Source organism: Seriola dumerili, unplaced genomic scaffold (assembly GCF_002260705.1).
Source record: "Seriola dumerili isolate Sdu_G_001 unplaced genomic scaffold, Sdu_1.0 BDQW01000226.1, whole genome shotgun sequence".
Classification (NCBI taxonomy): Eukaryota; Metazoa; Chordata; class Actinopteri; order Carangiformes; family Carangidae; genus Seriola; species Seriola dumerili.
This window is the reverse complement of record NW_019174481.1, coordinates 1715949-1836803: the sequence shown is the minus strand read 5'-3', so window position 1 is coordinate 1836803 and position 120855 is coordinate 1715949. Positions and strand designations below refer to the sequence as shown.

At 41.0% G+C, this 120855-nt stretch overlaps 12 protein-coding genes across 19 annotated transcripts in view; 8 read left to right on the top strand and 4 right to left on the bottom strand.

Annotated features, from left to right (window-relative positions):
- The first annotated feature begins 16687 nt into the window (after positions 1-16687).
- On the top strand, positions 16688-22745 carry LOC111228984 (phosphatidylinositol 3-kinase regulatory subunit gamma-like). 2 transcript variants are annotated; one of them, XM_022755117.1, is made up of 10 exons: positions 16688-17026; positions 19027-19138; positions 19262-19360; positions 19472-19652; positions 19796-19912; positions 20049-20191; positions 20308-20484; positions 20627-20701; positions 20816-20986; positions 21101-22745. In XM_022755117.1, exons 1-10 carry the CDS (start codon positions 16972-16974, stop codon positions 21372-21374), a joined length of 1404 nt encoding a protein of 467 aa, XP_022610838.1. In that variant the 5' UTR covers positions 16688-16971; the 3' UTR covers positions 21375-22745. The 2 variants fall into 2 exon arrangements, with proteins under 2 accessions (XP_022610838.1, XP_022610837.1); XM_022755116.1 differs by having other exon boundaries at positions 20049-20209.
- Positions 22746-28828: 6083 nt separating this feature from the next.
- On the top strand, positions 28829-34367 carry ipp (intracisternal A particle-promoted polypeptide). 3 transcript variants are annotated; one of them, XM_022755294.1, is made up of 10 exons: positions 28829-28890; positions 29305-29726; positions 29824-30035; positions 30240-30459; positions 30602-30757; positions 30888-31055; positions 31143-31280; positions 32052-32174; positions 32290-32510; positions 32607-34367. In XM_022755294.1, exons 2-10 carry the CDS (start codon positions 29387-29389, stop codon positions 32829-32831), a joined length of 1803 nt encoding a protein of 600 aa, XP_022611015.1. In that variant the 5' UTR covers positions 28829-28890; positions 29305-29386; the 3' UTR covers positions 32832-34367. The 3 variants fall into 3 exon arrangements, with proteins under 3 accessions (XP_022611015.1, XP_022611013.1, XP_022611014.1); XM_022755292.1 differs by having other exon boundaries at positions 30240-30468; XM_022755293.1 differs by having other exon boundaries at positions 28854-28890; positions 29289-29726; positions 30240-30468.
- An 11-nt stretch (positions 34368-34378) lies between these two features.
- LOC111229110 (transmembrane protein 69-like) lies at positions 34379-36781 on the bottom strand. The gene is made up of 3 exons (XM_022755295.1): positions 36615-36781; positions 36367-36412; positions 34379-36226 (listed from the first exon to the last, which is right to left on the bottom strand). The coding sequence occupies exons 2-3, from the start codon at positions 36403-36405 to the stop codon at positions 35519-35521; spliced, it is 747 nt and encodes a 248-aa protein (XP_022611016.1). The 5' UTR covers positions 36406-36412; positions 36615-36781; the 3' UTR covers positions 34379-35518.
- A 306-nt stretch (positions 36782-37087) lies between these two features.
- Positions 37088-49412, top strand: gpbp1l1 (GC-rich promoter binding protein 1 like 1). 2 transcript variants are annotated; one of them, XM_022755370.1, is made up of 12 exons: positions 37088-37117; positions 38996-40342; positions 40891-41005; positions 43548-43677; positions 45467-45795; positions 46168-46243; positions 46378-46574; positions 46731-46874; positions 47530-47685; positions 48233-48357; positions 48511-48613; positions 48772-49412. In XM_022755370.1, exons 3-12 carry the CDS (start codon positions 40946-40948, stop codon positions 48940-48942), a joined length of 1491 nt encoding a protein of 496 aa, XP_022611091.1. In that variant the 5' UTR covers positions 37088-37117; positions 38996-40342; positions 40891-40945; the 3' UTR covers positions 48943-49412. The 2 variants fall into 2 exon arrangements, with proteins under 2 accessions (XP_022611091.1, XP_022611090.1); XM_022755369.1 differs by lacking the exon at positions 37088-37117 and adding an exon at positions 37127-37382.
- A 1464-nt stretch (positions 49413-50876) lies between these two features.
- On the bottom strand, positions 50877-55663 carry LOC111229039 (histone-binding protein N1/N2-like). The gene is made up of 14 exons (XM_022755195.1): positions 55577-55663; positions 55328-55438; positions 54429-54509; positions 54179-54297; positions 53704-54036; positions 53503-53588; positions 53334-53410; positions 53172-53245; positions 52568-52756; positions 52285-52457; positions 51771-51842; positions 51518-51610; positions 51243-51400; positions 50877-51034 (listed from the first exon to the last, which is right to left on the bottom strand). The coding sequence occupies exons 2-14, from the start codon at positions 55426-55428 to the stop codon at positions 51028-51030; spliced, it is 1563 nt and encodes a 520-aa protein (XP_022610916.1). The 5' UTR covers positions 55429-55438; positions 55577-55663; the 3' UTR covers positions 50877-51027.
- Positions 55664-59939: 4276 nt separating this feature from the next.
- Positions 59940-63565, top strand: LOC111228805 (peroxiredoxin-1). Its single transcript, XM_022754873.1, has 6 exons — positions 59940-60014; positions 61312-61428; positions 61654-61807; positions 61911-62033; positions 62557-62687; positions 63058-63565. Exons 2-6 carry the CDS (start codon positions 61323-61325, stop codon positions 63138-63140), a joined length of 597 nt encoding a protein of 198 aa, XP_022610594.1. The 5' UTR covers positions 59940-60014; positions 61312-61322; the 3' UTR covers positions 63141-63565.
- A 1150-nt stretch (positions 63566-64715) lies between these two features.
- Positions 64716-67247, top strand: LOC111228901 (HORMA domain-containing protein 1-like). Its single transcript, XM_022755012.1, has 12 exons — positions 64716-64766; positions 64999-65143; positions 65551-65614; positions 65741-65777; positions 65918-65938; positions 66021-66047; positions 66140-66207; positions 66298-66446; positions 66543-66787; positions 66897-66933; positions 67012-67052; positions 67197-67247. Exons 1-12 carry the CDS (start codon positions 64716-64718, stop codon positions 67245-67247), a joined length of 936 nt encoding a protein of 311 aa, XP_022610733.1.
- On the bottom strand, positions 67156-73611 carry LOC111228945 (aldehyde dehydrogenase family 9 member A1-B-like). 3 transcript variants are annotated; one of them, XR_002665384.1, is made up of 13 exons: positions 73510-73611; positions 73133-73348; positions 72201-72346; positions 71812-71941; positions 71262-71396; positions 70281-70477; positions 69883-70023; positions 69552-69740; positions 69379-69466; positions 69003-69144; positions 68541-68653; positions 67351-68175; positions 67156-67217 (listed from the first exon to the last, which is right to left on the bottom strand). XR_002665384.1 is itself a non-coding variant. In XM_022755063.1 (12 exons), exons 2-12 carry the CDS (start codon positions 73308-73310, stop codon positions 68081-68083), a joined length of 1554 nt encoding a protein of 517 aa, XP_022610784.1. In that variant the 5' UTR covers positions 73311-73348; positions 73510-73611; the 3' UTR covers positions 67325-68080. The 3 variants fall into 3 exon arrangements, 2 of the variants coding, with proteins under 2 accessions (XP_022610784.1, XP_022610785.1); XM_022755063.1 differs by lacking the exon at positions 67156-67217 and having other exon boundaries at positions 67325-68175; XM_022755064.1 differs by lacking the exons at positions 67156-67217; positions 69883-70023 and having other exon boundaries at positions 67325-68175.
- Positions 73612-73906: 295 nt separating this feature from the next.
- Positions 73907-78789, top strand: LOC111228868 (uridine-cytidine kinase 2-B). Its single transcript, XM_022754969.1, has 7 exons — positions 73907-74017; positions 76121-76280; positions 76969-77065; positions 77294-77436; positions 77720-77817; positions 78171-78219; positions 78510-78789. The coding sequence occupies exons 1-7, from the start codon at positions 73913-73915 to the stop codon at positions 78644-78646; spliced, it is 789 nt and encodes a 262-aa protein (XP_022610690.1). The 5' UTR covers positions 73907-73912; the 3' UTR covers positions 78647-78789.
- A 1744-nt stretch (positions 78790-80533) lies between these two features.
- On the top strand, positions 80534-82923 carry cunh1orf123 (chromosome unknown C1orf123 homolog). 2 transcript variants are annotated; one of them, XM_022755233.1, is made up of 8 exons: positions 80534-80575; positions 80669-80752; positions 81229-81285; positions 81467-81545; positions 81646-81677; positions 81992-82069; positions 82319-82384; positions 82616-82923. In XM_022755233.1, exons 1-8 carry the CDS (start codon positions 80570-80572, stop codon positions 82691-82693), a joined length of 480 nt encoding a protein of 159 aa, XP_022610954.1. In that variant the 5' UTR covers positions 80534-80569; the 3' UTR covers positions 82694-82923. The 2 variants fall into 2 exon arrangements, with proteins under 2 accessions (XP_022610954.1, XP_022610953.1); XM_022755232.1 differs by having other exon boundaries at positions 81464-81545.
- A 932-nt stretch (positions 82924-83855) lies between these two features.
- On the top strand, positions 83856-100431 carry scp2 (sterol carrier protein 2). The gene is made up of 16 exons (XM_022754959.1): positions 83856-84004; positions 84643-84700; positions 84817-84888; positions 85128-85259; positions 85444-85508; positions 86053-86179; positions 86297-86360; positions 86458-86544; positions 86721-86871; positions 87211-87358; positions 89145-89252; positions 91718-91871; positions 92112-92208; positions 94320-94449; positions 98701-98780; positions 99886-100431. The coding sequence occupies exons 1-16, from the start codon at positions 83951-83953 to the stop codon at positions 99979-99981; spliced, it is 1623 nt and encodes a 540-aa protein (XP_022610680.1). The 5' UTR covers positions 83856-83950; the 3' UTR covers positions 99982-100431.
- Positions 100432-104310: 3879 nt separating this feature from the next.
- Positions 104311-120855, bottom strand: part of slc1a7 (solute carrier family 1 member 7) — a 45912-nt gene continuing 29367 nt past the window's right edge. Inside the window, exons 3-11 of the mRNA XM_022755059.1 lie at positions 115973-116188; positions 112179-112221; positions 111357-111588; positions 110942-111041; positions 109778-110011; positions 108355-108549; positions 105265-105399; positions 104912-105011; positions 104311-104577 (exon numbers count right to left, since the gene is read on the bottom strand). Of these exons, the coding sequence (XP_022610780.1) occupies positions 104311-104577; positions 104912-105011; positions 105265-105399; positions 108355-108549; positions 109778-110011; positions 110942-111041; positions 111357-111588; positions 112179-112221; positions 115973-116188 (1522 nt within the window). The remainder of the gene's footprint in view (positions 104578-104911; positions 105012-105264; positions 105400-108354; positions 108550-109777; positions 110012-110941; positions 111042-111356; positions 111589-112178; positions 112222-115972; positions 116189-120855) is intronic.

The window sequence follows — 120855 nt, the reverse complement described above, 5'->3', positions numbered from 1 at the left end:
AAAACATCCCGAGCCTTAAAACAGGGAATATTTAGAGGCCGACACCTTCATCTCGTCTTATCGCTTCTTTGCTTTAGTCTTCCCACTACCGAGGTTTATTTGTAGCTGTTGTTGTTACCTTTAGCGTCCTGGTAGTAAGTGTTAATGAGCTTACCTAACCTGGCGCAACAGACCACGGGATGCTCCCCCGTGTGCTTTCCTTAACCAGCTCCTTACATAAGATGCCAGCCAGGGGTCAGAGGTCACGGCAGCTGGGATTAGCAAAGGAGAGGAGGACAGTGGAGAAACACGAGGAGAGAGAGAGAGAGAGCTGTGAGCCGTTAGCCTGAAACGACTGCGGGTGTTTCAGCCTGTGCATCAGATACACGGGGTGAAATGAGAGGTGTGAATAAATATTTCTGAGATAATAAAACAGTGAAAAGCACTTTAAGCTCAAGAGTACGTGTCTACTGACAACTCCCACAGGTAGAACAGGCTACACCGATACACCTCCACATATAAAACGAGCTGTGCAATATATAAATCGATTAAATCCAATATAACAGAACACTATGGCAGGACATGATGAAGCCCGCCTGCAGGAAACAGTGACAGGATTGCTATGCAATAAATCCTTTGACTCCATGCGGCTCAATACCGCCACCTATCGCTCCTCATCATCATCACCATCAACATTAGGCGGAGTCCACACTGAATGTTGTTCATACTGATAAAGCTGGGAGTAAGTCGACAAGTGGATCCGTTCAGACATTAATTTCACTTAATTTAGATTAAAATGTCAAATCCACAAATCCAAAAATATGAAGAAAAATCTATTCATGGTGTTGGCACTTTTTTTTTCCTATGTGTCTGTCCATCACATCTTTAAGACAAGTTAACCACAAATGCACATGTGATATATCCTGAGAAAACATCACGGATCATAATGTCTGCCTCTTCGGTATCTTCGCGACAGACACTGTTTGTTTGTGTCCTTGTTGTTCATGTGTGATCACTGTTGTCCATCCTCTGGGTGTCAAAGCAACATGACTCCTCTCTGGGGTTGGCAGGAGTGACGGCATCGGTGCAGGTCACCGCTCAGTCTCCTGCCTGGAGCTTTGCCATCAGAGGACAGGAGGCTTGTTCAGCCTTGACAGATGATCGTTAATTACTCACCAACTTTAAATCCACTTGCATGTAACAAAGGCAAGACGCAATCTCTGATGATTTGAGGACTGATTTCTGATTTCATTTTTGTGAAGAGAAATATAAATGTATTAAAAAGTGTCAGAGAGTAGAATATTACTCTCATACATCTAATACAAATAAAGAAATATATCTACAAATACTAGCTTTTAAAGCTGTAGTATAGCAAGTCTCCTGTGGGTGGAACTAAGTTACTTCATTACTTAAAGAACATGTACAACATGATTTAAAAATCTTACAGGTTTAAGCAAATGTAACCGCCCTGGTTTTACAGGAACATTTCTCTGACCTACCTTCTGTACTAACAGGCAGCACAATAAATACGAAGAACTTATTCATTTGTTTCTTTCAAAGACTGTTTGTTCTAACTTGGCAGATGTGGCAGATATTCGGTGCCTGCTGGTGGATGACAGGAGACACGGTTCCCTGCTGCTGTGCCAGTTGGTGCACCTGACCAGAGTCACGTTAATGCCCGAGAGCTCCTACTCACAGACGAGCAGGGTGACACGAAGAGGAAGGGGGTGTCTGTGACGTTGCCTCATTTTCTCAGCTTTTTCCGAATGACTGATGGGTGATGGAGCCGTGTATTTACATGCAGCATTGTGATAGTAAAGGGAAGAGTCCGACGTCCTGACGTATTGGTCGGACAGTAGCTTTCCATGAGGTTTCAGGTTTCAGTAGCAGGAGAAAAGAGAGATGAAGAGGAATAACTGGACTCTTGTGCTTAACTAGTCCAGCAGAAACACCAGCGACACACCCATGAGGAGACTCCTTACAGGCAGAATCAGGTAAACCCGCACTGGAATATGACCTTTTGATGAGCATGGCACTGCACTTCCAGCTTTACAATGTCATAAAATGAAACAAAACAAAACCTTTACAGTGAACTATCAACCTTTTACATTGTTTTACATAACTGCCAGGAATAAGATGACAGTTTTACGGGTTCTAGCAGCAGAGATATCACATGTCTGAGCTGAAAGTTGGATTCAAAGCCACAGAATTGTCTGCAAAGCATTTTTGTGTTAAAGATAAATGCAGCCAAAGCCTACCTGAACTCTCAATGTACCTCCCAGCAGGAGGATCAGCCGAAGGAAGTCCGACATGTTGTATTCGGATTCGGTGATATTAGCAGCTTCTTTGTGTATACACTGTGATGGTAAAACACACAAAAAAGAGACTCTGTTAAAAGAGAAGCACAAGTAGATATCTAATCTCAAATTCTTCAACAGACAGAGAAACATTATTTCATTATTTCAAATGTATTTTCAGGTGCGAGAAAAAGGTAAATATCTTCAGACCAAGTGAGCCTGATTATAAACTGACAGAGGACACATCACTGCCACTTGACAAGACGCTCAAGATTATTTTAATTTCTCCAAGCAAGCAAAGAGGAAAGAGGAAACTGTTTCTGATGGAGATGCCTCTAAAAAGGAGACATAAACACAGACAACTGCCCTTAATGGCCGATCTAAATCAATTAATAATGACGATACAAGCCTACGATTGGAAAAGAAGGTTCCACATCTCAGCTTTGCCTCGTGAAACTGTGATTATGGCTGCAACAATTAGATGATTAACTGATTAGATGATCAACAGAAAATTATTAAAAACTATTAGCCATTTTTCAAGCAAAATTGCCAAAAAATAATCGCATTTTTCACTATTTTCAAAAGGATTAATTGCGATAAGACTTGTCAGACTAATTGATGATGAAATTAATCTTCGGTTGCAGCCCTGATTGTGATCTTGCTCTTAACCTTTCCCTTCCTTAAAACCTCCTTAACCAACTTGTGACCTGACACAAACTCCAAGTTGTCGCCGTGACGGCCAACACTATAAATGTTTCTTCACACATCAAGCATGGCACCACAGAATAATAATCAGCTTTACTCAACACAAACTGAAGGGATGCCATCTGACTGCAAGCGTTCTTCGTCTGATCAGTTCCTCAGTGATATAAAACACATGAGATATCTTAGTTGTTGTGACACAGATGAAACATTGAGCAGGATACAGTTATTGTTACTGGATGTTGTTTATACAACCACAGAAGACTTTCCCCTGGAGGATCAATGCAGAGCATCCAAGTCTTCTGCTTCCTCCCATGAATATCTCCCTTGTTTCATCCATTTTTTTTCAAGAAAAGTGAATATCAGTACATTGGTTTTCCCCTAGACTGCAAGTTAAATGGACTGATGGTAAATCTAAGAGTAATTTGAGTTCCAGCAATTGTGTAACAACCTCTTAACAAATGCACAAAAAGACGAAAAGCTAGGAAAAAGTTAGTTGTCCTTATAAAAGAAAACAGTTTTTCCAAACAAAATCTCTCTCTGTGCTGAACCTTCCTCCCCTCCAGCACCTGTTTTTATGGAGCTGTTAACAAAGGAAGACATTAAGCCTTCATAAAAGCAGTGGTGTCATGACCGTCTCTTAAAGTCACACACTCGTGGATATCAGCTGAGCCTGTCGGCAACACAAAGCACCACTGAAACGCCGCACTGTTCCTGTGACTTACATGATAAGAAAAGAAATCCAGAAGATACACCGGTCATCAGCAGGCAACGGCGAGCCCAGGTTTTATACTGCTCTTCAGCACAGATGTGGACATTTTGGCTGAGATTATCATGGTAACACACACACACACACACACACACACACACACACACACACACTGTATTACAAGATCCTCATTCCTGCTTTCTGCCACTAGATGGCGCAACAGCACCATCAACACGCAGCACACACACACACACACACACACACACACACACACACACAGTAGCTTCCAGTCAACTCAGAGCGGGTTAGTGTTGAACATAAAGCTCTTGCATATGTTCTACATTTTGTTGCCACTGGTGAAAAATTGGCAGCATGTCATGTGATAACAAAACCTACAGTCAGCGCAGAGATACGGTTTGTCTGCGCACTGCGGTCCGGTCGGAGAGGTGTGATGGACGATGTCAAATATCATGACAAACTACACATGCCAGTGAAAGGTGTGTCGGCGTCACAGACGGCGATGGTATTGTGGATCAGGAGGTGGCAGTGTTTTATACACTGGTGAATTAACCAATTGTCTCTGGGCAGAAAAGGCTGAACACTGTGAAATGTGGTGAAGGAAAAAAAAAAAAAAAAAAGGAGCAAAGAGATGATGTAATCCTTTAAAGGGACATTCACAAAAAAAATAAAAAAATATGGTAACAATAGACACAAAGCTGTGGTAGAGCTGAGATGACCGTACAAACATACTAATGCTGATGACAGTGTAGGGCTGCAACTGACAATTATTTTATTAAGACATTCAGTTTACAGTGAAACACAGTGGGATCCAACAGTCTCTCCCATTATGCATATGCTTGTATGAATATTATAGTAATAGGATATATAATATATATATAAATAATATAAAATATAGGTATAAATATTTAAAATGTTTGCCTGATAAATGACTCTATTTTTACATTTTTTTATTTTCTGAATAGCTGCTGATTAATTTTCTGTCAATAAGTCAAGCAGTTGTTTCAGCTCTATAATTGATGGAGTGTCTACTTGCTAATGTTTGTGTCCATGACGGGAATAAAGTAAAAATGTAGTCGCGTATAGGAATGTGACGAGGATTTAAGCAAATTAAGGGCCACAGGTGAAACTCCACTATTGATACACATCTTAATATCCTGAAAATGACAGTCATGTTATTGGCCATTAATATGACATCCAATCCTAAATTCAGTAGCTAACAGAGTTATTGTGGCAGATAGGTAAACATAGCTGGATGCATTAGTCAATAAAGAAAAGAAAACAGAAACTAACACAGTTTACATTGCAGGAAAAGGAAAAGGCTTAACTTGACAGACTGTTAAGCTCTGATATTTTCAGGGAACAGTTTCACCAAATCTGTTAAGGGGACAAAGGCTGTGGGACAGATCATATAGGTAGTAACATTATAGGGACATCATGTGGCACACAAACTATTTAATGAGGATCTTCATCCTACATTTGTAAAAAAAGATACATGAAACTAATAGATCTGGAGAATGAAAAATGACGCTGGTGTAATAGACCACCTCTCTTTAACCAGTTTTTAATGCATTTCCAATTTCAAATTCTACGCAGCATTTACTAAGAAACATATTTCAGTTTTATAAGAGAACCTGTGCAATAACTAATACGAGGTATGTGCTAAGTTTGGTGCAAATTGCTTGACAAACACAAGTGTTTAGGGAAAAGTATATTATATTATGCAATGCAAGTTATCAAATAAATAATTAAATAGGCAGTGTGTGGTGGCTAATTGGCATCTTTTTCACATAAAGAAGATTAAGGGTGTGGTGCGACAGTTTTGGCCTTTAATATGGGCAAAATATTACATATTTTAATAGACTTCAATTATAGAACCTCATGTAGCCAGTTAAAAACACATTTTATGAGGTCCTTGTTTAATATATGTAAAATAAATGATCAAAATTTAAGTCTCAATGATTTCATGAACCTGATTAAACACATGGAGCGAAACGTTTTGCGCCGTAAAATATCCGAGGCCCAGGATCTGCCTTGTTTGCATATGACCTCAGCTACAACGCCTTAGGCTAAACAGAAACACCATCCATTATGAGGAGTGGTTAACCAGCTCTCTCCCAAATTACAGTGACTCTGGGTTCCCATTTTACTGATTTAGCGGTTGTGTGGTTCCCCATCTCATGTTACTGACTGTTATAGTGAGACGCACTCACGCAGGCCATCCTCCCCCTTGTAAAAAGTGAGCACAGCATTTGTTGGCCATTTAACAGGCACCAAGCAGGCACCAAGTAAAGCACAATTAAACATCCGTGACAAGACATTATTTACTTTATTCTGCAAAAGCACATTTGTGTTTTTAGAATAATATTGGTGCTTGATTATACCGATCGAGACTGCCCAGTGGTGTTACTACACTGTTACTTCACCAGCGCAGCCCCAGGCTACTCGGGGTTGAGATCTAACCACATCCTCTGACAAATGCAGGAGGAACATTTTACCACCCTGACCAAGAGGCCACTGCACAAGGTTTTCAACAGAGCCGGAACATTTCCTGAGCATGTATGACTGCAGCGACTGAACCTCCGTCTAAATCCCTGTTTAAAGCTGCCGGTGACAGGTCATCAGTCTCGCTGCAGTGCGGTGTGGAGAGGTGTCCAGATAACACCCTGGTTATAGAGTTGACCCCTGCTTTTTAACCTACTGGCACACCTCCTCCCTTCACCCCGCTCCCCTCACCCACTCTGCCAAACTCCAGGCCAATCCTGACAACATTTACCCAGCGCCTTGTGCACCACTCCTCCACACCAGCCTCCCCGGGGACATCTGCCCTTTTTTAATACTGAGCTTTGACCTCTTGGGCTAAAGATAAGCTAACCTCTACGACTGTGTTGTGAAGTTACCAACATGTTCCCTTGTAACGCTGTTTTGTTAGCGCACATGTGCAGTAGCTATCTGAAAATGTGTTTGTCCCTGCTGAACAGTTTTAGCTGAACAGTAAAGCAGCCAGGACTCTGAGTTTAAGAGAGAGTCTTATGAAAGGAACAAGCTTTGTCTGAAGTGTGAATGGCTGCAATACTATTTCCCTCTCTCTCTCCCACCCTCCTGCCAGCACTAGTCAAGGGATTTTCCTTCCCACCATCTCCGGCTGGAACACTATTTCCGGATTGTGTCGTTCATTTACTTCGTTCGCAGAGCACTCGGGAATGAGAGGCCATGGAAAACTGAGTGTGGCAATGTGGCTAGAGTGGTGGGGAGAGAAAGACAGAGAATTGGATAGAGAGAGAGAGGTGTGTATGTGTGTGTGTGTGTGTGCGTGTGTGTGTGTGTGTGTGTGTGTGTGTGTGTGTGTGTGTGTGTGTGTGTGTGAGATGGAGAGAGTGCAAGACAGAGCTGGAGAGAGCTGGATCGTCAGAGACAAGCCCAAGCAACGGCCTTTACCAAAATAGCACGAGCAAGAATCTCTGTGGGTAACATAAATTTGAGCATGATGAGTGTAATCAAACTGAGAGGGGTTAGACATGCGACATAAACTATCTTCATGACCATGTGATGTTGAGGATTCCTTTGTCACAACTGTGTGTTTGCCTCCCTGCCTGCCTGCCAGTCTGTTTGTTTATCTGGCCGTCTCTCCGTCCCCCAGAACATCCTATTACACTACTACGTCTCTGCAGTTAAAGCTCAGGCACAGGCTGTTGGTGACCTGCTTACCTTTTGACATTTCCAGGCCTGATAAAAGCTAACCCCCTGTGACAGGTGTAATTGTCAAACAAAGGTGGTCATACAAGCTTAAGAGGCCTTTGACCTTCAAGCGCCGTTCTCTATCCTCGTTAGATGACCAAACAGGATGGAAACCATTCACTAAGCTCATCTTCATCTTGACTCCAGGGAGATTTACAGGAAGAGAGGGGCAACAAGAACAAGCGGCCTAATATCCCATCAAATATCATCATATTTTTGACTTCACCGATTAACAATGTAATTAATTAAGCTAATAAACACATTCATGAGCAGCTATTTTTATGTCAATATACACGTCTTATACTGTGGGTGCTGACATAAACACTGAGTACAAGTAATTTCAAAAAACATTCTCTTAATGAAGTTGAGTTCACTCATCACACAGAGCATTTCTCAGTCTCTAAACAGTCTTAATGTCTTCTCTGTCTTTTCCAAAGTTCAAACAAGGCTAAGAGTCGACAGTCACGCTCGCAGCTCTGTGACATAGTGGTGCTTTGACCTAAATGCTAACGTAAGCATGCTAATATGCCAACGTTTAACTGTTTGCGTTAACGCAATAATTAAACACAAAGTACAACTGGGTGTGATGGGAATGTCATGAATTGTGCAGGTGTGCGGTCATAAACCAAAGTACTGGACAGATAAGAAATATTACCTGATGATGGCATTAGATGAAAGGTCAGGGGGTTCACCAAAGTTATTACAATTCATCCTGAGGGGACATGACGATGTCAGCAGCAAATTTCATGGCAATCCATCCAATAGTTTTTTGAGATATTTCAACAACTCTTCAATTTTGTACAGACATTCATGGTCCCCAGAGGTTGACTCCCAGTGACTTTGCTGATTCACCAACTTTCCCTCTGGTGCCACCATGGGGTTGACATTTTTGGAAATGTCCTGATAGCTAGTGGATGGAGTGCCGTGACATTTGGTGCAGACATTTATGTTCCCCTCTGGAAGAATTACAATGACTTTTCATACGTCACCATCATCGGGTCAAAAAATTTCATACTTTGGTTTATGAGCAAATATCGGCAAAACTGATGACATTCCCGTCAGCCTCAGCTCCACTTTGTGCTAATCAGTGAATGTTACCTCAGCGTCTTAGCACTGTCATTATGAGCGTGTTGATGTCAGCTAAAGGCAGCTAGCTCTTCGTCTTGTTTAATCTGTCTCTTGTTGCTCCTCAAACTTTATGGAACTTTATGGTAGTAAATCGCACCTCTTTAATAACCGTCGCCAAAATCTATTCAAATCATCCACTAAACCGAGAAAGAAAATGTGTTCACAACACTGAGTTTTCATAGACACACACACACACACACACACACACACACACACACACAGATGTCTCCACACTCTGGTGTCCCACACATGTATCACGTACCATTGTGGTGGGACATAAAAACACAAAGTAGGCTGTTAAAAGGGGGTGAGAAAATTGGACTTTCTTCACCAACTTCCTCTAATTACTTTTCTTCATTAAATTGCAGCAGGCTCCAATTAACGAGAGATTCCTTTTTTTTTTTTTTTTTTTTACATTTTTTTTACTGTTTTCTTTTTACCATTAAATCCAACTGTTAAATTATATTGCATCATATATATTCGTCTCATTTTTTCCTTTGTAAATAATTTGCCTGAGACGATTTGTTGTTCTTTTAATATAGTGTACTCATGAATTAATGTAGTTGTATATGGTGATGTATAGTGTTATACAAACAAATACAGCTTTTTCTTTTTCTTTTTTTTTACTATTATTTATAATTATTATTATATAGTAAACCTTAAACAACCTGCTTTGGTAATACTGTATTTGACTATAGTCATGTCAATGGAACTAATTTAAAAGAAGAAAGAAAAGAGTCAAAATCCCTCCTCCATGAAATAACAGAAAAATTGCCACTGGGTCACAAGAATCAGTTAAGATAAGCAGCCTCTGGCATCATTTTTTTCAGGTCACCATGACAATTTCAGCCTGTGCAGTCAGCAGTTTCACAATTCAGTCGTCTCTCGCACAGAATCTCTTGCACCAAGGTTGACTGCGTGGTGAAAAGGCCACAGAGCGCAGGTGTGAAGTGGAAGAATGACAGCAATTTGCATTAAATGTTATGACAACAAATGTAATCAGTATTTTGGAACACACAGCATTGGTACAAACTGTATTAATAATGTAAATTATGGGGGGGGTGTGTGGGAGGGAGTTTATGTGCCATAAATCATCCAGAGTGTATTCAGACTGCTGCAGAGAGGATTAGAGATTCTGGAGAACGGAGTGATTCCTGATCATTTCATTTATACTGTTCGTTCATGTCAGAGAACATTTTGTTCTTGTGACACTTTTTTCTAAACTGAGTGAACTATTTTGATTAGACTGAAGGAGAAAAAAAAGGATCAAGTACTGGAATTATGATAAATATGATAATGTTTGATTAATCTACACTGTATTTTACATTCAACCTGAAAGTTTCATGCAATTTAAAAAGTTATAAAGACGTACTTTAGTGTGTTGCTGATATATATTATTCAGAGGAAGGTTAATTCTATCCCTCGAGAAAGTTAGAGCACAAAGTCAATCAGATGATGACATTTTTAACCTTCTGGGACATATATCCCAACCTAATGCCTTAAAGCACCAAGGTAAATCCCAACGCATGACACAGAAAATTAGTTTACTTGCTCTCCTCATGGCTCAAGGTTGTCTCATTATACAGGTCACCGATGCTGCTATTGTTTGTGCAGGAGTTGTGTAATCCTAGATTCTTTCGTCCTATCCTCTTATTGTTATGGCTCCTCACGGAGTGCTTAACACATGCTGAAATAACTTCCTTAAGACCTATGTAAGCAAATACCACTCAAAGTACCAGTACATGAGAGTGTGCATGTGTGTGTGTGTGTGAGTGTGTGTGTGTGTGTGTGTGGGGGCAAAAAGGGAAGGGGGCTTCTTGCGTGCAGGACAGGGGTGGTTTGTTTTGTCAGCAAAATGTCAATCTGTCTTTGCAAGGTTATCCCATATGATCTCCCTAAATACACAGGGCTTGGTTGTCCATCTGGTTGGCAGTTGAGAGCTCACATACCCCCCCCCCCCCCCCATTAGCACCAACCACCGCTAGCCCAGGTCTGGAGGTCTTGCCTTTCTACCTCCCACTGAGAGGATATGAAAAGGCCGACAAAGCTTTCCATTCTCTTCTTTTACTGTCAGATTTTTGGATCAGTGTAATCCTCAAATGGCTGCAACACGTGTACAGCGGTTTGGTTGCTCCCTAACAACTAACTTGACAACTAAACAATGCAATAGTTCTTACTGAAAAGGGACACTCAGAAGAATTTTGCACGTCCAGAAAAGATCCGGACTCCTCTATGTGCACACACACACACACACATTCACACGTCCAGGCAACCACCCAACATCCAAAAGTCCAAAAAGCCAGATCTGTCCCCAATCCAAACTGCCTTGGGCTCCCCTAAGCTATTCAGCGTGTGCAAATGAAAGATCTGTGTCTTGGAACTGTGCAAGCCTCTAGGCAGAGCAGAACTAGCCTCGTGCACAGATATACACAGCAGCCCTCTGGACAAGTTTGGCACCCACACCAGCAACTGTGGGCCAAAACTCATGTTGCGTGCTAACTCTCTCCCTCCCCCATCCCCTCATGCTATCCCGCTCTGCAATTATATGCTACGCTCCCACCCAAACATGCAAGAATAGGCCTTCTCAGTCAACAGACAAACCGAGTCATTCTGTCCTCAAACCATGACATCATGACCATTTGACTTTAGCGTGAAATTCAAGCTTAATTTAACTTTGTCAGGAAAGAAAAAAAAAAAAAAAAGAAAAGAAAAGTGGTGTGTGTTACAATGGCAGAGCGCTGCAGTGGTGTGAACAGTAACTGCATGCAATTCTGGGAAGGCAAAGCTAATTTATTCTCTCAAATATCAAACTCATGAGGAAGGAATATGTGACTCATGACAATCTCACACATCAAGTATTTACTATGAGAAACGGTTGAACTGGGCTTGTTCATGGTCAGAACAGAGCTGGATAATACTGACAAACTCATGTACTGTCAAATTTTGACTCAGTACAGACCACAGAATACTTTAAGTATGACTATTGATGCTTTTATACAATATCTATGAGAAAGTTTATGAATAAAATTCTTAAGTAATGGGGGATTCATATCGAGTCACTTGAGAATAACGGCCGAATCAAATCCATGTTACAATTCAACTAAAACACAGCAAAAAAAAACACCAAAATCCCAGATGATATCTTGGCTTATATCACAATAATGATATCATACAAACATGTCACCAACTTTGGTTCAGAATAATATCAATGGCCTCCAGTTTCCTTAAGTTTCACGGGGTTTAGATGCCTGAGAGGCATCTATCAAACTGCTGACAGCTATTGTGTGAAGCACACCTCATTTTCCAAATCTGCCTCGCAACAGAGTCCTCTCCTCTGTCCTTGCAGCTCTGGGAGGGGTTCTTAATAGTTTGTGAGCGCTTGCGTGTGCGTGCATGTATATATGACAGAACCGCACCAATGACAGGCACCTCAGCCCAGCCCAGCCCTCGCAACAAAGAGGGCTGGTGGGTTTCACTGCAGCCCCGCTTGCTCTCCCACACGCTCATAAATAACCATACAGAGTCTCTGCCCTGGCCAGGGGGAGAAAAGGGAGAGAAAAGAGCCATTTAGGCAGCTCCTCTCCTCTCATGCCTTCCAACTGACCTTTTCCAAGGGTCAATCAGTCCAACCACAACTCCGTACAACCCCCCCCCCCCCCCCTGCTCTCTCCTTGCTGACACTAACCTGAATCATCCCAACACTGACGCTGTGGAGAGAAGCCACTTAGCAGGCTTGGGTCATTGTAAGGGAGCATTTAAAAGACCTGGAAGGCATAAAGCCTCACAGCCGTTCAGTCCCAGAGCATGTGAGATCGCAGCCGGGGTCAGAGGTGAAGGTCACAATATGGGAGGAGGGGAATAAATCCTGTAGCATGGACGACAATGGCTGCAATCCCCACTGACAATGATGCCATTGTGGGCTTTGGGTTGCTTAGTGTGTCCTGGAGCTGTGCCTAATAGAGTTATAGTGCTGATGTGATGGCTGTGTGGCTGAGGAGAGTAGTGTCCTTTCATATAAAGGGGGGCAACTGCAGAGGAGCTTGAAAGAGGTCTCGGCTTCTCACTTTTGCTTTGCATGAAGCCTGGGGTTGTGTGTGTATGTGTGTCCATGAGCGATGGAGAAAGAGAGAGAGGGAGGTTACTAGCTTAACTTCACTGAGCTTCCAGCCATGAATCCTTTGCTCACTGACACACATGACTCCTCTCTGTAAAGAGTCAGAGTTCACAAGATGTGCGGGCGCGCTGACTGCAACATGACTTTTCTATTTGTGAACCTATCGAGTCACACTGTCTCAGGAACAATACAGTTATTGATTTCTGAGATTTTCACATAACTTATGACTAGTGCTGAATGATAAGTAGAATTTTAATAATCTATTAATTGTTTATTAAGCAAAAATACTTGTTTTCCTGTTTAGTTACAAGTGAGCAGCAGTGAGTTTTGCACTGCCATTATTACTGAAATTTAAAACAAAAAAAAAAACGAAACAACAGATTATCCAATGATGAAAATAAGGGAGAGCTGCAGCCCTACAACCTACTTTGATCCATGTTTCATGACACAAGGACTGAAAAAGTGGCAGCATCTCACGTATTGCGCTTCCACTCTTCACGGTCAGGCCTTTATTTGGCGCTCACTTAAGCAGACATGTGGGGAAGGCCTCTGGAGAGACACAGGGCGCTGATACCACAGGATCATCATCCCCGGCATAACTCAGACACTCAGCTGGTAGACGTTATGCGGTGGCATGCCACGAGTACCTCAGTTGTCACCTCTGTTAGTGAGATTAGGCTCTGGCAGAATGGAGTGACAGATGATGAGTGGTGGGTATGACCAGAGGACACACAGAGAGAGGGAGAGGTCTGGACTTGACAGACAGAGTCAGACAGATACCGGAGCGTATGGAAAAAGAGTATGTCAGTTTTGCTGATGTCTATAGTAACAGTAGCCTCCAATTTGACATTCCCTCCACCAAACATTGGTTTTCTGTTTTTTTTCCTTCTTTTTGGCTTCTCTTTGACCTCCTTAAAAGAACAAGCTATGTTTCCCAGGGCCCAGCTATTTGAAGCTCATAGTTTTGGTCATCCAAAGTTTTCTGTTCCAACTCTAGCCGTTCAGACACTGTCCCCACTTACATTTCCACAATGGCAGGGTCCTGGGGGCCAGACCATAGCCGCCCTACACTCTGCCCACAGTTGAGTTGCCTCTGGCAGGACTACTGCGTGCTTTGTGTGCTGGTTCTGGCCACTGATCAGGGAAACCCCACAGTCTCTCCATGGTGAATGTCGACCGCCCTGCCAAGACCATTATGCATCCCTTCAATGGCCGTGAATAGCAGCACACTACAGTACAGAAGATTTGAGAGATGTGCAATTCACCCAGGGCTACAATGCGAGACCATGACACAGATACCCACATCGGTGAACTGAACTAATCCCTGACATGGTTTCTCTGTGTTGTGTCTTTGGGTCTTTTGATGGACAGCAAACAAAACAAATCCTGATAAAAATGTGTCCTACATTGCACTGCACAGGAAATATGAAAACAGCTAATGAATAATATTCCTTGACACAGTTATTGGTCTAAATCCAAGCAAACATTACTCTAGAAAGCCGAGAGATTATTCCACTGAATCTACAGATACTGGTGGGTGTGACTTAGTGTGGCTAAGTGAATGACAGCGGGAGGCCTATCATGTACACATTTAACACTCTTAAATATGGGGATTAACGCTCTTTTCATAATTTCACCACTGAGTTCATGTGCAACACACTGACCACAGTGACCTAATAATCTCTAGGGCACAAAAACCATCCTGTTTGCCATTCTCCTGAGCTCTTATTAGTATTTCTCCTCTCTCCTGGCTCTGCTTTCCTGACCAGAGAAATGACCAAACTGTGATGTCTCTAACACCCACTATTTGTTGCCAGTCTAAGTTGCTTGACAGATCAGTGTCAAAAATTTAAATCTAACAGAATTAGAGTTTTACTGTTATCTCCATTTAGCACAGAGGAACATCTGTTTATTAATTTAAAACTCGTGCCGATTTTCCCAGCACTCCCACAGTCCAGTGGCATATTGCGGTGGTGGATATCAAGATGAGTCACATCAGCTAGCAGGCAGCTGGCAGGCTTGCAGTATCAGCCTATCCTGTTAATCTTACTATTAGCCTTCACTGATCCCGTCAGGACTGCCTGGATCTGGGTAGCAGAGCCTAAAGGTTTATCCTGCAAGCCGGCCCTCCCTCACCCTGGCCACTACACGCACGCAGCGCAAATTGGGCACACATGCAAGTACACACCAGCACCATCCTCAAATATTTCAGCTTTTCCTGAAACTGATCATATGACAACATATCTCCAACACAAAGCCCAGACACTGGAGCTCATCATACCCTACCTATGCCACAATGCCCCCCACTAACGTGTCTGGACCCCCGATACAAGGCTGTTGTGTTTCAAGAAGGTGGTGGTAGTGAAATGTGTCACAGAGGTCAGACCCAGAAGTTAAGGGGGCAAATTCTGTGCTCTTCTGACACCGAAGGAGGGGGGGAGGCGGGGGGGGTTGGGTAGCAGCCAAGTGACATGCCGTGACAGGCTTCAAGGCTTCTTAAAGTAGGAATGCATGGAAAGCAAACACTCATACACTGCACCCACAAATACACACAGGCACACGTGAGTACATTCACCCATGTTCGTCAACACCCACACAATTACATACCTGTCAAGTGGTGGTTCTAATGCCAAGAAGACACCTGCCAACACAGATTGTCTTTGTCTAAAAATGTTAATAAACCATTTTGTCTTTCCTTGAATTAGCCACACACACGCAAGTGCACATTCGTGTGTGTCTGTGTGATATGTTTGTGCTCTTTCTTGCCATAATATGCTCCATCATGGCAGTTAGTTTAGGACGTTTCATGGGTACTGACTGGACACAGGGAAGAATCATTTTGCTGATGGGAAAGAGGAATGCTGGAGGCAATTACCTCCCCTGACTCTCTGTCCTTGGGTCAAAAGGGGACCGGCCATAAACGCCTGGACACCAACAGAGACGGACCTCTGACCATGATGGCCTTGTTTCACTCTCCCTGCAGTCCCTAACGTCAGCTGCTGGAAGAGCCTCTGGTTGTTTAAATTTACAGCACAATGTCATTCTGTGTCATGAACGAACAACAATGCATGTATTCATCCAACATAAGAGCATGAGGAGATAGTAATGCTAATTCTCTGGTCGTTTTCAGCACATGAAGACAGAAACACCAAATTATGTTATCATTAAATAATCAATTCTATCAGCCCTTTATGCATTTTCAAGCCACTGATGTTAACACACCTACTATTAGCTATTGTGTCTTCAACTGGATGATCTCTGAGCAGCAATAATTACGAGCAGTGACAGTCAAGATGCCATTTTTGTTGCTGAACGTGTTTGACAAGCTCAACAAGAATATAATACACACTTGCCAACTAGGCAGGCTACTCTGTCGCCTCTCAGACAAAAGGGTCTAAGCCTGGTGCTCCCCGGATGCCAAACAGCTGAACACAGTTTAATTATCATAAAACCTAAAGCATGATGTCATTTTTTTATCAACCTATTCTCTAACCAATAAATTAGATCACGGCTACAGTGGCAGAAAATGCTTTTAATTCCTGTTTGTTTAAAATATAAAAACATATAAGGTGTAGGTTAGATCAGTTTCATTTTTTATGATTCAAGTTATTGGACCAGGTTTTTCTTTTCCATTCATGCCCTGCAAGGAATTTTTCAGCTGTTACAGTGCAGCCAGAGGAGAGTTGAATGAAACGGTCTGGAATGAACCATTAAAATGTAGGGGTCACAAGTGTCCGATACTCCACGCATCCGCGAGTGGAATTCACCAAATAACATCTAATTTCGCAGATTATACTTACATGTTCTTGTTTGTCTTTGTTTGTTTTGTCTTTTTTTTTTAACCGTGTAATATAAACTTTCCTGCGTGTGTTTTACATGACAAAGAATCCTGCAAAGAAAAGAAACCCCCCACCCCTCCAACGTAGCAGCGGGTTGGACCAGGCCAAGATGATGTTACGAACAGCCCTTTAAAGTCGCTTCACTTCCGAGATGAAGTAAAGTAGAGCTCCACCGCACAGGGAGAAGGCATGGACTGACAATCTCCGACAAAAAGCCCACACTTAAGCCAGGCTATGTTGAGAGAATACATTTGGACATCGGGATTTGTTCATGGACTCGGAGTCGAAGGAGTTTTCTTTTTGTCCAGATCTATGTAGTACGTGGCGTCTCATGACTGCACTGAAGTAGCCTGAATTAGGTTCTTTTGCGGCAAAACATACGTGCATCGTTTTCACATTGCGCGCAAAGACAACGACAGCAACCTGGACTACTCTTGTGAAACAGGAATGGTTTATCCTCCCGAAGGTTTATTCTACATCGAAATGGATCAAGCACCACCAGGTAAGTTAGGGTTAAAGGCAGCCATTGTCTGATCTGCGGGGGGTCGGGAAACCGTTTTATTCATTCTTTGCTTTTTTCTTTTGCTGGCACAACCTTATGTAATGTCTGTAATAAAGTTGACATCTGACAAATGCCGTGCAGGTGCTGGTAAAACGTTATAATGGCGAGGTCCTCGGCGCTGCGCTCCCCCACTGGCATTGCCCAGGCATGCATAGCGCAATTCACTTGCCAATTACGTAATACCTTTCGGTGGACCAGACGCAGTGGCTTGCCTCCTTTCTTTTGTCCCAGCACATATGACAAACTTAGACAGAAACGCGCAGCGGTTTTGCATCTCCTCATAAACCAAAAGAAGGTTTACTGGAGGAGTATGACAGTGTTGAGAGCGCAATTTGAAGGCACTATAGTTGAGGGTGCGTTAATGAGCGCCGCATGAAACGACCGCTTTGTTCTCCTCTGCAGCCAGCCGTGGTTAATTTGTGCGCTAGCTCTGTAAGTAGGCTAGAGGCAAGCAGACTAGACAGCTCGTCTCATGACTTAACTCCGGCAACTCATGAACAGTTCGTTTTTTATTCACATTTGTCATTTGACCGAGGCGTTATTACATTGTCCTAACAGTGAATAACACTTGTATTTCAGTCCTGTTATGTCTTGCTCTAAATAACCAGGCTACTAGCTAAATTAATTTGACTTTACCCTAATTAAAATTGCATCATAATTTTCAGCTCCCATACATGAATTATTTGAAGATTTACTGATGGCTACAGTTAATATAATACAATAGAATATAAACTTGTGAAGTGAAGACTACTGACACACCAACAATACAGATACCCTGTATTGCTCCTATAAGGTCTATGCTTTAACAATGTTATACAGACAGTTCCTGAGTTTGGTTATTGAGACTTAACCTTCCCTTTTTATGTATTTTCTGGATTGAACACAAACTACAGTGTAACTGATTAGATTTCTTTTTTTATTATTTCATACTTAAATTACGGGGCTCTTGTCTGGACTGGTATGTGCATGTGGGTTTTGGAAGCCAGTAGAGTTTCTTGGCAGCAGACAGAAAGGGGAAGGTGTGCAGATTTAATTTTGCTGAGTTCAGGAGCCGCAGCTTTTCGTTTTGTGCCTGCCACTGTACTGCTGCACCTGCCTTTTGTTTATTTTAAGGTCAGAAAAAGAGGAGAGCGGATGGTGGGAGAAACCCACATTTTCTCCTCTCTGAGGGTGCTCTTGTATTCTCCCTAACTGCCTCATGAAAGGCACTTTTGTCCTGCAGTGAAATATATCGCCCTTCACCTCCTCTTGATGCGGTTTGCCCTCCTTCTACATTTTTAGGAAAACGCTTAGTCTTTCGGCCAGACTCACAGATTTTTTTTTCCTTTAAGGTTGATGGAAAACTCATGAGGATCTGTAAGCGTGCAATGATTACAAAATGGGAGGGGTGGTTCAGGAGGCTCAAAATATAATTTATGGTCTATTTAATGCTTCTCATGCTATTCAGGACAGTGCCAGAGTTTATAAATTATACTTTAATCTACTTTGCAAGAGTTGCAGGGCATTAAACCACGTAATCATGAAAGTACTTAGAATAATAAAAGAAAACATGTTTCATAGTTGTTGACTGATAATGTTCAGAAATGAGGACTTACTGCCACATTTCCTTTTTTTAGTTCTGACCACTCTTAAGATCTTGGTAATGATTTGGCAAGTGATATCTCTTGGAAACATGCCTGGGCTTGTCCTTGTTCAGGCTGTGAGAGAGAGTGTGTGTTGCTGTTTGTTGGGGGGGGGGGGGGGGGGGGGTATATACATTGAGGACACTGTATTTCCTTAACACACACATCCTTGATTGCACTAGTTATAATATTTAAGGAGTCATGTTTACATTATTTCACAGATTGGCGTTTTTACAATTTCTGATATGTCATTGTCTAAAGAAACTGTCATCCTGAGCAGAGGTGTTTCATTTTCTAACCTTCTTTTTTTGCTTTCAGCTCTCCCTCCCAGGTCAACAAAACCAGCGTCTTCCACCATGAACAACAACTGCCCCTCGCCACCTACATATTCGCTACAGGACGCCGAATGGTATTGGGGAGACATAACTAGGTAAAGTATCCTAACTTTGAACAGTCCTATATCCAACATGATGTCATTCTTAGAAACTTGTTGTTTGATTGTTTGACGTGCCGGTATGTTACATCCGTTAACTGGTAACTGATTTTCCCTCAGGGATGAGGTAAATGAGAAACTCCGAGACACACCTGATGGCTCCTTTTTGGTGCGTGACGCATCCACAAAGCTGCAAGGAGACTTTACGCTGACGTTAAGGTAAGCAGAAGGAAAAGAGAACAGTCGCTCCAGTCACATCTCTATCACAAATAAGGTGTTCACATGTTGTTTTACACCAATAATCTAATTTTGGCCTTTGCTGCTGCACAGGAAAGACGGGCACAACAAGCTCATCAAGATTTACCACCGCGACGGGAAGTACGGCTTCTCGGACCCCCTCACATTCACTTCGGTGGTGGAGCTCATTTGGCACTATCAGCACCATCCGTTGGTGGAATATAACGCCACACTGGATCTGATGCTCACACATCCTGTATCCCGCTTCCAGCAGGTTAGTTTGTACCATTATTTCTTATTTTTCAGTCAAAACATTGGTCAGTCTGCATAAATGTTTCATAAGTGATGATAGAGATTTTTGTTAAATACAGAGGATTATGAATTGCACGTATTTATAAGTGGAATTTTTGACATTAGGTGAAAGAAGACAGTGTCGATGTCGCTGGAAGAAAGCTGAAGGAGGTTCACAATCAGTATCAAGAGAAGTCGAAGGAGTTTGATTGTCTTTACGAAGCCTTCACAAAAACCTCACAGGTAAAAAATCATTTTGAAATTAATTTTGATGGTCTCCGATTTCTATGCCCACACCAAAGCTCCTTTCTAAACAGTAGAATTTACATTCATCAGTATCCCGAGTCTCTTCTTACTGGATGTGTTTGTTGTGATGCAGGAAATCCAGATGAAGCGAACGGCAATTGAGGCCTTTAACGAGACGATGTTGATCTTCGAGGAGCAGTGTCGCGAACAGGAGCGTTATGGAGAGGAGTTTGAAAGGAACAATCAGTCCGACGAAGCCGACACAGACCTGGAGAGGTACTTCATTACACCGTGGTACAGAAAAAGTGTCCAAACAAAGTTTCATTAAGATGCATGCAGACCGTTTTCCTTGAACTCTGCCCAAACCCGTGACCTTTACTTTCCCTCTCTAGCTTTCTGATAAATTACGAGAAGCTGAAGTGTCGGCTCGGGGAGATATATGACAGCAAAATCCATCTGGAGGAAGACTTGAGAACGCAGGTGGAGGACTACAGAGAGACGGACAGGAAGATGAACAGCTTGCGACCTGACCTCATCCAGCTACGCAACATCAGAGACCAGTACCTCAAGTAAGTAGCGTCAGAGTATTGTTTGTGGCCTCTGTGGTAAATCACTGCAAGTTAATTAAGGGAAGAAACATTTTGTAGCTGCTCTGTAATGTATCATCATTTTATGTTAAAATTAATCATTCCTTTGCACCTCTCCTTACAGCTGGCTTAATCACAAAGGCGTACGGCAGAAACGCATAAATGACTGGCTGGGGATACAGAGTGACAGCCTCGATGAGTAAGTTCCAGCAAATTCTTTCTGGAAGAAATATTGAGGAAACACAGCTAATAACTTGTACAGGAAATACAGAATTGTTACAGAGGCGTTATGGTTCGACTCTTGTTTTTCCAGCACATATGTGTTGAAGGGGGACGAGAAGAATTTGCCACATCAGGATGAGACGAGTTGGTTTGTCGGTGAAATGAGTCGGACGCAGGCGGAGGAGATGCTTCAAGGTAAAGCTCCTGGAACATTCCTGATCCGTGAGAGCAGCAAACAGGGGTGCTACGCCTGCTCTGTTGTGTGAGTATCACTTTGGAAAGCTATGTCATAAGAATGGATCACGATAAATATTAAACACAGTGTAATTGTGTGACACTCATTGATGGGCTTTTTTTTCTTTTTGATTTGTTTCAGTGTGAATGAAGAAGTGAAGCATTGCATGATCTACAGCACACCACACGGATACGGCTTTGCTGAGCCTTACGACGTCCACTGCTCACTGAAAGACCTTGTCCTGCACTACCGCCTGCACTCTTTAGCGCAACACAATGACGCCCTGGACGTTCGGCTGTCACATCCAGTTCACGCCAAAGCTGCAGCCACGCCTTCTCAACTTATAGAGGAGCACAAACTCTTACAGACTCCAAAACACACAGCGGGGCTCCCGCCTGCAGCTCCAGAAATGTAATCCAACGGGGAGAGAGAGAGAGACAGAAGGACATGTTTACTGTATCCTGCGAGAACGACTGCATCGAGGTGCATTGTGTAAAGTTTTGCACTACAGTGATTCCATCGGTTTTTGTGAATGGGATTTCACAGATTGAAGTGGGACCGGAACTTGAATGTCAGCTTGGACTTTGTTTTTGTTTTTGTTTTGTTTTTTTTTTGGTTTCAAAGAGACTGTTTAAGCTTTCAAAAAAATTTTGTACTTCATTTATTGCCGTTTGTTTAATGGACACTATCGGTAGGGATGTTGACAACCAGAAAATTGCTCACTGACGTCAGGTGCTGCACCTTCATTTGACTTCAGCTTTTACAACTAGAGTTAATGTTGCTAGAGATGTCCGTTTCCCTAGTTCTGAAAATTTGACCAATATGTTGGATATATATTGGGTTACTACTACTTAATGCATTTGTGAGGGGAATACACAGTGCTGTATACAGACTGATTGCGTCATATCGGTTTGGTGGACCAAACCATTTTTGGGTAAATGCCAGGTGTGAATATGTGAAAAGTCGTGGTGCATCGTGACCTTTTGCCCCTTTCTTAACTGACATTCATATACAGTGGATAATTATGTAGCATTAACATCTTGTAGAATACCATTGTAAGAGCATACTCAATGTTATACCCATTGACCAAAGCACTTAATAGTGAGCAAACTACGTCCCTGTTTAGTCCGGTAATTGCATTTGGGCAAGGGGAGGGCAATTTATGTACACCTGCTGATGTGCTGATCAAAACATAATCTGAAGTACTGTATGTTATATTCTGTTACTCAAAGAAGTATAAGCTTTTTGTATTCTATATATATTTTTTCTATAAACATGCCACAAGATGAAAGCTTGAAGAACGTGCAATCCAACAGTATTTCTATTGTTGCAATGTATGACGATGATGATGGTGGTGAAGGTAAAGCTGTTATGAGAGGTTGACATTTGCCACAAAAATGCACTCTCTTTGGTGGTGTCAGTGTGATCTGGCCTCCGATGTTTGTGTGAACTGCCAGAGGTCCGGATGTATCCTGCCTCCATTACTTGAACTGTGGCATTGCTCGAGCTATGAATGTTTTTCATGACATGCAGCCTACATAGCTTAAGAGGAAAGGAATCCATGTTGAACTTGGCACATTTTTCAAGTTTGAGGACAATAGATACTCTGTACAGAGAAACTGTAAAATGTATTTCTGAGGTTGGTTTATGGAAGGAGGATGATTAAGCCTCTTATAAAAATATAACTCCACTGGGGGATTGAGGAAACTCCTCGGGTGAAGCTAAGCAATGTGAGATTCTGACCTTTTTCTTGCAGAGAGACAATAAACTGATGAGGGTTTTGTCAGCTTATGTAATCCAGTGCTTTTTTTCACAGCCCATTGCTGATACTGTGCAAGCAATGCACATTGTCATCGTTCTTATCATTTAAGACCTATATATAGGAGATATAAGATTTTTAGGTGCATTTTTGTAGTGTTACAGTTTTTATAACATGGGTAGAAAAGTGACCAAATAGAAAGTAGAGAATTACTTAGAGTGAGTTTAGTAGTTATAAAAAATTTACCCTCTGTCTCCATGGAGCCATTGTAGTCTGATGAGCTTATCCTTGGGTAAGCAGAGACAGGAGGCTGCAAGGGGACTGGAGGACACACTGTGGACAGATGGAAGAGAAAGGAAGCGATAAAGACAATAGCAGGATATGTGCAGGTCCTTTCCCTACTCAGTCTGGCCGGTGTTGAGTGACTAGAAAAAAATCATGTATTACACCTATTTCTCTGGAAACATGCAGTATTTTGAAACACAACTTTTTTGACGCTCCTGTCAAAGGAATGCAGCTCGACTGTAAACATTTGGTACCAGCCAACTTGATAGCAGCTTGAGTTTTGTCTCTTAAACTTTATCACACAGTCAACACCATTGTTATCTGATAATTTTACAAAAATGAATGTGTTAGTGTTTCAAAACAAACTCAAGCTCCATCTACAAAGAAACGCTTGTGTAAACCTTAGGACACAGTGAGCACAGATGATGATGATGATGATGACGACCCTGGGACAACACTGCGAGCGGCCTTCTGTGACCGGAGCAACAGGTGGCCTCTTTCAACCATCACATAAGGTCTGTGTTACGTGGGGATTAATGAGGTGCAGAGGGCAGGGATGTACTGCGGGAGAGCCTCAGTTCCAGGCCACGGATTACTCCCTCTTACCTGTGTCAGCATAGAGAGCTGGTGGACAGGCGGCATGCATGCATGCTTGGATGGACCAGATGCAGGGGAGATAGACTGGACAGACTGGACAGACTGTACCAACGCTGAGTCACCCTCAGCCTGCGTGAGTGTCCAAAAGACAGGGAGAGAGTGGGTAGAGAAAGTGTGTGGGGCAGACAGACAGGAAAGGAGGAGGGACAGGAAAGAGTACTCAAAACTCCTGCACAGGATGGTATGAAAAAATGAGGGCTGAAAAGGTCAAGCTGGGCCTTTCCTACATTTCCTTCAATCTGAAACACACTCCTACTTGGCTATACCCCAGAGCTATTTGCTTTTACAGCAGTTTAGCTTACACTGCTCATTCTTATTTTCCTTAGCTCCCAGAGTCTGAGTTTAATCTATGAAAAAACCCAGCCCCCACGTCTTTTCTTTTTTTCTGACTCATACATACACAGACCGTCTCTGCTTTCCTCCCTTTCTCCTTCCTCGTCAGCAGGCCTCGCTCGTTTAAATTCTTAGTAATTGTGCTTTATAGTTCTCAATTTAAATAAGTCCTGGCTGGGGGTTGGGGGAGCAGGACGAATTACCTTTGGAGTCACGCCTAAAATACACACACCATCAACTGTCTCGCAGGCTTTCAGGAAAAGAGGTTTTCGCTTTCAGTTTGGCCGCAGCCAATCGCCTCTCTCCTCCCCTCTGTCTCCGTCCGATTCCACCGTTTCCACGCTACCCGATCAGCCAATCGGCGGCCGGGAACATGCCGCGCGTCAGCCAATCAGCGACCAGTTGCTATGTTGGAGGCAGAATCGATAAGAGAGGGATTTTTTTCCCTTCTTTTTTTTTTTTTTTTTTTTTACAAGCACACATTATAGCTGGCTTATAGGCTGAAGGCAAGATCCTGTTGCCTGCCAAGCAGCATGTAGGCTATGCGAGGACTGAACCATTAAATATACGAGCTCCACATTTCCCACATTTTCTTTGAAGCGTCTCTAATACCACCACAAATAAAAGCTAAACAATTTGCCTGTATATTGTGTATATTTGTATATGCACATATGTATAAACGTGTTTATTTTAGAATTTATGTGCACAGAGTGATCACCCACTGAATTGTTGAGGTCATGGAAAAGCTAGAAATTAAGATGGAAAATTGTTTCTAAGCCTTAAGGAATTGTGGTAAATGCACATCAAACAAGTTTCAAATTGAAAATTAAAGTTTTTACATAATCTTCCCCCCTTCCTTTTTCTTCTTTTTTTGAAGAATTGTCCAAAAAAAACAAATGCCTGCTCATTTACAGTAACCCCCAGTTACAGTAGTGGCTAAACAAGGATGCTACACTGAATACTGAACATACAAAACAAAATATTTAGGATAATTGTGTCTAGGGATTGTTAAACCAGGTCAATCTTTCCTAAGGTCTCCTGCCTTTCTAAACTATATATTGTCAAATAAAATACAAAAAGAAAATTACATTAGATGATTATTACTGAATAAGTGAGAATACGGGGCAATTGTTGTATGAACTCTACCATCAACTTGTATTTTAAGTTGACTAAAATAAAAGTGACATGACATGAAACTATTCTACTAAACAAAAGTTAATGATGAGATGAGGAATTCCCTGCTGTTTTGTCAAAAATATAATGCGGCATCATTTCATACAATCGACGCTTAAAACTTGAAATGATGATTCATTGGCTATTTCATTGACCTCTGGTGACAGTGATTGCAGTAAGGCGGTCAGATCACACTAAGATGAGAGGTGACACTGAGCCAGCTCTTATAAGGGGATAACATACTACTGCATGCTGACAAACCATTCAGGAGAAATGCCAGTCTAGATCCACAGCCAAATCAGATTTGCAGACACCAGCTTAGGCAGGGACGGAAAATGATCCCACCTCCTTGAAACAGGTAGAACAGGACAGGGACACCACTCTAAAATAATAACTTACCTTTTGGATAAATGCCCAGCAGTATGCATGATTTCCTCCTAATTCAACCTGAGACATACCATATTATGTTGTGCTGCCATTTCTCAAGGAAAAAAATCCTCACTAATGATTTCAGCTGTAATAAATGAAGGACCTCAGCGTCCCTCGAGCTTTCAGGACAATCTCATTGCGGGAGTTCAGCTCTCAAATAGATTAAAAAAGAAGCAGCAGGCACATGGCCAGCAAACCAATGTGGCACAAGACTGACAGACACTAGCTCTAGTGCAGATGGTAAGGAAACCTCAGAGTTCAAACCAGAAACCAGTTCAGTCTGAAAGCACAATACCGTATGTACACTGCACGCGGTGAACTCAGCCAAGATAAGGAAGGGTTACACAGTTCACAGGTTCTGTCAGGTGAGGACAGGAGCCTCGTCTGGCAGTATCAGAGAGAACATGCAGACAAGATAATAAGATCATTTACAGCCACAATGTATTTGTAATAAGAAGGAAAGTGTATTATTAACACAAAATAAATTATCCTCATCATACGAAAGGGATTTTTACTGTATAAGTCATGGGGAATATTATGGAAATAATGATAAAATCTCCTACCACAGAGTGCTGGAATTACTTGTTTTGCATTATCTGGTGTGATTTAGAGCCAGTCAAAGCACTCAGTAAACTATGAACTCTACCTACTCCCATAAGAACCCTTAAGATGTCAGTTTCATCTCACGATGTTTTTCTTTCCTGGTGAAAGCAGTGTCTAGCCAGAGGAAAGAGCCCTGATGAAAAAGTCAGACATACCCTGCACTTAAACCAGAATGGTAATTATAGTGACCACTTTCCATAGGATGACCCTCACACTATTTACTTTTTTCTCCCACTAACATGGGAGATTCTGGGAGCAAGGCAAAGATTGCTTCCCATTACCACAATGGAGAGACATGATAATCAGTGAACATAATTATCATGCTCTTGACAAGCAAAAACATTGCCTATAGGAGAAGCAAAACTAGGTCTGAAACTAGCATATGGCTGGACAATGTGTGGTCAATGTGCGAAATTGGGGACATAGTTGAAAACTGTTGCTGTATAAAACTGATTTGTCTGTAGCAACAAATGCACTAAGTTGGCAACACTGTAGGCTGTAAACCCCCCCCCCAATAGAAACTGAGAAACTGTTTGTGCCAAATCATTTTGAAAGAGCAACAGCCAATGGGGGAACTCTAACTCAGTCATGTGGCATTCGCTGACTAATGGTGGAATTACAATCAGTCACTCACTCAGTCAGTTAGTCACAGACATTTGCGTTCAGGGCCCCACTCAAAAACGAGAGACCACAGCCCAGCCTAACAAAATAGATAAATGAATAGATATATAAATAAAACATAATCACACTGTAACAGAACCATTTTCATCAAAAGACAGCTGTGCCACCACCTTCAAATTCATTTTAACACCTCACCTACTTATTAAAACCTGTTTTACAAGAGGCACCTGCCCAGACAGCAGCTTAAAGAACAAAAGGCAAAGAAAAATATACACTTTCATACGACAAACGACACACATAATGCTGAAACAATAATGAAAATGAAAATTCTGTCATTAACATTAATTTAATGTTTTTAGCAGTGGTAATAAGGAATAATGGAGTAATGGAGACAGTGGCAAAATTAAGAATCTGAACTTCTGCTTGATAAGTCTTTATGAATTATTTGAACCAACTTCTGATGGACATACAGTATTATGATGCTGAACTCGTAGAGAACATATGCCCCTCGCCAGCATGTATCATTCATTGATTGAATGGAGGTTGTTGTCACACTTCAATGAAACGCCAGTGAAGCCCTTGAATTGCAAAACAGCACTGATCACCTCACGACTGCTAAAAATACGTAACGTGATAAACACATATCTCAGCCTTGTGTGGAAAGTAATTGTGCCACCACTGAAAAAAAAGAGCTTATTTGAGGATGAAGAATACATTTGAATACATTTTAATATTTTTTGTTTTTCTGATAAACATGTAGCCAAGTTGAGGCTTTTTGATAGCATTTAGATAGGATGAATTTAAAAACATATCACATTAAACAGTAGAGAAATTACTGGTTAAAACATAAGATAAGTTTAAATCAATTGTGAAAAATTGAAGCACTGAACATGGCAAAACTTTAAAGTATTGCTATAATTATATATTAGTTAGATAGTTAGAAACTCTTAGGATGCCATAACTTTTTTCGGCTCAACAATTATGTTTTACATATTAAGATATGTGAAGGAAAGACATTACAGTGACTCATCCAGTTCAGAGGGTGAGCTCTGCCTCATATTGGCTTACTAAGAGTTCATTTAAGTAGTATCCAATAAGCTAATTGTTCAGCTGAGATAATGTTCTTGGTGGATGCCCTTTAAAGACACATGACACACTGGAAACTCAACAATACAGGGCAACAAGAGGGAAACTCAGCCAAGGGTGTAGCTAAAATGGTGGCCAGGTTGGCACATGACTACCTTTGAATTTTAATTGGCCAAAGCTGGTGCCACCACATATTCCCTAGAACACCAGTGGCCGTTTGATTCTGAGTGACACACTGAATTTGCTGGTAATAAGAGGCAAGTGGCAGATGTTACAGGACTTGTATTTCAAGTGTGCGACAGATAATCTTACTGGAAATCACAGTTATTAACCCAGATATTTCAAAGTGCAGTTCAGAGGCGTTTTAGACTGTTCTAATGAGCCCAAGCAGTGCTATAGTTCTGAATGTAATAACAGGTTTCCAACATAATATTTAAACTAATTTGATACAAAGCTACTGATTAAAACAAACCGGACTACCCATTGCCACTGTCTAAGAGTAGGTTGTTGGCTTGGTCAAGTCTCCAGTGGGAGAGTTTGCAGCCAACACATTGGAGGATAGCTACATCTAAAATTACCATTCTGCTGGGGGCTGACATGGTAAGAATACTATGATAATTTACATGGTAGGTTTTTGTGGCTTGTTGTCAAGGACTTCCATTTGTTGTAGCTGCTTGTTCAAAGGCAGCACTGCCATCTGGCGTTGAATATTATATCAAGTGCCCAAAGCCAATAAAAAAATAACATTAAATAATTAAAGTAAAGCTAAATAAGTCATGCCTTCGTGTGATTAAAGTTTCGTTTCCCAAGAGAGAAAACCAGGGCCATTGACCATACAAACTTACAGAAAATGTAAAAATTCACGGGAATTGATTAGTTAGGACTGGAGCTTCAACTGCTAGACCAGTGCAGTCGATCCAGAGGAAAGGATTTACAGTCTGCAGGGCGACGGAAGTTGCCTGCATCCTCATCAGTAAACTTATGGGTAAGTCGCAGCTAAAACAAGCTGACATTTGGCTTATTTTTTGGATACATGTCCGTGATTCTCAGTGAGTTGACAGTCTGTGTAGGGGATGGTTAAACAGTCGAGTTGTCTGGTGTCAGTTAGCCGTTTTACTGTTAAATATGATAACTGAATCCACCCCGGCGAGCTGTCTGTTGGCTAGCATGTCTGGCTAACCGCAACGGGAGGTGTGTGTTTACAGAAAAAACAGTAACAGTGAGGTTGACGGTAACTTACCTTTGAATGGTCCAGTGTGCTTTACCATGGTGCAGTGGAGACACACACCCTTTATATGTTTATCATTGACTATTTGCTGATAAAGCCCGAGTTTTTCGTTACACAACAGTCAAATGACCCTGTTTTGGTGTTTATGCGGTCAGCTCATGTGTCTTTCAGGCCTGTTTTGTGCTGAGATTCTCTAGAGCGGAGGGTTTGGGGAAACTGGTCTCCATGGTAACACAGTCCTGCCCCAGCTGCCATGTCCTCCATCTCTTTGTCAACATCCCCTGGTTGTGGGAGTGATGCTGCAGCTGCCATGGCAACCCAGGGATCTGAGCAGGCACTGCTGGCCTCAGACCGCTACGCCAGACTCATTCTGGCCCAGATGAACAAAATGCGGCTCCGCACTGACTTCTGCGATGTGGGGCTGAAGGTCGGCAGCCGGGTCTTCAGGGTCCACCGGCTGGTGCTCGCTGCCAGCAGCCCGTACTTCTCTGCCTTGTTCTCCGGGGGGATGAGCGAGGTGGATAAAGAGGAGGTGCAGATCCTTGGTGTGGAGACTGAAGTCTTTGAGGTTTTGCTGGACTTCATATACACAGGTTTGCATTGATCCTGATATTCCCATCATCATTTTTCAGAAAATCTGTATAGTTTTGTACCATTTTCTTAGTGGAGTTGTATACTCTTTCCTTTCAGGCGTGATCAGCGTGACTGTGGAGAATGTTCAGGAGCTGATGGTTGCAGCAGACATGCTGCAGCTGAACGAGGTGGTGTCTGTCTGTGGAGAGTTTCTCAAGGGCCACATGGACCCGTCCAACTGTGTGGGCATCTTTCAGTTCCTAGAGCAGATTGCTTGCATGGACATGCTGGAATTCACTGAGAACTACATTCATGTTCACTTTCTGGAGGTATGAACGCACAAGAGACACTGTATTAAGCTTCATGCGATTCTCCAATAAATTAAAGTGAGATGTAACTGAAATCTACAAACACCATCAGCATCTTATCAGAATTGGATTTTTATCATTTACATTGTTAGAAGCACTTCAGCTCACATTGTAATTTTCAAGCTTAATGCTCATAGTTTTCCTGGTTCAACTGCTGTCCTTTAGGTGTGTGTTACTGATGAGTTCAGAGGCCTGTCGAAGGATCAGTTGGTGAGGCTGCTGCGAAGCGAGGAGCTGAGGATTGAGGATGAGTACCAGGTGTTCACTGCAGCCATGGACTGGGTTCTCCAAGATGTGGCAAAGAGGAAAAAAAATGTAGTGGAGGTTCTGGAACCAGTCCGCTTCCCTCTGCTTTCCCCACAGAGACTGTTCAAATACATAGAGGGTAAGAAAAGTATGAAAGTTTATTTCGCACTTTTATATTTTACACTCTTCAGGATTTCTATTCGGTATTTAATAACATAAAGAAAATCTTCACACGGAACCCTAACAGTAAACCAGTTTTGATGTGTTGTCTCTCCACAAAGGTATTACTGACTTCAGCCTGAGGGTGGCACTGCAGACTCTGCTGAGGGAATACACTGAAGTCACAAAGTCTCCCAAAGAAAATAAGATGTACAGTCAGCTTCAACCAGCCAAGATGAGACCAAGAAGAAAAGCCAGAAAATACCTCTATGCCATAGGTTCCGTAATCAAACATTTTGTTTCATAATATAGACATGGGTTTTGGTGAATTTTGGTGAATAAAAACATCCACTGAGATTTGATGTAAAATTCAGAAATGCCATTTAATGTCTCACCTTGACTTTTTAGGAGGCTACACTCGGTTGCAGGGCGGCCGCTGGAGTGACAGCCGAGCGTTGAGCTGTGTGGAGCGCTTTGACACGTTCAACCAGTACTGGACCACCGTATCTTCCCTGCACCAGGCCCGCAGCGGTCTGGGGGTTGCAGTCCTGGAGGGTATGATCTACGTGGTGGGAGGTGAGAGAGCGGAGGTTGTGCTTTTGTGTAGCACAAAAATGAAATAACCTGCAGGGTTTCAGTCTGACTCTGGATTTTTTTCACCAGGGGAGAAAGACTCAATGATTTTTGACTGCACAGAGAGATATGATCCAGTGACCAAGCAGTGGGCTGCTGTAGCGTCTCTGAACTTTCCTCGCTGTGGAGTTGGCGTCTGCCCCTGCCACGGAGCTCTGTATGCACTCGGTAAATATCACAGTAATGCTAGTGCCATTTTTAATGAAAACACATGCAGCACATGCTGGTAGTTTAGTTTTAACAGGACACTCCATCAATTTCACACTTGAAGATCAGTTTACTGGTCATGAGTAGTACTGCTCAGCCTGTGTAAACAGTTGTATAATGTCTTCTGTGGCTCTGGAGGAGCCTTGTTGAGTCTGAGTTTAGACTCGGAGCTTGGGCTCAGAGACTACAAATCTATAACACAAACCTTATATTTCAAACTGAGGTCAGAAAGACGTGGGCTTATATGAGTCAGGGAAGGTCTAATGAAAGATGCTACTGAGTTTGGGAAATGTAGGATCCATTGTTTTTGAAGTTTGACCCTTACTAGAGCATAAAGGTCATGATAACTCAGCCGCTGCTATAATAATTATAATTTTTTTATGTGCCTCTTATGTCCCCCAACTTTTAGGGCAGCGCAGTAATAAATTGATGGAGTATCCCTTTAAGCACAGTCAAAGAACATAGAAGCAATGAGATTTTAATTACCAACTTACCAACACCACAAGGGTATTAATGGAAATTATGTTGAAAACTAAGACAGATACTTGATGTTGCCAAGATCTTATCAATATCACAACAAAACTGACAATTTCAAGTTTAATAAGTTCAACAAAATCACTTTGTGAAATGATTAAAAGATAACTCAGTTTTTGCAATTAAATTGTTAGTTCATAACGAGCATCTTGGAGAAGAAATGTCACCTGATTGTTATTCTGTCATGTGCTTCTTTAGGTGGTTGGATTGGCTCTGAGATCGGGAAGACAATGGAACGATATGATCCAGAGGAGAACAAGTGGGAGGTCATCGGCAGCATGGCAGTTCCTCGTTACTATTTTGGATGCTGTGAGCTACAAGGTGTGTGCTTTGCTTTTTTAAATGTATATAATCAGGTTCAACTGAAAGAACAGATTTTTTTTATGTATGAGAGATGTTATACTGCTCTGAACTAAATGCAGTTGTTTCTTCCCAGGGTTCATTTATGTGATTGGAGGGATCAGTGATGAAGGGATGGAGCTGCGTTCAGCCGAGGTGTATGACCCCATCTCCCACCGATGGAGCGCCCTTCCTGTCATGGTCACGCGTCGAGCCTATGTGGGCGTCGCCTGCCTCAATAACTGTATTTACGCAGTGGGTGGTTGGAATGAGGCGCTGGGTGCACTGGAGACAGTGGAGAAGTACTGTCCTGAAGAGGTAAAGTGTCACTAAAGACACATAATATCTTAATTTCTGAGAAAATCATTTTTCTTTGATTCTAACATTGCTTGTATCTATTTGTTGATCTTTCAGGAGAAATGGATGGAGGTGGCCCCGATGTCTACTGCACGTGCAGGCGTGTCGGTGTCAGCGGTTAACGGGCTGCTGTATGCTGTCGGGGGCAGGGCGGCCAGCAGAGACTTCTCTGCCCCGGTGACAGTGGACTCTGTGGAAATCTACGACCCTCATCTGGATACCTGGACTGAGGTCGGCAACATGATCACCAGCCGCTGTGACGGAGGGCTGGCTGTGCTCTGATATGCAGGAATATCAGCCTCTGAATCATCCCAAAACTGTGTAAACTAAAGAGAAGCTGCACCTTAAAAAACACAAAACTGTGTTTTTGTCTCATGTAGGCTTTCACATCATCATTTATTTTATTTATACATGGATTAGACGTGCTTTTCCTTTACTTGTCCATAACATTTGACATTCATTGAAAATATGAATATGACAACAGATCTGCAACTGGAAAACTGCCAAAATTGCTTCCATGAACACTGTTACATGGTGCATCTGTTTCCCTATTTTACAAGAATGTTGGACTGTCAGCGCACTTGTTTTCCCTTCCTGTGTATCGGAAGACAACGCGATCATGACTTTTCACAGCAGAGGATTCTATTTTTGATTGACCAGAAAGTTTTTTTTCATGAGCATTAAAGAGTCCTGTGGGGACTGAGACTGAGACTGTTCTAGTTTAAGATGTGAAAGCACTGTTCTTTAGTTTGTTTTCTTTTTATCTTTCCTCAAAGGAATGTTTGAGGTGTGTGCACTGCTACTTACAAAATGTATCAAATCACTTTGAGCCTATTTGATAATGGAACCAAATGAACCTTAGGGGTGTTTTTAGTTTCATGGTTAGTGATTTCTGTAAATAATAATGAACTTGAACAGCTCACCACTGTTGTTACTCCAGTGCAGCGATCACTCAATTTTCACTGGATTATTTTTGTATATATGATACTGTAAATATTTCTGCCTCTTTGTCACTATTTACGCTTAAATCCAAGCGAGTGAATACTGTTTATTTTCACTCACTGGTAGCACCTGAAATGACTAGAATTTACATTTCATTTACATTTCATCCTTCTAATGTTGAGACACATGGCAATGATTCACAATGCACATGTTTGGAGATGTGTTTACGCTAAGTACTGCTGGTTTCCTCTTTGGATTTTGTCATATTAGCGCATATCACATTGAGGTGTTGCACAATGACAGTATTGCCTATCATGTACTGTTATCCCTTTGGAAGAAACTTAATAGTAATGTTACAAAAGAGTAATTACATCTTTTATTGTTTGATTTCATATTTAATAAACTTCTTAAAAAGTTGGTTGTGTGTGTGTTGCTTGAAATGAAGCCACATTAAAGATCATTCAGAGTTAATAACTTGATAGAGGACTCATCCTCCTAGAGTCTTGTGCAAACATCAATACATAGGATCAGATCATTACTCTCAGAATTATCTCTAACTAATTTCCTCCTCCCTGATGTACTGAGTGATGCTGTGGAGATGTGTTACGTCTGCTATGACAAAGATTCATGATTACAATCCTTCAAGTTTGTACATTTGCTGGAGAGGTTTTCTGCGCTGTGCAAACAAGGTACTACACGGTACCAACACTTGGTCAGACATGTCACTGGATTTATGGCTCCTCATTACATGAAAAAGTGTACTCTCAAGTCATCAACTCTCTAGTGCCCTTATTTATAAGGATCCACACACCTCTGTTAGGCTGCAGTTTGCTACTGTAAAGCACCAAGGCTGTTTGGTATTGAAACTTCAAAAATATTGGACTTACTTCCAGCTCTGCCACTAAAACTCAGCACTCATGGATTTACAATCAACGTTAAGAATGAACGTTTGTCTCCAGTAAAACCCAATTTCACTTGTGACTGTTTGGATCATTGTGAATAACTGGATTTAGATGTTTCTTTTAGATAAGAAAAACATTCAGACATTCATTCTCATTTTGGCATCAAGATCCATTGTCATGTATGAATATGTAAAAACTTTACATGACTAACTGTATCATTTAGATCCTCACTGCTGCCTCAGACTGGAATCATTAAAAAGGGCAAGGAGAGATAAATGGGTTAGAATAAATAACAGAACAATATTATCAATATTTCTTTTACAAACTTAACACAGCATTTTACAAACTATGGGACATTTCTTTAGCTGTGGTTTGACTTGTATTAGTCTGGAGTTGGACAACAATGGAAAGGAAAAGTATGCAAACAGTCCCAATGTTAATCGACTGTCTCAAATTTGCTCATGTAAATTTCCCATATTTGAATTACCTTTTTCAAGTGAAGGCACCTCGCTGTTGCCCAAGTTCATCCAGTCTGGCTGAGCGGGACTGCCAGCAGGGATGACAAACCCCCAGCAGGCACCTGTGAGGAAGGAGACTATGGAGGCTTCATAGACAACCTGAGCATATGCCACTTCAGGGTAGAAGGACTGTGTGGCAGCCATCATGCTTTTTCTACCTGTGCTTCGTCTTGTATCGGTCTTGAGCTGGACAACAATGGAAATAGCAGCAATATTAATCGACAGTCAAATATTTAAATCATCTTTTTTTAGTAGGACACATTTTGTCTGTACTTTACACAGCAAACACTGTAATTCTACAAATGTTTTCTGATAAATGATACGTGTTTACTTCACCTCAAAGTCTCTTATTTGTTACATTTGGATATTTCAAATGTAGAGCCTCACAAGTTAGAAATTTCTGTCCCAATTTTGCAACTTACAAAAACGCTCTTATTTATTTTCTAAATGATGTGCCATGCTTACAGATATCACATGTCCCAAAGGTAACAAAATTATTGCTTTGAGTTGTTGTACAACAAGAACAAACCAGACTGTCTTCACATTTTAACTTAATTTTACATTTTATTCAGCCCATATGGATCAAAGAACAAACTGTCCTATTCAATCAGTTCTGAATCTCTTTGATCTTCTTCTCAATGCAGAATTTTTTAAATGTCAGTGTAGCCACCAGTGAGAAGGTGGCGACCAGAGTGAGGACAGTCCGCATGGCTTTGAACCAGGCAGGGTAGCCAGGCAGCAGGGTGAGGTCGTAATGCAGTGATAGACCCAATCCCATGATAACTACCAGGGCTCCCTCTGCAATATTGTCCCTGCAGAGCAATGCCAACCAGGCCACAAGTGAAGGCACCACACTGTTACCCAAGTTCATCCAGTCTGGCTGAGCAGGACTACCAGCAGGGATGGCAAACCCCCAGCGGGCACCTCCGAGGAAGGAGACTATAGAGGCTCCATAAACAACCTGAGCATACGCGACTTCAGGATAGAAGGACTGTGTGGCAGCCATCAGGAGAGGGGCCGCCAAGAAGGGGATGAGCCCAGAGAAACCGAGGTACAGAGCTGGTTTGGGAGCCTGAGTTAGGGCCTTTAAACTGAAGCCCTCCTTGGTGTTTTCTCTGACTGAGGTGCCTTGTGAATCCCTGTGGCAGAGACGGGAGGCATGCCAGCTCACAGGCCTGATGCTCAACAGCCTGTTGACGGAAGCTGCTCTGGATGAATGTAACACAGAGGAGGCCTGAGAGTGAAACAGCTGCTCAGCTTTTGTTGAGTAGTTTGCTGCTCCGGTTATCTGCTGAGGACATCTCCACACCGAAACCTGAGAACATAATGAGCATAGAAATGCATAAACATTAAGACTTCTTATTGTTATTGTTATATGATGCTAGCACATACAGTACCTCTGTACTCTAGTAAGAAAACTGTACTGATCCAAATCATATTTTCTTTTAGTCTTACCCCAGAAATGATACGTCTTCCAGCTGCAAATCTAATCATTTTCAATCTGAAAAAGACACGTTTTCAATTACTGATAAACCTCTCCCAATAGTACATGCACGCAGTAATTTTAAGCTATGATACAACTGCCTTAGGCTAACGATGGTGCTATTAACAGCTAGCATACAACCTTATAGTCACTTGCTCAACCTGATGCAATACAGAGCTATCCTACTGTAACAAACATAAACAACAGATTTTGCAGTTACCTAAAGGTTACCCTTCAATTGTTTGTCATCCAATAGCTCGCCAAGGCCACTGCAGGCACAATGATATATAGTTAATAGTTGGAAAGTTCACGTTAACTAGCTAAACTAGAGGTCGTCTGCTGACTGCCATTCTATCGGTGCTCGATTAAATGCCTGTTTGTGTCCTAATACTGGATTCTCAAACTGAATGGGAAGAGATGTGATATCGACTGGTTTGGCTGACGGCGGCGGGGGAGGTATTAAGTTATATTCAAGATGTCGAAACCCCGCTATACGTGCTACTAACACCGTGCTCCAGTAATATTTCTTGAAAAATATGACGTTATAATTTCAAGCATAAACATGTAGTTTTGTTTAAACAGAAAAGTATTTCACAGAAGCTGTGCTATGTAGCCTGTTAAAAACTAACAACAGCGTAGAACCTCACTAAGTTGCATAATCACGACAGGTCTTGAACGTCTCACTGCCGAGGCTGTTCGAACCCCTCAGTGCCAGCGCCAGTGGTAAGCGCTCTGAAAACCCAAACAAACATCAATAGCCGTATTATTAAGAGGTTTATAGTTGCCAAAAAGTTTGATCTCGTTAGTGTTTGCAGATTTAGTGTATATTTGAACCACTGTCCATCGGAGGCTTTCTTGCTCAGAAGAAGGTACACGGTATCGTCATGAAACACAGCAAGTTAGCTCGCTAGCACTTAGCAAGCTGATGAATGTGTGCTGCCGCTGTTGAGGTAGCCATTTTGAAACTGTGTTGTTCCAACGAAGCCAGGTCTGTTTACCTCAATTGTATCTTCGTGACAGCTGCTTAAATAGACAGTTTTAGCTACCATGGGCATACTAAATGCATTTTTACTTTGCTAAGCCCCCTAACTATTCTAATTCATTTCAACTACCTAGTAGGTTTCGCAGGCTACTTAACAGGCTAGGTAACGCCAGCTTTAGCTAACAGTTGCTACGCTAACGTTCATCTCAGATAATTAAGCAGAGTTAGCTAGCAGCAGAGTTAGGGCATATCTGATAACGTTATTAGTTAGTGGGTGATGTTAACTAGTTAGAGCTATTTGTTTCAAATTATTTCCATGCACTTTAATTCGTAAAATTGCTCAGCTAGTTAGCTTGACGAAACGTGCATGCAACGTTGCTGTATTGAATTGATCTGCTGCAGTGTTTGTGGACAGATGGGTTTCCCACGCTGTATAATAAACGTGAAACGGGGTACTTTGCAAACTTAGCAGTATTTGTTTTGCCGTTATTCATATGAGTATTGTTTTACAGTTAAATAAATGTCTGTGCTGTACATTGTAACCCGTGTCCGTGCTAAACTCATTGATGTTGAGCTGTTATGTAATACTTCAGTGGAAATACGCTAAGGAGTCCATGGTAGCTCTGAGTTTGAGCCTAAAGGCTTTATTTTTGTTTTGATGTTAGGCCTCATTGTAACGCGTGTTTGAGTAAGGTGAATGACTAAAGGCTGAAACATAAACCCCAGTTTCAACCAGCATTATACACACTCTCACACACACACACACACACACACACTACCAGGCCTGTTTAGATGCGCAGCAGTCTGAGGAGAGGCACCGAGGAAGAAAGTTATTTTTACACTCGTATAAATATTTCATTTACCAAAGCCGACAGAATTTTATAAAGGAGCCAGCTTTCAGCATGAAGTGGTGCTGAGATCACTGAGTCATGAGTTTTTTCTCTCAAAATGTACTTGAAGTGTCAAAAGCAGTTTCGTTTAAAGCAGTGGTTGGCTCTTGAATTGGAAGCTATTTTAGGGGTTTGGTAAAGGTATTCAGTGAAGGAGGAGTATCTTTCACAATGTCTGACATCCCTTGCAGCTATTTGCAGTAACGTGTAGATATATGAAGAGAAATGTTGCTGTATGCTTAATTACTGTGCTTTGGATTTTCAATATACACTCAGTTTCAGGTGTTAGGTACACTTAGGTTAAACTAGCACAGTCTAATACAGCAGATCTGTCTTAAACTAGTTTTAGTGGGGTGCTGGTTCAACTTAATGATTATTTAGGAAGCTGTAGTTTTGTGGTGCTGTTAAATTATATTGCCTTATACTGAGGAGTTTTCTTTTATTTTGAGCAGCATTTTGTCCAACCTGTTTATATCACTGATGATAAACTAACTGATCTTAGAAACATTGAACAATACAATTCAACAGCACCACAAACTACATAAATTTGAATCGTCACCTAATCTAAATTGTAACTTTCATAAAGGTTTATTGCAAGACTGTTGTATTAATCTGTATCGGTTAAGCTTGGTGTACTGGCAGTTATGTGTAGGTATGTGTGTGTGTTCTGAACCTGGAGCTTTCTTTTTTTTCCTAAATCAAGGCTAATACTGTCTATGTTTAATGCAGGTCCAGTCTGTTCCTGTGCAGATACTCATGAACCATCAGCAAGAAAACTGAAAACTGCTCTGAAACATCCTGTGTGAGGAGAAAAAAAAAATTCAAGAAGGAGAGGAGAGAACTACTTGACAAATTTTGGACGCATGCTATTTTTCAACCTTATTTTTTCCCAGAGAAAAAGTTGATTGAGCTCTCTTGACGACTTTTTTGACAAGTTTAATTGTTGTTTATGGACTCCTGTGCATCACATGACACAAAGGCCTTTTGGTTTGTGGCTTCTTTGTTTAGCTTTTGAGCTTGCATATCTATGAAATCAGAATTACACCCTATATCTGCTTCAATCAAAGAATTGCAGATAATTCAATGGGCATCTTACAAATGTGATATTAAAACATATAAAGATATTATAATGCATCATTCAGCAGCATCTCTATCTCACTAACCAAAACTGAAAATGACGGCAATGTAACATAGGGTTTTGCTTCCTTCATTGTCATGTGACTTTGAACCTTTGAGCTTTATTTTCTTCAAACGCAGACAGTCTTTTCACCAGTTTAATGAGGTGAGCAGTGGTTTTCAGTGACCTCCATTGCCAGTAAAAGACTGTCTCTGAACACATTTTTCTTTTCTGCATGCGTTTAAGTAGATCTTAAAATGATTCGGTAAAAGGTGAGTCCACACAAAAACATACTGGCACGCAGTGTGGCAGGACAACGCCTGTCTCTTCTCCCCATCTGGTGTCAAAGTGGAACTGCTACCCAAACTGCTGTCCATGTTTCAGGGCAGACAACTTTCACAGACTGCTTCCTTATATTAATAATAAGACAGCCTGTCTGTTTCTCACCACTGGGACAAATCGCCTGTCAATTTATTTGTTTTGCCAATCCGCATCAAGTCCAATTGGGTTTTTGAGGTTCAAATGAATTGGTGAAGAACTAAGTCTGCCTGGGGGGAAAAATACCTGGACTGGAAACAGTAACACTCAGAATTCATCAAAGACGTGACCGGCACAGGAGCTGCCTAGGAATCTGGTTCAAGAAGGAAAATTGGTCCCTTTGTAGACCTCTGCACTTCCGCTTTAAAATCTACTTCCTGCTTGGCCAGTTCTCTGGATTGCCATTCCAGATCATTCCTGCAACATTTTGACTCATCTCCCAGTGTTTCACCCTGGACGAAGGGATCTGCCTCTGGGGAAAGGGGCTGTGCTGTCCTGGCGGAGGTGGAGAGGGGGTTGTCGGTGTGCTGCTCCCCGTCTGTCACTGCACACACACTGTGATCAGTGCCAACAGGCCTGAGGAACCGAGCCCAGTCGGATCGAGAGAGGAGGCAGAGGACTTCAGAGCCACAGACTCTGGGGTAATGATGAAGTTTCACCTCACTGACTTGGCTAGGGCAAACATGCATGAATATAATCGAAAGCCAAGAAATTAATTGCTGTCCAATGCAAGTCATTTGTCAACACTATGTGGGTGGCAGGTGTTAATTTTCTGCCTATTATGCACAAAAATGGTTTTAAAGTCAAAATAGAGAGTTTAGCTAAATCCAGAATGATGAGTTATATACACACATTGCAAAATAACACTTGTATTATGCTGCATTAGATATTTTCCATCCAGGCTGTCAACCAGTTATCAGCTTCACAGGCACAGCTGCAGCAAGTCGAGCTTTGTTATTTTCTGCTAAGAATAGGACTCTTTTTGACTTGTCTTGTGGGAGACCTTTACGCAGTGAATTTCTAAACAACTGATGGTAGACACAGAACTTGAAAGAGATGACATGAAATCAAAGATGGATGGGCAAGAAAGGGAATTTGATTCAGTGTCAGAGATTCATGTTACTTGCACTTGAAATTTCCGCAGCTGAATATCACAAATGTTTTTCCTGTTGTTCATTCCTTTCGTCAGATCCTGGCCATGAGGTTTGATGCCTCGATCCACTGACCGGAAACACTGGACCTAAATGGCGCAGCATGACTTTGTCCCTGCCTGGCTTAACTTCTCCACACCCCAGCCTGCCAAGGTGTGTGTGTGTGGGTGTGGGTGTGTGTTTGGGTTGGGTGTGTGGGTGGGTGTGTGCTGTATGTGTTTGAGTGTGTGCTAGATGATCACGGGAGACAAGAGGAGATAGACAATAGCTGTCGGAGTCGCACCTTTTTAGTGATTCAACCAGCATTATACACACTCTGTGTGTGTGTGCGTGCGTGCGCGCGTGCGTGCGTGTGTGTGTGTGTGTGTGTGTGTCAGCGACAAGTCACCCTCAAGGACTGACAGTGCAGTCAGTACATGGTTCAGCAGAGGGTCACTTAGACATAATGTACCGTTATGAAAAAGACTGACAACAGAAGAACGGAAACAGTTTGAAATAACATCAAATAACAGCTCATTGTCCTGGTAGAGGATTTAATGGAAGTCTTCATGGATATTTTGCATTTAGGTGTTACTAAATTTGCATGTGTTTGTCTAAGAGGCCAAGAGGGAAAAGAAGTTGCTTTTTGACAGAGATTGATCCGAATTGAAGGCTGTTTGACAGAGAAACTGAGGATTGGCTGAATAGAAGAATCTAATTAAAGACTGATTTTTAAGTCACTGAGGTGGAGATAGATCTATGTAAAATTATACCATGATATATGAGGAAGGTTTTTGATTATCCTAAAATGACTGTGTAAATGCTGCCTCACCACAGGTTGTGTTGGTGATGTAGTTTTCTGAATTAACTGCTGTGGTTGAGTGAAATGGACATAGACTCATCCTGTTCTGTCATCTTATCTACATGATCAATTACTTATCTTTATATCTTTCTAATATTCAGAGTAAATGTCACTTTCCCATACCATTTTATTATACAATCTGACTGTCATTTTTTAGTTTTTACCCTGACTAATAACAAGTGGCTGGCTCATCTGGCACTCACTTTTTAAAGTTAACATTGAAGCTGTGTTAGCTGCTCAACAGTTTAAAATGAGCAAGTTTACAAAAAAAGCAGCAATCAATATTACATCTTTCATTACATAATGTATGATGAGGTGCCCTGATATCGGAAAATGAAAGACAGTCGGCACTAAGCAAGAGTTTCCTTCACTCATTTCACTGTTTTCATGTATCTGGGCATCTGAGATAGTTTTACTGCTATTCTAACATGTGCACTAACTAACGAACCAAAGGGGAGGCTATGTTTAAGTAACTCAAGACCAATATTTGAGACAGTTAAGATTTATTGAAGACTCTGAGGGCTCAGCTTAGTTATTGTGTCGACCATTCAGCAAACAGGGGCTAAGAAGCTGCTTGGATAACATTTGCCAGCTTGCTAAGGAGGCCAAGTTGGCTATTTCTTATGTTTTCTAACAAGGAGCAGACATTTAACCAAAGACCGGCCATGATGACATAATCAATATGGAGGGTTTTTGGCAGTAGAAGGGTCGTAACAGTGATTAGATTGTTTGCTAATGTAGATAGCAAGAAAAGGCACAGCCAGGACGTCTTCATTAGGATTTACCCATTAAAGCTGTGAGATAAGTTTTCATCTCTTAGAAATGAATGAGGTCACGAACATGTTTAATTTGTTGTGATTCTTTAGTTACATGCAGTTTGAACATCATGAGCTTTGATTAAACTGTTGACTGTACTGACCTGTTGACCTGTGTTTGAGCCCGTCTGACTTCACAGCTCAGTAATGTCCCCAAACAGAGTTATTTTAATTTGGGGTCTGGAACCAAGTTTAAATTAAATTTTGTATAAAAAAAACCCCAAAAATGATCATCCAGAGGATTATCTCTCTGGTGGTGGGGGGTTGCAAATGAGGCGTGGTGGATGTAAGAGGAGCGATTAGATTGATTTTAGTCCTTCCTTTTAGAAATGTGTTAAGCTGTCTGACTGACTGTCTGAGATTGTGAGTGTGTTTCTGCCTGGAGCTCAGTGTAATCTGTGAGTCAGGAGGTTGCCCAGCTTAGTGGCCTGTCTGTGAAATCAAGAGTCAAGACTGAGAAACAAGTCACTGTCCTGCTGACACATGACTTCACCTCAATGTCATTTGTCATCGAGGATTAGTCTGCATACTGGGCCAGAGTTGGGGCTGCAGTTTGTTCTCCTACTGCAGGCTTTTCCCAAATTATTTTGCTGTGTATTGTCTGTGGAAGTTATAAGTATTCCTAGAGATTGATGCTCGAAGGGATAGGCTGAAGAACACCATTTAATTTGATCTTTGAGCTTCAGCTGACGACAAAGAAATGATTCAGACAGAACTAAGCATTTGCAGTCAACATTGTCAAACACACAGCTGTGTCAGTGCTGTCGCTTCAGCATCTACCAGGATTATGTATACTGTGTTTTTCTGATTTTTTTAGGCCTCCACAGCAGCACATTTCTTATGATAAAGCATTTGAAGACTATTTTTGGTTTTTTGTTGTTGGCCCATATACGTTTTTACACAAGGACAAAATGAAAAATGGTCTGAGGGTAATTGCTGTCACTTAGTTTTCTGTTACGAGATACTTGTTTATAACTGTTCACCATCTCTGTGGAGTGTCCCACTTTTCTAACATTGTCCCCTCTCTGTCCTCCTGCAGTCCCCTGCTGCCAACCTTGACAAACAAGGTGAGCCCCACCACCACAGAGACGGCAGAGCTGCTGTGAGCCGCCGCCGCCACAACTCCTCTGATGGTTTCTTCAACAACGGCTCCCTGCGTGCTCCAGCAGGTAACAGCGTGGACCAGCTACCCTCTTAACCTCTTTAACACACGCTGCTAACCAGGTCATTGCTGTGACAGAGTTTAACCGTGAGAACATGAGCAGAAATAATGAAAGACTACCTTCTGACACTATGGTGCTGGTTGAGATTTTATTAAGCTTTCAGGGCAGGAATAATGTTGGTTGTGTTTCAGACATTAAAGCAGTTATGCCAAGTAGAATAATAGGGCTCGACTTAACATTGTGTGAATTTGATGATGATGGCGAGCTGCAAACGGAAAGAGGTCCCTGTAGTGGAAAAGGAAATGATTGAGGCCACTTGCTCAGACGACAGTGACGGAGATTGTGTTGTTGTAACAGCACTGTAAGCAGCAGACAGGTGGTGAAGGAGGCAACCTGTTGTGGTTGTCTCATCTGTACATGCATGTCCTCCTTTACACCTTATTCAAACCAAAGTGTGCTGTCTCTCCAGAATGTGTTCATGATTAATATTATTTCACTTAAAAAAAATACTGTTGTTCTGCAGATGTTAATGTGTGTGGTTCTTTGTCTGAACTAAGAATAACTGTAGTGTGCTGCCAGTTTTAAATGCCCATTCATTGTCGCTCATCTCCTCCTCGCTGAAGTTCCTTGGAGTTTTGTTTCATCTTTGTATCTGCTGTGTTGGATGAAAGCTTATGTGTTGGTGATCAGGTCTACCAACAGGATGCCTTCAGGTGCAGTGGCAAACATTTGTACTCAGGGGTGTCTTCTTCATTGTCCCACCTGTTAACTTAACCATTGCTCAGCCCTTGTGCTGACCTCACCGTGGGAAAATGGAAAGGCAGCTTTATTTGTCTCTACTTGCTGTTTGTGTGCCATGGCAGTTAGACATGTTGAGCAAACTCTTCAACACTTCCTCTGAAATGCCTCCATCTCCCACTGACTGCTGGTGTGGTTTAATTTTAGGACTCTGACAGTGAAGTATTTGCCTGATCTGTTCACTCAGTAGTTGTTGTTGTACCCTGTAGGTCTTTGGGTGGAGGCTGTTAGGTAAACCTGGTCATGACTCCTGTTGTCTACAAGCTTCCTTTCCGTCTTCTCATATTACCACAGCAGCTTAAGGTTCCCTCTGCTAAACCGCACAGCAGTATGTCTGTATAATGCATTCATCCACAAAGTAGTTGAAGTAAAACAAGGTTTAAGTTTAAGACATTTTGCTGTTCATCTAAAGGAATTCAATCCTTTAATTGAATTAATGTCAAGACTCAAAACAGCCATCCACTGTAAAACCAGCTCTTCAAACTTAAATTTGTTTTGTGCCAAAAACGTCATCAGGACTTAGTGTTGTCAGTGAGAAATATATATATAAGTTTTATGCTTTCTGCTGCTCAGCCCTGTTTTCTTTTGGGTTTTGACACATTTTCTGGTGATTGTAGGTAATTCTACTTTTTGAGTTAATCACACATAGTGGGAGATTTCAGTGGAGTTATTGGATTAGAACCAACTTCATCCTCTTTTTCTACCTACTTGGTGTCAGTGACTTTTTATTTAAAGAATACATTTTGCATCGATTCAGAGTCTCAATTGAAATTATTTACTTGTACAGTGAATTTTTATTTCTTTTTTTCTCTGTTGTTTTGGTCCCATGTCCGTACGTTAACATGCTGCTCAGGACTGACGAGGTGTTCAGATGTTGTATGAGGAAGTGAGAAGAGACTTTACAGATCTGCCAAAGCCAGTGTTCACTGTTATTCAGCACTTAATAAACCATAATGAAATCATTCTTATAAATGCTGTGCATCTGTTCTCTTTGGAGGTGACGGATGGCAGCAGCCCTCTCTGCTTCTGAGGCATGACTCGGTGGACTCGGGGGTGGCCAAAGGAGGACATGGTGGGCTGGCAGGGGGCTCGTGTTGGAAGGAAACACCCAGCTGGCATGGAGCCCCGCGGGGTGCCCAGGACGGCCACCACCACCAGGGACGCCACCCCAAACGGGGAGGAGGCGACAGGGACAGGCAGGGGGGGCACCGGCAGCGCAATGGTAACTTCCATCCCCGCAAGGGCACCTCGTACCAGGACAAGTTTCCCAACGAGGAACGCAAAGACAGCAAGGACGACAAGCTGAAGTTCGTGGAAGAGGACTTTGTGAGTTTATGAACCTTCCTAGAATTTAATCTTTTCATAAAGCATGCCACTGACATTGACATAGTCATTCAATGAGCAAGCTCCTTTAAAAGATAAGATTACTTGAGTCAATGGCAAAGCTATTTGAACTGGTAAATAAAGAAGTTATAAATATAGCCTTGATTTTTAGGAAAACAGTAGTGACTGTTCACGCTGCACCCAATCCCAATTTGAATTGTAAATTTCATGAGTGTTATGCATCACTGCACTGACCCATCAGGCTAAATCTTATCAGTAACAACATGCTTAGACTTTAGGATGTTCACATATCTTGAAAATACAACATTTGAAAGCCAAGGTATGTAATTCAGACACTCGATGTTTGTGTTTTAGCCTTCCCTCAACCCTGAAACAACTGGAAAGCCTGGGAATCAGATGCGAGCAGTGGCTCCTCATGCTGGAGTGTGGGGTAAGAGCGGCCAGTGCCCATTCGGATTTAAATTATTGGATAAACAAAAAAGTTATAAGTTCAAGCTCCGTTCCACAGTTTCTCCTTCTCACCTCTGTAACATGTCATTAATGATTGTCCTGATTGTGTTTCAGAAAACCCCCCTAGTGGCAAACAGATGGTGTCTAAAATGCTGGTTATCAAGAAGGTTTCCAAGGAGGACCCCAGCACAGCCTTCTCTGCGGGGTTTGCCACTGCTGGCGCCCTCCCCACCAACGGCAACAAAGCTCCCATCGCAGGCTCCAGTGTCTACAAGAACCTGGTTCCAAAACCTGCTGTGGCCCCCACCAAAGTACGACTCACTGTGATGTGTTATTTAGCAGAGATGCAAGAAAGGCTAGTCACACATATTTGGATTAGATAGAAATCAAGCCTTGCATACTGTAGCAGTGCTGTGTGTGTGCTGGGCTGCTTGTGACAGAGAGTCATTATACGTTTTCTCTTCCAGAGCACCCAGTGGAAATCCGGTGGTAGAGAGATCACAAAGTCTGGCCTCCACATGCCAGGCCGAGATTCAGTCTTCACCAGCCCCGTCTCTGCAGCCAAACCCAGCACCCCAGTCAGTGCACCACAGCACAACATCCCAAAAGAGGTGAGGGCAACCAGACAAGAAGAGTACCAGACACGTAGGGATTGTCTAGTCCCAACAAGAACCGTTTTCTTAAATGATGTAATTTACTCAGACTTCTTACTAACATACTAAACTGCGCAGCGAGCGCAGGGGGAAATTTCCAGTGTGGCACTGCGTGTTGAACTCTTTGTTCTTATACTGTAACTCCATGCATGACATGTAGCTGGCCTACTCCTGTGTAAGTAAATGACAGGTTTTATCTAAACATAGTAATTATGTGTCCGTGTGGTTGCTGACTGAGATGCTTACTCACTTGCACACACTAAGTTTTCCTTTGCAGCAGTGTATGTGTTCCTTCTCTCCAGTGTATTAAAATGTCTATCTATGGTCAGAAACTTTAATATTCACCAGAAAGTATCTCTGAACGGCCTTTGTGCAACTGCTCCAAAAGCCAACGTGCAAAAGTTTTTATCACAGCATCCAGTCGGCTCCGATTCCTAATCTGGTAGATTTTTAAAACAGTCATTGTTGACCTACTTTGAAATTTTACTCTCCAGATTGACTTGTTATCTTATAGGTTGGTGTCTCAATTGTAAAAAAAAAAACAAACAATTATTTTAACTCGCTTTTCTACTTTCCTGGCTTCTCCTTTCCCCGTGTGTCGTCACACCTACAGCACCCTTCCAGCACGACTCCTCCCATAGACATCGCCCCGTCGAGGCTTAAGCTGATGCGTCGCGGTCCAGACCGTAAGAGCGAGTTCCTGCGAGCTCTGAAGGACGAGGGCACTGGAGAGCTGACGACAAGCAGCAGCCCGGGAACATCAGGAGAGGTAGGCAGCAGTTTGGCTTATTGTCATAAACCATCACGCAGGAGGGCAGGTAGTGACAGAGATAAAAGAGCGCACTGTGGGAGTGTGTGACACAGCACTGTCAAGCTGTCACATGTTAATTCTCTGCAAGTATAAGACAGTTTTTGTGCTTAATAATGCTAAAGTCCCACAGAAGAGCCTTAGTTTTTCTGCACATAAAAGACAGAAAATAAAAATCTGAACTCCTTAATGGCTCCATTAGTCGTCATCATCAAGGATGAGTCTTTTTTAATCACAGTGCTTCTTGTAACAATTACACCATGATTGTGCCCAGGTCTCTTTTAAAAAAAAAATGAAATGGCATTTGTCGTATTATTTGACTGTGGATCTAACAGACTGTTTTTGCAACAGAGCAAACATTATTTTCAGAATATAAAAACAGACGGTAAATACAGGAAGAAAGATGTGCAACAAAGGCCCCTGGCCGAGGCAATAGGCCACTAAGACACCACCCCAAAGAATAAAAGATTTTTCAAACTGTGTTCTGTTCCTGTGTGAATTCTCTCAGGGTGAAAGCAGCACCCCAGAGCCCAAAGCCTACAGCGAGGAAGTCTGCCATGAAAACGGTCTGTCCTACTCCCTCAGTGACTCAGACACCGAACACCTGTCCAGCTCCCTGGAGGCAGAGCACAGGTAGAGCGCTCTTAACAGCCTTGTTTAAACACTCGCGCGCACGCACACACACACACACACACACACACACACACACACACACACACACACACACACACACACACACACACACACACACAGTGAACTAAGTAGAAAATGACTTTACTTCTGTAGGTTGCTGAAGGCCATGGGCTGGCAGGAATACCCAGAAAACGATGACAACTTCCTGCCTCTGACGGAGGATGAACTGAGAGAGTTCCAAACTAAAACTGAACAGGTGAGACCTCAGAGGAAATCCCTGATTAAACTGACCCTTTAGTCAAACTGTTATTTGATCATTTCTATCATTTCCATCTTTTCATTTCTAAATTGAACATAAGCAAAGAACAACGTGGCATCTCATTCACACACTAACTGCCCGTGTCCTCCGAACAGCTGAAGAGAAACGGCATGCAAAGGAATGGGGTTCTCCCGAGGGCGCGGGGTGTGACCCTCCACTTCACCCCCTGGAGGAGTGTGGCGGAGGCGCACGTCGAGGAGGGCTCCGAGTCCGAAACCAGTAGCAGCAGCCAGACCTCTGACGATGACGACTGCATCAAATCCTAACGTGGCTTTATGGAACAAAAAGAATAAAAAAACAACACAACAGCCAACACCACATCCCAGCAAGCAATCCCCTTCTTCCTCTCTCATCTTTGTTTTTAGAGCACCATTTTGAATTTCTTTCGTTTTGATTTTTTTTTTTTTTTTTTTGATTTTTTTTGTTGTTGTTCTTGCACAAGGGAAAAACCAATCATATCCCAGTGAAGGGGGAGATTCCTGCTCCGCCAGACGTCGTTTTCCCTGCGTTTCCTCCTTCACTGCAGTCCCTGCCCTTTGACCCCCCCTCCTCCCCTTCTTCCTTTTTCTTCCTCGCTTTGTGGAACTGAAGTGTTCATCAAGAAAAGAAGGGCAATGAATGCACACTTGATTCTGCTTCAAACAGACTAACTCATTTCATTGATGATGCTGATGACACATTATTAATGATATTAATAAAAATTGGTTCCTGACAAGCTGATATGTTTCAATATGAATCTGGCTACTGTGGTGTTTTGAGTCCATATCTAATTCACTGTGTAATGATGCCAAGAGCAACTGCAGCAGCTTTTCCCACCGAAAATATTCTTCATCTGTGCTGGATGTAATTGGTTTTCAACCTATTTAAATTCACTCAGAGAGGATGGGGCTGTGCCTACACTGTCCAAATATTAATTTTAGAATCAAAAATATTTTTAGTTTTCCAGTGTAGTGCAGGAGTTAGTTACTGTTTTATTCTGTTAGTACCTATTGCTCATATTTGCTTCAGATATATAAAATATGTCAAGAAAAGGTAAGAAATTATGTATATTTTTCTACTTAAAATATAAGAGATTTGATTAAAAGGCCAAGATTTTAGTTATTTAGAAGTCAGGATGTTCAGTTTTGTCCACATTGAACTGGGCTTTTTGACTTGTCACAGGTGAAGCACAGGTGTTACTAATATAATTAACAACAGTTCAGAACGCACAACACCAGGACCCTGAAACTGAAGCCGCTAACTGGAGTTCAGCCGTCATTACTTTCATTACTTTCCACCTGTGACTTTCCTACTGTAAGGTAAGGCCTGTTACAGTTGTACAGTTTAAACAGGCACAATGAAACTAAGAGGGTTTAGGGAGATGTCAGTGAAGCCTGGTCCGAAGGCACCCACAGGCCTGAGGAGAGGTCTAATCAGCCAGATGTGGAAACACCTGTGCGAGTGCAGGAACATTTCTAAAATGTAGATGTGTTAGGAAACAGTTTCCAGGTCCTTTTACATAAACTAAAGATTTACATTTGAACCAGTCTTGTAATATTACCAGTAAATTTCACAATTAATTCTCCACTTACTGCGACTTCATTAGTTTATGTTTGACTGATGCAGAAACTAATGATGTCCCATAGAAAACTCAATTTTGAATGGTTTCACAAAATGTGTATCTTCAAATTGAAGTACAAGTAAAGTTCAGTTTTTAATCTAAATTAACTTAAAAAGAAAGACCAAGAATGTGTAAGTTATGAAGTGAGGCAGTGCTATCAACAATAGAGTTAGGACAATGATGGAAAATATATTTTTGATGATTAAAGTAACATGTCAGATCATAGTGCACCGTTTAGATTTTATTCTTTTGAAACTGCCCGAGTATAAAAGATAAAAATAGCATTCCCATGGATACTGAAGCCATGTATGCTAGACTGCAAGATTTTGCAGAATTTAACACTTGATAGCTGATGGGGAAAATAAATTTTCCTGTACAGTTAATTGTATTTTCCGTTTGGTAGAGAAGTGCAAAGACTCCAGACGTGGAGCTACTGATTGACTATTGCCAGAGCTTTCAAGCTTGGCCTGACTATAAACCATGTGCTGGCACCAAATCCTAATAACCACATCAAAATACATCACCCACCAAAGCCACATGACTGGGACTCAGACCAAAGTTTTATCAAATTATATTCTTTATTCAACTTCATAGGTTACATACGTGAACAAACACACACACTAACACAACAACAGGCATAGAAAAAGATACACATATTTACAAACAGCAAACAAGTGTAGCAACAGTAAGAGCTTGGTGTGATGGTGAATCTCTTCTTGGGCCGAGACAAAAATCTGGAGGGAATTCAGCTTCACTGACTGAAAGAGAGAGAGAGAGAGAGAGAGAGAGAAGACTTTATTTAAACCCACGGCAGCAAAAACACGTCACCTGACATTTCAGACTTTAACCCTGTACACCATCATAAAAGAGAGAACGGTCTATTAGGCTCCGACATCTTGGCGATCTACTTGTTCCGAGTTATAAACCGTTGAAGGTGCATTAAATAGTAACACTGCAACGACGTACCTCTCGACTTCCATACTTTTAGTGTGTCCATTTGTGTCTCCATTGGCTTTGTGAACACCGTCAGTGTGAGGCTGCTCCTTCACGCCGTTAGTGTGACCGTCGTCCTGCTTCACCTTCTTAAGCACACCTTCCTTCACAGGACTCTCCTCTGGTTTCCTCTGAAATACAGCACACAGGTTCGTTTCAAATGAGATTCAGATCTGTGCAATTCATTTGTTCTAATTATAAAAAAACAAAACAAACAAACAAACAAACAAACATCTAGCTCCCCTCACCTTCTTTCTGACCAGGTGGGAGATGTCAGAGACTGGAGCAGCGGAGGTGTGTCCGTTAGTGGAACTGACACCGTTGGTTGATGTGCCGTTAATCTGGATGGAATCAGACGAAACACGACACATCAGTACTCGTGAAAATAATAATAAAAAAAAGTAATTGTGGGCAATACAATCTAGACATGACACTCATTAAAAAACAAACAAACAAACATTGGATTTGGTCCATACACTGTGACGATAAAGTGCAACTTACTTTTGAGCTGGAGGAAGCGTCACCGTTCTGTACAGCAGACCCAGGAAATGCAGAGGAAGTGGAGCCTCCATCCTAACATTCAAAAAGAAAAAAAAAAAAAAGTTAAAATTAAGTTAATTCTAACTCACCGTTGGCTTTTACAAAACATGCTGCAGTCAAACTCCACAAAGGATTAAATACATCCTCCTGCAGCACAATCCTCCATCAGATACAGAAACATTACGGCCTACAGGAGGCCAGAGACAAGATTTAAGACCAACACCTTTAAAAAGGCATTTTTTGAAGAAACTTAATTCAATGCTTGCTAAGTTCTTAGTCCTGCAGAGACTCTGTATAACAAATGACAGAAATAGGGATTCAATATTTGTGTTTAATGATACGTCTGAATATTTAAGAGTGTAAGTGCCAGAGACACTGAACTTAAATTTGAGATGATCATGTGATAGTCCCGTGAACGGAGTAGAACGGAGTCTCTTTACAGTCTGAAGAAAACAATCCCCCATCCCCAACTCACCAGCACACCCTTCACAGCCTCAGACGCAGTGGTCACCGTTTTCTGTCCCTCTGTGGCGTCCTCCACCTTCTCCTGGATCTCCGGAAGCAGAGCCTTCAGCTCCTCCATCTCCTTCCTCTCATCTGGCAGAGCCTCCGGACCCTCGGCCTTGTCGAGCAGCTCCTGTAGTTTGTCTGAAAGACAAGGCGGACACATTGACGTACGGCTCAGACTCTGGCACCGATCGTACCATTTCAGAGTGGTGACAAGTGATAAACTCGCCGTAGCAGCCAGCCCTGCTTACCCAGCCTGGTCTTTATGACAGAGATGGAGCTGTTGAGCTCCTCGATGGCCTGGCTGTACTGAAGGTTCAGGCTGTAGGTCAGGCCGAGCTGGTAGTGAGTCTCGGCGAGCAGGCGGCTGTTCGAGTCCAGGTGCTTCACCTGCAGCTTCAGACACTCCTGGAAATCCTCCAATGCCTGTGTGTAATTTCCTGAGAAGAAAAATGCAGCAACTCAGCACCCAATCCTCAATAAAGACACAAGGGACAATTTCAGGTGTAAAGGTGTTAGTTTTCCAGACTGTGCCTCTGTTTTCTTATCAAGTTATAGAATCGTCTCAAGGAGTTGTTTATGGTTTATTGGATTCCCGTTACTTATTACTCTTCCTGGGCACAATTTTATTTTAGTAATATCTACCTGACTCAACTTTTCAGACAGCTTCTAATGTGAGCAAGAACTTAGAACTGCAGCTAACAATTATTAACAACTATTCTGTTCGTCATTCAAAAGAAATTGAGCTCACACAACCCCACGTTAAAAACCCCAAACTATCCCTTTAAAATTGACGACCACTTCAGCCCTAAAGATCTAACAGGACAGAAGATCTGTTGAGCGACTTGTTCGTACCCGATTCAGAAGAAACTTCGCCCAGTTTCAGGTGGGCCTGAGCTGCCATCAGCTGATCATCCTTAGTCTCTTTCCTTATCAAAAAGAAAGAAAGGTTAGCATGGAAGCTGTAGCTCAGTGATGCTAACTATCACGGCTCAGAACATCAGGGGTTCCCGTCACCTTTTGTAGATGACTTTGGCCACTTCCAGCATCTCCCAGGCCAGCTGCAGGTTCCCCACCTCCTCATCATCACTGTCCTGAAAAACACCAGCGCAGATTTAAATCTGACACCTAAAGTCACATGCTCAGGCGAGTCACTCTGATGTACTTAAGCCGATTGGTCAAGTACCTTCTCAGCGGCGCCATCTCCCTCGCCCTGCTCTTCTGCGTCGCCCTCCATTTCTGCCTCATCACTGTCCTCTTCCTCCTCCCCCTCTGAAAACAGAGACAAAGTGTCTGGATTATTTGGGCAACATGCCATTACAACTATCATGGTGCCATTTACAATCAAGGCTATATTTAGAGGACAGAGGAAAAAAAGGAAACTCACCTTCTCCTGCCTCCGTCTTGTCTGCCGAGTCCTCTTCCTTGCTTTCCTTCTCAGTCTCCTCGTCTCCCTTCTTCTCTTCATTTTCTGCAGATTCGCTTTCATCAGCCTCGCTCTTCTTTTTCTCACCCCCCTCTTCCTTTGCTACTTTCTGCTCTTTACCAGCCTCAGCCTTTTCTGCATCACCGCTCTTCTCCGCATCTTCGCTCTGCTTTTCAACCTTCTCAGTGTCTTCATTTTTCTTCTCAGCGTCTTCATTTTTCTTCTCGGCATCTTCATTTTTCTTCTCCGCCATGGCGTCGTACACCTGAACCCTCAGCTCGTCTCTGGTCTTCTCTGTTGGCATCAGAGAGAAGAGTTAGGTTGAGCAGTGTCAACAATGTCCTTTAGAATATGAATGCTCAAATAGCACAAAGAAACCCCCAAGAAAAATAGATAGAATTTACTCTTAAGATACGACACCATTTCTCTTCCTCACCATCAATGTTTTCTGTGCTCTCAACTTTTGAGTCTTTGGGTTTCTCCTCATCCGCCTCCGCCTCCTCCTCCTCCTCTGGCACTCCCTCCAGAGCATTACCCAAAACTGAGTTTTCCATCCTACGACAACACAATCAGTTAGGTCTGCACGCTTCCACTACTTTTTAAAAACACAGTGGAGTGGATTCAACTGGAGATTCCCACATTTATGAAAAAATAAGTCAAAACTGATAAACTGTTAAAAAGTTTACCGTGCCAAATCCAGCAGCGCTTTACCACACCAGAAGAAAGCCTCTCCACACTCATCTGCTGTGTCTCCATACTTTTTAGCTCTAAAATAAATTAAAAAAAACACATCAAAAACAATTTTTACTTGTGTAATTAGAGCTGAAACAATTAGTTGAAGAATTGATTTGTCAACAAAATTCATCCTTTCTGATACATAATCTTTTGGGCAATATTTCAAGGAAAATTTGCAAATCTTTGATGGTTCCAGCTTCTGAACTGTGAGGATTTGCTGCTTTCCTGTGTCTGACATTACAAACAAACAGTCATTTGAATATTGCTGGGTCTTGGACCGTTGGTCAGACGTCACCTTGGGCTCTTTTTTGATGTCTGGTAAACTAAATGAATCATTTGATAGAAATTGTTAGCTACAGCACAACATGTCATTATCATCATCAACATGAAAGCACACACTCATTCTTCCTCATCAGACTGTACGCAGGGGACAATTACATTTCCTATAAACTGCAAGATACATTCAACAAAAAATGAAAAGCATGACAAAGTTATAATATGCTACTCTTTCATTTTTATTCACATAATGTGGTTCAATCTCTGGAAGTCCAAAGTGTGTGGACACTATATTTCTGATTGCCTCAATCTGCACACGAGGAAAAATCAAACGAACTGCAGATATCTTTGTGCCTCATACTTATTATCAACGACTGTTTTCTTCTGTGCAGGGATCCTTTTCAGTTTCATGTAAACTAAACTAACTGATAAGACCCTGAGAATGTATCATGTAGACGCACTTCTTTCAGCTGCCCGTTAGTTTGAAGCCCGCTGCTGCAGTTGTGTGTGATGGACAGATTTAATGTGTTTGAAGCTCCTCCGGACAGTCTCTTTTGTCCGGTAGTTAACTCACAGCATGCTGCAGGCCTCCTGAAGGGCGCTCACCGCCTCCACCACCTTCCCCATCACCAGGTGCTTCTTGCCCTCGCCGATTAGCTTGTTGGCCTCTTCCATGTTATCCACACTGGACGGAGAGAAAACAACATTTCAGCTAAACTGTGTGACCAAGAACTGAACTTCTGACCCGAGTTCAGCCTGAAAGTCTTCGTTACAGCAAGTAGAGTGTACAAAACACAAAATGTGACGTTGGGTAACTACATACCTTGACTGAAGGGGGAAACGACTGAAATTTCAAAGTAGTGTCCGGTGGTCGGTTCCTCAGCTCGTCTCTCGCGCCGCTCACACTGGCTGATCTGTTGTTTCAATTTGGCGCGAAATATCCCTGCCCTTTCCTGTCGATTTCCGGGTTTGTAAAGTAGCGCGGGAGATTTCTTAAAGGCACAGGGTACTTCAAGACGAAAACAAAAATTACCGTTACTATCATTACTATTACTACAGCAACGAGTACTGCTAGTACCAACACCACCACCACCACCACCACCACTACCACTACCACTACCACTACCACTACTACTACTACTACTACTACTACTACTACGGTCGGAGGAGTAAGTCGTCGGAGTAAGTTGTTCGGGCATTGGCGCACAGGGGTCAAGCTGGTCGCCTCCCCCGGATTAGCGTTAGCATTAGCAGTGAGCTTGCCGGCATTGTACATTGATGAATGAATTAAATGATTTCATTATAAGATGGCAAAATAACAAAATGTAAAAAAGTGACTGAGTACTTTCTAAATGCACTGTATGTCTAACTGATTGATCTGTCAAACATCTCTTAGCATTCTTTCCTAACAGGTGCTTCCCATCAGAGAGTTTCTCTGTACATTGATTAATGAATTGCCTGAAGAAAGCAAGTAAAGTTTATCAGAGTTTCTCTTGGATGAGGTGTAATTCAGGCAAACTTTACTTGCCTGAAGAAAGCAAGTAAAGTTTAACAGAGTTTATTATGTTCTTACAGCTGCTCTTACACCACAGCTTTGTGTGTATTAAATTCACACACAAACATTAACATTAACATTTCAAACCTTTCTCTGTCCTTCTCTGTGTCCAGGTGACAAAAACGCTCACTGGTGCTGCTTCTGACATGGCTTCCTGGGTTACCAATGTTGGTATTGTGTACGAGCCAGGTGCTTATTGCTCACCTGCTGCAAGGGCTCTGAAGGCCTTTCCAGAATGGCATCTTCGAGGTGGACCCTTCGAGGTGCCTGCCGTTTCTTTGAGGATGTTTGGCCTGACTGACGCCAAGGTGATCCAGAGGATTTCCTGGGACGAGTGGAGGCTGCACTGTCGGAGTAGGACACATGGGCCAGAGGAGACTGCCCTCCTCATTCAGGATCTCCATGTCACCCTGGACCCCCCATTGCTGGATTATCTCCGCATCCAGGACATATGGAGTACACAGAGACTGGTAGGCTGACAGAGGCCTTTCCACCTCAACCAGTTCATCCCAGGTACATGCATGTGTCTCATAGCTTGTGATTAAGTATATTGTGTATCACCCCTGGTGACCTGAATGGTTTAATGAGGATGAAAATGATGTGAATCTTATGCTGTGGCCTTCACAGTCACCAGATCTCAACCCAGTTTAACAACCACTGAAGCTGTTTTGGCTCAACACCTTACTACTACACTTTATCTTGTTTTTCTTCTTTAATTTGTCAACTGACTGGTTTATTATACATCACTGAGATGTTTTACTAGTCTACATTTATGAGGCTGCCACATTAACAAAGACCCAACACTGTTCCTCTGTCATTTTGAATGGGTTAAGCTGTGCAACAACCGCTAAACCTTTTACGTTCCAACCACATATCAACCCGACCTCCTCACCTCTCTTTCTCCCAACACCTTTGTATAGAAGAATGAATGGTAACCTACACACAGCTATTATGTGTGTGTGTGTGTGTGTGTGTGTGTGTGTGTGTGTGTGTGTGTGTGTGTGTGTTTCACTCTGCATGTGTGTATAAGTGCAATACTCGCTGCTGTCATGTCCTGCTGTGAGGGACAGGGATTGTCCAGCTCCCCTCTGAGCTCCTCCTGCTGACTCGACTGTGTTGCTGGCTCATCGAGACAAGTCTGAACCTGGCACCCAATCAGCCTCACACTGAGACAGCCCTACTCAACCCTCCTCCCTCTGTCATCATTAGACACACCACTTTAACAGCTATAATTTCTCAGCTAAATCTACAACCACCATACCACAGCTTATTCACTCACACACTTCACTTTCATTTCACTGAGCAGCCTAATTGTGAGTGGAAATAGTTTTGGTAAGTTTATTTTAAAACCATATTGTAGTGGGTTGAAGGCTCTGCATAATGTTTTTCAGTTTGCCATGAAAATGCACACTGATCACTGTATGCACTCACCCTGCCATGTTACACATTATCTTCTCAATATTTTCATTTAACTTTTGGCAAAAAATGAAATGAGCATGTTTCCCAAACTTTTGAATTATTAATTTAATGTCATTCTGTGACTGAGATGAGAAAAGTATATTCAGTGAGAAAACATTTTTAAATTATTCGATTTTCCTTCTTTGTTGAGATCTGCTGCTTCCATTTCATGGGCGTATTAGGGCTGATAAGTAATAATGTACAATAACTCTATCATTGAATGCAAGATGCTTTATTGTAGACATTCATGTCAATGCTCTTGGGGAATTATTCAAATAGAACAGAACTGCATTCATTTACCAATAATTGCAAAAATCTTTCAATCCACCATTGCATCCATTTAAAAAAATCAGTTTTGACATTTTGCAGTGCTGAACATGACCAGGATGCTGGACACACAAGTGCCCTTCAAACAGCCAGTTGCTTTGGAATAAGCAGTGGAGCAGATGCAGTAATTACGGGCATATTGTGAGACAGGAGACGAACGCAGGGCAGCGTTTGATCACTAGGCCACCGCGGTGCTTCTAACAGGAGGTTATTGTGTGTCCCCCTCTTATCTGGCCCTTGATGCGGTGCCCATGGCAACCGCATGCAAAGACATCGCTCTGTGACACAGGAGAAAAGAGGCATGGTGGAGGGGCTGTCTGAGCTGATGACAGCCCCTGCCTGTCCAGGGTACTCAGACTCTAGTTAACTAATTTTGAAAACATACATTTAACTTAACTTAATTTCCTTGACATGAGATATTTTAATACTGTTAGAGAGAAAAGTAAGATTTGGCTATCAAATTGTCCTGATTCAACATGTCACTTGGGAATCAGTAAAGATGATGACAATAGAATAGGGTCTCAAGTGACTATCCTGAGTTTTAACAACTGTCCTGTGGAGTCAGCAGATGTGAAAACACCAGGGTGACATCAGGACTACTAATTCAGTCATTAAAAAGTAAAAAGGAGGGGCTAACATGACAAAGACTACTACCTCCCAGACCCAGCAAACCACTGTCTTTTCTATGAGATTAGGAGTTATGTGATATTTTATTAAAATGTGCACACACATAAGAAATCAAACTAAACAAGTGGTTTGTTGCACCAAGTTAAATTGTTAAGTTCAGTTATATTTGCATTAGCCTTAAGCAACTGCTGCCAGTGTGAATATGCATGGACGAAGGGTGTTTTTCCTCAGCCTTGTCATTATGTAAATATAGCAGCGGTGAGGAGGAAATGAGAATGAAAAATGCCTTCTGCTGCCAACAGGATAAGTACAAGATGTTGCAACAGTGCACTGCCCTGTTAAGTACGTCCCATTGTAAAGACTAAATAGTTTGGTAATGAGTGGCAATCCAGGAAACATGGAGGAAATTAACTGGCAAGTGCAATTGTCTTGTGTAGCTTGATAAACTGAATTTGTCCTAGCTATTTCTAAAATATAATGTGTATAATTATGTATTGTGAGCCCATGTTTGTCTTCCTCAAAGCTATGTCTAAGGGTCTCAGTCCTGGGTTGAAACATGTTCATTGCACCAAGCAAACTTGGTGAAAGGCAAGAATAAAATGCCCTGAGCAGGAAAGTTAATTAGGTTAATTGAATAAATCACTCACTGATAAGGCACTAGGCGGCTGCAACGGAAGGCAAAGATTGCAGCAGCAATGTATAGGTGTTGTTTAATGCCTGTTCATGATGACAGTGGATTTCCTGCACACATCCTCAAATAAGTTGAGTCATATGATTAAACCTCATGACTCTGTGACCCCTGCATGGCTGTTAGTCTGAAGTAAGGAAATGTAAGGCATTAAATTCAAATTTCAGATGAATAATTCAATGTTATGCATCAAAACAGGCAGGTGACCTAATCTAGAGACTGAAAGGTGCCCTCTGCTCCTGACTAGTGAACATGGATAAACTATAGTGGTCACAGATTTCCCTCAGAGATTATTAGTGAAACTTTGAAAAATGAAGTCTGGATTATATGTGGCCAATTTCTTCAGCCTGCTTCCTCATCCTTATTCCTTAATCTCATATGGTTTCACAAGAGCATCAAGATTCCCAGAAAACTGATAATGAAAATTGCAAAGTCATGCTGTATAGTGGGTTCCTGAGACTGACTGTTTACTGGTCTGAAGTGGGCTGTGGTCACGTTCACAACAATCCTATCGCGAGAAGTGAGCCGCGGGTATAAATTCCCCAACCGGGATTGTCAGCTCCTGCAGTCCGCTTTCCTGTGTCTGTTGGTGTGATCAAAACCGAGGTATGTGTTTGAAAATACATGAAAATATGCCTTTTTCTTTACCTGCTTTACATTTTAAATGAGTTTTAGTTTCTTGGAAGTGTTAAATTGTGTAGTGACGTTTTTCAGTCGCGTAGCTGTGGTTGAGTTCACAGTTCAACAAGTGGTTTATAACAAAAATTATAATCTCGTTCATTCTGAAAAACCAATACGTTTTGTCGGTTTCGAAAGGAAAGGAAGGTGTGAATTTTTTTTTTTTTTTTTTTTTTTTTTTTTTTTTTTTTTTTTGTTGTTGTTATGTGAAAAGTTTCCGCTGACGAAAAGGACATAAACTTTTAAGTTGCTCTCAAATCTCAAGAGAAAATCTCGACATTTTTGGTGCTTTTAGTGGGGGAATACTTAGGGAAATACTAAAGCGGCGTAATAATTTCACCTTGACTAGTGACCTCAGCTGGGACGGTTCCTTAAAACGTGTTTGGGGGGGGAAACAGAAACGTTGAAAATTGTAATCGATGTCCATATGCGGAAACACCTGTGAATTTATACTGAGAGAAGTGGAAATGGTTCATGGGCTTCTGTTGTTTCCATTTTAAGCGGTGAAAGTGCTGGGTGGCTGAGGTTTGGGTACAGAGTGAGCCTGAATTAAACACTTGCTGTAATATGGCCTACATCAGATATGAATCAGTGGTATTTGATTTAGAGTTTAGAAAAAAACTTCATTTTTTTCCTTTATCTCTTCTGGTTTTATAATGTCTATTATATTGCAATGTATTTCACACATTTCCTCATTCTCATATGGCTCTAATATTTTTATAGTGCTATAAGAATGACAGTCACTCTGATGAAGACATGCTTTATGTCAAAACTGTATTTGCTTCACCTTTGGGGCTGCAACTAACAATTGATTTTTAATTGTTACGATTAGCCGAGTAATTGTTTTGTCTGTAATATGTCAGATAATTGCAAAAATGATCGTAATACTTCCCCAAATATCAATTAGGACAAAGAAAAGCAACAAATGCAACATATTCTAAAGCTATTAACCACAGTATAACCGTGTGTTCAAGGTTTCTACTGTACAGAGCCTTTTAACAAGCATTCAAAGTCTATTAGAAATGTATTTATGGTAAAAGAGTACACTTACTGATAATGAAGACCTAAAATGCACAGTTCTTTCTTTAGAAACTGAACAATTGTACAGATGGGTTGATTTCTATATAAGAGAGACATAATTTCCTCGTGCTGTTAAAGAGGAAAGCACAGTTGTCATTTTGAGAAGAGATTGTGTAATACACTGTTTCCTTATTGCGTAATCCAGTCAGACTGAAGATGGCAGCAGGTAACGCACGTATTGGAAAGCTGGCCCCAGACTTCACAGCCAAAGCAGTGATGCCAGATGGACAGTTCAAGGACCTGAAGCTGTCAGACTACAGAGGTACACCTAAACCTGTGTCTCATCCTCTGTTGGTTGGAGGACATGCTTTGATGCCACTCTCTTCTGGACTGTGATTCACTGTTTTGTGATCCCAACAATGTCCTGAATAGACATTAATTTACACTACTAAAGACGGGAATTAATTAGACTGTCATTACCATAGGTGTATTTTCACATGACAAACTCAATGTTTTTTTTTGGTTTTGTTTTTTTCCTGTGGTGCAGGGAAATATGTTGTCTTTTTCTTCTATCCACTGGACTTCACCTTTGTTTGTCCAACTGAGATCATCGCTTTCAGTGATGCTGCCGAAGAATTCAGGAAAATCGGCTGTGAGATCATCGCTGCCTCCGTTGACTCACACTTCTCCCATTTCGCATGGTAATTACAAGGCTTTATATTTTAAACAGCTATAGGATGATGGTGTGCATTCAATCCTCTTTGCAAACACCTCACTTTTTCGTTTTGGTTTATGTTCTCAAAGGACCAACACGCCACGTAAGCAGGGCGGTCTGGGTACAATGAAGATTCCCCTGGTATCTGACACACGGCGCACCATCTCCACAGATTATGGCGTCCTCAAGGAAGATGAAGGCATTGCCTACAGGTGAGTTTAACAATGTGGAGTTGTGCCGTCTATGGAAGTTAGAGCCAATGAAGTCAGTTTTAGTTGCTGTTCCTTCTGCTTCCAGAAGCTGAATCCTGCTTGCATTGTTTTAATTTACAGAAAATGTCTGTTTGAATGGGGCCGTAGGGCTGGTTTACGATCTCTCAGAACTGGTTCGGAAATTGAATATGTTTATAATCGTTTCAGAAAGCCACGGGCAGAAGGCAGAGTGAATGATGATGATGATGCAATATTGTTTAAATGTAACGGTGCCTATTTTCAGACAACCTCTCCACGAAGACATTCGTAGCGTTGCACACTGTAAGAAATAAAACAAAGAGAGGTGTAGAGAGAAGTAAAATGCCTCCACACAGCTGGCCAATCATGGGGTGAAGTGGGTGTGAATGTTCAATCGTCAGTTTTGGAAAGTTACAGAACACTATCCAACCATCTGACATGCAGTCTGGACACAGTATATTCAGGTCTTCGGAGACTCATGAGCTGTTCTTTCTCTCTTTTACAGAGGTCTGTTCATCATTGACAACAAGGGCATCCTAAGACAGATCACCATCAACGACCTCCCAGTTGGACGGTCTGTTGAGGAGACCTTGCGTTTGGTCCAAGCCTTTCAGTTCACCGACAAGCACGGAGAAGGTAAGTTACTTACTGTGTCTTACTTACTTGTGTCTTGTTGCACACGGCCCTTATTTATCATACCAATGTTTGTAAAAGATTTCCAGTTTGCTTGAAATGCACTATACTGCAAGTGACATAATTAAAACATTTATATTTGTCTCCATGACCCAACTATGCTCGTATTAACAATTTAACCCCTCGTTATTAGAATCCAATAGTCAGACATGTTGAGAAATGTTTGTAGACAATAAATTGAGGTCCAAATAGATTTTATATTACGCAGGCTAATATCTGATGTATTTCCCTGCCCAAAGCAGTGGTGGTTATGCTCTGCATATGCGTGTCATATTGGCACATGTCTTCACTCATCACAATGTTATCTTTTCAGTCTGCCCAGCTGGCTGGAAACCAGGAAGTGACACCATCAAACCTGACATCCAGAAGAGCAAAGACTTCTTCTCCAAGCAGTAATAAGCCCAAGGCCAGCATCTGCTGTCTGGTGTAGGAGATTTCATTTAGAGATTACATTTCCAGAGAACAATATTTAAGTCAACAGTTGTGCTTGTGGACAAGTGGTTAGGGGACAGTTTTTGTAGTTAACATGACGTCTGTGTTCTGTTGTCTGTAGCGTAAATAGTCCACTCATGACCTACTTAGGTATTACTGTGTAATTATGTTGTGGTGCTGTATGCTATTTTCCCTGTCTGATTGAGCTAAATGTTTGTTCTTTCATGTCATTCCTTATTATTGTGAGATACAAAGGACCATACAAATATTTTTATTGGAAAGAAGCCACAAACACCTCTCTCCACTATGTTGTAACTTTTTTTTTTTTTTTTTACGAGTGAACAATAAATATTCTTTCATCTAAATAAAGAATACAGTGTATAACACTCTCCTCAAAGGACATATTTACTTCAAAACCCAACAGGTGGGATGGGGTGTAGCTTAATTACACTCCATCTCATCAGTTAGGGTATAATTGAACATCCAAACAGGTGAGATGTTGGTGTCTCGTTTAGTATTACCGCAGTCAGGTGCATGTTGGATTTTTTAAATGACGTACACAGCCCCAAACAAATATAAAGAATGGAGGAAGGTTTACTACTTTACTGAGAAATGTAAATGGTGTTCATACGTCGTTGATTAGACTCATCCTCAGTTTTGATAGACATCTGGGACCCCTGTTTTTTTTATTTTATTTTTTACCTGTTTGACTTACCTATAAATTTGATTCTTTTGAATATGTTAGTGCTTTCAGCTCAGCATGGTTCCCCCATCCAACATTTAACTGAGATGTAGTCTGAGGTAGTCTTTTCAGCCAAAGTAACTGAGGACACCAGTGTGCGTCGACAGAGCCTCAGCTCAGGGATAATTAATCATATAAATTATGGGTGTGTTCCATTGAAGTGTCCGAGCCCCGAAATCAAACAAAGCAATCATTAATGTTATTTATTACACCTGTGTTTTTGCTGCTACCACAATTGACAATAGAGATAACTGATAAATGCCTCGTGTTGGGCAAAACCAGTTAGTCAACAATTCTGTTGATGTGTTTGACTGGAATAAACACATGCATATTAATTATGTTTCTGAAGATGAAATGTTGAAGGTAAAAAAATGTTTATTTTATCCGTTACTTAAATGTCAGTTCTTCTCCGCCTTTTTTAAATTTTTTTTTTACTAATATTATTATAACTAAAATTTGGACAAATGCTCTTCCAATAAGTTATGTACAGTATACAGTAGTATTATTTAGGGACACATTTTTGGCGGGAAACACTGACCTCAAGACCATAGTATCTGCCTGGTTCTGGCCAATGTTTTAGTAACTTTAATGTTTGAGTAAGTTTGTGCCTGTTCAGAATTGAAACAGGCTTCTTTGACCGCATTGAGCAAGATCATCAAACTAGTTTTAAGAGGAAAGTGACATTCATTTTGTTGCTGATCTGGAATTAGCCGAGATTAAATATTTATGCTAGCTAGTTTATTCGTTAGCATCAGTGATACATAGCTAGCTAATCCTCAGCAACTGGAAGGAGGAAAATGGCAGCAGGGAAGATGTGCCTCAGGAAGAACAAGGAGGAAACTGCTGAGGTTTGAACACACCGTACATTTAATAAAGATAAAATCCTTACGTGGTTATTTACTCAAACTTATGAGTCAATCTTTGACTTGATTTTTCTCTGCGTGTTCCATAAGATATTTAAGGTAGTTAATTGCGCCATCGCATGTCCATTAAGGTAAAAGTCAAACGTGCTGTAATATTAGCTAAATTGTTTTCTCCTTTCAAACAACGTTTCTGTATCTTTTTTTTTTTTTTTTAAAGTGGACAGGATTATTCCTGAGCGACCTAAAAACCAAACAAGAGTCCCTCGTCTTCGTCAAGAGGATGATGGCTGTGGCAGTCTCCTCCATCACCTATCTCAGGGGGATTTTCCCGGAGGATGCCTACAGATCCAGATATCTGGAAGGTGAACAAAAGTTTCCTCAAAAAGTCACGTACATTTTTGTAATATCATGGAATCGTGAACCGCGTAATCCAGACAGGGAAGGTTAAGGAAAATCATTGGTTTTAATGTGTGGGTCACTTCATGGGATCTATACCAGCATTTGTTTAACACATTCATTACAAAATACAATGATCTTTTACAGTAATAACTGCAATTTTGGAAACCCACTATAAATAATAATTTCACTTTAGGCTAACAATATTTTTAGACTTTGAAAACAGGCACATAGATCCAGAAAACTTACTGCTAATACACACAGTTTTAAAATAGGCTCCTTTAGATATCATATGATTATCAAGGAGTAAAGACACATTTTACTATCTTTAATTGCCATTTAATTTGTCATTTGTTGTTTGCCATTTTACCAGATTTGTGCATTAAAGTTTTACGTGAAGACTGCAACACGCGTGGTGCCAGCAAAGTTGTGAAATGGTAATTATAATATTCCTGCCTTAAGGCTCCAGGACTAAAATGGAAAATCTGCACTAATAACCGGCACTTGAAGGTAATTTACTTCCCTAATTTATGTATTTATCCCATTCAATCTTGCTTTTCCAGGATGATGGGCTGCTTTGATGCGATAGAGAAGCAATATGTAAGTTAATGCATCTATGAATATTTTGACTTTGTAATATTTTGTCGGGTCTGCCATTTTGATCAATACTATATACAGTGTATATAATCAATACATTGTTAATCTACTTTTACTAATATCCAATGTTGTCCTCTTACCAGCTCCAGATTGTGTTCATTGGGGTATGTAAGCCAGCAGCATTTATATTTAACACATTGCTTACATAGAGCAAAAACGCTTACTGTGTATGTTATTGCAATCCAGGTGTACACCAATCCAGATGAACCTAACGTAAGTTCTCTCTTAAAATACTATGAAATGTTTTAAAATGTCAGTCTGACCAACATTAAGAAACACGTAGATTTATTTTTCTCTTTTTGCAGTGCATTACCGAGTCGTATCAGTTCAAATTCAGATACACTGAGAAGGGACCAGGGATGGACATACTCAGGTTTGGTTAGACATACTGTGTTTGCATTTGTCACATGGATGTAGCCTCCACAGGTGAGTTGATAGCAATATAATCTTATTGAAACTACAGGAACAATGACGTGGAGATGCAGGTGACATTGGAGGACACCAAGAGAGCCTCAGTGCTGCTCATCAGGAAGCTCTTCCTGCTCATGCAGAACCTGGATGCCCTTCCCAGTAATGTCTACCTCACCATGAAGCTCTACTATTACGATGACAGTAAGTAATTACGATTAATCAATCAATCAATTAACAATCTAGTTTCATTTTTTAGGTTGTATAATGAAAACATCTCATCCTGCTCTCCTTTCAAAGTCACCCCTGCTGACTACCAACCACCAGGCTTCAAGGAGGGTGAATGTGACAGTCTGTGGTTTGAAGGCATGGCTGTGCACTTCAGGGTGGGTGAGGTGGAGACGGCCTTTCACAGCTTGAAAGTTCGTGTGTCTGCAGAACAAAACCGGCTCGAGAAACTTCAGGAAGAGAATCACCTGAGGGAGACCAAGCAGGTTTCTCAGAAAAATCCTCCAGAGATCAAGGTAGATCCAGAAAGTATATTGGTCTCTATATTATTGAGGTTTATAATTTGATGCACATTGGTGTCTTCCTCTTCTCAATCTCATTATTATTATTACTCCTATAAACACTTGGTTACAGGCTCCTCGTAAGAAAATGCATTCTGAGGAGGATCTGCCCTCTGAAGATGGTGAGTGAATGTGCCGGTGCTGTTACAAAACTGTGAGATTTATCTGAGGTGATTCACTGTTGACTTTCCTTTAAACAGAGTCTGCACAGTTCAAGAAACCCACCAGACCTGTGGCAAAGGTAAAGATGTACAAAGGAATGATCATAGTAGCGTATACAGGTTATAGAAAGTTTTTAAAAATCGTGACACATTGGAGCTTCTAATGAATTGTGATAAGAGCTAATGCAAACTATACAGGTGATTATCTTTTGTGTCTTTCTTAGAAACATGCAGCTGCCAAAAATCTGTCCAGGAAGAAGAGAAGAAGAATTTAGCCAACAAGACAAGTGCTCTGACAGCAATGAAAACACATACATGAAAAATTTCTTAATTTTATTGTAATATTTACAGTGTTTATGTCACAATTTATGTGATTACCAAATGAGTTTCCGTCAGGTTCCGTCGATAATTCCCACAAAGGCAAAATGTTGTTGTCAGTTCTAATTTAAACAACACAACAACACAGCGTTCACAACTTCAAAAGTGCTTCATTTTTTTAGTATTGCATGTGTATAAAAATATATTGTTACGTTTTCTTTAAGAAATAAAACTTGATTGTAAACTTTGTTTTGTTTTGTTAACAGAAATGTAACTCCTCTACATTCACTGGATGAATATTTTGTCACATACAGTGGGCACCACGTTCCCCTCAGACCTTTTGGACCTCACTGTATGTGGCAAAATATTCAGCAAGGCAAGACTGCTGCATTGCAACTCATGAATCACAATATACAACTCATCTATGCTGGAGAGGCTGAAAAGAATCAACCTTCAGTAAATACTTAGAGCAGATCCATTTGGCACAGACAATAATGTTTGTTTTTGATTCTAATGTTACATTGCCACTATTCTGCTTCGTAACCACAGACATTTGTCTCACATTGCCTTGAATTGTTTTACATTTTCCTTCACAACATTGAACAACATGGCAACAATCACATGAAGGACGGACAACTTGAGCCCCGTTGATCGAGGCTTGTTTCTTCATCACTTTCGAACGCTAAAGTTTGTTGGTTTTCCCGAGTGATGGAAGAGACGTCCTGGTCCGGACCATCTGTTTCAGTCTCTGGCTCAGTGTTACAGCGTCCTCCTCCTCTGTGTGCGTTCCCTAGAAGAGACTGTCCACATCGCCCATCTCCACAAACACCGTCTTTAGCTGGGAGTAGTGTTCGATGGTCACCTGGCCATTCTCCCGCCCTATGCCTGGTGAATGTAAGGATTATAAATTTACTTCCACTTCCACTTCCTGTGACTGGATAGCAGTGAAGCTAGGTTTTTAAATTAGGAAGTACTTCAGCTACTGAAAGTAAACAAGGGAGCACAATCTCAAAGGCGCATTCCCTACAATTAGACTTGGGTCAATCAAATAACTCACAACATCTATTCTAACCTGGTTTTAGAACAAAATTGGTCTGTTGCCAGGACAACTTAATGGGTGCAATCTCTGTCCTGGTGATGCAAGTCACAAATTATAACCCTATAGTGCTGCAAGCAAGACTGAAAGGATGTTAATAAAAATAATGATCTGCCAGCGACGCTTGGCTCCCGGTCTACGTGCAAGACTGTACCTGACATTTTGAAGCCTCCGAAGGGAACCTCGACGGGAGTGATGTTGTAGTTGTTAATGAAACAGGAACCAGCCTTGAGGTTTTCAACCACACGATGGGCTCGCCTCACATCCCTACAGACGTGAAACAAAAGGTTTTTAAAAATCGTTAATTTAGTTCTGTGCACATTTAAAGAATATTAAAGCAATAGTGTACTGGACCAAAACATTTGTTGTGAGTTGCTACTAATATGGAGGTGGAAACGTCCGTCAGTATGAGGAGTAAAGAGGTGACCATGCAAGTGAAGGAGATGATAACGAGGCACAAAAGAACAAAAATCTATCAGAGACATATCAAAGGTCGTTGGTTTGACAAAATCCACGTAATTCCAGACTCTTCGGAAATACATTCTTGTGGTTTACAAAAAACAAATCAGATTTATTGGCCAGTGAGTTTTCCCTAGATGTTTCATCACAGACTTACCTGGTGAAAACTCCTGCAGCCAGACCCATGGTGGTGTTGTTGGCTCTATACAGCACTTCCTCTTCTGTTTCAAAGGACAAAACAGACATGACGGGACCAAAGATCTCCTCCTTCACACAGGTCATGTCATCTGTGCAGTCACCTGTGTGTGGGGAAAAGAAACGACAGAACGTAGTATGTGGAAACACTGACAACCTGATCAGTCCAGTATTCAGATGGTGCTGAATCCCACAGATTCTAAACATTGTGGTGTTGCAGCCAGAACTGGAAACCGGGGTAATAGTTTTCCACACCACAACAAAGAGTAAGAAAAAAAAAGAGGGCTGTGTATTTTCTGAATGTGCTGTATCTATAGAAGAATGTACTGAACTCTTACCCAACACACATGGAGTCATGTAGTATCCACCTTTGAGTTTGGGGTCTGATGGGGTAAAAAGTTCACCTCCACACAACACTGTGGCTCCCTACAAACAGTACAGTTCACACCAAAGTCTAGATTTAAGTTGCTGTACAAAAGTGGAAAGAAAAGTAAATCATTGTGAGTCTTACCTCTTTCTTTGCCTGATCCACAAAGGACAGGACTTTTTCTAGATGTGGCTTGCTGACCAGTGCTCCCATTCGGGTGCTCTCTAACAGCGGGTCCCCTATCTCTATCGCCTGGGTCCTCTTCACCACCTCCTCCACGAACTCAGGCAGAATATCCTTCTGAACAAAGACCCTTGTGCCGTTGCTGCAGACCTGTGACACATTTGATCAAATCATATAATACGCTTTCATGTGTAGATTGGACACAAAGTTATTAAGTGTCAGCAGATAAAGATACTATAATGTGACAGCATATGAAAATACAACATAAAATATCCAAGTCAGTGCACAGCACCTGTCCCTGAGAAAGGAAATTGGCCATGAGAGCTCCCCTCACAGCGTTCTCCAGATCACTGTCCTGGAAGATGAGCAGAGGAGATTTCCCCCCAAGCTCCAGAGTCACGGGTTTCACCCCTCTGGATGCCATCTCCATTATCTATACATTAATGTCACATGGAAGAATATCAATCATTTATTCTGACCTCATTATATGTTAGGGCAGAAAAGTAAGGACTTAACATCTTTAACAACACCTCTGTAAATCCTAACTCTTGACATCAACAATTCCGAATCATGAGAGGTATGTACTGTTTTATGATTGCGTTGTGTTTCTTTATTTAACCTCTAAAACCAATAAAACCAGGAAAAGCCCAGGGTTTGTAGCATTTTTAATTCTACCATAATGACACTGACCTTCTTTCCTGTGGGCACACTCCCAGTGAAGGAGACCTTAGCCACATCGGGGTGGTGGCAGAGTAAGCTCCCGGTGTCCTGGCTGCCCTGCACCACGTTGAACAGCCCCTCTGGAGCTCCAGCCTTAGCATAGATCTCTGCCAGCATGACTGCCGTCACAGGTGTCACTGGTGACGGCTTGAACACCATGGAGTTGCCTGTTTTATATGAAAGACACAAGAAAAAAAACAAAACAAATGACAATTTAGACTCATACTGTTTCCTTCCTGTAACCAACTAGAAAGCTCTCACAGATTATACTTGCTGTATGTTCAGTCTACACAGTTCTCTAAACTAGATACAGTTTTCCATTAAATACACATGACAGTAGACAGCAGTTGTGATTTTGGGGACAAATCTTAAAATGAAAGTTGAGGCTTGTTACATAAAAGAATGTGCAGAGTTATGAGAAGAGACTCATGACTAATGGAGCAGAGCTGTTTAAAGTCATCATGTAGCTCTGGTGCCATCTATAGGTGAAGAGCCCTAAAACCTTAAAGGAACGCTCAGGGTAAATGTAATTTTAATTTGGCTGCAATTAGACACTATGTTTAGAAGCTACAGCAGTTTATTTCAAATAAGCCAAACCTAGAAGAATTTAACAAACATTCACAAAAAAAGGTAAAAAAAACTTTTTTCAGCTTCATCCATTATCATATGTGCAAAGTTTGAAAAGTGTTTCTTCTATGAAGTTTCCCCCCTGCATTAAGTCTGACTGTTCATGAGTTATGAGCCAATATGTCAAATGTTTTATAAACTGCTGCACTGTTGCTGAAAGTTTTCATTGGCCCATAGTTTTAACATGTTTTATTGAATTCTTGAATGTAATGTTGCGATATCTTGCTAAATAACAAATAAACAAACATGGCTCACCAATGACATAACCTTCCTGACAGGAAATAGATTAGGTGTAATAACAGTAATAATTGATGCCTCCGTTACCACAGGCCAGGGCTGGAGCTGATTTCCAGGCAGCAATCTGAAAAGGATAATTCCAAGCACCAATTCCAACACAGACTCCCAAAGGCTCCCTGCGGGTGTAGGCAAAGGATCCTCCAGGCAGCTGCACATGCTGGCCTTGACGACGGAAAACAGAAGCATAAACATGATAAAAATAAACAGGTAAAATGTGAAGTTTTGTTTTTTTTTTGTTTTTTTTAAAGACACATGACACTGTAAATATCTGAAAATGTCAAAACACTTTTGGCAGAAAGTCTTTTCCTCTACCAAGACATATGATAGTGATACCTGTCAGTGTTTAGGATTAATCATTTCAATTGATTTGATCTGAAAAATAAAATCCATCATACGTAATATAATGGGCTAAAAGGCTCATCATATGATTGGTTCACATAGTTCATAATGTTATGTTAAATGGCTGCCATTCCCTTATCTGATATTTTATTTGCCACATGAAAGTTTGGGGAAAAAAAAGTTTGATTATATTTTGATTAATTGTGCCGCCCGACTAACAAGTGAGGGTTGTACCAACCTGCCAGAGTGCTGGCCAGTCCTGCATAGTACTCTATACACAGTCTGCCAGAGTCCACATCCAGACGGGCCTCTGTGATGGACTTCCCATTGTTGACCACCTCCATTTCAGCTATCTCCTCTCTCCTGCTCTGTGCACGAAAATCAGGGCAAATAAATAAATACATATATTTAATAAATTACATAATAAATTGTTTTAGGGTAGAAACAACACTTGATGTAATAAACATTCAAGAAACTCTTTTCATGAATTTGGTATAAGCTACTGTATGATCCCCTAATGAGTTTCATTATAGAATTTGTACTAATCATAACAAATAGAGCAACTTATTAAGCATCGTAGTTATTCTGCAACTGTCAAAAATACAAATGAACACACAGAATGAACACCTCAATGATATGGGCAGCTTCTATCATGATCCTTGCCCTCTCCATCCCAGACATCTTGCTCCAATGGCCAAAGGCCGACTTTGCGGCCTTCATAGCCTGATCGACATCCAAAGCACCACACGGCTCCAAATGGCACAAGACTCGCCCTTGAATGTGAAACAAAGGTGACAACAACAAAGAACATGGGTTAAATATGTAAAAAAACCAACAGGTTACAATTTCGATTCGGCAAAGCCATCTCACTTTTCATGTTCATTTAGTTAGTACTGATTCAGTGTGAGTCATCCTTCAATAGAGAAGGAAATTACATCTAGGCCTGTAGGCTACAGGCTGTGACACACTGAGTTTAGTGTGACGTTTACACTGAGTTGGAGGTTTCATTTCCAGTGACGGTGGCCAAAAGATAAGCAGCATCATTGTGCCAGAATGGTGGGCTGCACACGGGCTGTGAGTTAAGATGTCTGAATTAAAGCTGGGAACCGAGCCAAAAAGAGCCTTAAAATGAATGAGAATGACAATGCACTTGGTACTTGGCAGGCTGTAATAGCTATGGATATGGTAATATGTCTTGGTTCTGCTTCTCTAAAGTTGCTCAGGAGCAACAAAACCGGTTGCATATGGAAGTGTCCATGTGTGACAATATGGATAATCATTATATGAATCAGCAAGTGAAGGAGCATGTGGCTGAAAAACAGCATGCCTACATAGTTTACTTTACTTAAATAACTAAATGTCAAATTTAGAAACTGTATTATGCAGAAAGACAAATAGAATACTTTCAGATCAAAATGTCTGACATTGTTTTATTGGGCCAGAGATCACCACACAGACATCTTCACACAGCAATGTCCAAAGTCCAGTTCAGAGACAGTGCCAGTAATATCAAAAGACAGACCGGTTTTGTTTTAGTATTAAATGATTGTATGGTTTACCTGTTGCAGGTTCATAAACAATTTCCTTGTTGCATTTGTGTTGGCTCGTCCTTCTCTTCCCAGCCCAGAAGTTTAGCGGGACGGTGACGTTCACTGAGCCCGAGGAGACAAACCTTAACCCGGGCGCGAGAGGAGCGGCATGGGGCCGCCGCAGGGACAGAGCGAGCCTCTGGAGCATACTCAAAATGGCCCTGTTTCTTTAAGTTTAGCCGATAACTGCAAAACACAATATGCAGGTTAATATCGCGCAACGATGTCACTTCATTAAAGCAAAACAACATTAGCAAAACTGTTAACGCTCGCTACTTTTCTTCGACTTGTCATTATATTTGTGATGTTTCACGATTGTATTGAAGAAGTCTTGGTGATACACGTACCTACAGGAGTCTTCACTTTCAATGCGCTTTTGAAGATAAAGAACAGTAATTTAACTGTTAATGTAACGTTCAGTTGACCCCACTTTATTTTGCTGAGGCTCAACCAGGAGGCGGGACAAATACAGTACGCACTTAGCTGAATTCCGGCAGCCATCAGAGCGTAACAGGTCATTGGATGACTTCACCGTCAATCACACAAACAACAATCAAAATAATATTTACAAATCCATAATCGAATTAATTATCAACCCCGTGTCCATGACAACGAACACATATAAAAATACATGCAATTTTTTTTTTATATAATCAAAATTGCCTGAATATGACACTAACGTTCGTGTCGTGGGAGGAGCTCCGCCACAATGATAGTCCAGCTCAGCAGCTCAGAAGGCACATTGCAAGTATGGCCGGAGACAGTGAGGTTCATCCAGAGGACCGTGGCGAGAAAACCAACATTATTCGCCAACCTTTTCTCATCGGGGTCTCCGGCGGCACTGCCAGTGGGAAGGTTGGTACCCTACTAAGCTAATTTGACGGGTTTCGCGAATTGTCATGTTTAAATTTTAAATAAAAACACGGCAGAGCCAGCTGCCGGTGGGCAGCCGGGTGCTAGTTGACCGCGTGGCTTCAGCGACGCAACGTTGAGGTTTGATTGACAGTCCTATCATCTGTTTAACCACCACTAGCTCTCCGCTAGCACCGGTTTAACTCCTCATGCTTGTCCACCGCCTGTAGTACTGAACTTCGTTTTTGTTCAGTAGCGTTTTCCTTTCGTACCGGATGGCAGTCGTTAGCAGGACCGATTGCCTTTAGACTACGAAGGGAGATCACTGGTTTTAGCTCAGTTCGCTGCCTAGCTAAATTCCATCACGTGCTAGCCTAGCATCGCCGGGTGCGCTAGACAATAGGTTGCCCCAGGGGTAGCTAGACTGTGTATGTAAACATTGCCAATCACATTTGCTCCCTGTTTATAATAGCATAATCATGATAAGATGGGAGCTCAATATTTAATTATTAGGATCAATACCAGTTGTATAAGGTTAAATCTATTTTAGTTTGAATGACCTGGGGTAACCGCTCACTGTAAATATGGGTAACCTACATTTGGTGTAATGAATGACAACGGACAGAGGCGCCAGCGGGAAAAACAGCAGCTCGGAAAATTTCGCCCCCACGCCCCTTTGTTCGATTGCTAATAGAAGACCATTATAAAACAATAAAATCTGGTTTACCGTAGTGTAACATTAGACGAAATCAACTTAAACACAAACCGACCATTGTTTTAACAAGTATATTTATAACCTCCTTGTATTTCCTTTTACCCGAACTTACTGCTGTGTGGGCAGTGACTAACTGGTTGCAGGAACTAACTGACGGCAGCAGCGCGCTGGCTCTGATCCCTTGTTCCAGAGAAAAGACTTGGATATTTTTTGAAGACGTCACTAGATTTCTTTGTTGTGAACCGGATCGCGAGTGGCACTTGAGATTGAACTGAAAATCTTTCTTGGAGAACCACAGCCGAGGTGGCACTGGTTGCCTGTAGTGTTTTGATGTCTGGTTAGACCAACAGTTAGAATTAATTGATAAGTTAGTGACCGCTTCACTGGTCGTGATATCATCCTCTTTTCATGAATCGGGTGATGTAATTTTAAGCCTCCTTGTCTGAAGGCACCCCCCACCCCCAGCTCAGCCAGGCAGCAATGCAGATTGTTTTGTATTTTCATCAGCCTCACTGCTGATGCGTGATCAGGATGGATCAGCTTTTCTTGTTAAATACAAAACGTATCTTTGTTCTACCACTAATAGATACAACAGTAGTTTTGCTGACAATTTTAATATTATAAGTTATTGGTAAATAAATAAATAAATGAATGGATAATACCCATGGAGTGGCTAGAGCCAACAGTCAAACCCCTGAAGTTATTTTACAGTGACATGTCAGGTGTTGACATTTGTCAAAGTGAAACAGCAAATATTTGGACTTTCCTTTATAAATAACTTAGGATTTTCAGAATATTTATGGATTTCTTTAAAAAAGACTAATCAGATAATCATCTTATTGACAGTCATGCTTATTGGCTGATGCTGTGGATTGCACCACTAAATATCACTGTAGTTTGGATCTGTGGTGTTTTCAAAGTAAGGCCCTCGTAGCTCAAAATTCTGCATTTGAGCTGCCGAGTGGGGGCGTCCAAATTCATTGGAGCATAATTTCATGAACACAAAAGCAGCACAGCTGAGGAATGCCCAGTCAGCACTGGGCATGAGATTCATTTAGTTGGCAAGGTCAGTGAGGACAAGCACGGTGGGCCATTGACCTCATAGGGGGTGGGAGATTATCCACCCACCCTAATATCTAGGTTAAGTGTGACTCTGGGTTTAATACAGTATCAAGTATCAATTTTGTTGTATTTAGACTGAATTGAAACAGATTTTTTCTCATGTACTGGCACTGGTGTTGCTGTGTTTTTTTTTTTGTTTTTTTTTTTTAAATTTAACCTTTTGCCCATGAATATTTATTAACTCCCATGTATTTACACTGTCAGTACTCTATCACTCAATTTATCCATCTGTTGACCTACTCTTTTTTTCTTTTTCTCTGTTTCTGCAGTCGTCAGTATGTGAGAAAATTATGGAGCTGCTGGGGCAGAACAAGATCGACCACCACCAGCGGCAGGTGGCCATTCTCAGCCAGGACAGCTTCTACAAGGTGCTGACTCCAGAGCAGAAAGCCAAGGCAGGAAAGGGCCAGTTCAACTTTGATCATCCAGGTACGATAACACAGGATAGTGGGTGGCACGGCTCATGCACCATGCTGGGTACAGCAGCTCAGCTAGCTTGCAGGAGGCATACGTTTGCTACTCATTGCACAGATTTGAGTGACCTAAAGGGGGGTATTCATGTGCTACTTAATCTGTAAGTGGAGTTTCACTGTGGCTGTGTGGTTTTGAAATTCTCCACATACCTAGCTTTGTAAACTAAACGTAAACTAACGTATGTAAACAGATCATTGGTTACACATATTAAAAATGAAGGCTCGGGTGGCAGTAACTTGCAGATAGTAAAAACCAAATTTCCAAAATGATATAAAACGAAGTTTAAAACGGGCTTGGGTTCTACAGCATGCTTTGCTGCTATGTGGATAATTTTCTCAAAAGATTCCTGGCAGAAGCATAAACTCCATTTTTGGAGTCTGACATTGGCCCCTCTTACCCCTGCATCCTCTCTCGGCTGATTTTAAAACCCCAGAGTCAGCAGGCCTCTGTTGAAGGCAGCTGCTCTGTGGCTCAGAGACTGAACCCAACACGTGTAACTCAAAAGGGATTCCCTGCGTTATCAAAGGTCTAGTGTGGGGGGGGGGGTCACACGTGTCCTTAGGGGCACAGTAGGCTGGTGTAGCAGGGGTTAAGTAATATGACATCCCATTAAGGTCACAACATTGCCTTTTCTTGTCATCAGATGCCTTTGACAATGAGCTCATCATGCAAACACTCAGACAGATCCTGCAGGGGAAGACTGTTCAGATACCACTTTATGACTTTGTCACTCATTCCAGGTGAGCACCTCTGTTGGTTTCCTGTTCATGAATTGTTTGGCATCACCCATCATTATGCTTTCTCTGCAGAGTAGACACTTGCACTACAATTACATGTCATGATAAACAGGTTCCTGATCCTAAGATTTGGCTTATAACTTTACTGTAACCAGTTTAAATTTGCATGACATTATGTCTGAATATAATGACTGACAGAAAGGAGAAACCTTTATTTGTGTATCATTCCAGGAAAGAGGAGTTTGTTACGGTGTATCCGGCTGATGTGGTCCTGTTTGAGGGTATCCTCATGTTCTACTCACAGGAAATCAGAGATCTGTTCCAGATGAAGCTGTTTGTTGACACAGATCCAGACACACGGCTCTCACGCCGAGGTGTGTAGCCAGAGCTTGTAACAACTGTAGAACAGTGCACCTCCTAATTTAAGTGTACTAATTTTAAGAGATTAACCAAGGTAATCCAAGTTTTGTTAATAAAAGACTCAAGTACATTTTTATTTATTTTTTTTTTTTTTTGCATCAGGAAAATCTTTCCAGAAGTGTAGGTTCTCCCAAGTCACCATCAAATACAGGCAGTGAATACTAGTGTGGGCTTTTTTTGTATGTTATGGCTGTTATTTATATTGACCATTGTTTTTGTGTGCTTTCTCTCTTTTAGTTTTAAGAGACATCAGTGAGCGTGGAAGGGAGCTCGAGCAAGTGCTGGCTCAGTACATCACCTTTGTGAAACCGGCTTTCGAGGAGTTCTGTTTACCAGTAAGTGGCGTTCCTAACTTGCTAATCTGTGGCTGTGCACCAGAGTCCGACTGACACACCAGCCAGTTTTAGCCCAACACAAATTCTTAATATGCAACAAAAAATTGCAGCATAGAAAAGGTCATAGTTGTATTTGAGGTGATAAAGAAACGGTGTCCTGCCAGTACATATCTTGATCACAATCCCTTTAGAATCAAATTTAAAGGATCCTTGTCTAAAATGTGAAAACACTTTTGAAGCTCCCAAATATCAGTCTGACTCTATTGTACAGCACAGATGTGAGCATGACAAAAATGTTGTCTGTTTGGTGACTTGAGCATTTTTTTTTAACCTTTTTTCTTTATTTTTGCCAGACAAAGAAGTATGCAGATGTGATTATTCCACGAGGAGCAGATAACCTTGGTAAGACCTGAGTGATTATATCAAACAGACTTTGCATTTGTGTTGGACAGATCTGGAAACGCTTCTCTCTACGCCTTGTCAGGTGTTGCGCTAAAGGGGTATCCAGACCTCTGTTGTCCGCTCATTAGCCGCTACTAGCAGAACCCACCCAAATCTGTTGGTAGTGTAATGGCATCGTGGGTAATATAGGCACCAGGTTTTGACGAGGAAGAATAATGTGTGAAATAAAGACGATATCTCTGGTTCTGCTGCATCAGTCTCTGTAACCATCTCTTGTTCTCTCCCCACAGTGGCCATCAACTTGATAGTACAGCACATCCAAGACATTCTGAACGGCGGTCTTAGCAAGCATCACAATGGCTGCATGAATGGCCACAGTACTCACCGTCAGCGGCGGACCTCAGAGTCCAGCAGCCGACCTCATTGACTTCGTCACCCCTCTCTTCACAGGCCGGAGAAGGGTGTGGTGGTTGCGCTGTAAATAATGCCTGTTGGAATCACTGTATTTAAGAGAGGGAAAAAAAAAAGAGATGCAAAAAGAATTGAAATGCCTTTTATTATTATTATTATTATTATTATTATAACAACTACTCTTGTTATTAGTTACTTTCATTGTGAACAAGGAATCCAGATTTTTGTCAGGAGGGCAGACCAGAAGTTGTTATTCTTGTGATGAGACCATGGGTTAAAAATGACCCCATGTATTTTTCCTCCCACATTGCATTGTTGTTGTTGTTTTTTTTTTTTTTTCTTTTTTTCTTTTTTTTTCTTTGTTTTCCTTGCTGCTCCATGTAAATTCATGCCAACAACAAATAAAAGAGGGGAAACCTTTTTTATTTTTTAATGTCAGATAAAACTTGAATCCCTGATTGTTGGGGAGTCTGATAAATGTTTGGGTGGTTTCCAAACGAGAAGGATGTGGATTGGAAGACGAGTTGAACAAACCAGGATTGCACTCTGTGTTTGTTCTGACAATCTTGGCAATGTTTTCTACCCTTTTCTTTTCTGTTTAAGTTGTCTCATTGTATTGTTTAGTGTAATGTGTTACACAAGAAGCCTGTTTACTACACTTAAGTGTCCACCTCATCAGTAGTTTATGATGTCTGCAGCAGCAGAAACACACTACCGTTTTTCAGTACAGATTGTCACGTGCAGAATTATGTGACTGCCACATCAGTGAAGCCAAAAGTTGGACGGTTTAATTAATGTATTAACTGAATCCAGTATTGTTGGTATTGCTACATTTTTGGGATGTTTGTCCCCTCTAATTAACAGCCTAATCATGCGTATTGACTGCTGCTGTGAAAACTTATTAATACATCCACTGCTTCTTTTAATTACAGAATTTTTGTTACATGAGAAGGTAGTCAAATTTGGTATATAATTAACTAAATTTTCCTGATTTTTTTTTTTTTTTTTTTAAGAGGTTTTGCCAGCATTTGCATGACAGAATCAGCTATGTTCATTAAGATTTAAGATATGAGGTGTACTCTCAGGTTGGTTATACTAATTTTACTTTGAAACGCCAGGAAAATATGTGATGAGGGTGCTCAATGCCACAGCAATATCAGTTAATCCAGGTGTGGCAAATAACCACAAAGACCCACCGCAATGCCTCTGCAAAGTTGCCTCAGGTTAGCATGTACAGCAAGTATCTGCACCAAAACCCAGTTTCCACTCAACATAAGGTTACAATAAAAAACTGTTGAATCAATTTAGTATCCCATGTGCTGTATTTGTTGTGTATAGTGCAATTGAATGAATGATTTGTACCATGAGATTTGTACGGTATGGCTGTTGAATTGGCTTGGTGGGTTTTTTTTTTGGATGATTTATATGACGTCCTCAGTTGATAAATGATCAATAAACCAAAACCGACCCAGAGTGTCTGTTATAAGCGTTTGATTATTTGTGCAAAGTCTGTGAATAGTGTGCTTTTGTGACATTTACATGTATGGGTGCGAACAAAGACATGGCCATGACGGCATCTCTGTAAAATAACCATAAGCATTAGTAGGTCATTCAGTTTCCTCCCAGTATGTCCACTAGATGGCGCAGCTGACCGCTCCAGTTCCGCTGACAGATATGTGACATTTGGGTGCGTGTAGTCGACTTGAAACCTAACAATTATTTGAAAAAGCAAAACTGTGCAAGATAGTCTTTCAAATAAATAAACAAATAAGAACAGACCGAAAACCCCACTTATACTTTACCACATCACTAACTACTTTACCAGGTCGCTAACGCCATCAGAAAAAGCAAAACTAGTCCATCATGACTTTGCGGTAGTCAGAATATACGAGGAGTACCTGAACGCAGCAGGGAAAGTTGTCAGTGGGGAGGTTTCAAGATGGTGGTATGTATTGCTGCTACATGTATCTGGTGTAGACTGTAAGGCAGTGTAGCTAATGATTTGATTCAGTGCTAACCTTTTCCTTATGCATGACAGAAATTCGGGCTCCAGTTTAAAGCCACTCTGGAGAATGTCACCAACGTGAGACCGCTGGGCGACGACTTCCGCTGGTTTCTGAAGGTGGGATGGCTGTCAAGCTAGCATGCTACTTCACTTCTTTACCTACACATCTATACATTACCATATCAGCTTATTTTCTATGTTTGCTCAGTAGTGGTGATAATTTAATCATGCTTGTTCGTAGAGGAAAGGTACTGACTTAAACGCCTCTTTAAGGAGACGTGTAAACAGTGCTAATGTAAATTATGTTGATGCACTGTTTACTACTCACCATGCACCGACTGATACTTAGATTGTGAATTGTACGAGTTTGGTAAGAATTTGGCACAAATGTACCAACCTCTGATAAAATTGATAATTTATAAAAGTGTACAGCCCAGCTTCCACCTCTTCTTATGCCTTTCCAGGTGAACTACAACATTGCAGGCCAAATATCACTTTGCAATTTTTCTTTTCCTGCCTGGGATGTGTTACACCCTTCCTCCTCTTGCTGTCTTACTAATACAAGTATTTTTTGTCTTTTCCTCTTGATTTAGCTGAAGTGTGGGAACTGTGGCGAGATCCCAGATAAATGGCAGTATATAACCCTAGTGGTAAGAATAAAAAGCATCTTTGTGCCAGTAAAATTTACCAGATTTTGTTAAAAAAAAAACAAAAAAAAACCCACCCCCCCACCAATTTAAAATTTTTTTTTTTTTTTTTTTATTTTCCCAAAACCCAAAACCCCTTTTGTGTTTTCTTTTTCTTTTTTATTTCTAAATATTTCCACAGGAGAGTGTGCCGGTCAAAGGAGGAAGAGGCAGTGCCAGCATGGTGCAGAGGTGTAAACTTTGTTCCAGGGAAAATTCAATTGGTACGAGCTGACATGCCATTTGACTCATTTAGTCTGCATTTTTTGAGGTAAAAACCCTGAACCCTGGTGGAAGTGTAATATGACAATTGTTTCCTTACAGATATCCTGGGAGACACAATCAAGGCTTATAATGTAAGCAAACATCCTGTACCTGCACCTTGTTTTCATGCAGTCTGACAGTCTACACAGAATACATAATTATTTTATCTCCAGTGCGTCTGTATTGCAGTCAGCTACTCCCAACATACTGTACATTGTAGCTGCCAGTCGAAAGCATGGCAGATGGCAGATCTTTTCAATTGAATCATCTTTTTAGACGGGTTTACGCTTTTAGGCAATTACTGCTGATGTAAATGCATTAGGCAACATCCAAATAATGTTACTTATACACTAATAACGTTAGTTTGTCTGTCTGTGTCTAATGCTGTTTGTTTGTGGGGTTGAAGGCCGATGACAGCGAAAGCTTCAAAACAATGGTGCAGTTTGAGTGTCGAGGTCTGGAGCCCGTTGACTTCCAACCACAAGTGAGAGGCTTTGTTTGAACAAGGGTTTTACTGTGTGTGTGTGTGTGTGTGTGTGTGTGTGTGTGTGTGTGTGTGTGTGTGTGTGTGTGTGTGTTTGTAGCATTAAATGCACAATGCGTAAGTTTTTAACCTTCCTTTTTCATAGTTAACATTTTGTCCTGCTGCTCAGGGGAAATGAATAACATTTAGTTGTGCCTGTCCCTTTTTGCTGGCATTACGCTTGTGACTCTTCCCAATTTCCTCCTGCAGGCTGGCTTTGCTGCAGAAGGAGCAGAGTCAGGGACGCTGTTTCCTGAAATCAACCTACAAGAAAAAGTAAGTGCAGTGGGAACAACTGGTCCCTCAGAATATAACAGTTTGTTCATTGCACAAGAGTTCACTTTTTAGGGAATGTTTGACTCGAAATAGGATTTCAACCTTTGATACTGTGTTCTTGGATATCCTCACTGGGTGATGAGTGAGTGAATTTCAGTAGTTATTTTGTTAAAGACTGTTTCATTCATCTACTTGACTTTCAGTAACAAACCCATGTTTTGAACGTTTCAGGACTGGACAGACTACGATGAGAAAGTCAGGGAGTCGGTGGGGATATATGAGGTCACACACCAGTTCATCAAGTGCTGATGTCATCGTGTGCTGAGCCTCAGAGGTGGGGCAAATGAACACTATGGTCAAACATCTTCAGACCTGTTTCCTGACAATTAGGATGCTTCTGACGCTGAGGTGGTTTGGTTTGGTTTGGTTGATGATGAACATTAAGAGAGGTGGATTAAAAGCACTGGTCGTCCACACAGACGGATTGATCATCGTACTCAACAGACAAGGCTTTTTTTCACTGCCTCAATAAAATTGAAGGGTGAAAATTTTGAGTTGAGGTTTTTCTTTGCTTTCACTCCCTCATTAGCATTAAATGATATTTGGAAGATGTTTTGTATGGAATAAGTAACTTAGTACTTGAACACATATAGGGGCCTATAGGAGAACTAGTTTGTTGAGGAGGAGAGCAATGTGGCGTATCTCCACACACTCCACCAAGTCATCAGCAAGTTGTGTTGACCTATCCAGTTGTGCTAATTGAAAGTGCATTGATAAGTGGTTGAAAGATAGCATTCATTATTTATTCAAATGAAATATATTTAGCTTTGAATCCAAAAAATTATTAGTTTTTTTAAGCATCAAGTTTTACTGTAGTTCATTGCATATATCCAATGTATATCCAGTATTCTCCATTGCATCTATTGAACGTCAAAGCTTGCTGCGAAGTTCAACAGTCAGTGCAACTTCAGGTCATATTAAGCATTATTGAAGCAAATCCAAGCTGCAAGACAGCAAAGAAATCCTGAACAATCTGATCAGCTGTGCATCAGGAGAAAGTGACGTTGCTTCTAATTGAAGTTAGACTGAGCAAAGATGAAATGATTAATACAAAATGATATAAACTAAATGAGAAGCAACATTTGCTAATTGAATAGAACCATAGGTAACAGTAAGACCAATAAAGAGCGAGAAAGTGAAGAGGTCTCACTCTGTCTGGATCTAGCATGATTATATTCTCATATGAAACACAAAAAGAGTTCACTCAAAATAAATCGGTTTGACCTGTTAAACTAAAGTTGGTCAACATATAAAAATGAAGAAAAAGTTCACAAAACGAATTTAAAACAAGACTGAAAAGAGTATCGGAATTTATTCTCAACAGGATAAAAGGGTTACGTGAAACTACTCTTCCATTTCCCCACCGAGTGACGCGTCGAATGAGACATAGACGATCTTTGCTGTGTCGCGCGATAGCTTCCTGGCTGCTGTCAGTGCTGTAGCTGCTCACAGACCTGTCTGTTCGTGTCTGGATCACCTCTGACCAGCTGCTGAAGAGAAGCGACCATGGCACCTGGAAATAAAAACAGGGTGTTTGTCATCGGTGTGGGCATGACAAAGGTGAAATTATTTTATATACTTATTGTGTTAGTCGACCTGGACGACCTTATGTAAGACTTGACGCTAGCCTAGGTTGCTAACTAACTAAGATTGCAGGGTATTGGACATACTACTCCTCAAAACTTCAGCTTTTATACTTTAGAGTTACAGTTACCAAACAGCTCATAGTATCTGGAGCTGCTGCAGTTTATTTAGTCGGATATTAATTGTGTTCATATTGTTTTGACAGCTCTACAATCTCTGTCACATCTGAGAATACACATTGTAAACATAAGCTAGCAAAGTTAGCACAAACAAGTCAGTATTGCTGCAGTTTATACTTTTACCTTTGTGTTAAAGCGCTCTGTTTTCATAAGTTAGGCAACTATTTGTCTGGGCTGAATGCTTGACGTACTTGAGTCTATATTTCATGACCACTTTGTGAGTCCATAGTTCATGGCCAACAGAGTTACAAACTGTGCTAAGGGTCATCACTCCAGCAGGCTGCTAACTTAATGAACTGTATCTCCACAGCTAGCTTCATCTCCCAGTCATACACATGTGTTGTCATCCCCAGACTAAATTTTTAGAAGAAAAAGGCAAAACATATTTAAATAGAATGAAATTAATCTGTTTTGCTTTCTTTTGTGCTGCTGCAGTTTGACAAACCTGGAGCCCGAGACAACAGTGACTATCCTGATATGGCCAAAGAAGCAGGTGCTTATCTTCATGAATATTGCTCAGTCTGTGAAAAGATACCATATCTAAAATGGATCTAGCACCGTAACATGTACTACAGTGTCTTATTACTGTATGTTTGCATCCTGTTTTAGGTCAAAAGGCCTTGGCAGATGCAGGAATTCCATACTCTGCCATTGAACAAGCTTGTGTAGGGTATGTTTATGGTAAGACCTTTTGTTGAGTCTTTAATAAAATGTGATTGTTTTGTGTATTATTTATATTTTACATGTTGACCTTAAATACTTAGATCACTCTCGTAACCTCCTCTACTTCACATTGTACTCTATAAAGAATACATTTTATAAAGTAAAATGTTTTTGATGATATAGGAAAAATGATGTGCCTTTCGAATTGTAAGTAACTGTGTGAAAAAAGGAACTCACCCCTTCCTTTACTCCCTCAGGGGACTCCACGTGTGGGCAGAGGGCCATTTATCACAGCCTGGGCCTGACTGGGATCCCCATCATCAACGTCAACAACAACTGCTCCACAGGCTCCACTGCTCTCTACATGGCACGGCAGCTGGTCCTGGGAGGTGAGTCAAGAAAGTGATGAGCCACCCAGAATTTGTATTTAAAAAGGAGGCTGCAAAAAGTTTGTAGTTGGCTGTATTACAGTAATCAATGGCTCAGGCCTTGTTAAAGAAGCTCTGTAGCATAATCTATTTTCTGTCATGTAACATAAAAGAGTAAAATACACTCTTCAATCTCCGTTTGCAGGTCTTGCTGACTGTGTGCTGGCCCTCGGGTTTGAGAAGATGGAGAGGGGCTCTTTGTCTTCAAAGGTATAAAACTATATTTCATTGTACTATATGTAGAAGAGTTGCACATAATAGCATGAACATTGAGGCACTGAATATCTTACAATCTACCATACATGTTATCGTTATTGTGTCCACTGGCTGTTGTTTTTGTTAGTCACATGTTTATTCGGGAGAATATGAGCTGGGGTCCACACTTGTCCTCCTTCCCTGTAAAACCGTGGTACGCCTCATTGATAAAGATTTTAAAACAGATGACAGCAGACACAACAGATTAGTGTGGCTGCACACTAGACATGAAGGGATAATGAACCGCTGCTGTCTTTTATTAGTTGTCATTAACTGCTTATTGCTGTTGAGGCAGTTTCTATCACTGGGGAGCAGAGTGTTAGTGTTGCAGAATAAAGACTTCTACCCTTAGAAAAGCAAAACACAAACAGACTGAGCAGTTTGTCCAAATGAATGGTTTTTTAATTTTTGCTTGTAACCAAAATATAAATATATAGAAATGTATATGTATTATCATTTAAACAGGCATTATTATATTTAAAAATAACCCTGTTTTTAGTATATGGATAGGACCAATCCCATGGACAAGCACATGGAGGTTATGATCAACCGTTACGGGATGGTGGCAGCACCAGCAGCACCACAGATGTTCGGCAATGCTGGCAGGGAGCACATGGAGAAATATGGTACACACTACATGTGATTTGAAATGTGAAATTTATGCTTTGTATCTTGTATTGTGTTGTACAATTTTACTATATCCAATATGTGAATGTTAGTTTCAATGTTTTCATCTCTTTAAGGAACGAAACCGGAGCACTTTGCTAAGATTGCCTGGAAAAACCACAAGCATTCAACCAACAACCCGTAAGACACAGTTTTACAACTTTATAAAAACAGATTACTACTTCTCAAGTTCAAGCTTTTCTTAAGTTTGTGTCTGTATGTGTGTGTGGTCATGCAGCTACTCCCAGTTCCAAGAGGAGTACAGTTTGGAGCAGGTGATAAACTCCAGGAAGGTGTTTGACTTCCTTACTCTGCTTCAGTGTTGGTAAGAGCCTCACACATTTGTGCTAAATAACAGAATCTATAAATTGGTCACCAAGTAAATGTATATTAGGATAAAGTGCTGATTCTGATCTAAAAAGTAAAGATAACTGTCTCTGTTGTCTCTATCTGTGCATCAACCATGATGCCTGGTCTTTGTGCTGCATCTTCCTTCATCAGCCCTACGTCAGATGGTGCTGGAGCAGCGGTTTTAGCCAGCGAGGCCTTCGTCAGGAAACACCATCTAGAGAACCAGGCAGTGGAGATTGTGGCCCAAGAGATGGTGACCGACCTCGCCTCCACGTTTGAAGAAAACAGCTGCATTAAGATGGTAAAAAAAAAAAAGTGCAATGTTTTTACCCAAAATTCACAGCTTTTTTTGTAATACTGAAACGGATGGTTTGACAGCCGTGGATCAAGCCTGTATTTATCCTGAAGTTTTTTCTTTGCATGATAAAAATCAAATCAGTGAGACTAGTTCCTCCCAGGGGAACTAAAGCTCTGTACCATATTTAAACCCAAGCTACAACAGATGATGACGTCAGAAAACAGAGAAATAGTTTTTTAAATTGAAATGATGAAGTATCATCATGGGGGCATACCTTACGTCATTATGATAATATTTTATAATATCCTCCATTCTAATATCTTTTTGTTTTTTTCTGTGCAGGTTGGATATGACATGTCTCGGTTGGCAGCTAAAAAGTGTTACGAGGCCGCAGGTCTGAAGCCCGGTGATGTTAATGTGGTCGAGCTGCACGACTGCTTCTCAGCCAATGAGCTCATCACATATGAGGCCCTGGGGCTGTGTCCAGAAGGTAAGACTGCAGCTTTTAAAATCCTCCTTTGTCCTCCCAACAGTTATCCTTCAAAGTTTGGCTGTCGGGAGAATCGGAGCAGGAACGGAAACACTTTTCACCATCCTTCTCCCAACTTCATTTAACTTTACACATTAGAGAGAAGAAGTAGATGAAAATGGCCCAAGATTGACGTTATGTCCATGTCCCCATGTCAATATATACTGAGTATATACATGTATGTGTGAGAAGAGAGAGAGAGCGGGCAAGGAGGGGTTGAGCGAACACAGCTGTACAATGAAATAAGGTGTTAGCCATTTGAAATAGTAGACTGTACCAGAGGACGTCAGTACAGTAGGCAGTCCTACAGTGTGGCCCAGGACACATTTCACACCGATAAAAGAATGTGACCACATGAGGCCCAGACCACCTCCGAATATGACTGGATCTCAAATGCATCCTCTGCATCTCGGGTGAGTTCACACCTGAACTTAGAGCTGCCCACTTGTGATCTCTGAACAGGGTCAGAGAAAGCTCAGGCAACAGAAAGTTGGCTTGTAAATGTTGATGACACACCAAAGTTCCCAGCCATATCGATATACTCCATCGTAATGTTAAATTAGTTTAGCTTTAATCTGTCGCGCAGAGAATACACTGGTGACCATTCATTAGTTGATATCAGTATAATCTGTGGATTTGCCCTCTGAGGCTTTTTCTTGAGTCGTAGATTTTCTTTTAAGTGCAGAATTTAAATAATGACAAACATCAAACCAACTTAATGCCAACTTTATAGTGTTAATAATGTTGATCTTGCCATTACAAATGCAATGTTTTGAAATTGTTTGTTTTTCATATCTTCTGATTGTTTTAATTTAGAAATTGTAAATGACATTTTGTATGTAGAAATGATGCTATATATAAACAAATGTGTCTTTGCTTGTATCCATGAAGTATATACAGTAGTTAACATGATGGGAGATATTTACCTGCGGCCTTTCTTCAGGTGCTCAACAGGCAAACTGTCTTTACCCTTATCTACTAAAGGGCTGCACTGAGGTCCTGTAGCTGATTTGACCTCACTGCAGACTGACCACTGACCACTAACATTTAGATAAAGCAAGTGTAAAATCTGTGGCAACACAGAAAAAGAGGGCGACTTTAGTCAGGTGGAAAGTGCGTGTGTGAGAGAAACTTGATGTATTAATAGTCCAGAGATTAAAAAAAACTAGTGTGATATCTAAACAGCCAATTAAAAACTTACTAAGTAAACCTGTCATGTTTTTAAAATCTGTTTATAGACCAGAGTTTTTACCAGATTTTACCAGAAATCTCCCACGTGATGTTTTATAACTATTTCCATAACTGATATTTCTGTAAAGATGACAACATTAAACTATTTACACTAACAAATACTATACATCCTCATACATAACTTTCCTCTTGCTGAATAAATACTGGTAGTTCAAACAGTTGGAAAAAAAAAAAAAAAGCTTTAACCAGTTTTTCAAGTTCAGCAGCGGAAAACAATATCATCTGCCTTCACTGCTTTCCAGACATGTGCAACACATGCAGCCCAGCATCAGGTTTTACGTAGCTGCACTTAATCCAGATTAAGTGAAATGCACCTGGGCTCAATTTTCATCTGTAGTGTTGCAAAACTGCTGATTTGTGTGGTCCTTACAGTAACTTAGTAAATATGTCCCCATGTATGTGTTGATGATGTTATAATGTTATGGCATAATATTACAGTGCAGCCACCACTCTGTACTGTTTTGTGACCTTCTTGTGTGCCTCAAATTCTCTCCAGGTAAAGCTGGGGATCTGATTGACAGAGGGGACAACACCTATGGAGGCAAGTTTGTAGTCAACCCCAGTGGTGGCCTCATCTCTAAAGGACATCCTCTGGGCGCCACAGGTACACCGAGCCTCTGACTTTCTGACTCTTAATGGAACCACTTCTCATATACTGTAAAACAGAGTAGGCACTACATAATCCAGTCTGGTTTAGTGAGAAATCTGACCCGGGTCAAAAAGCACATGAGCACTAAACGGAAAATAGAGAGAATTATATGCTCATATTTATTGTGAGAGGTGCCCTGGTGTATGCAACGATTTCCACAGCGACCACCAGGTGGCATGTGTCTCACAGTGATGGCCACCTGGATTGTAACTGGGTAAAAGTGATCCTAAGCCAGCGTGTGAGAGGGCAGCCGGCTGTGACTTTGGCAAGTCTCCCCTGTAATCTCTCCACATATTAAACCATGGAGGGGTGAGACTGAGCAAACAGTGCAGCTGGCTCTTCCAGCCTCTACTAGCAGTGGGTGTCATCTTCTTCTCCTCCGCAGATCCAGCATTTGTCATACACATGCCATTTTTTTTCATATCTGTAGTCACAGCTGTTTAGGCTAGTGTGCACGCAACCCCCCCCCCGGTGACTGATTCCATATGCTCCTTTTTCTTTCATTTCGATACAGATTTATTGTATTTATCATCTTCATAGTGTTAATTTTTCTCTCTCCTCTGCCTCCTTCTTTGCCTTCCTTCCTTCACACCCAACACTCTGAACCATCATTCCCTCTACCTCATTAATTTTGAAGGACATTCCCCATCCGTGTCATCTCCCTCTGCCTCCTGGGTCACTCTCCCACTGTGCAAGTGCCCCAGTCAGCTAAGCTCTGTCTGATCCACGGTGTTGCTCCCAATCTTGTTGGCAAAGCTCTGACCGCTTCACTCGGTGACACTACGAGCAGAGATATTGACAGATAATTGACCGGCCCGTGCAGGGTCTCCTTCGCGGGTAGTAGGGTGAGCCCCCTCAGGAGGATGTGATTTTTACGTGTTGACATAACCTTGATGTTATGTGAACGCCTGAGGATCCTTGAGGTGTCACCAATGCGCATCTTGACGTATGTTGTGAATCATCCTGACCGCACCATGAAGAAGTCTTTACTGTTAAGTCCTTTAGCTGATTGGGATAATGAAGAAATGCAAAAGCTCATTAAGCAGATGGAATGAAATGCTTAGCTATAATGCTAACGCACGATCTGACCCTGGCTAGATTAGGGAGTGAGTTGTCAGATTAGGAGTCAACTTGCCGCCTTCTCAGTCAGGATATTGTGTTTTACGTTTGCAAGCATTTTGAAATTACAGCAACAAAGACGTAACTTTTTTTTTTTGTGAAGGCGCTTCTAAAGAAAGAAAATGGATTCTCTCAGAAGTTAAAAGTTAGTTGCAAAAGTTCAAAATCCTTTATGTTCGTGGCTGCTTAATTAATTATTTATTTTGCAAACTTAATAAGTTTCCCTTATTGTAGTAAAAATCCCTATTTTCTTTGAATTTCCTCTTCCTTTCTTCACCTACCTCACTTCCTTTCCTTTCCTTATCACCAATTGGCTCTTGTTTTCTCACCCTCATTTACCTGATAGAGTTAACCTGGGCACTACAAGATTATTTAAGGGCTTCACTCCACTCATTCACTCTTTTTTCACCTTGGGGTGGCGGTTTCTGGTAAGAAGTTTGTTACTCTGTAGTTCCTATAATTTATTTGTCAGTCTCAGAGAACCTTCTTCATTCTTATTTCTTCAATTATTATATAATGAGACTATATTGATTTGTTGTGCCAATTTTGATCTTTATTCTTTATTATCCTTTCAGAACCCGTAGCCCATGTGTGTCTTCCTTTTCCATGTTGAAATAATTAACTGAGAAATAAACCTTTTGTTGGATTGGATATATGTTTAATGGCCTTCGTTTATTCATCCTGTGTCCTGACCCGGCGCCCATGGTGATAGTAAATCTTTTAGTGTACAACTTTTGACTCTATCCCACAGTCACACCGGCCGCCCAGCCCAGACCAAACAGCAGACAGACAAAGTTAGCATCAAGTGTAGTGGAGCAAAGTGGAGCAGTCAGCAGAGAAAAAGACAGATAGTTCCTCCAGAAGTTACTTGAAACACACCTCCACACTAATAGTTTCTTGCGCATCCAGCAGATGCAGAGCAACAATAGGCTCTGCATCTGCTGGATGTGCAATAAACTATGTGCTGACAGTTTCACCAGATCATAACTTAAAAAGAGATAAAATGTTAATGCAGTGTTTCCAGCATGTTACTGCAGCAGCAGCAAAAAAACAAACAAACTAAAGGAAAACATCACTTGGTTTAGGTTTGACTACTCTAATAAGAACTGTGTGACTAATGAAATCAAAGAAACTGTCTGAATCGATCCACAGAAAAAAAAAAGTAGAGCCCAATAATAACAGCCACTTTCCTATGCTCGAGTGATTATAGTTTGTGTGATGATGATGCATTTGCAGCTTCGTCAGTGTTAAATTATATAGCCCAGCTCCTCACCCTCGGCCTCTGTGCGTCTCTCCCTCAGGTCTGGCCCAGTGTGCAGAGCTGTGCTGGCAGCTCCGAGGGCAGGCGGGCAGGAGGCAGGTCCCGGGGGCAAAAGTGGCCTTGCAACACAACATTGGCTTAGGGGGAGCTGTGGTCGTTGCTCTCTACAGGATGGGATTTCCACAGGAGGCCAGGTGAGCAGGAAGTTAGAAACAGTTTATTAGTTCAGTTGGATACTTTATGTAACTACTGTATGTATGTATTATATTTTTGAAGAAGATGCAGTTTATTGTTTTATCCTCTGTTCCTTTTTCTGCAACAAAACATCTGGACTGAAATAAGAGCCTCACATGTAAATGAATCATGATGAGACCTTTTTTAGGTTAAGTCTTTTTTCCACATAGCGTGAACCTTGTGTCTGGTTCTTCCCACAGGTCCCACGTAGCTGCAGTTCTCACCAGCTCAGGCAGCGGCCTGGAGGGGTTTAAAGCTTCCCCTGTCTTCAAAGAGATTGAAAAACATTTAAAGGAGGTAAAACGGCACGCTGTCACTAACAGACATCTCCCTAACACTTCAGCCTAGCTATTCTGATCCTATGGAATCAGTATGTTTGCATCTAATTGAAAGCCTGCATATCTTAGATTTACTTTGTTCCCTTTTCTTCCTTTCAGTTTAATGTCCTTTATTAGGCAAGCGTAGCCACATGTTTCCATAACTACTTCACAAATGGGTCCATTAAAGAAAAGTTAAGGTGGTTACAAATTAGAAACAAACCACTGAGTCCGTCTTCTTTTCTTTTAAAGGCAGTGAGCAATTTATGGTCTTTAGTTGCTTTTATCCACTGAGACATACAGTACTGCACCAACTAAACTACATGAGTTGGACCATAAAAGCAGACAGTCCAAGTATTGCAGTGTCATGGCTGTGAGTCTTATATAATCTTCCTACTTTAAAAAGGCATCATAAGCACAGCTACCATAAAACAAAAAGCACAAAACAAAAGACAAAAAAAAACAAAACAAATATCACGCACCAAATATAAAATGCATTGGAGGTGCAAAGATGAAATGAAAGCTCTAAATCTGAAACTTAAAACAAACACGTGAGCTTTATGTAATTGGATGTTGGATGTTTTGTACTGTAGCGTCTGCAGAAATGACTGACAAGAAGTGGCGTCTGTCGTAATGTTACCAGAAAACACTGTGGTTGTGTTCAAGGTTAATAAATGTGCCTTGAGAATATCACAGGGAGCAGTCATTTATGTGCATTAGTGCGGCTGTTTCCTGAGACCAGACTATATATGTGACCTTCATATATGTACGAAACACTTTTTGAAAGGCAGGTACACTGTCTTAAAGAACACACAGCGACCCCCCCCCCCCCCGAAAAATAAATAAATAAATAAATAAAAACTCATTAATGTTGGCTTTTGATCCCAAAACACCTAATTAATTATAAGAGCCTGTGTTTTCTGACTGACCTATCAGTTATAACCTGCACGTGGCGGTGGCTGGCGCATCAGGTGTTGGTTCTTCATCTCATTCCTAAACCCTGAGAGTGCAGAGGAGCGCCACTTTACAGTGATGGTGTGTGGAGCGGTCAGTTGTGAAGTGTGTCGTAGGGCTGCTGAAATTCCTGAAATCGTCAGGTGGCAGGATTTATACATGTGGAGCATGTATTCATATCAATTTGGATTCCACTCACTCCTCCATTGGCCAATTTAAGGTCAAACAATAACCGTGGCACTCACTCATGGATTTTTTTTAGAATCCGTCGCTCTGAAAAGCTGCAGGAAACTTGAGTGTGATTGACGGTTCCAAGCTTTGCTCATGTTTCTGGAGCGCAGACGTGACTGTGTGCCTCTCCCCACCCAGCGGGTCACCAGAACGGCTCGAGTTGTTTGGAGATGTTTCCTTTCAGACATTTATCGGTGAAATGAGTTTAAATGTTGGTGGTTCTGCAGAAGTTGGTGAGCGGTGTGTGGTTTCTGTGGTCGGGTATTATCTGACCTGAACACCCGCTGTGCACGAATACTAAAATAATATAGAGTGCTCAGATGCATCAGGTCAGCACGGTTGAGGCTAAATTAACTTGCACACTGTGGTGAAAATAACATGAACAGGGTTGTAACTATAAGCTGCACGGCTGGACAGTATAATATCCCCACACTGCAGCTCGTGGCGTTATAATGAAGGATACACAGTGAACAATCAGTATTTCTCTGAATGAGAAGTCAGTCCCACTCCCTCTGTCAAACTGGCTGAACAATGGAGAGACTCAAAGTTCATTTAGGTTGAACTTGGCTTCTGACTAATTATGAGCGGCATAAAAGCTTAATGATGGTGAAGCAAGGCCACAGTTGGCTTCTTGTCTGTTAACTCCTCCACAGTTTCAGCCAGATTAGCTCTTGTATGTTACTCTAGTTTACACTGTATTGCAGCGTTGTACATTTTCGCTGAGGTGATTATTTTCTGAGACTAAACCATGTTCTTTGTATTTAAATTACTCAAGAATACTCTTCACATAACAATGGATGTCTGGTATTAAATGTGAAGTATGTAGGGGGAATTACCGGCTGTATGCGGCAATTATATCATGAGGATTATATTGCGCAGCTCAAAAGCCTTCTCCACTCTCTGCAGGAAGGAGAGCGGCTTGTCAAGAAGATTGGTGGAGTCTTTGCATTTAAAGTGAAGGATGGACCAGATGGGAAGGAGGCGACTTGGGTTGTGGATGTGAAAAGTGGCAAAGGCTCTGTCACCAATGATCCAGGTAGGTGTTTAACTCTGCTGTCAAGGCCAAATAATACTTAGTTGGTTAAAAGCTGTTAAAATATAATTTTCACACAGTAAGACCTGTCCCTCTTCTCTCATACACCTACTGTACCTCTCAGCAGCAGTGTGTAGTATTTTAGGTCCAGATGTTTTAAGTTGCAGCTGCAGTTCTAGAAAAGATGTAAGACTCAGTGTGAAATGATCATTTTGAAATCACAGTAACTATTAAATGGCATCTGTGATGCTGTTGCTACACACCAAAACATGAAACTTGCATTAAACTCTAAATTGGGGGGAAAGAGCAACACACTCAAACACACAGTTTTTAAGAGGACAGTCTATTCTGTCTATTTAATGCCTTAGTCATAAATGTGTTTGTCACTAGAAGACTGTTTTTGCGGGGGAAGGTTTCTCTGTGCTCACCTTAAATGTGAGTGTATATATATATATTTGTATCAAGATGACAAGAGGAAAAGATCTGAGGGACTTTGAAGAGGATTTGTTGTTGGCGCACAGATTGCAGGAGCTTCAGTCACAAAGATGCTCAACCGGTTAATGTGTCAGTAAAACTGGCAACTGACATCTGCATTTAGATCTGTGGGAAACAGTAAGAAGGGTTGGAAATTGTGGTTGACAGCATGTTGGTGTGATATGTAACGCAAGAGAGAAGAAATCTTCCTGAGGCGAGAAGGTCAACACAGGACGTGGTCAGACGGTGTCAGTGAGAGAAGTCTGTTGACATTTGAATAAGAGAGGAATATTAGAGCAGGGATGCCGTGCATGAACCAAAGTTATAATAGTTTGGGATTTTTCATTAGTTTTTTTTTTGTGTTTCTATTTTCAATTTTAGTTTAATTTTAATTAGTTTTCAAAGCAGGTTTGTTAGTTCATTTTTTTTTAAATTAATTAATTATTTTTTTTTAAACTTAGTTCTAATTTAGTTTTTATTAGTTTCAGTGTTTTTAGCTTTTTTTTTGTAATGTATTTATTTTTGTATTTATATTCAATCTACGAAAAAAAAGCTAGACATGCTGCAGCTCTATGGCACATCACTGAAGTTGATTAACAAAAACATACTTTCATACATCTTCATACATCTTCATACATCATTAATACAGTGAATGTTTTGGACACTTAATGTGCAGATGTAGTAGTCGAACACTGAGAACCAATCAGCTAGTTAGATACTGCTCCACACGGCAGAGCTAAAAAATTGGAAGATAGATTTTCTATTCACCCAAAATACTATGAGTTTATATATGACAAAGATGAAAACTTTGCGTAATTTTAGTTAGTTTTGTAAAAGCACAGCACAGTTTCAGTTTATCGTTTTTTCATAGCGCCTCGTTATAAATCCCTCATTACGAAGAAAGATGCACATTTCTTAGTTCAGTGGTGGAACAACCAGAGGCACTGGTCATATTTTGGAAAACAGTGATGGTCAGATGAGTCATACTTCACTTTATTCTCAGTACGTGGGCGAGAGCGTGTTACGCCCATGAAGTTGCGTACTCCAGGAGTGACATACTGTGAGGACAAATAACAAAGGCACTGTGGGTGAGCTGGTCTTCAGTTGCTTTCCTTAAAAATGTAACAATAATCACAATATCAAAATTACTCTATTTCAAAAATGCGATAAAACTATTCACCAGATATTTACAATGTTAATTCTATATTATTTTACTATTTACAATTAAAACCTTTCCTATATAAACAATTATCTTATTCCCCTTTATATATTAAATCACAAAACAATCATATTATATAAGAAAATTTCCCTCTTCCTATTTCTGCAGCATCGTAGCCTGTGCGCTTTCTGGTTGCCTAGCAACGGTAAACTGCGCTGTGCTATTAATCAGCTGCGGCTCGCGCTGTAGCTGTTATTTATCGTTATTAACTGCCCAGTTCGAAAATAACAAATTAACAAAAGTATTGGGACCTAATGACAAAATATACAAAATATAAACATTAACTTGTAACATTAACTTTCTCACACACACACATCCACCAGCGGAGGAGGGCGAACGTCACCTCTCACTCGCTTCCGTTAGAAACACTAAGCTAACACCGACAGTTACACATTTAACATATAAGCGAAATTCTCGACAGCACATAACAGTACACAAAACAGAAAGCACACAGCATTTACAACATGTACGACCCTTTTCCACCTAATTTACCCACCTGCGAGGACAGACAACAGAGGCACTGTGGGTCAGCTGGTCTTCAGTTGCTTTACTTAATAAAACGTTAACTGCCAACTGAAGAACGCAGCTCGCCCACAGCTTATATGGCCTCACAGGTGGTGTCATGTCTGTAAAAACATCAAACATACAGCACATACATATAAAACAACACACATTAATGAGTAGGCAATTAAATAAATAGATAAATAATATTAAATAAATATCCTATGTGCCACACGTACACCAAGAGAACGGTACAGGGCTGAATGTTCAACGCCTACACACTTCTCCTGTTGGGGTCATCGTGTTGCCATGGTTTGGCTCTACTTGACCGCTTAGAGGGAGCGGTCACTGCAAATCAATACAAAGTTGTTCTGTGTGATCACCTCCATCCTATGATCTAACGTTTCTCTCCGGGGGGGGTGGGGGGGTGGTCTCTTCCAGGGTGACGATACCCCCCACGCAAAGGGCATGAGGGGGTGACTCATGTTACCACCATCAAAACAGAAATCGAATCAATGCTAAGGAGCGTTGAATCTGTTCTGGTGGCATGTGGCGACCTGACTAAGACACTGTCGGTTTTTCCTTCACTTTGTCACCATCTGTATTTACGTGACGTTATGACTCTTCTCGACTTGTGGTGATGTTACATGTGATTTTAGTTTGCCACAGCGTGAACATTATCGTAGTTTTATCACAAGAATAAAACAAGAAGTTAAACACATGACACCTCACCCAGACACGTCTGTTATTTCCTGTTTGTTGGCTTATCCAACTCGCTCTGTCGGGTCAGATGATCACGTCTTTAAAGCGACTGACTCTTGGAAAATGAAGGGAAATGTGACATTAACCTGCAGTTGCCACTTGACACCTCAGTGGGCGAGGCTCAGCAAAAGTTGCGTAGTCTCACTTCAAAGATACAGACATTTATTTAAGGTTTCATTGCATCATTATTGTTGGGATAAATGACTGTATTTCATTACTTTTATTTCTTCTAGTTTTATTTTCATTTCTTTTGGACTTTTTTGCATTTAATTGAAATGCAAAAGATTTCATGCGGAGGCTTGTGTGCAGCTCTTTTCTCCTCTGCTCGGTCTGTTTTTGCTGAAGCAGCTTTCTTTTACATGTGAATGTATTTAAATCCTCATATTAATTAACAGTTAACATAAAATAATATTTAAAATAATATTTTGTGATGGGTTTCATGTGTGCTGTCTTAAGACGTATACAGCAGAACAAGTTTTTCTTATTTGAGACAAGAAGGAATAGAGAGGTGGCTGCTGTTAGACACAATATACAGGTACATGACATATAAAGATCAATATGTACACAGTTCATGTATAGTATACAAGAATATAGTGCTGACTTTTAAAGCTTGTAATGTTCAGTTTTTGTTGCAATTGTCAACGATGCGTCGATTTAACACATTTATTTAGGACTGTGAGGATTGCAGTTCCCTATAAGCAATTCACAAACCTAATTTCTACAGATAAAAAACAAATTTTCATCTGATGTTTCATGCCTCAAGCAAATTGATACATATCATCATGCCTGAGGCGCCCTCTTTTTATGATGGAAAAAGATTTAATAGGCTGATGGTGGCGTTCAGGCATTTTACTGAAACACAGCAGGACTGGTTTTTAGTCAGACTGTAGAAATTATTAGTCATAAAGCTTTTTAAATAGTTGTATCAGTGAATTGTGCAGTGTGTGTGTGTGTGTGTGTGTGTGTGCGTGTGTGTGCGTGCGTATGTACGTGCATGTGTGTGTGTGCATGTGCTGCATACAGCATGTTTTTATACCACAGGAAAGGTTCATCACTCCAGAGTGCTCTCTGTTGGTGCATTGTAATCATGGTCACTGACTTTTGCTCGTCATTTTCCCTGTATATTTGTGTGTTTGGAACATCATAGATGGAACTTTATATTTTTAACTTAATGTGTGTACAACAGTCGGTAAATATGAAGTTTTTTTTGTGTATGGGTTTGTTTTTGGGGGGGGGGGGTTTGCCTTCTGTGGTAGTTACCCATAATGAAGTTCTTGCTTCATTTGTTTTCCTCGTAGATAAAAAGGCAGACTGCACTTTGTCCATGAGCGACGAGGATCTTCTGGATTTGATGACAGGAAAGTTGAACCCACAAACGGTGCGTGTAATTATGTATTAACCTGACCTTTGTCACAAAACATTACAGTTAAATGTAAAAAAGTTATTACTTTTAATTAACTGTAAAATATAATAAGAACCATTATATTTTCGTTTCTAGGACATTAGGGCAAATTTATTTCTTCCTAAATACCATCAGGATTGCTTTCACCCCTGTAGTTTGGTTCATTTCGTCTGGATCGTGGAAAAAAAAAAAAACTATTGCTGCCTTTTACTTCTGGTTCAGTTCGTGTTTAAATTGAGTTTTTACAAACAAGCCATGAGCTGTAAACATGACGTCATATAGACTGACAGTTTCTGTGACCGTCATCGTGCCTCATCAACGCTGCCTGGACCCACATGGTGAAATCAAATTCTGATAACAGACCTCAGGTCATAGTGAACTTTACTGCACCTTATGGTGCCATTTATCTGCTCTGGTGTGCTGAAATACACGGAGTAGGACACCTGTACAACACACAGCTGATTTAACTCCTTTTCACTTTCTGTTGAATCACATACGTGTTGCCATGGTTACAGTTCTTCCTGTGAATTCTCACTCCCCATACATAAGTGTTGATTGTGCTGGCTTCGCTGTAAACTCTGAGGAATCATTTTTAATGCCTGACATTGACGTGCTGTGAATATAAGTTTGAAAAATGCTGTTGAGGGCAGCCATTTCCAATAATCTGCCTTTTATGTGCCGAGCTTCTGCATACAGCATACTGATTCTGAATGAGAAAATACCAATAGTTCACTTTTACATTGCTTACAACAGAAAGTTTCTTTGGCCATAAGATGGTAAGTGAACGAACAAATGATAAAGATTTAAGAAAATGGGTTGGATAAGGTCATGAATTGTTCAGTGTCTTAGTGACGAAGAAACATTTTGAGTTGCTGAAAAATGTTGTTGAAACGACTCCACTTTAAATGTTACAATAATTACAAAATAATGTTTTCTGCCACATTAGAATACGATGTGTTTTCCTGTCAAATTCAGTGTCAGCGTATCAGCGATGCATCTTTCAGTAACTAAAGTATTAAAAATGCAATTTGAGGGAGTTAAAAGCTTTTTCATCTCTCTCCTCTCTCCTCCGTCTCCTCAGGCGTTCTTCAAAGGAAAGCTGAAGATCACTGGAAACATGGGTATGGCTATGAAGCTGCAGAACCTCCAGGTTGCACCAGGCAAGGCCAAGCTGTGAGACCTGGAGTTAACCTTTGGTCCTTTGAGCAACAGTTCAAAGGACAAAGCAAAACTTGATTTGTCCTCTTGAAACTTTAATTTTTGCTAATCAACAAACTCACTTCATAATGTGTTTGATTTTGAGAGACAGTCCTTAAAATTTCGCTTTCAGCTGCTGCTTTGATATCATTGTGCATACAGAACGGCTACTGTACACATTGTTGGGTCTAGACCAATCAGTCTTTGGATTATGAAGCATCCAGTGAGTCTAACAGGAGCTGCGTGTGAGTGTGAGTGGCTTCACAGTTTGTCAAAACGTGCCTCTGACCTCTGTCTATAACATTAACTAAAGCCATTTTTGGCCTCAACCATTTTCATAGATAATTTTGTATAGAATATATACTGTAAATGAATGAAATTATCTTTTTTTTTTTTAATAAATCCTTCACTTACAATACAAATGACAATCTTCTGGAGTGTTTTTCCTTTAAAGTAGGCCGGGTCAGTAATATAAATAAAGATATTAAGATTTGCCATCTTTGTGTTTCATCACAGCGTGAAACTGTTCTATTATCAACATATTGCAGTTCACACTTATGTCCAGATGAGTCAAGACATTTACCTTTTAAAGTCTGTTACAGCATGAGATCTTAAATACATTTTTAAAACAGTATTTTCTTTTAGTAAAATATTGAGAAAATGTTTTTCACATTTTTATAGATATCATAATAAATCGATAGAGTGGAAGCAGCCTTATAAAAATCAGAACTTGTACGTGTATTTATTTATGTTATGTTAGTTCTTCAGTTCAGGCACAAATAAATTCACTTGTATTGACCTGATTTAGCTCCGTGATGTAACAATGCATCACAAAAAAGATTACAGCTAATTGTATCAGTTGCCCAGCACAGTTAACGCTGTCAGTACAAGACTGTGCTCGGTGCAAAACAAAACTTACACAATGGGTAAGTTATTATCACTCCACACTCCCTGCTGTGCTGCGCTTATAGGAGTGACGAGGTCAGAGCCAATATCAATGCTGCAAATGTATTAAAAAGGAAAAGCTGAAATATCACATTGACATAAGTATTCAGACACTCTGCTATGTCACTTGAAATTCAGTTTAGACACACACTCGTCTATATGGTCTGACAGCTGACGCTGCATATCGGAGCAGAAACCAAGCCGTGAGCTCAAAGGAACTGACCGTAGAGCTCAGACAGGATTGTGTTATGGCTTTGTCATCACTGGGTATTGATGAGGGAAAAAATCGAAACATTTAACCCCAATTAGCATGAAGCCTCAACATAACAAAATGTGAAAAAAGAGAAGGAGTCTGAATACTTTCTGAATGCCCTGTTTTTCTGATTTGATCCTGACATCTCCCTGTTGGCCGTTCACCACTGTGCACCTTCCGCCACATCCAGCCTGTGCTCCTAATTGCTCCTATCAGGCCGCCTCGGCTCCCTTTAGCCCCTCCCCCATCCTGTCCCTCTGCCAGGTGGCCAGCTGGCCAAATGGCAATATGGAGTGGCTGCACAGGCGACACGGCTGCCTGCCTGTCTCACTGACCATTAGCAGTGGGCTAATGGGTCTTTAGGAGATGTGGTGGGGTGAGGTGAAGCGGAGTGGTGTTAGCTGAGGATTTTCAGGCTTGGTTCGCCTCAAGTCAACTTCAGAAGCTCAGCCTGCATGAGTAACCTCGGCCCAAAGTTTTCCTAAAAAGTAAAATAAAAGTAATTATCGAACACGCTCTATTGAAAGAGACACATCATATCTGCAGAGGCCTGGTCTTTGACATTTGTTCAGTGGATCAGTCGTCTGCACATAAGCAATCATCAAAGTTCACCACCTGCCTATACCGCTGAGAAAATATATCCAGCATGTGTAAATATGACATTTGGAAGTGTCTGACCCTCTGGCGTGGAGTGGGCTCATGTACAGCGAGTATAAGAGCTGGACTCTTTTTTTAACAGCATGCTGAACAGAATGAGTGTGTTTGGTCAGTGGGTCGGCAATTGCGCCCAATTCCTGTTATTTGTTCTTCAAGGTTTCTGTGATGATGCTGTTTCTCTGACATTTGTAACCCAGTCTTGTTCAAAGGCTGTGCCTGCTGTTGCTAGTTTTTTATTTTTTTGCTTTTTTTTTTTTTAAATCAGCAGAGGGACCAGTGAAATGATATCTTATAGCACACTAAGCCTGGACTATAGACCTGTGACCTCCATATGTACAGTAGCTATGCTGCTGCACTGGTGTGGGTATTGGTGTGTAGGCTGTGCAGTATAATTGCTTTTCTGTACTTTTTATAAGTAGATTTCTGGTTTAGGTTTTTCCCATATTGAATTCTTTTATTACACATTTTTTAAGACGACTAAGCATTCAATAAAACTTAATGCAAGGTATAAAATAACTGAGAACCGCAAAAGACCTATGCCTAAAAGTATCTTCAATATGCTGGATAGCAATACATTAGGTTTTCTGATCAGCTGTGACATAAGGACTTTTAATTCTCCACATTTAAACACCTTCACAAATGAGGAAAATGGTGCAACATGAAACCAAAATGTCATAAAAAAAACTGTAGTTTTTGTGTGTTTTTAGACAAAAGACTGAAATCCTTGAAGTCATTAACTGACAGTCATCTTTAGAGTGAACATAAGCGCCACAGGGCAGATCAATATGGAAATTTTACCTGAGCCCATTTTTAATCATTCCTCCATGCTGCTCCCAAGTGCATTTCAGCAGTAACCAGCCCGCAGCGGTAATCTTGTAAATCTCCTCTCTTTACACATTCGATACTTCAGTTGACTTTAGTTCACATTGGGATTTATTCATGTTTGAAAAGGACCTTTGTTCAGGTGAATAAGTAAACGGCTGCCTTTTCTTAATGCTTTTAAGAGAGAGCATGCAGCTCGTCAGGTTTCTAAATGAAGCGTTGAATACTCGCGCTTCTGCAGTTTTCAGTCCTTTTAAATATCATGTCCTTTTATTACATCTGCAGTTCTTCCTAACCGTATACAAAAAATAACTCGGTGTGCTGTTTGTATATTTTTGATATATTTTTCATTCCTCAGTGTTTTCTTTTTACAGAGTTGGTACATTTTTATAAATTTTAGACTACAGTGAAACGTTTCTTTTTACAAATACAGAATGGCAGCTTTTGACATGGTAATGAAATCTAAATTATAATTTTTTTAAAGTTTTGAAATACATGTAAAGCATAATATCACATACATTTGGACAGAGTTCAGTGCTTGACGTGTTATTGTCGTCTTGTATTGTTTTGTCTCGTGTTTCAGCGGTCAGCAGTAACGTTCTGGTCCCGTGTGCTTCTCCTTTGGTCGTTTAAGGCAAAGAGGGAATACGATGGGTGCAAAGACGACTTGACATGACTTCAACACAAGGGCAAACACTCGTCTTCATTTTTCATTGTGATCTTCCTTCTTCATTTTTGCCTTGATTCTGGCAATGACTATACAGTACTGCAGGTATGAGGCAGAGTACCCACTTAGACTCAGGACAACAAGGCAGTGAAGACAAGTGTAAGGAAAGGTGTTGCTGAGAAAGTGTAAAGAATTCCATTTTGTTTTCCCCTAAAAAATCGTTTGTTTCTTCGATGTGAACCAAACTGTTGCATATGTGTGTTCAACTAAAGGTTTCTGGTTATAGTTCAATTATCTTGTTTTGTCTCCTTGTTGTGCGCTTTATTGAGTCAGTGAATCTATTGGAAAAATACTCCAAACAGGCAACATCTTGCCTAAGATTGATTATAGAGAACACAATGACAAAAAAAAAAAAAAAAAGAAATATACAAAAAAGCCCAAACAATAAAATTCTATAAACATACCAAACCAGATTGTAGTGAATAAAAAGAGATATGTGTGAATGTTTTTGTTTTTTTTTTCTTTTCTTTTCTTCGCAGTCCACAGAGGGATAGGGTCCTTTAATTACATCTGATATTAGCTATTGTATTCTCCGTTTCGGCTCCTTTGAGACGGGCTGACTCACAGATCTGGGAGGATGTTAGTGAAACCTTGAACAGGATCAGTTCTCTGGTTTGAAATGTTCATCAGCCAGAGCAGCACGCCGTCACTGCTGATACCAAATAATACATCTGATAAATATGTACACTCACAAACATACACAATCAATTGTGGGTCATCATTTAGGTTATGTAGCAAAAAAACAACTGTCTTTTGTTTCCCTGTATTCATCCACTCTCGGCCACTCTCCTTCTCGGAGGAGAAAAGCATTTGACCATAGTCACCTCAGCTCTTTAATTTGTCTTCCTCTCCTGCAGGCCCTGAAGCTGTGGATGTGCCATTAGCTGCTAAGACGGCAGCTACTTTTATACATTAGTCTCCAGCCCGTTCATATCAATGGAACAGTGGTCCTTGTCCCTGTGCTCTCTCTTGTGATGAGAGGAGTGTGCGTGCTTCTTCTTCTCTATCGGCCGAACCCCCTCCTCCAGCTGGATCAGGCGAGCCACGTCCGGGGAGAGGTGGTCCTGTTTGCTGCCCGGGGGAGGCGGCTGGTAGCAGCCGTTCTTCTGGTTCTGGTAGTTTATCATCTGCTGGATGCTTATCATGGGTTTAGTCTCGCAGATCAGAGGCACCTGGTGGATGCAACGAAGAAGAAGACGGGGAGGAGAGAGAGTCAATTAGTGTCTTTATTAAGAAGGTATTGCTCATAAGTGCCACGAAACTAGAGACATATAAATTCTGAATATGTGTTGTACACAGAAAGCTATTATCCAAGGTTGGATAACGGCTTCTCTGGCTCCACCAACAGTTCAAAAATAATAATAATGGCAAGAAAGTAAATCAAGCCATTTCCCAATTCATTTAAAACAGCTGTACAGCTGTTTCATGTAAAGACAAATATTGATAATCAATAAATTAATGATCTGCAGCCTCAGAATCCATTGATCTGGCCTTGGATGCTCTCACCTGCTCCCCCTCTTTGACAAAATCTTTTCTGCAGATATGAGCCATGATGCCTGTGGCCAGGGCGTCACCCATCACATTGACCATGGTCCTGAATCGATCCCTAAATGATAAAACCAAAAGTCATTCACAGTGTTAGTGAAGCCGTCATTCAGGTGTAATATTTCAAATATGTAAAGTATGTTGTCAGGTGCCGTTTCCGTATATTTTGCTGATTGCATCTATTTATTAATTCCTGGAAAGAAGCTATTGATTCAACTTCACTGGAAAACAGTAAAATGTCATGAACATTTCCTGAGTTGGAAGCTTTGATTGTGTTCAAGCTACTCACTGTGGAAAGATTAACCCTTACTTACAGAGCCCAATCAACAGCAATGATGAGAGTGATGTCATCGGTGGGCAGACCCACTGAGGTCAGCACGATCACCATGGTTACGAGTCCGGCCTGCGGGATTCCTGCTGCACCGATACTGGCTGCAGTGGCAGTGATGCTGGGGGGGAACAGACAGAGGAGCAGAGTGTGATTATTTTATAACATACAGGAACAAGTCCTCATCAAAGGTGTACGTGATCTGACTGAAGTGAGGGAAAGTACAGATTTGTCTGTGACGGGTAGAAAATAAAAGGATATAGTGAATGTAAGGAAACTGGTAGAAAGTCATTATTACAGTAATCAAATACAATTTTGAGGTACTTTACTTGAGTACTTTCATTTTTTTGCTCCTTCATGCCTCACAATATTTATGGTTTTTACTCCACTACATTTACACGACAGCTACAATTAATTGCATATTAAAGTTTTTTCATACAATACACACGATCAGCCTGCAACACGGGTTCCCAACAGCTTTTGTGACTGATCTTCTACAATGCTGAGACCTTGTGATGCTCAGGTAGCGTCCACATACAGATTTGCTGGAAGGTGGTGATGACGAACCGGTAACCTTCATACTGGTGACCTACGTTAGTTCAAAATCAGTAGGTTATATTTTTATTGAGGGGTGTTTTGCTAGAATCGCCCACTTAATAACTACCAGCCTGTCGACCTTTCTAGAGCTGTAGCAGTTTACACTGAAAACTGGCACTTTGTGAAACAGCGGGCCCTTGATTTCACACAGAAACAATCGCGGGCTCCTCATTTCCAGCCAGTGACTGTGAATTTTTTTCTGCTGAAATAAAAAACTGTTGCAGATTTTGTCAGCTGTAGTTAGCATAAGCAAGCTGTTGACAACTCTCTCTCTCCAGCTGACGTTGTTGTGTTTCCAGTTGACTCACTTTAACATTAGAACCATGAAAAGGAGGTATTTTTCTGCTGTAACCTGTTGCCCCACAAATTAATGGCGTTAACAACATACCCCTTGCTTGGTAACGCTCAGTGAAGAAAGCTAGTTAGCTGGGCATGCTTGCATTTCCAGCTTATATTAAAATGGATAAAAACACTGTTCAATTAATTGCTTACTCTTTTCTTCTTGTATTTATGGTTTTGAAAATATCTTCTATAATATTTAGATACTGAAAATCATTCGTCCTACAGCTCCATAGACACTTTTTTTACTTCAAGTACATGATACCTCTGCACTTTTACTTAAGTAAAATTTTCATTGCATTTAATTTTTACATTGTATTATAGCTTTTAATTAAGCGAAGAGTCGTAATGCTTCTTTCTGTGCTGCAAATGTCCTCGGTGGCGGGGCGGGGCTGGGGTGGGGGGTGGTGCTAGCATGCAGATGGAGCAGCTCCATGGTCAGCAGCCAAACGGCACGGGAACAGGACGCAGAGAGGGAAAAATTATTATAATTCTGGCGTGACAAGGGAGATGAGTAATACAGGTCATATGGGTTTTACCGCCAAGGGATTATGAGGGAATGGGCACAGACTGCAGCCATGAGTAGAGGTCTGCTTAATGTTATTACAGTAGGACATGTCATCAAATCAGAGGAGGAAAAGGACTTTTTTTCTAGACCTGGGTGGGCTTGTGTACCTGTGGTTGAAAGCTACAGGGTGGTGGTGTTGGTGGCTGTTGGTGTTTTTGTCTGTCCGTCAGTCAGTCAGTCTGTCTGTGTGTCTGTCTGTGTCCCTGGGGCTTCCAGACTGATTTAGCAGAAATCAGATCAGACTAAGAAGCTCATATGAAGCGTAATCTGTGTGACATTTACATATATGTGTATCTAGTAAATCCCATAATATTTTTTATTAATTCAGAATTAAACTAAATGTGTGACGTTAGATTAATTCACACGTTGCACTCAGAACACCACCAGTATGCCCACACCATTTTTTGACCCAGATGAAATTTGCTTACGTCGTCACACATTGGGAAGTTTTTTCCTCATTTGCAACAATTCAGATATTCAGATAAAAACCAGCCCGAAGAGCTGATAATGATTTCAGAAAAATCCATTTATTCACGTTCTTGCTAAGAGTGAGATGAGAAAATTTAAACCACTCTCATGTGAGGGGCAAACAGATATCCTGGGTACGTCCAACCTCCACCTATCGCTACCTTAGATTGTCAGTCGCCAGTGGAAACTCATGGAAATTAGCTCAGTACATAAGCATAAGTGTTTCATGAATAAATTAAAGTAATAATAAAATGCACAAAAATATTCACTTTTTTTATGTAAATTTAAAAAATGAGATGTGTTTATAAACACTGTGTTGATAAATGAGCTGGAAGGTGGATTTTGTTATCTTTGGACACAGTCAGGTTAACTGTTTCCTCCAGCTATGTTTGCTCTGACTGAAGGAAACAAAAATACACCTTAAAATCTCACTAATTAAAATGTTACATCTTATTTGTTTCATCTGTACAAAAACAAGAGCCAAGTGAGCTGTTTCCCCCCGTTTCCCCCTGTTTCCAGTCTTTATGCTAAGATAAGCTAAACTAAGCGAAATGTATGCAAATGTGAGAGTGGTGTCAATCTTCTCATGTAACTCTTGACAAGAATGTGATTAAGTATTTTTTTTAACTGTTCCTATAAAAGCGTATTTCAGTGATTAAATGTTGGTTTGTTGGCATTTTGGTGAAGGTGAGAGATTCACAAGAAACAGTTTAATAAATGAAAGAAAGAACAAGCTATCCTGATGTTTAGTTTCAAGTGAAGGGCAAATATTCTTTCAGGTTTTTGAAACCTCAGTCAAGATCTACAGAAGACATTATACAACTGTTTACAGGCTGAATCGTACACCGTGTGACCAGGACTGCCCCTCTAAGCCCTGTGCTTCTATTTCACCGTTTTTATAACCCATCCAATAAAATCAATAAATTGTAGTAACTGCTGTTAAATAAAAAGCTTTAGGGAGCTTCACAGATGTGTGATTAAGGAGTTGGGAAAAACGTCTTACATTTTTGACCTCCATCATCAGCTGACGTTTAATAGCTCCCAATTTCCCATCAAAAGTCCGTTTATATGAGCTTACTCCAGTCTAAATTTAGTTGCCCGTACCTGATTGTTATAATCTGCCCAAAGTCAAGCTCATAATTATTCACTTGGGCGATGAAGATGGCTGCCACGGCCTCGTAGAGCGCGGTGCCGTCCATGTTGATTGTGGCCCCGACAGGCAGCACGAAGCGGATGATGCGTCTGTCGATGTGGTTGTTCTCGAGGAGGCACTTGAAGGTGATAGGCAGAGTGGCAGAGCTGCAGCAGAAAAAGATAATGATAACAGCTTTTCAGACTCGCCACTAATCGAACCAGGAAACGTCTCTCACAGAAGCAGCGATTATGTGTTAAATAATTGTTGTACGTCAAACTCTTTAGTTACATTATTCCAAGTAGCTATTTTCTCTGTGGGGAGACCTTTTCTCACTTTTGAGACAAAGTAAAGAAAAAACCCAGAGTGCTCTGAAACTGCCTCTAATTGGTGTTTATCCATTTGTCAGTGTATTTAATCACTAGGTTGGTTGCATTGGCATTGTATCTGCCAAAGCTGTTGATATTGAAACCGAAAAGCAAAAAGTACGTGATTAAAATGTTTCTCCCTTTTGTAATTCTGGAAAACTGTTGATCTCAGGGTTGATTTACATGTAGAAGAACATATGTGAGAAAGCTGAAAAATTACACACAAAAGCTCAAGAGCCTTCATGTACCCTGCTTTGTTCATGTTTTTCATTATTTGAGCAAAGCTGTTTAGTTGATACCTGATTGCTGCAAAAAGATTACTTTATTTTATTTAGTTCAGTGCCTCAATTATCCAGCACCCATAATCAAAAAAAACAACAACAAAACAAAACTAAAAAAAACACTGAATAGTTTTATATTTCCAGATTCCTTCGACACTGCACTGAACGACGTCTGAATATTTCTCATCAGTCAGAGAGCTTTCGAAGAGGAGGTATAACAAGGTGAGGTCTGACTGTCACCGCACTGCACTCAGTAGTAATGCTGTTCACCCCTCTGAAAGGCCACAAGATGTAGTGTTGTTTGAAAAGACCAATACGTGTCCAACTAAAACATAAAAGACAGCCTTGGGGTGGAGTATAGGTTGAAAGGGTTGAACCCCACAAACATCCATTTCATTCAAGGTGAATTCCATTATCTGCTCCATTTACACTAGAAATACATTACAACAGCTCATCTGCTCTGACATCGGCACTCTCCCAGTTGGTTGTTATTTTTGTTGAACCGTCAAATGAATCTTATTATTGTTATTATTTTCACTCATCCAATAAGAGTCTCAGGTGACAGCATGCGATGTCCTACATTTCTATCCTAGAGATAAACAAAGCAAAATGTTGGGAACTTGATTAAATGGGTTTATTCTCCTGAAGAAATTCAGCGAAACACACATTCACAGCCGCCAAAATTTGTAAATGAATATGAATATGAGCAAATGTAAATTGTGAAAAGTCAGATCTTTCAATTTTACCTGGACGACGTGGCCAACGAGATGAGCAGGGCCTGCAGAATGCCTCTGATGTAAACGATGGGGCTCTTCTTCGTGATGAAGAAATACATGGCCGGGAGGATGAAGAGGCCGTGCAACACCAAACCCATTACCACCGTGATGGCGTAAAAGCCCAGCTTCTTCCCCATGGCAGAGGGGTCGTCCATCTCCAAGATCTTTCCGGCAACCAGGAACACGATCCCGAAGGGGAAATACCTGGGAGGGAAAGGAGGGAGGAGGGAAGGAAGAGAGAGTTAGTTTTTCTGGGTATCAGCTTCAACATAAGCTTTTTTCCCAGAATGTTATTTCTCTTTATTTGGTCAAGTCGGTTATCATGCATCTGTTATTCAGAAACAGCTCATCACGTCAGCAGTACAGAAACTAGAGTAGGAAGTGTAATGTTTTCTAGGGTGTTAAAATGGAAAAAAAAAAACAGATTGAAAAAGTCCTGATGTGGTTCCATCTGAGGTTTTGATCACTGTGATCAATAACAGCAAAACTGCTCGCAAATGTTGTTACGGTACTAAGAAGCAAGACTAAGACTTTCCAGCCATGCTAGCAGCTCTATGAGGCTGTACTGAAGCACTGTGGTGCTTTGAGCTAAATGCTAACATCAGCATGCTAATGCTCTGACAATGACAATATTAACATGATGATGTTTAACAGGTGCCATGTTTACCAAGTTCATTATCCTAAGTTAGCATGTTAGCATGCTAGCATTTGGGGCTCATAGAAGTGTCATTAGTTTTGCAGGCATTTGTTCATAAACAAAAGTGTTGGAAAAAAATACAAATTTTGACCTGATGATGATGCTAGATGATAAAGTGAAGGGATCATCAAAGTACGTTTCTTCCTCAGGGCAACATGAATGTTTTTACCAAGTTTCCAAAATCTATTATTAGTTGTGACATTTTCACTCAAACAAAAAGTGTCAGCCTCATGCTGGTGCTGCAGAAAAATTCAGAGGATCGCTGAAGTCGTAAGGGATTCATCCTCTGGGGGCCCATGAATTCATGTTAGCTTGGCTAAAATCAAGAACTCCCTCATGCTGATCTGGAGAAATTGATCATTATCACCAGTATCAGCAAAACTGCTCTCAAATGTTGTTACTTTATTTAATGTTTACATCCAAGATACATCTCTTACCAGATGACGATGGCAACAATCTTCAGAACGGCCTCATTCAAACTCTGGCAGAAGTTCACCAAAGCACTTCCATTGGGTCCCATTCTTCCCAACATTATTCCTGGATTGAAGAAAAAAAACAACAACAAATGTTGCTCATATGAACTGATTGGACTTAAAAACACATTGCATAACTTGCCTCATGCAACATGTTATTCAAGCATCCATGGAATGAAAATGCTTTCAGCAAATGTAAAATGATGAGAATGACGTCATTTCTTTTTTCTCTGCTTTCCTCGTGGGAGCATTTAAAATAAATTATGCAGAGATGTGATCGAGCCAATACTTCATTTAGACAATTTACATGGTTAATGCGTTTGCGCTGTGCATGTTACTGTGTGAAGGTGTGCGTGCACGAGCCATGCCAGTCACTCACCCATGGTTGCAGAGAAAATAACAATCCCCAGCACATTCATGCCTTCGCTGGTACCAGGTGATGTTTTCATGATGACGTCAGGCGGCGGTGTGAGATCCAGGGAGAAGTTCTGGACGTCTGTGCCGTTGTCATCCTGGATGCCGTAGATGTAGACCCTGCGCGTGGTGGTCTCGTCCAGGAGCTGAGCCACCGTTGGTTTGGGGATGAGTTCTGGGACTCTCTGGGTTCGATACTTAAAAACACAAAATAAAACAAAACAGAGCATCAGCATTGTAAACATAAAACTAAACCGGCAGATTGTCTCATGATAATGTCACACCTGTGTGGGGCTCATATCAGAGGTGTTAATGTTTAAATAGAAGAAACACATTACAGTTGTGAGCTGACAAGTCATTTTAACGCCAACATCTCCAGCTGTTTCTATGGTATTTATGATAACGATGAAATATAGTACTCCACAAGGGTCACAGGCCACATATGTATTTTCCTATATGCCAATATATAATTTCAATGTTCATCTAAAACCATGAGTTGCATGGTAAAGAACACCACTCTCACGTCTGCATGCTACATACGAAGCTACAGCCACAGACAGTCAGTGTAGCTTAGTGTAAAGACTGGAAACGGGGGAAACTAACCGTATCAACTCATACGTCTCAGACTCTCCGCAAGAAAGCGAACAAGCAAGTATTTCCTAAATATTCCTAAAGTATTGCTTTAACTTCAATTCCAAAATATCGGTGCTGTTTGTTTTTGGGTTTTTAACATGTTGTCCTACTTTTTCCTTTTAAGTGAATCTTTACCTTCATCATTTCAGCTTACCTGTTGAAATGTAGCTTGAACCAGGTTGGCTGGAAACATGTTGCTGGGGAAGAGAATTTTGAGAAAAGATTAAGTCCTTCAATGGATGGCAGATGTGGCAATACTGTAAAAATTATATATAGTTTTAGAATAAAACTAATGTTCAAAATGTCCTTCACACAGTGCGTGGTCACGCTGAAGAACACAATGTCTTCATTCAACATAAAGAAAGATGTTTTCCTGTATCTCTCTTAGTTTTAGATCGGTTTTAAAAACAAAATTATTGATGTTAACATGAAACCACACCAGATATAATATGTTAAATTATACTGCAAGACAATAGTGAATTTATAAAATATTTGCAGGAGCTGCATNGAAACCACACCAGATATAATATGTTAAATTATACTGCAAGTAGTACTGCAGGTATTGATTTTCTTCACATCCTATAATTGGATTCATTAGCATTCCTTATGAAATGAAAATTATCCCCTGTTTGCAATTTTACTAAATTTTTTTCTGCATGGATCTTGGGTGATGAAAGTCCTCACAATCTTCATTATTTCCATCTGAAAACTGCTCAGACAGGAGAAAAGTAATACACTAACAGCTATAAAAAAAAAAGTGCTCTGCCTGCCAGGGGTAGTTATAGCAGAGGGGACTGGCGCTCAATGGGTAAGGAGCAGAGACGGATGAAACCTCAGGACGGAGGAGTAGGTAGAATAAAGGAAAAGGGACAAAGGTAGTAGAAAGGGGGAAATAAATGAATGTATATATAAATACATGGAATGGAAAATGGATGCCCAACAACCATCAAAACCTTCAAGCTTTCAGATCAAAGTTTGCTCATCTGATTTAACAAAGATAAAATGGCATCGGTTGGTTAGTGGTCAAATACACCCCAGGTTGGCTTCTTTAGTGATAACGTTACTTTTCTTTGTTGAGTTTACGTGTTTTCCACATGAAATGCAAGTTTGCCTATAGACTCTAAATTGCTTGTAGGTGTGAATATGAACAGTTTTCTGTCTCCATGTGTCAGTGTGGTGAATCACTGGTGAGCTGTACTGGGTGCACTCCGGCTCTTGCCCAGTGTAAGTTGGGACATGCTCCAGCCCTTCGTAAACCCTGCACAGTATGGATAATGTATGAAATATATGGGTGGATATATGTACTTGAATTGCTGTAATTTCTCAGTCGAGATAATTAAATGGGAGGCGCACTGCTACACAGACTATACAGACTTGTAGTACTGTCACATGGCAGAGGAACCTGGAACAATCCTTTCTTAGATAAAAAGTAAAGGACTTGAATATTTTTTATGCTGCTTGGTTGGAGACTGTGGCTCAGATGTTGAATTGCACTTGAGCGAGCCTGAGAGCTACATTTCAAAGCTCTTTGTGCCATAGATAAATACAAGCTATTTTCTAATAATACTGGATTTATGCCTTTAAATGAGATTATGAAGTGTTCTACAATACAGACTGAAACCAATATACATAATATCCTAATACGACAAGAGTAGAAAGAAGCATACATAAGATATATAAAACTCTAATGGTAATTAAAATAAAAAACTAAAATTGGAATATTATTAAAGTTTTAGAAAAGGATTTGTTTTTTAAAGTTTTTAACCTTGACTGAACTTAAAAAATTAAAGTTAAATCTACATAATTCAATTAATCCATCTGAAAAAGATTTTTTAAAGTCGAGACAAACCTTTTTTATGTTTAACAATCTATTATATTTTATATTTACCACCATTGTCATCACTTTGGACTTAAAATATTAACTTTTAATGGCCTGATCAAGTCTAAAACAGTAGGGATAATATGAAGCTCCTTCTGTTTGTAGTGCAGGCTGCCTCCATTTAACTACAGGCTACAGAGTGATGTACATCATGTAGCATTCTTCATGCAGAGAAGTGTCTGTTAATCACATCAAAGTCAGCAAAGCTTTAGTGCTGGCTGTAAACGCCACATCACATCAGAGCTCAAATCACAATAAGAATTCAAACAGCACATTTCAGATGCAGGGAGATTAAGAGGCATATTGTATTTTACAGCATTAAACAGAGTGACGTTAAAGAAACATATGGCAAACATATACACTTATGGTGCAACTCACTATAGTAGGTGTATTCTGCATGGATTTGACCACTTAGCCACTCAGCAGGCTGCTCTATGTCTAAGACAGAGCAAAGCAGGCTAATGAACCACTCCGATCCCAGAGCCCCTAATAAATCCAAGTATGCACATATTCATACATACTGTGCTCATTATACATACTTATCACCCCCCCCCCCCCCCACACACACACACACACACACACACGACCGCAGACAGTGGGGCCCATTTGTGAGTGTACCGATATAGTATCCCTGCATGATAGATGAAGGCTGTAAAGAAGCTTTGCGAGATAAATCCAAAGCACAGCTGTGCTCTGTAAAACACACAAACACACACACACACACACGCATACAAACACATGCGCTGAGATCCCGTGAACGACGGAGCTTCACCACATGATCAGTACATAGTTGGATTTCATGGGCTTGGCCAGTTTATTACTCCATTTTTTTTTTTTTTTACATTTTGGTTGAAAGTGACTCACTCAAATACAGTTTATTTCCACTATGATTTCATTTTGTTATTAAAAGTCTCAGATATATTAAAAATGATATCAGACTCCAAACAATATGAAAACATTACTTTTAAAGGATCAAGTGTGAATTATTTTGAAATTTAAAATTGTGTCAGTTTCTATTGTTCACTGTGTATTTGTGATAAAATACCGTTCTGAACTTAAACATTCTGCGACTGGAGTCGGAGCCTCAGCGGCTCTCTGCACCGCAGACCGCTGACTTTATCCCACTGACCGACTGTCACACTGACACAGTGGCTCTCAGGGCCTTCGCCGTCGTGTTTCTCACTGCGGGGCTGACCCAGGCTCACCTCTAACACACCACCTCCATCCTTCAGCAGCGCTAATTAGCTTAGCACAATAACCCCCTGGCACACGAGGCTCCAGGCTTTACGCTCTGACCTCAGGTGCTTCCCTGACTTCAGTCCTCATGAAACCCTGCACGCAGAGCAAGAAATGTGCATATCAGAGGACACACACTCTCTCTCTCTCTCTCTCTCACTTGTCTCCGAGGTTAGAAGCAAATGTAGGTGATTTTTGTTAATGTCCAACAGTCAGGAGCTTTTGTGTTGTGTTTACATTGTGTATCTTGTACTGATGTCCATTAACATGCATTGTTCCAAATCCAATAAAACAAACAGATAAATTAATTAACAGCGGCCCCCTAATGTTTTTAAATCATGCCATCCCTTCATTACATTTTCTATTTGTGGCAGCCTCCATTGATTTCTGTTATAAGAATTTATCTTATCAATAAAGCAACATAAATAATGAGTGATGTCGACTGGCACCACTGCTGTGCATTTCACATATTTTAAACAAGGGTGATGTCCGTCTTTATTGCCTGTGCTTTTGAAAAAGTAATATAAAGAAATACAGTTCATGTAAATGTAGTGAAACAGAAAGAAATGAGAATTATCTTGCAACACCCTGTTGTCTGTTATTATGGCACCACAGGCAGACTGTCCACAAGAAGCCCAGAGCTATGAATGTACTGTATATTCATTCAAGTCATGGTGTCTGTCTCCCTTGTTGTCTTCTGTATCCACATGCGCAAAGGCAGTGACGTTGCTTAGGTGCAAAAGCACATCTGGGCCACCTATCATTTCCTATAAGGATGATGATGATGATGATGATGATGATGTATATGTAGGAGAAAGATGACAGCCTCTTACCGAATGAGATCCAGCAGAGCGTCAGCAGAGCTGGTCATGGGCTTCTTGCTTTCCTCAGAATCCTCCTTCTGCGCGGCTCCACCTGGGTGGATGATGTACACCATGATGATGCCCACTACCACGGCAACAAAGGTGGTCCAGAGGTAGTAGGAGATGGTCATGATGCCCAGCCGGCTGGAGCACTTGGCGTCCAGGGCAGCTAGACCTGACATCAAACTGAGGAATAGAAAGATAAACAGACAGGGAGAGAAAAGTCCATGTTAGATACTGAGAAGAGAAGAGAGAGAGAGAGAGAGAATTGTTTTTGTTCTGCATCACTTTTCAGAAGTGGACACTGAATTTCAGTTTCCCTGCAGAGGGAGACTGAACCCAGTCCGTGCATTTACAAAGAAACAAAGGGCAATAAATGACACAGGTTAATGAATATACTACTAAATTACAGGTTCCCAAAGGTTACATGCAATTTCATGACTCTTCTGTCAGTTTAGGATATAATTTGCTTTGAAAAATGTATGAAACAAATCTCCAATTCGCCTAGTTAAAACATCTGCCTGTGCCTCTTTCATTTGGTTCTCTTATTTTACTTGTGAAATTAAAAAGCAGCCATACAGAGCTTTGCTCACCACCCACCCCGCCCACCCTTCTATCAGGAGTACCTGGGTGAAGGGAATAAACAAGGGCAATCACAAACATTATAAGCAGAAGACTGTCATTTGCATTTAAATGGGCAGCTTTGTACAGTGTTCGTGTTGCGATTAGGGTTTTCACCGCACTGACATGATGACATTCACTGTACATTTTCAAAAAAAAAGAAAGAAAAAAGCTTTTCATCAACACTGTTTGCAGCTGCTGTAGAAAATGCAAGAAACACAGGCGGGTGTCATCTGTGGGAAGTGTGGAGGATGTTAAAATGGTGGCGCAGCAGGAGGGAGAAGTCAGTGAAAGCAGGAGGGGAGATGGAGTTGGAGGGTTCTTTACTCTGTCTCTTGAGCTGGAGTGACAAGATTTTCTCCATGTCCAAAATGTAATCTGGCTTGACTTGGCAGCAGTTGGAGTCGCTGAGTCTACTGTCTTTGCTCATCCTCATCCTGACATTTCTCCCTTTATCATCTCTGAAATGTTTGACAGGAAGTCTCTGTGTGTCCTGTAAATATAACTAAAGACTTCAAAAAATATGTAATCTCATGTTTTTAAGCTAGTCTGAGACTGAAAGATGCAAAAAAAAAGAAGTGGGGTCTCAAGACCACAGGTGTGTGTGTGTGTGCGTCTGTGTGCGTGCGTGCGTGCGTGCGTGTGTGTATAATCTGAAAGCATTTGATTTATCCAGTGTGTGAGTACAAGTATGAAATTGGTTGAAAGCGTCTATAAGTGTAGCAGCAGTATAAGTACAGTACAGATTACACGACTGTTTACGTCAGAAGCGCATTTCTCAGCGCATTTTTATTTGAACTGTAGATATATTATTAATGGCTTGGAGAAAAGAGGTGGCTGGGCGTCGGCGCGTGGGGGCACGTTACGTTACGTTACGTTACGTTACCCTATTACCGAGAGAGAAAGCGGAGAGACCAAATAAGAGTGTGTACGCTCCCATGTGTCTCTCCCTAGTGGCGAAAGGATCATTTTTTATAGTGTTGACATGTCCAGTACTACTCTGCCCGCGATATTCAGTGGGCCGCATAACACGGAAGTAACCCGGAAGCTCTGTGATAGGATTCCTAAATCTGCGTGCTGCTTGCCGTAGCGTCGACTGCTAATTGAAGAATTAAATGGCGCAAAAACGCGTTTTAGAATTGTTTTTTTTTTGTTGGGGAAACCACCAGCTAAAGGGAGTCCAGCTGAAGTCCAGCCTGCTCAGGACAGCAGCTCGACCAGCACTCCGTCGCCTTCGTTTGGTTTTACTTTAGTGTCCGAGAGGAGACCGTGGCCGACAGCACCGAGAGGACTATCAACCCGAGCACCGCCACCACTAAGGGGCCTGCTGCTACCAGGAGTCAGGCTAGGACTGACTTGGCGGCATTTGAGGAGCCACCCAACTTCAGTTTTCCTGCCACACGTTTTGGGGAAAGAAACTTCCGGCCGCGCATTTACACCAACTTGGTTTGCTAAATTGAAGTGGCTTCATGAGGTGGCGGAGAGTGATCAGGTTGTGTGTTTTGCTTGTATGAACACAGCGGGGGAAAAAAAACAAACTGATCCATCTTATTCATGGGAAGCAAGGGAATTGCCTTCAGGGTTGACACTATTCGTGATGGAGTACTTGTATGGACTCATGTCCACACTGACATTTGAACTCATTGACATCCAAACCCAACGCCCCAGAGCAAGGCCACCTTTGGATCATTGTCACTACTGGAGCACATTGTCTGCAGCTCAAGGTAAGATATTCGGTTTATTACAAGCTGCCGCCGAGCAGTTTAATAGTCCGTTGTCAACACATTTTAACATCACACTGATATTCATTTGTGGAAAAATATGCATATTCGGATATGGTCTTGTTTGCTGTGCGCAATGAACTTTTGGACCTGTTACAATAGAGGCATACATTTGATGATGCAGTATTGTAAGCTGGTGTCTTCAATAACTTAAAACGTCACAATAATATACATTTTGTTGAAAACAATGTGCATATTTGGATATGTACGTGTGTTGTTGCAAAGCTATGGCATTATTGTGGTTCTGTGTTTTAAAGACCTTGTTGTTGTTGTATGTTTTGGTCTGTGTTGTAGTAGCATTGTTGTAGGCCCATGTTGTATTTGTATGGAGAGACACCGAATATATATTTTTTTTTTTTACAAATTGTCTCGTTTTGCTGCCTCTCTCCGTCATTGACTCAGAAGATAATTTACAGCCATAAAAAGCAGCAGGATAAGAAACTGAACCAAATGACGTGGTCTGTCTGTCTGTCTGTCTGTCGATCTCTTCGCTCTTCAGTCACAACAGCTCCTACACAACAAGCGGCTTCATTACAATCAGCTGATCGGAGTGTCACATGTGCGCGCTCATGTGTTGAAGCATCGGTTTATATACGTTAGACTGTGACCAGCAAATTAAATTTAGTATTAATTTAATACTACAAATAATAAGTTACCACATTAATGGGAAAATAAGTCAAATATCACCTTGACATTTGCGAAGACATGAGCAATCGGCGATCGTTCTGATGATCGTCGATCACCGATATCATCGTCCATCGGCACAACGTAGGCGGCCACACAATTCACTTGAAAGTTGAATTTAACTTAAAGCAAGACTGTGTAACCTTTTGCTAAACCTTTGGGCAGCTACAGGATAATGGTAAAGGCTAAAACACAGTGTAACAGTGGCATGAGTAGAGAGAAGTCATAGTGTATTGAACTGAGCAGTGGTGTGTTTGTGGATTATACAATCAACTTTGATTTCTTCTTTAAAAAGTACCATAGTTTCACTTTAAAGGTTTGTTAAACAAATAAGCTCCACCAGTATTTGCTCTCTTGCAGAGAATATGAATAAGTCACTGTTTACTGAGCAGACACCAGAGGTCAATGTAACGTCAGAAAGACGATGCACTGTAATGACTCTGATGTCAGAGACAGGGGGAAATGAAAATTGAGTTGACGTCAAAACCGACACAGGCTCATTCACATTGTGACGTTTAGCAGACGATGGGTTTTGCTCNAGAAGTCATAGTGTATTGAACTGAGCAGTGGTGTGTTTGTGGATTATACAATCAACTTTGATTTCTTCTTTAAAAAGTACCATAGTTTCACTTTAAAGGTTTGTTAAACAAATAAGCTCCACCAGTATTTGCTCTCTTGCAGAGAATATGAATAAGTCACCGTTTACTGAGCAGACACCAGAGGTCAATGTAACGACTCTGATGTCAGAGGCAGTGGGAAATGAAAATTGAGTTGACGTCAAAACCAACACTGGCTCACTGACATTGTGACGTTTAGCAGAGGATGGGTTTTGCTTACAACAAGACTGTCAGTATTTTATGTCAAGATGTTGTTGGCGTTAGACATTAGGAATCATGGATTGTATTAAAATACATCCATGTTAGCGATACGTTGGATTTTGTTAACTGAACAACACAACTTAAAACCGCCAAAATGTCAGCTGTCGTCAGTATTCTATCAAGCTGTCAAATTAATGTTGGCATTAGATGTTGTTCTGACATAGAATATGGCTGATGTCACAACCTACATTCAACCAAATATCAGCATCTAATAGTTTTGTCACGATATTAGAATTTCAATCTCGATTCCGATACCCAGGAAACAAATAATTGTGTTATCCTGTTAAATTAACACTGCGTGTCCTCAATGCAAACAGGCTATTTCTGTGCATGTGAATGAACATGTGAACGCTAACCAGCCTGGTAAAATTACAGGTTCATATTTACTATCAGTATATTCGTCATATTAGATATCCAGCTGGATAAAATGTTCAATGACACGTGCAACTATTTGCCTCATGTAACCTGAATCTGGATCTGGCAACTTGGTCACATCTGGTTTGTTGTCAAGTAAGAAGTGATTTCACTATATGACAGATGTTACAGCTATTACTGTGATTGCTACTACTTCTCCTCCCACTCAGAAAATAAGGTGAAGCCCCGTGCTGGCAGGTATCTATCCAACTAAATCTCCTGCTGCTGCAGGGATGATGATCTGCCGCTGAGCCTGCACTTCCTGTAGCAGGACAAAAGGACATACTGAGATTTATCACTCCTTCTGCTTTCCAGTTAAATCTTACTCCTACATGCACATTGGCTCATACCTGTTGTTTATCTCTTTTAAAAGAAAAAGCACAATTAAACAGAGCCAATGAAGTGTCTCCGTTCACAGATTCTTATCATCCTTCATAACCCACTCTTCACACAATGTACTTTTTCACTTCCCTCA

Bases quoted from the DNA above. Each gene is read 5' to 3' on its own strand.
- LOC111228984 (XM_022755116.1), top strand. From the start codon at position 16,972: ATGGTTTATCCTCCCGAAGGTTTATTCTACATCGAAATGGATCAAGCA. The intron at 19,361-19,471 runs GTAAGCAGAAGG...GCTGCTGCACAG, and splicing joins GACTTTACGCTGACGTTAAG to GAAAGACGGGCACAACAAGC. The intron at 19,913-20,048 runs GTAAAAAATCAT...GTTGTGATGCAG, and splicing joins CCTTCACAAAAACCTCACAG to GAAATCCAGATGAAGCGAAC.
- ipp (XM_022755292.1), top strand. From the start codon at position 29,387: ATGTCCTCCATCTCTTTGTCAACATCCCCTGGTTGTGGGAGTGATGCT. The intron at 30,469-30,601 runs GTATGAAAGTTT...CTCTCCACAAAG, and splicing joins ATACATAGAGGGTAAGAAAA to GTATTACTGACTTCAGCCTG. The intron at 32,175-32,289 runs GTGTGTGCTTTG...GTTTCTTCCCAG, and splicing joins TGGATGCTGTGAGCTACAAG to GGTTCATTTATGTGATTGGA.
- LOC111229110 (XM_022755295.1), bottom strand. From the start codon at position 36,405: ATGATTAGATTTGCAGCTGGAAGACGTATCATTTCTGGG. The intron at 36,227-36,366 runs GTAAGACTAAAA...TTATGTTCTCAG, and splicing joins GAAGACGTATCATTTCTGGG to GTTTCGGTGTGGAGATGTCC.
- gpbp1l1 (XM_022755370.1), top strand. From the start codon at position 40,946: ATGGCGCAGCATGACTTTGTCCCTGCCTGGCTTAACTTCTCCACACCC. The intron at 43,678-45,466 runs GTAACAGCGTGG...TTCTCTTTGGAG, and splicing joins CTCCCTGCGTGCTCCAGCAG to GTGACGGATGGCAGCAGCCC. The intron at 47,686-48,232 runs GTAGGCAGCAGT...GAATTCTCTCAG, and splicing joins GCCCGGGAACATCAGGAGAG to GGTGAAAGCAGCACCCCAGA.
- LOC111229039 (XM_022755195.1), bottom strand. From the start codon at position 55,428: ATGGAAGAGGCCAACAAGCTAATCGGCGAGGGCAAGAAGCACCTGGTG. The intron at 51,843-52,284 runs GTGAGTTGGGGA...TTTGAATGTTAG, and splicing joins AGGCTGTGAAGGGTGTGCTG to GATGGAGGCTCCACTTCCTC. The intron at 51,611-51,770 runs GTAAGTTGCACT...GATTCCATCCAG, and splicing joins ACGCTTCCTCCAGCTCAAAA to ATTAACGGCACATCAACCAA.
- LOC111228805 (XM_022754873.1), top strand. From the start codon at position 61,323: ATGGCAGCAGGTAACGCACGTATTGGAAAGCTGGCCCCAGACTTCACA. The intron at 61,429-61,653 runs GTACACCTAAAC...CCTGTGGTGCAG, and splicing joins GAAGCTGTCAGACTACAGAG to GGAAATATGTTGTCTTTTTC. The intron at 61,808-61,910 runs GTAATTACAAGG...ATGTTCTCAAAG, and splicing joins CACTTCTCCCATTTCGCATG to GACCAACACGCCACGTAAGC.
- LOC111228901 (XM_022755012.1), top strand. From the start codon at position 64,716: ATGGCAGCAGGGAAGATGTGCCTCAGGAAGAACAAGGAGGAAACTGCT. The intron at 65,144-65,550 runs GTGAACAAAAGT...CCATTTTACCAG, and splicing joins CAGATCCAGATATCTGGAAG to ATTTGTGCATTAAAGTTTTA. The intron at 67,053-67,196 runs GTAAAGATGTAC...TGTCTTTCTTAG, and splicing joins CCACCAGACCTGTGGCAAAG to AAACATGCAGCTGCCAAAAA.
- LOC111228945 (XM_022755063.1), bottom strand. From the start codon at position 73,310: ATGCTCCAGAGGCTCGCTCTGTCCCTGCGGCGGCCCCATGCCGCTCCT. The intron at 69,145-69,378 runs GTAAGAGTTCAG...CCCCACACACAG, and splicing joins CATGACTCCATGTGTGTTGG to GTGACTGCACAGATGACATG. The intron at 68,654-69,002 runs GTAAGTCTGTGA...TCACGTCTGTAG, and splicing joins GCTGCAGGAGTTTTCACCAG to GGATGTGAGGCGAGCCCATC.
- LOC111228868 (XM_022754969.1), top strand. From the start codon at position 73,913: ATGGCCGGAGACAGTGAGGTTCATCCAGAGGACCGTGGCGAGAAAACC. The intron at 77,066-77,293 runs GTGAGCACCTCT...GTATCATTCCAG, and splicing joins GACTTTGTCACTCATTCCAG to GAAAGAGGAGTTTGTTACGG. The intron at 77,818-78,170 runs GTAAGTGGCGTT...TATTTTTGCCAG, and splicing joins TCGAGGAGTTCTGTTTACCA to ACAAAGAAGTATGCAGATGT.
- cunh1orf123 (XM_022755232.1), top strand. The intron at 81,286-81,463 runs GTAAGAATAAAA...ATATTTCCACAG, and splicing joins GGCAGTATATAACCCTAGTG to GAGAGTGTGCCGGTCAAAGG. The intron at 82,385-82,615 runs GTAAGTGCAGTG...TGAACGTTTCAG, and splicing joins AAATCAACCTACAAGAAAAA to GACTGGACAGACTACGATGA.
- scp2 (XM_022754959.1), top strand. From the start codon at position 83,951: ATGGCACCTGGAAATAAAAACAGGGTGTTTGTCATCGGTGTGGGCATG. The intron at 86,545-86,720 runs GTAAGAGCCTCA...TTCCTTCATCAG, and splicing joins CTTACTCTGCTTCAGTGTTG to CCCTACGTCAGATGGTGCTG. The intron at 89,253-91,717 runs GTACACCGAGCC...TCTCTCCCTCAG, and splicing joins ACATCCTCTGGGCGCCACAG to GTCTGGCCCAGTGTGCAGAG.